Below are 121,896 nucleotides of genomic sequence, written 5' to 3'. Positions count from 1 at the left end.
TACCAAGCTCATCCTCCTGTATTTCTGTGCAGGGATATGCATTTTTCACATATAGTGCAACCCCACCTCCCTTTCTGTTCCTCCTGTTCTTTTTGAACAAGTTATATCCTTCAATTGCTGTACTCCAGTCATGAGAGCCATCCCACCAAGTCTCAGTGACACCTATCAAGTCATAATTTCCCTCTTGTATTAAGAGTTCAAGTTCATTCTGTTGCTTAAAAATATGTTCTTTTGTTCCACTGATAAGCTTGTCTACAAGAAATGTATACTGAATCACTTCTTTTGTTTATGCTGTTGCTGTGTAGTTTTAATCTCTGAGCATGTGCAGATGTACTTATGTTCTTTAAAGCTTTGTCTTAGGAAGACTGGTAAACCTGTGTAATCTGTGCAAATAAAGCTAATGGCAATAAAAGAATTAGAAAACAGCCAAGAAAGAGAAGCTGAAGTGCAAAGGCTTATGAGCATCAGAATTTGAAACAAGTGGCCAGAGCATACTCTTCTGAGATGCTTGGCCAAAAGGAGGGAATTGTGGAAGAAAATTCCAACAGCCATTAATCAGGCCCATGTTTGCTCTAACCCCGTGCTTCACTAACCTTGCACGTACCAAAGTACAGTGAACAAAAGCAAGCAGACTAAGTGTCTGGGTGAAAGGAGGTGTCAGAGTAAAAGGGGAAAATTCCAAGCCCCAAGTTTCAATGCCACCTGAAAAGCTGGATAAAACCAGGACAGTAAGAACTGCTTATCACACTGACAACTGAAACTCATTGTTTTGTTATGTGGCAGTTACTAATCAATCAGAAGTATTATACAACTCATACCGCCTCTGTAATGTTCTGTATCCAATCAGTGTTAGCCAAAGTTGTGCCTTGTCAATTGTCATACATTGTATAAAAGCTGTTTGAAATGTAAAGAACCACCTTACAAGAATTTTGTAGGAATCTCCGCATATGTATGCTTTCTTTTGTCTTTCATTTTCTTTGAATAAGGATGTGAACGCTCAGAATAAGCTGTGAAGTTTTCTTTGACACACATGCTTTGCATGGTTTGTTGTTGGGTTATTTCTCTGGCTTCTTGGGTTTGCACATCATGCGAAACAAGCCATGGACCAAAGGCTTATTGTGACACATGAACCCTCAACAGTATTTCACTGCCCATCTGAAAGGCTTATAATGAAACAGCACTTATCAATGAAGAACAAAGTGAACCAAAGTGAACTCACCACCTCAAAATGTAGTGATTGCCACCAACTGGGATGGGTTTAAAAAGTTAGACAAATTCCTGGAGGAGGCTATCAATGGCTGCTAGTTCTGATGGCTATGTGCTTCCTCCAATATCAGAGGCAATATGCCTATGTGCACCAGTTGCTGGGGAACATGGGCAGGAGGGTGCCGTTGCCCTCATGTCCTGCTTGTGGTTTCCTGGTCGACAGCTGGTTGGCCAGTGTGTGAATAGAATGCTGGACTAGATGGACCCTTCGTCTGATCCAGCATGGCTCCTCTTATGTTCTTATGCTAATTTGGTATTGGCAAAATGGCCACTATGACAAGTAGTGTATGTGGAGCAAAGGCTTGTATACTGCAAAGAACTCTGAATAAAGCGTTTCTGTGCAGTCTGCAGATCACACCCTAGTATGGGCCAGCTCATCCCGTATCTGGGATGAGGGCAGCTTTTCCTGCCATTGCAACACTGTCAACAGGTGTGGAGTTTTCATTTATGATTCGGGAGTAGTGCCATTCATTCCCAAGATACAAAGTCAAGGGACTCAGGGACACTCACTGCCTCTAATTTTATTTAGCAACATTAGATCTACTAGAGCAGGAGCAGGCAACTTGGGGCCCTCCAGACATTTTGGCCTACAATTCCCATGATTCATCACCATTGGTTATGCTTGTTAGGGCTGATGGGAGTTGTAGACCAAAACATCTGGAAGGCCACAAGTTGCCTACCCATGTACTAGAGCTAAAAGCTTAAGCTCTCAGCTTGGTAGACTTATCTTATGCTCCAAAGATATTATATAAAGTGAACATTGATTTAATCTGCTGTTAACTAGACATGCCTTCAGCCACTCTCTGCTAGTTCATACCTACTGAGCTGCATCTCATTTTGACATGCTGCTGTCTCTTAAAGCTTTCATCTAGTTTCAAATGTAAATTAGAAATGTTTATTGGCTCTAAACCACATGGGTCATAACGTCATAGAACCCCCGTTATCAGTTTGTGTGTCACGTAGGGATGTCAGAGAATTCCACCACGGATCTCGGTGAGGCCAAATGCCAGTGCATTCGGCCCTCCGAAATCTGTGGCGGAACGGCCCGCCCCCCCGGGACAAGACTTACCTGGGGCGGATGTTCCAGGCAGCGGCAGCAGCTGGTCTTCTGACCGGCTGCCGCCACAGCCATTTGCAGTCTTGTTGGGTCGTTTTTTTTTTTTTTTACAGTGACATGGTAGGCTACATAGATTTTTAAATGGCAAATCAAAAAGGGATGCAAATAGCGCCCGCTACGCTATTTGCGTTCCCCTTTATTTTCGCCGTAATAGTCTACGTAAATATTTATGTAGACTAAGATGGCGAAAAATAAGGAACGCAAATGGCAGCGGCCATAGCCGCTGCCATTTGCATAAATGGCTTTTTTTTTTTTTTTACCCAGAGCCCTCCGCGGCTGGAAATCTGGCTGCAGACGGCTCTGGCCTGGGCCTGGCCAGCTGCTCTGCGGAGCCGCCGCGGAGCACAGCCGGCTGTCGAGGATTCCGGGAGGAACGGAATGCCTCCGCCCCGCCATGAACATAATCCGCGGAAAGGTGACTTTCGTACATCCCTATACATGTCCCCCCCACCCCCCGAGACATATACCTCTGGCTAAGTTTTGTCCTCAGTTTTTACATGTCCAAATAACTTTGGCAATCAACATGAGGTTTGTGTCTGACAGAAAACCACATATTCTAGGGAAGACTTTGTCAGCTCTAACAAGTCACCCAAAATGATGTCACTTATTTTCACAGCTGTATAATAAGACCAGCACACCGAAGGAACCACTCAGCTGCAACAGGGCATGGGGGGTGGCGCTCCCCCAACTTTGAAATGCCCTCTGCAATGCAGAACTTTCTCTGACCACTTTATCTGATGCAAGGAAATAATATTATAGTAATGGGTATCTCCAATTACCTTTCCACAAACTGGATAAATGTGTGTTCTAATCTTGACAAAGAGGTAAAATCTCTAAGGGCACAATCCTATGCATGTTTAGAAAGAAATGGGAGTTGTAGGACTTTTTTCTGTCTAAACATGCATAGGATTGCGCCCTAAAATTACTGTGCCTTGGACCAGAGGGCGGTCCCTAGACTTAATTTTAGACCCTGGACATAATTTTAGGTGATGCCCAGGACCTGGTGCCTTTGTAGGTATTTATGCTGTGACCACACATAGAGTACTGTGTACAATTCTTGTCACCACATCTCAGAAAGCATACTCTAGAGCTGGAAACTGTGCTGAGTAGGATAACCAAAATGATCACGGGGCTGGAGCAACTCCCCTATTTAGAAAGTTGTTCTTTCTTCATCAGGGTGTTGCTCCAGTCCCCTGATCATCTGAGATATGTGGGGCTGTTTAGTTTAGAAAATGGTGAGTAAAAGGACACACGATAAAGGTGTTTAAAATTATGCATGGTATAGAGAAACTGAAGGAAATTTTCCCTCTCATATAATACTAGAACATGGGGTCATCCAGTGAAGTTGAATGGTGGAAGATGCAGAAGAAGTATTTCTTCATTCAGTCCATAGTTAATCTATGGAATTGGCTATGACAAGATATGGTGATGGTCATCAACCTAGGTACCTTTAAGAAGGGAATAGAAATTCATGAAGGACAATGCTCTCTGTACCTTATGATAATGATTGAATATGATACCTCCAGGATCAGAAGCAATGTGCCTCTTAATACCAGTTGGGGGTAAACAAAAGCGGGACAGCTACTGTCCTCATGGCCTGCTTGTGGACTTCCCTAGGTATCTGGCTGGCCACTGTAGGAAACAGGATGCTGGACCTGATAGGCCTTTGGTTTGATCCAGCAGGGGTCTCCTTGTGTTCTTAATAATTTAAAACCTATTGTTTCTAACAGCAATCCTTCTGTGGGTCTTTTAACACCTCAGAATGCACATGGCTTGACTGAAAGCATACCCATGAGAAAAGTTGATGTCAGGGAAAATATTTTTATACTAACTGTACCATCTCAGGAGGGGCCGCGGTGGCTTAGTGGTTAAGACGCTGAACTGCAGACTGGAAGGTCAGCAGGTCAGCAGTTCGAGACCCGAGCGCTGCGTGACGGAGTGAGCTCCTGTCTTCAGTCCCAGCTCCTGCCAACCTAGCAGTTCAAAAGCAAGAAATTGCAAGTAGATAAATAGGTACTGCCTCGGCGGGAAAGGTAACAGCGTTCCGTGCACCTCGGTGTTCAGTCATGCCGGCCACATGACCACGGAAGCGTCTTCGGACAGCGCTGGCTCTTCGGCTTAGAAACGGGGATGAGCACCGCACCCTAGAGTCGGACACGACTGGCTGGGGACACCTTTACCATCTCAGGAAGAGCATCTAAACTAAGTGATTGTGACCAGGGGATAGCAGACTTTTAGTTATCTAAGGGTGCAATCCTAAGCATGTTTAGACAGAAAAACATCCTACAACTTCTAGCATTCCCCAGTCAGCATGGCTGGCTAGGACATGCTGGGGCTTGTAGGATGTTCTTCTGTCTAAACATCCATAGGATTGCACCCTAAATGGCTTTTAGATGGACTTCTCCATCCTAAGCTTTTGGGAACAGGGCAAATTAAAATTCAACTGCTGGCTGTTCATCATGTATGTCAATGGCAAGTTGATTTCTCCTTAACACTGTCACCTTCAAACCTACCTCAAATCAGGGATGAAAACAACCACCACCAGACACATGGTTAACACAAAGCCCTAGGAAATCACTGGCTTCTGAGATTACAATATTTTTCAGTCCTTATTTAAATATTCCTTATTAGGAATATGATACATAAATAGGCTAGTAGCTAATTATGGGAAAACTAAGACACACCATTCGAAGAATGAGTTTTAATGAGAACTTTACATTAATTGAGCTACATCATCTAAATAATTTTTGAAGAACACAAAAGCATGGCACAAAAGTCCAAGCCAGAGCTAGATGATAACAAAAAAGGAATTAACTGTACATCAAATGAAACAGAGCAAAGGAATTAAGAGTTTTTTTTTTTTTAAAAGCAGAAGACCAAGTTTGACTAGTGAAAGTGAGCAGTTAGATAAGGGGAAAAAAAAACATTTTAACAATCCTGGATTTCAATAAAATTATCCTTCCTGTTAAGGATTGTTTTTATTCCTAGAGAAAAAAAACTACGTCCAAACTACTTAAACTCATTGTCGTAAAAACAGAACCATACATATATATATTTATAAAAAAGGAATAAAATTTAGGGAACTATTTCACAGCTGCAGCTTTAGTCCGTGGTTGACCTTCGGTACCAAAACCGAGCTCTGTAATCGTCACTGCAAGTCATAAAACCAGGATTGGTAGGAGAGTGGACGATACAGCGAACTATGCTGTTATGCCCTAAGGAAAGAAGATTCCTTCGTTCAGCTGTCCTTGAGTCCCAGCAGCACAGGCTAATGGTCCTTTCATCTGGAAGAAGCACATAGTCTTCTGTGTGGTTGAAGACAGCCTGTGTCCTATGAACCTGGCGTCCACTCAAACCAGCTCCTGCAGGTGTAGTAACATACATATACCATTAAAAAGGTTCTAATGTATCAAAGCATTTAAAGATAGCAGAGTTCATCATGAGTTACAGTCAGGGCCAGAAATATTGGAACAAGGATAACTGTTTTGGTAGTTGGCCTCTGTACACCACCACATTGAAGTTGAAAGGAAACACACCCGGATGGGAGCGAAGTCAGAACTTTCAGCTGTAATTCAAGGGGGTTGACAACAGTGGGGCACTAACCATTCAGGAAGTACACCCACTGGCATACACACACACCCACTGTCGGTGGCTCATAAGTAATGGAACAAACCAACATCATTTCAAACTTAAGGATCGCCTTTGATACCTGGATGAAAATCCTTTGCAGTCAATGACTGCCTGAAGTCTGGAACCCATGGACATGACCAAATGCTGAGTTCCCTCCCTCGAGATGCTTTGCCAGGCCTTTACTGCAGCTGCCTTTAGCTGCTGCTTGTTTGTGGGTCTTTCTGTCTTCAGTCTTGTCTTCAGGAAGTGAAAAGCATGTTCTATTGGGTTGAGATCAGGTGACTGACTTGGCCATTGAAGAACATCCCACTTCTTTGCCTTCAGAAACTCTTGGGTAGCTTTTGCTGTATGTTTTGGGTCATTATCCATCTGCAATATGAAGCACCATCCTATCAGTTTGGCAGCATTCAGCTGAATCTGAGCAGAAAGTATAGCCCTATACACTTCAGAGTTCATCCTGCTGCTTTTATCAGCAGTCAGGTCATCAATAAACACCAGTGATCCAGTTCCATTGGCAGCCATACACGCCCATGCCATAACACTGCCTCCACCATGTTTGACAGATGATGTGGTATGCTTTGGATCATGAACTGTTCCTTTCCTTCTCCATACTTTTCTCTTCCCATCATTCTGGTACAAGTTAATCTTGGTTTCATCAGTCCAAAGAACCTTCTTCCAGAACTGGGCAGGCTTTTTTAGGTGTTTGCTGGCAAAGGCTAATCTGGCCTTTCTGTTCTTGAGCATTACCAGTGGTTTGCACCTTGTTGTGAAGCCTCTGTATTTACATTCATAAAGCCGTCTCTTGACTGTAGATGTTGACAATGACATGCCTACCTCCTCAAGAGCGTTCTTGACCTGGCTAGAGTTTGTGAAAGGGTTCCTCTTCACCATGAGCAGCATTCTGCGGTCATCCACTTTAGTTGTCTTCCGTGGTCTTCCAGGCCTTTTGCTGGGCTTGCCAGTTAATTTTCTTTTTCAGGATGTTCCAAACTGTTGTGTTGGCCACTCCCACTGTTTTTGCTATCTCTCTGATGGGTTTATTTCGTTTCCTCAGCCTAATGATGGCCTCCTTCACTTGCATGGACACCTCTTTGGACCTCATGTTGGGAGTTCCAGTGAACAGCTACCAAATGCAGATGTAACACTCAGAACCACCTCCAGGCCTTTTATCTGCTTGATTGGTCATGGGGTACCCAGGAAACAGGCCACACCTGGCCATGCGGCTGCTTGTCAGTCATTTGTTTCATTACTTACGAGCCACCAACTAAGGGTGTGTGTGTATGCCACTGGCTGTCCTTCCTGAATGGTTAGTGCCCCACTTTTGTCAAACCCCTTGAATTACAGCTGAAAGTCCTGACTCCACTCCCATCTGGGTGTGTTTCCTTTCAACTTCAATGTGGTGGTGTACAGAGGCCAACTGCCAAAACAGTTATCCTTGTTCCAATATTTCTGCCCCTGACTGTATATCCCACTCTTTGCCAGCTGACCCACATTGACAAGTACCAGATCCCCAAAATTCAATAAAATAATCAAAACTTTCCCTAACAACAGAAAGTTGGCAAAGGCTTTCATAAAAAGACATCCCTGCACAAATCCTTTGGGTGTTCCACAGCTCCAGGTCAACCATAGTAAGTATCCTTCTCCAAATTAATAATATGTGGGAGCAGGACTTCCTCAGATCACCTGGCTCATGGGACCAGGCCATTCAGGGCTTCAAAAGGCTGCTTCAAAACTCTGAATTTTATCTGGAAGCTAACAGGCAGCTAGTGCAATGGCTCAGTATAAACGCCTATGTTTCCCTGCACTATTCCTAGCTGGAGGCAGATGGCAGCATTTTGCACAACTGAAGCTTCTGAAGAGTGTCAAAGAGCTACCCACATAGAGCGCATTGCAGTAATCCAATCTGGATGTCATAAAAGTATGAATAATGGTTGTTAGATCATTGCTTTCCAAATAAGGGAGCAGTTGACCAACTACATGCCAAGTGGTGGCATACTCTCTGGGCATCAACCACCACCTGATTATCTATGACTTCTCCCAGACTGCACACCAATTCATTAAAGAGGGACAGACCTCATTAATGAACAGGTGTTCTCCTTTTCTCTAGAATGTAGGGAGCACCAACTACTACCACTACTGTCTTCCAGTTTTCAGATTATTCCCCTCAAGACACTGGTTCAATACTGATGTTCCTCAATTCAAAAAGAATAGGAGTTGGACGCCATTAACATATTGATGACACCTCACTCCAAGAATTACATACGATATTTTAATGGCCTCATGCAACTGTTAAAAACTACAGTGGAGATATAATGGAGCTGTAGCATTCTACAACTCAGCTTCTACAGCACTGACACACTCTCACCTATCTCCACTCTCAGACCTTGTATGTACAAATGAATGGAACCAGGCAAGAATATTTACATTTACCAAGTCCCATAGAGGAGCCCACAAGATTAGATGACCTGTTGGCTCCATCTAGCTTAGCTAGATGAGGCCATAGCTTAGCTGGTAGAGCACATGCTTTGCATGCAGAGTATCCCAGGTTCAATACTTGGTATCTTCAGGTAGGGCTAGAAAAACCTGGCCTGAAATCCTGGAAAACTGCTGCCAGTCAAGTGTCAACAATCAGTGCTAGATGGGCCAATGGTCTGACTCAGTATACACCAGCTTCCTAGACCAGTAAGAGACATAATTCAATCAACACAATTGTATTTCCTCTGTCAGTCTCAATAAATGATTTCCACCTAAGCTATTAAGCCTGGGTCCTGAGCCCAGGCTAGAAGCCAGATAGAAATAGGGCTGAAGAAATATGTTTCATATTCATTCCAGAAAGTCCATGGGCATGATTGAATTACCATTCAATCACCTTCTATAAAATGGCAAAAAATGAGAATAGCCAATAACTTTCAAGATTGGGAGCATCAAGAAAGGGCTTTTGTTAAAAGAAGAATGACCACCTCCTTCAAAGAAGTTAGCATTTTCCTCACTTGAAAAATCTTCATTGCAACAGAGATGCCAATTTTTTAACTAGGCCCTGCTCCTGTGCTGCTAGGAGTAGGTTGATATGCAGATTGATCTATAGGCAGCAGGTGATCACATTTATCTCCATGCTATCACCTGCTGAAATTACCCGATTTCTACAGATCAACCTACTTTTAGAAAGGCACAGGAATGACGGTTTTTCGGGTCAGATGGCTGTCCTATTTAACAATTCCAAGCAACAGAAGCCTTTCCCACTTTCCCATCAGGCTTTCATCAACCATGATGGGCAAGGACACAGACTGTATGTAGCTCTCAGAATATCATGTAAGAGAGATAAATTAGCATAAATACATCCAAGCAGTTGTTATAAGAGGTTGCTGATGATAACTCCAGCTGAGCTTCTGCTCTCAGTGCCAAGTCATTACAGGTGCAAGCAATTTTATCCATAAAGTGCAAAGCACGTCACAGGAGACTGCACACAAATCAGTCTCTGTGCATGGTAATGCATGAACTAGTATCACTCACACCAACTTGAACAGCTCTGTGAGAAGACACCACACAGATGAGATGGTAGCAGAAGCGCTCTTTGACCCCATCACTACATAGTCCTTGAAATGGCTGCTGTGCCATGTTAGATTTGTTGCAAGTCCTTTGCCACCTGTGTGTAAGCCATCTATTGACATTTCAGTGCCATATACTAGGGTGGTCCTACAGAGAGGCAAAGAACAAAGATATCAAGGAACTACTGTTTCAAAAGCAAAGATCAACATCTCATTCCAGAGGCCAATAAGGTAGTTAACTAAGCAGCTATTGGCAACCATGAAGCTATCACCCTGGAGAAATCAGCTCTGAGAGGACCATCCTAATTGGTCTGCCACCCTGTGAGAGCAGTGAGGCGTAAGCATCGGGTAATGATTTATCTTACAATATCTAACAATAAGGTGTTGTGAAATACCTTCCACCCCCCCACCCCCCAATCACCGGGAAATTCAGCTACAACAATTCCTATTGCTTTCTGTGATCATTAAACCTGACAAAGTTTGAAGCTAGAGAAAACAAAGTTGTTAGATGAGGAGGAATTAGGACTAAATTATTGGTTAGATTAACTTTAATTATTAGAATCATAGAATAGCAGAATCATAGAATAGTAGGGTTGGAAGGGGCCTACAAAACCATGAAGTCCAACCCCCTGCTCAATGCAGGAATCCAAGCCAGAGCATCCCATTACTTTTACAGATAACAACTTACTCTCTCCCAAATACTTAAAAGGTAAAATCTTATGCATGTTTAGACAGAAAACGTACTACAACTCCTAGCATTCACCACCCAGCAAGGCTGGATGGGGATGCTGGGAGTTGTAGGACTTTTTTCTGTCTAAACATGCATAGGATTCCACACTTAGAGTGCAATCCTATGATTCCTGGGAATGTCCTATAGACAATAGGATTGTTTGGAATCCCCCTCCTGAGGCCACAGACACTGCTATGACCTTGGGAAGATGTCTCTGAGTTCTGATCCCCTCACCCTTCCAGCCACCATGGAAAGAACCACGCTGGGTGCTTACCAAAGTTACAAATGCATCCTCGGAGGGAGGGAAAGGGGGAATTCCAGTGGATGGGAAGGGAGAGAAGGGGAGAAGCCAGGATATGAGAAGTCCTATGGCCTCTCCAGCCCTGGCCCAGCCCCTGCCAACCCACTCCTCTCAAAGGTCCGTCTGGAGTGAAAACATTTAAAAGGAGCATGGAGAGGCAAAAATCGCCTCTGTTGCTTCTCCCACCCTGCTGGCAGCAGTCCAGCAGAGCACTGGATATGCAGAAGCCTCCAAGATCAGAGATTTCCTTTAAGGGGAGCTCAATCCACAGAAATGTACTCTTAAGGTATTAAATTAAAATGATACTATGTATGGAACATCACTAAATTAAAAGTATCCTTAAAAAAGCATTTAATTTTTGCAGTGAACTTTTTTTTTTTTAATGGGAAAGCAGCAGTCAACAACACTGTAGGCCAAATCTTGTAAAGAAAGTGGGGAAAGGTTTCAGAATAAGGTTACACTAGCAGTTTTCAAAAAATTGAAAACTGAAATTGTGAAATTGAAAGATTAAAAGGAAACTAGCCAGATGATTATTTCACACTTGAGGATGGGGAGCCAATACTATCACTAAGGAGTTGGGTTGCTTTTGTGCGTGTGGGGTGTGTGTGTGCAGGGTGAGCAAGAGGAATGTCTGACTTTTACTGCTGAAGACACTGCTTGAAGGTTTATGCGTATAAGAGTTAATTTGACATCTTGTTTACTTTAAAAGTTCTAGAGAAAATGGGGAAGGGGGAAAAACAAGTGCATTTGTCAAAGTACAGGTGCTAGCCAAGTAGTGTTTTGTACAGCCAGCTTCTGCTACAAATTGGCAGAAATAGGTTCTCCTGAACTCAGTCCTAGAAAGACGACTGTACGTCTGACCAAGGCGTGCAGAGTGATCTTCCACAGCAGCCCAATCACAAAGAAGACAAGAGACTGAGGAGCCGATTGCAAGAATGGAAGTGAGAACAAGGAGATTTTATGAGCATAGAAACTGAGTCCACAATACTGAGGTGCCCTTAGGTAGTTACATGCTCCAAAGGATTAAAGGTTAGGAAAAGGGAATTTAGCATCTGCATATTCTAAATCCAACAGAACTGTAATTACAGTAAAGGTTTCTCATCCAAAACAGCATCAGATTAATGTTGATGACTTTGAATGTTTTATGCCTCCTATAATAAATGTATTTTCCATTAGACAACTCCAAAAACTGGAGCAAAGAAAAAAAAGGAAAGTTGACAGGAATTACTGACCCGAAGTGGGAGAGGTCATAGGGTGCAGATGTGATTAAGACTTCAAATGTTCTCCTATTAAATTGCAATAAGGACTTCATAGTTTGAACTTCTTGATTAGATCCTAAGAAATTGATCTGTTCCCTATTAGCTCATACTTTTTCTTTCTTTTTCACCAGGAACTGTAAGATACTTGACTATGAAAGAGGGTGTAATAATTTCTATCACCATGCCAACATTAAATTGGACTTTATCACATTTATAACCAAGGAATATTCCATCCCCCACCCCAAGGTAAGTTGGGTTGAAAGAAAGCAACTTTCTCAAATCAATCTCCCAGGCTGAGTGGGGATCTGAACCTAGGTTTCCACAATCCAGCATTGTAAGCACATTATTCTTGAACTCAGGTGTTCCCAGGTCAACCATTCTGTTTTTTAAATAATATTCTATTGTTAAAGTATAATATCGATCACCAAGAAAATAGGTTTTATGGTGAATACAAATGTGTTATATTTTCTACTGTCAGGTAAGGGGCACACTATTTCCATAGCTATTATCTAAGCTAGACAGGAATTATTCAATGTAAAAATTTGAAGGTATGTGTCAGGAGAAAATGTGATTTTGCATATTCATTCCCAAAGGCTATAATGTGATAGTCTGAGGGAGAGGGTGCCAGGATAACACCATTCTCAGAGCAAAATCAGAAGGCACAGATTTCTGCCCTATGTTCCTACTGGGGTAGTGTGGCCAGTTACGACTTGTCTGCCCCTGGAGTTTTACTGAGTCAAATGAATTCACAACATTCTGAAGTACTTTCACCACTGGATTTGGGACAAATACTTTGTTAACGAACACATTGTTAACTACTTGAACAGGAGGTTGATATCAGCTAGCTTAACAGTTGCTCCTAAGGGTGCTCTCCAGGGCCCAGGACAAATTAAGTGAAAAGGTAGATGATTAGACCATAGGTGGCACTTGACTTACGCCAAAACTGGCTAATCTTGGCACAAATTTTTTTTCTTGGCTGCCATCACATCTGCAGAGTGTCATCCAAAGTTATCCTTGGTGGTAGGTGAATGTGGGTTGCCTTTGCCCAGAGACAGATACATTTAATACCTTTTATGCAGGCGCTGCAATCCACTTTGCAGACATAAATTGCTTGAATTTCACGGTAGCTGCCATCTTAAATGAGGTAGTTTGAGGTATTGGAGACTCAGATTCACCCAATGTAGTGTGCGCGCACTCAAGGGTGTTAGGAAGATAACAAGCCTGCTAGACTCACACCCATTGTGGCTTGTCAAAAACAAACAGGAGAAGCTGGGTTTGTTTGCAGACTAGAGAACTTATTTCCTCATTCAAAGAAGTTAGTCTATTGGTAGTCTTAAATCTGTAATTGTTTGACTCCTTAAAAATGGGACAAAAATGGATCTTTGATGTAGCTTGAACCTTTGTGAAAGGTTATCAAGCGCATTTGCCCCCCAGACTGGACATCAATCTTCTGGATGCAAGAGAGTTTGAGACTGCTCTTATGAACCTGGATGAAGATCTTCCTTTATAAGTTGATACCGGCATATTTGCACCTTTGAGGAGTTCCTGATTTATCAGATCAAGACCTAACAACTGTCATGTGTTTGTCGCCTCAAGGCCAAGCTACTGTGATGCGCTCTATGTGGGACTACTCTTAATGACTGACTGGAAAATTCAGCTATTACACTGTAAACATTGGGCTAGCTCTCACTGCCAGGTTTAAGCATGAGGAGGGTATTTTTAATATACTTTTTAGGTTCAGTGGTATTCTTTGGGTGTCATTTTTTAAAAAAACTATTAATGGGGTGGGGTAGAAATGGATACGAATCCAATTTTGGCATATTTGGTTAAATAGTATTCATAATTATATAGGTCTGACTCACCCCAAGAAAAAGAGCTTGATGCCTTTCTTTCTAACGTCCAGATTCCTAAAATTTCAGATGAGGAAAGGAATAGGTTGAACCAACTAATCACAGTACAGAAAGTACGGCAGACCATTAGAAAACTTAAGGATAGCAAAACACCAGGCTCTAGTGGACTTACATCAGAATGATACAAAAGGTTTGTTGGGATCTCAGTAGACCCTTCAGCTGAAGTAAAGAATGAATATCTTTCAGCCAATCAGTTGCCCTTGTCTTAGTTACTTTGATCACCAAGAGGGGAATGATTTGTTTAAGGTTCAGCTGTACCACATTATTTCTCTTCTAAGTCAAGGCTATATAGCTTTATTTCAATTGTGGCACAAAGTGAACTTGTTCAAACCTAAATATATAATCATATATACGCATAGCAATCTCAGTCCTCCAATTGCTGGTACTTTTGTAGCCAAAATGGGACCATCTATACACAAGGTGTAATAGCAGGCCTGGGGAAGCCCCAAGGTTTGCAAAACGATTAAACATCTTTAGAAAAACAAAAACCTAAGGGGTCTCCCTGCTAAAAACAGCCCATATTCAGTGGGCAAAGAATGCTGACTGTTGGAGAAATAACAGAAAACTAGGTGGTGGTGGTGGTGGAATGGAGTGTCTGGAATCCTGAACCGAAGAACTTTACACAGCAACATTTTGTTGCAGGTTTGATGCTGATGATATAACAAGATTTATTTCCAGTTGGAAATGTCCAGCTTATTAAAAAAAAAAAATCTAAAATAAGTGATTGTCCTCTGGTCATGTCTTTTGGGGTGCTGAAAAAGCATTCAAATGGAATGAGTGGAACATCTGGTCAAAGTTCTTGTTAAGTTTGTTAGGGTTCATATTTTCTACATGGCAGTTTCTAAGATTTTGGGGAACAGCTGTTTGCAAGAATCCGTATTGCTGGAAACTGGTGTATGACAAGGATACTCCTTTCATCAATTTTATTGAGAGATGTTTTGGCTTTTGTCATCAGAGAGAATAAAGTTATTACAAGTTAAGAGGGAGACAAAACAAAAAGTTTCATATTAGGCAGATGATATAATGATATCACTGATTAGCCTTTCTTAAACTTTGAAAGAAGTCAGAACTAACAGAAATATATGGCTCACTATCACGATATAACAGTACCTCAGCAAAGACTAAGACAATCCAATGTCCATTTACTTGGGAATAAAGTCCCATTGAACAAAGCAGGACTTACTTAGCCTGCATGTTTCAGACTTATGTCTATTAAGTGAAATGGTTAAACCAACTTGGGACCCACTAGAAACATGGTCTTGCTAGATATTTGGAAACTCAATTAACCTGCTTTTTACAGATCAAAATTATGACCCCACAAGATGCACTGCTGGTTAGATCTTAATGTTTTTATGGTTTGGAAAAATTACTCTCATAAACATGACTGCTTAATAACTATTTAATTCTCCCCGCCCCATTCTTGACAATATTTGTTCTATCTAAGAAATGTGGAGAGCCTAGTTTTAGACCAGAATTTGCAGAATGATAAATCAGGGAAGACTTGCAATTTCAAATATTGTTTTTTTTTATCATGAAGCCTCCATTGTATAAAAAAAGAACCCTGCTGGATCAGACTAAGGTCCATGTAGTCCAGTGTCTTATTTCCAGCAGTGGCGAGTCAAATGCTTCTGGGAAGCTTCCAAGCATGGCACAAAGGCACCAGCCCTCTGGTATTCCAAGGTATACTGGTTGTGGACTGGAATTTCCATTTAGTTGTTGTGGTAAATAGCCATCGATAGGTCTATCCTTCATGTATTTGCCTCTTAAAAGCAATCTAAGCTAGTGCACAATCACTACATCTTGTTAATTCCATTTTGGTGGTACTACCAGCATAAACTAGGTGTCATAATCAATACTTTTGTTGGTCTTGGTGCAAGGAACTAGTGCAAGGAACTAGGAATCCTTTTGAAATATTTATCATGACCAGCCAGGGAAGTATTGTAAAACATGTATAAATATATTCCACAAGTTTCATTTAAAGCTTATGAACCTTCTTTCTTTGCACAGTGCTGTCTTAAGAGTTACACAAGAAATGGAAACAGAATTCAGAAAGATTTAACTATTTCTGCTGTAGTACATATTCTGTCAGTTTAACAGAAGAATGAGGCTGTATCACCTACTTTTCTTTCAATATCTATGGGAAAACACTGGGCAGTACAACAACTTTGTGGCAGGTTTAAGGTCAGATACATAATACGAGTCATTGTTACTTAAGAAAGGAAAAGTTTCATTTCAGATACAACGGCTGCTAACAGAGACTGAAGAATGGGTACTACTTATGTTATAAAGTAAGAATAAGATTTCGGGAAATCAATCCCAGAAGAAATATGGATGTATGTTACAAAAATTGGCACAAGGCAATCTCCTAGTATGTACATTACTGAAACATCAGTCCAAGAGGCAGTGATATTACAACCCTATATTTCAACATCAATGATTCCTGTTAAAGGTGAGGCATTGTTAAAAGAGGTTTTTACCACATATGGAAGGCTTGCCTGTGAATTAAAATAAACTGAGGCAAGATATTAAAACACTGTGATTTTAAGAAATACATTTGGGTTCATACTAGCCTTTGCTGGATGTTTTAAAAAGTATGTGCAAAATCAGTCAAGAACAATTAATCAGCAGATGTTTTGATCGCACATTACTGAGAAAAAAAAATCAGTGTTGCTGACAGTACATATGTGGCATTTGAAGGCACTATTGATATATGATATTGGAAAGAGGGAGGAATATTTCTTCCTTGAACTTATGGCACTGGGAGAAGTACACAGTAGTAATACTGGCAACCCAGCTCTAGATTATACCTTAACTCTATGCTCTAACTCTTCCATGAATCTCTTAGTAAGATACCTTAATAATCAAATTGTTAAGTACATCCACTAATTAACACCAGTGAAACAATCAACCAAGTCTGCAATCCTGTAGTATATACATTTACTTAGGAGTAACTTCCATTTAATTCAATGGAACTTTCTTCCAAGTAGAAATGCAGAGGATTGCCCTGTCAACCTCTGCAGCAGAAAACAACAACAACAACAACAACAACAACAACAACAACAACAACAGAATATCAGTATTATAAGGCTCTGGTACATGAGATATGCATACATTTACTGGTTCATTCAGTGAAATCTTAAATGCTTAATTCCTTCTCAAGCATAATGAAGTGGGGCTTCAGCCATCAATTATTTGTACCAACTATGTATTGTCCATTAGCTGGTACACAAATCCTCTCCCTAATCCCGAGACATACTTTAACCATACTAAGGTTTAGATACGTCCCAAGTATGGGTTACCTATATACATTACTTTCAATGCTTCTGAGAATTGAGATAGAAATGCCAAGTATGTCCAAGTTTATAGATGCCAGAATTTAATGGAACATTATTCATGATAGATATTGTGACATCTGACTTTTAGTTATACATATTTGCTTATATGGAGCCAGTATCTCTTCAGAGTCCCATGTATTAGATGCACTGGCCTCTGACTAATGATGCCTAAGAATAAAAATACAGGAGATCCCATTGGAATAAATGGAGTCTAATCATTTGAAATGAAATGACTGAAAGCATTATTAAACATACACATTTTGCAAATTAAAATATTTGCTGCTTATTGCATATATGAGTAATATAAAATATTGATTTGGTAAAACCCCCCAAAGTGTACCAGTTAAAATGCAGGTAAGCGTCTATCTAGTGAGAAAGTAACAGATTACAACATCAAGCTTATGTAATGTTTTCCTAGAAAGGGAACTACATTATGAATACTAAGGGGATCCACAGTTCCCTCCAGTTTCTTTGTCGAGGAAGCACATGACAATCAAAGACATTTCAATATGCCAAGACTTGGCTGCACCCTGCTGGTTTAACGCATTATAAACTTTAAATTACAAAACAGGCCTCATCAACTTATGAGTTCTTATAGAGAAGTCAGTTTAAACCATTTATTTCCCAATTCTTTTTTGAAATTCTGTGTTATTGCAGCAGCCTCTCACATTGGAGGTGAAGGATTGAGTAGAGAAATGCCAAGCTTACATTTTGATGCTGCTTTTTCTGGACCAGAGATATGAAAAGAAAAGAAAAACACCAGAAGAGCAACACCATTTCTATACCAAGAATGTCCCCCAAGTAGACTGCGCTTGAGCTGTGCAAGAACGCAAGTATGTTCTTGAACAAGATTGCAGATCATACACTGAATTTCTCCTACATCTAGAAAAAGACATGTTTTTTTTTATAACATATTAATGCTCATAATGTTATTGACTTATGGACCAGGGGGAAATCTGGAGTTATTTATAGGCCAGTTTTACAGGCTTTATACAGCGCTTAAGTTTTTTGCAGTTTTCTTCATGATGATCCACTATAAGTCCCAGCAGCTTAGGTTAAGTGACAGTCACTTGCTCAGCTGAGCAGAAAAGAATGCTGAGGTTTCCCTGGGTTCTAGTCCAACATTTTACCCACCAGTGAAATAACACTTCTATGCTAGTTAAACTGAGCTAGAACAAGACACTTATGTGCAAATAGGTTCACAAATTTTTTTTTTTCATTTTACAATAGGCAGCCAAGGTCGAAAAATTGTGATTACCTCAATAGCAGTATGGTTTTGTACAAAGCCAAAAGCCACACAAGTATCAAAATAAAACAAAATACTAAACACACTTAACTAGATACAACAGCCTATGGAAAAAGAAAGAATATAGTATTCAGATTAGCTTTTACCCACCTGTATATTTGACTAGTGTTCTCCCTGTAGATATCTCCCATAGCTTAGCTACAGAGTCCTTTCCACTTGACAGAATATACTTGGAATTCTTGGAAAAAATGGCAGAACAGACTTCAGCCCCATCATGTGCTTTCTCAAAAGTAGTGATACAGCGATTTGAAACGCCATCCCACAATTTGATGCATCCATCTTTGCTGCCCGTTACATACATGTTAGCACTTGCATTGTAATTAACTGAGCATATGGCATCAGTGTGCTGATCTTGAGGATTGCAAGATACAAAGCACTGGAAAGTATTGACATCATAAAGTCGCAGGGTAGGATGCTGGGTACCGACAAGTATGAAGTCTCCAGAAGGATGGAAAGAGATAGAACGCAGCATTTCGGCTTCCTGTTTAGTTGGAAAATACACAATTAACATTAAAGGCATTGTCCTATTATTAAGACCCTTCTAGATACCAATGTTGTACCGCTTGCTGTATAAAACACAGAATGAATTCATCTGCATAGGTCATTGCTTTCTAAACAAGCTAGATAGGACATAATCAAAGCAAAATGATATAGCTTGATAATAGATTTGACAGAAAAAGAAGGGTTAGCAAGTAGAAAATGCAAGAGTGGTGACATTACTATAGCTAAAAAAAGGGAAGGAAACTGAGTAAAAAGATGTGTCTTGTAAACAGCCCCATTCTCACCCTCATGCAAGACAGATTCATGCTCTGAAACAACTGATGAAGAGATTGAGAAGTACTTAGTTTTTAAAAGAAGTATTATTTCTTTATTATTACATTTCTATCCCACCTTTTTTCCTCTTGCAAGGAATCAAAGGCGGCTTATGTGGTCCTCCTCCTCCTCTCCATTTTATCCTCACAACAACCCTGTGGGGTAGGTTGGGCTGAGAGTCAGGGACTAGCCAAAAATCACCCAGTGAGCTTCATAGCTGAGTGGGGGCTAGAAGCTGGATCTCCCGAGTCCCAGTGCAACACTCTAACCACTACATCACAAAAGTGGATTGGGAGAACAGATTTCCATTTTTTCCTAAGATCTGCAGATTAGGGCCAAAGCAGACATTTCACGGAGTTCCATGTTGATCTCCTCTTGGTCTAAATAAACAAAGCCACAGGCAGCCCTGGCAGATTGTCAGTCTGAGCAAGGAGAAGTTGCTTAATCCTTCCCTCTGGTAATTTTCTATCTCCACTGCCCTTCCTATGTGAGCAAAGATATGTGGACTCTACATTTTCCTCCTCTCCCCAGGCAGACTGGGGAGATTTTAAGCAAATGAAAGGATGGAAGCAAAAAAGGTTAAACAGTCCCTTCCACCACCACCTGTCCTTCAGGCTCCCAATTGCAGCAGCATCTGAAGTTGCTTTGCAGTTAGAAAAAAGTCAGGGGAAAAGCAAAACAGAACTCCATGTCATGGCTAGTTTGGCCCTTACGCTTAAAACTAAATAGTTTCAATGGCTACATCCACAACCATGATTTATGTCCTTATGACTGGAAGTTACAAACTAGGCTTTGGGAACCCCAGGGTGGTCTTAATTCTGCAAACACTTGTGCACACCACTCAATGAGATCAGCAGGTCTCCCAAGTGAAGCTTCTTCTAAATCAAGGCCAATTAGTTTTGTTCTTCCTTACAAAGTTAGGATTAAAACATCTAACCTGGATGTATTTGAAGGCTCTTTTGGCAGATGGCTTTGAGTAGTCAAACAATTTAAGTGTGTAGTCCCTTGAACCAGAGGCAAGGATTTGTTCTGTTGGATGGAAAGCTAAACATGTCACTTCATCCACATGATCATAAAGAGTCCTGATAACAGGGTGGTTCTCCATGTTCTGCTGAGCTGTTTCATTCATCATAACCTGAAGAAAACATTTAGAAACATAGCACCATAAGCATAGCGTTCTAGCTGCATGAACCAAGACGCAAGTAAATAGAAGCATGTTTTCCATTGCACATTTATAATCTGGCTTGTCAACCCCACCTAACAAACCAGGAACAGGAAATCAACTTCATACCCTGGCTTTCCAACCTGATTTGTTAGGGGAGCAACAAACCAAAAGTCCAGGTTTGAATGTAAAGGGAAGTTTTTGCTTCCCCGTTAGTTTCTTGTTAGTTTAGCCGCTCCCACTGGTGGGAAGAGCCAAGGCCGTGGGGGTGGGGATTGGACACCATGCTTATTGTTCACAAGCCAGAATTCTCAGCAATTCTGGCACAGCCACTGTATTGCTACATTTTTGTATTTTAAGCACTTTAGTTTTGTTTTTAAATATTTAAATGTATAAATAACAAACTGAGTAGAATTTGTTGTATTGGATTCCTGACTTGTTCGCTGTTGGCTGTTCCTTACTCAGACATCAGTCCTGTTTTGTTCACTGGGGCTTATTCCCTGGAGAGAGTGCAGCCCTAGTGAGGTTTAAGTATTATCCTCAAATGAACGCAATGCTTTACTTGGAAGTTGTTTTTATGGGAATACTGAGAACCTTAAACACACTAATATTAGTATGCCTGAAGAGCTCCATGCATTAATGTCTTTGCTCCCTAGGGATAGTCAGCTGAAACAATTTAATTACAACTTTGATTTTAGATCTGACTGGTATTGTATTCATTCCAGTTGCCCAATATAATGGGTACTGGATCCATGCACTGTGTTACTAATCAAAATGTTAAAACAATGCATTTCTAAAAATTACATTTTTCCACATACAAACATAGCACACCATGTCACCACCTCTAAAGGGAGGACCTTCAACATATCAGTCCCTCAGACTTATCCCACATAATTGGGGTCAATCTGGGAGAGAAATATCTACAGGCACCTCAGGCAAGCCAACACAAATAATACATGGAGAGGCTCCTCATGATCACTCTCTGATCTAGAAAAAATCCTTAACTCTGATCTTAAATATGGTGGACCCTGGGCATACTGCAAAAAGCCATTAATGCAGTTTACAACAGGAAAATGTATTCCGGAGGTTGTGGGACAGGTCCACTCCATGCAGCATTCTGTCTCTGTGGTAATCCCAGTGACCCAGAACTGCCAAAGCAAAAATGTGAACATTTATGGATTCATGACTATTTTAGTATTTACCTCAATAGGCATAGCACTCTTTGCCAACATTCTCTCTGTATCAAGAATTTTTATTGAAGCATCAGCTGATCCTGTAGCTATTAACTGTCCATCTCTGCTATATGTAGCTACACGACATGGTCCTTTGTGAGATGTGACATAACATGTCTCGTATTCAGAAGCTTCTGGGGACATAGTCTGTACGTCTGCATCAAACTCCAAGTCAATCCCTGTGCCAGGAGCTACTGTATCAGAGCGCCCAATTGCATACTGAACTGCACTATCATCGTTCTCCATTCCTGGAAGAAAAGAGTGTACAAAAGTCTATTTTCCAAACAAATATTAATCAGGCAAGACACAAGTTACTGCAGTAGTTCTCAAGGCTATTCTGGAGGGGGGTGGGGTTTGAGGGGGATGAGTGACATCAATATGCTACTATCCATGTTGTTTATCAAATAATGCTTCAAGTCTCGCTTCAGTATCATGCTTTTAAGGCTGACCCATTCCCCCCTGGATTTCATAAAAGCATATTCAGCACAGCAGCCCAAACTCTGCTCTTCAATCCTTCCATGTCTACTCAGACATATGCCCCACCACATTTAATTGGACTTACTCCCCAATAAGTGCGTATAAGATTGCAGTCTTAATATCACGCTTTTTGTATCTATTCCCCTTTCAACTGATTTCTGCTTAACTGAGAAGTTCATTCAAGTGACTGAGACTTTAAACATTTTCATATGTGCAAACGAAGAACTACATTTAGCTCTTCAAAGAAAATGGATCCTGGTGCACACTAGATGACAGCTTGGTTCAGCTGTAATGCAAACCATGGTTTGGAGTTATATGGACAAACTTTGGGCTTCCTTTCTCTCCCATGTTCCAATTCCCTCTCGCACTTCCACTTTTGTGTAAATCAGTTTAACTTTTCATTCAAACTTTTCATTCACTGGGCAATCATGGTTTGTTTGCAAACCAGAACTTGAAACCATGAAAGAGGAAGTCAGGGAATGCACAATGACAATAGGCAGATGGAAGGGAAGGAGGGCCTGTTAATGTAACGGAAACCCATAATTTGGCATTACATCTGGAGTGAGACACTGTTTTTGTTTAAATAGATGGAAGAGTGAAAGCATCTCAGAAATAGCTCTCTCACTACAAGCGAACTGAAAACTTAAAAATGCATAATAGAACTTGTAGAAGTAGATTACCACCATAAATAGAACAATACCGCTCATAAGAACTACTTTTACCCTATATGAGGGGCTCACCTGTGCAATATTAAGGCTCACTAAAGCCTTTCATCTCCCAAGGTGAACAGAATTATTCACAACTTTGCACCTCTCATTTACATGTCATACATAAAGGTAGGCCCCAATTAGTCTTCATTGCACAGTGAAAAATGAAGAGACGGTTGGGCTAGCAGGCAGTTAAGTGTAGCATGGTTGCAAATTCATTAGTTAGATATGAGAAGCTGAACTAGTTTTACAATGGGCCTATTCAGGCATGCACGGGGCGAGGGTGGTTAGGGTAACTATGGAGGCAGGGGTGTGTGTGCCAGTGTAATCATGACTTGTGCACCCGTCACACGACTGGGAACCACGTGGGGCCATGTGGTTCCCGTACCCCGCCCATATTTACCATAACCACCCCCCTCTGAAGTTACCATAACCATCCTCCCGCCGCCGGTGATCCCAATGACCACTGCACTGCGAAAACGAGCGCAATGGCTGCTCTATCTGTCACAATGGGCCGGTGACCATAGAGAAAGTCTGAGCTGGCTAGAGTGTCCCTGGAAGTACGGGATGCTCTAGGCTGCCATCTCTATGGTCACAGCCTGTACACCACCCAGACCCCGTTTTAACCACCGGGTAGCACGACACATGTAATGGTAAGCCATCCTGGAGCCCGTTAACCCTGCTGCAGGGGGGTAGTTAGTCAGGGCAATTTCAGAACCATGGTTAGCGGGTCCCCGTCCCCCCCCCAACACAGTAAGCCACTGTAGCTTGCACAAATTCCCTAACCATCATGGAGCCGCATGACGTCTGAACAGGCCCAATGTCAGTATAGCACAGACAGCTGCAGTGAAAGCCATCATGGACCCACACTTAGTCATATTAAGAGCAGACCCACTGAAGTCAATGGTTCTACTTTAAGTATGACTAGATTTGGATCTAAACCATAGGGTACAATTGTTGATTTTTGTTCAATAATCTCTAGTAACATATTTTTGATATGGGACAACTTACGGGTCTATTTGTTTAGTATCATTTTAGTATTTGCTTAGTATCATGAGATGGTAGAGAATAAATATTCAGAGACAAAGAGATATTAAATTACTGATGTTCTGACATGCCATCCAGAACAGTGGTCTTTACAATGCTAACAACATCAAACCAGTGTCACGTAAAATGACAACATCTTAAATTTCTGCTTGGCGTCACAACTTACCCAGTTTAATAAGATGCAACAGCTGTTCAGAGGGTGCACATACAGACTGTGGCTTTACCTCATTTATCAAACCATTAGCAATGTTGATATATCCATCATATAGCAGCTGACTAATAATCAGCTTGTAAAGCTGTTGCCTGTCTTTCAGGCTTACTTTTGGTCTATACATGGTAAGCATGGGTGGTCTTCCAGCAGTCTGCAACAAAGAGAAAACAATTGCTAACAAGTGTAGTAAGATATTTATTATTTACTTCTCATTTATTAAAAGAATGTATGTTCTACATTCCCACTTTACAGAAAAATGCCCAGGGTAGCTAAAAAACCTAAAAAAACAAGAGGCAATAACTAAGCAGCAAAGAACCAATAATTAAGAAGGGCAGAAAAAAATCAGAATCACATCTAAAAGGCAATATGAAATATTTATCAAATATATAAAGGGTCAGGTAATGACAGAAGGTTATCAGGGAGGGAATCAGACTGATCTTCATGGGAAGGGAGTTCCAAAGCCCAGGGCACAACCATGTGAGGCCTTACCACTCTTCAGTTGCTGATAGAACGCATAAGAGAACTTGGCCAGTAGAAATTATCAGATTAGTACATTCAAATTGTTTTAAATTGTTTTAAAGATGGATTTTAAAATCTTATACATGAGAACTACAAAAACACAAAAGAACCATCCAGAAAATATGTAACCAATAAAAAAGGGGGGGGGTTAGCAACACAATTGTGATAAAAGAGGGAGCTCCAGTCATCCCTGACAATTGGCCTTGATGGCTGGGCTGATGGGAGTTCTAGCACAAAACATCTGAAGAGCACCAGCCTGGGGAAGCAGAAGTAAGAAAAATGCCCGTCAGTCTCCAAACTTGAAGGCTGACAGAAATCCTATGCAGCGCGGAGGTGTTCTTTGCCTCTGCACTCTAGCCCACCCTGCATTTCTGCTAGATGGGTGATTTCGCCTGACTACCAGCGGCACCTCAGAGAGAGAGGGGTGGCGATAGGAAACTGTAGTGCAGCTGCTCCAGTCTCCTCCCCTCCCTGCCCCCAGGAAAGCCCCCCCCCGTTCTTCTCCCTGTGTTCCGTTTTCTTTCTTTTCTTAATCTATTTTTCTTTTATTTTTATAAATGAAATAAACAATACCAACAACATTATCAAAATCTTCAGTTTCCAACATTACAGTATTCTGATGAAGAAAAAGGGAGGAAAACAAAAGAAAGGGGGGAAGGATTATATCTTAACTTCAATAAAAACAAACCAAATATCCAAATATAAATCCAATTGTAGATTATACCTATACAGCACTCTTCCAGACATTGCAGGTATTATTAAATCTTCAATCCGCTGCACCATAAATGGTGAGTCTTATCTTTCAGTGTCATAACCTCAGTCTTATTGCAAAGGAACGAGAGCAAACAATCCATTTCCATTGGCCATACATTACCATTCAATTAACTCTTATTAATAAACATTAAAGGTTTAACCAGCCAGAAATATTAATAATCATAATCCCATAATGATGATGATGATAATAATAATAAAAAGAAAAAGAAATTTAAGAAAAAGATAAAAAACAACAAAAACGCAAACCATTTGTATATTTTAAGTAATTTCATATCTAAAAATATATTTATATGTGTACACACACATACATACACAAGCAGGAGTTTTATTACAATATAACATAAAAAAGGAGAAGGAAAACAGAAATATGCAAACGTTTAATCTGGCATACTGCCTAGACCTCTTATCAGCTATAACCCAAACAGCACTTCAGAAAAAACAGTAAAAATGGCTAACTTCCATCTCAGGAGGCTGAGAGAGTTGGTTCCCTTGTTTTAATTTTAATACCAGTGAGGAATGACTCTGCAGCATCAGGATTTAAAAACCTTTTCATCTGGCCTTCAAAAAGAATGCAAAATGTAGCCAGATATTTAATATATTACCAAATTGCTTTGCCAGACTTCTTGCTTTGATAAATTGCCTTCTTCTGTCAGCAATTTCTTTAGTATAATCAGGAAAGAGCATAATCTTGTCATTTGCTGGTCCCCACTGAAGCTCACCTCATTCTCTTGCCAGACGCACAAGTAATTTTTTGTAGAGACTCGTGAAAATTGAACAATAACAGTCCCCAAAGTCTCTTTAGTGCCACGTATTAAACCATGAACATGATATGCATGCTCAATATCAAGTAGAAAATCAGATGGTAAAACCAATAGCTCATGCAAAAGTTTTTATAAATTCAGGCAGACAGGTATCAGTAGCCACGTCTTTAATACCAAGGATACGAAGATTTGCTCTGCATGTAAAGGCCTCCAGCTGAGAAACTGGAGCAGACAAAACATTATGAGAAGCTTCCATAGCAGTTTCATGAGCAGTAACCCGATCTTCGAGAACATTAACCTTCGATTCCATCTTTTGAAGAGAGATATTAAGTCCACAGCCCCTTGAAGGGCAGTGATTGAGTCCTGAATTGTTTCAAGCTTCTTTGACTGCACTGATAGCTGAGAAGACAGTTTTTATCAAAGCAAACAACTCCTCTTCATCTCCGGCATTTCTAGAAACCTTTGCCGGGAGAGCAATCGGGGGGGGGGGGGGGGTAGGTGGCGTTCTCAGTCCTTTCTTTTTTCCCTTTAGTACTGCCATCCTCCGCTTTCAAAAGTACAACAAGCAACTATAATTGCAGAAACAAACACTTAAGCCGATTTAATTGCAAGTCCTCAGATATTGCTGGTAGTTTAAATTCACAAATACTAACTAAAATTGGGGCTCGTCTGTCCTTGTGTCTCCTAATTGCTTAAGAGTTTCAAACAGCGTTCAGTAGATGATACTTTGGTGACTAACCTTAGATTCCAGCCCTTCTGCTCCTCCGCAAAAGCAGCTGTTCTTCCAAAATTTCATCCGGATGGCACTGTAAGCTTCCCCTTTTAATTCCAGGGGAAGTTAAAAAGGTTTCTCAACCTTTTCAAAGCTGTTCGAGATAAGCAAACTGCGGAGCTCCTCAAGTCACTGCCAGGACAACATGGCTCTGACCGGCGCAAGGTCTCTGTGTTCCGTTTTCTGAGCATGGAGAGGTAGCCAGCACGGTTCTCTCCATGCTAGCTATGAGGGGGATGGGGTGGGAAGTGTGGTTCCCTGGCACGGGACATACTAAAACAAATGACAGTACTTGCCCATAAGGAAACCATGAATGCCCATAGGGAAACATAGGATTCTACATGCCCACAGCAAGATCCTGAATGGCTTCTATGTGCTATGTTTCCCTATGGGCATTCAGGATCCTCCTATGGGCAGATAGAAGCCTATGTTTCCCCATGGGCATTCAGGATCCTCCTATGGGCAGGTATAAGCCTATGTTTCCCTATAGGCATTCAGGGTCCTCCTATGGGCAGGTTGAAGACTATGTTTTCCTATGAGCATTCAAGATCCTCCTATAGGCAGGTAGAAGCCTATGTTTCCCTGTGGGCGTTCATACTTTCCCTATGGGTAAGTACTGTCATTTGTTTTAGTATGTCCCCCTTGCTGTCAAGCTTAGAACCAGGAAATCAAACAATCCTATTTCCCCCCAGATGCTGTCTAAGAGATGTAGCATTGCTCCCTGAAGCAAGTGACTTATAGAATTCACTGCCACAAGACATAAGGTGTTTCCAGGCAAGGCTTTTATTGTGCCTCAAAACACAGCCCTACCTCAAAACACAGAATGTGATGGGGGTTCTAGATGATGTCATCTTCCACTTGGAATTCTCCCATGTGTCCCCCCCCCCCCGCCTCTTTGGTTCTTTTTCTTACCACAGAAAATCCGCTAAGGAAAGATAGAATAGTTGCACAATGTCTTTTGACTGGCAATGCTAGGAGCACTCCTCCTTGAAGCACCCACAGTGATGGCCACTGGCTTTAAAGGATGATCAGACAAATTAACAGGTATTTTATGGCTATTTATCATTACCGCTAAATAGGAATCCCAGGTTCAAATGCAGTACACTTTGGAATTCCAGTCACAAATGTTCATATGGCAAAGAAGGGCTACTGGTTTCATGCCTTGCTTAGAAGCACCCCAGAGACATCTGCCTGGCCACTGATGAAAACAAATAGTGGAATAAGTGGCCTGTGATCTGATCCAGCAATGCTGTTGTGTTCTGATCATGGGGGCAGAGGGCGGGGAGGTTTAAATACCTTTTTTCTAATTGCATGGCATGCTTTATGTAGAATACCAAATAAAAATATTCACAGCAAAAATAAATTCATGTTTATTTGGAAGTCAGTCCCACTGTGTTCAATGGGGCTCTCCCAGGTAACTGTGCACAGAATTGCTGCTTTACATAAAAGACGACACATTTTACCTCTCATATTCAGACCATTTAACTACACATTCACATTCTGTCCTTTACGCGACTCTTGTAGCCCATTACGCTACAGCTTTCCCGTCTGGCGACTGCTTTGCCTCGCTGAAATCCATTCCTTTTCCATCGCGCAACACCAAAACTACCGTGAGAAAGACCGCGGGGAAGGGGGGCGGGGTGTCCCATGCATAAAAGGGAAAGCACAGGCTCTGCTAGCCTCCCACGTGCACGAAGCGGTTACGGCGGGAACGCCCAAAATTGATGGGCCCGGGAAACTAAACCCAGTGCTTACCAGCCCGTCCTTTGGCCTTGTTCGATCTCCGCTCAAAATGGCTGCTGGAGGCCCGACAACGTCGATGGGCGGCTGTGCCGGCAAAGTCAGCGGGAGCGGAGCAGGCGGAGGTGGCGGCGGAGGCGGCGGGAGCAACAACCTAGACCGAGGACCGCTCCGTCGAACAGGCTGCTGCATCGAGCCCACACACATCGATTGAAGCCGCAGCTAGAAGGGGAAATGATCCCAGCAAGGGTCACATACAAGGTGACCACGCGCATGCGCCACCAGTAATCAACTTGCTTTGAAATAATAACCCGGAAACGGCTGATTCTCTTAGCTTCAGGCACCAGAAACAGGGTAAGAAGGGAAAGAGCTAGGATTTGATGCAGCCTGTCGAAAGTTATGTTGCCAACTTTTTTTCCTGGCAGGGCTCCTGTGCTTTTAAGAGTAGTATAACAGAAATTCTGCAAGCGAAGGTTTCCGCATCACCGCCTTTCCATCCTGGGATAAATGTTCTGCTCTTGAATTTCTGAGTGTTGTACAACTGTTAGAAGCACAGGAGCTTTGCGAGAAAAAGAATGGCAATCTTAATCGAAAATCCAATGTACGTTGAGGATCAGCAACAAAAGGTTTTGCAAAATAGCTAAGTTATTTCATTTTCTTTTCAAGGAGGAGAGGATTTAACTTAAGAGATGATAAATTCTGCTAAACCTAACCCATAATTCTACTGTCACCTAAGCACTGGAACCCTCAAAATGCTTTTGTGCTAATTAGGGAGCGCAGGACAGGAATGCCTGGCATGCTATGGTCCATGGGGTCACGAAGAGTCGGACACGACTGAACAACAACAACAACGCTTTAGGAACTTTGGCACAAAGAACATTGGGAAGGATTCTGAATCTAAAATTAGATTTCTTGGGTTCTGTTTTCCAGCTTGAAACCAGACAATATAAGTACGCTATCTTGACTTAAAGTCCTGAAACATTTTCTCCCAATGGGCTGTTCATATATCTAGAGGTGCCCAATCATTTTAAAGGATAGGAAGCAGCTGGTTGAGCTTGTTCAGACTATGGAATGTCATGATCCTATGAAATAAGAATATCCATACTGTGACTGGAACTCAGGGTGGAAGATGGGGCAAGCCTCTTTAATAAGGGACATCCATGGCAACCTTATTTACAGCACAGACCTAGGCACATCTACCCAGAGATAAGAGCCACTGAATTCGATGGGAATTGGGAGTAACTGGAAGTGTAGTTGCAACCGTGAAGCCTGATCCTGTTCATGTTTACTCAGGAGGTTATGCTATTGAGTTCAAGGGAGTTTATTCCCAAGTAAATTCACAACAGATTGCAACTTTAGACAATAAGTGGGGAAGTACATGGGCACTGTTCAATGACAGAAGATATCATGGATGTGCTTGTAGCAGAGTATAAGGATAAGGCTATCAATGGGTACTAGTAATCATGACTATATATTACCTCCAATTATGGTGAATAAAAATAGATTTGTTTAAAGAACATTAACAATCCAATTAAAAAACAAATAAAATACTAACCTTCTCTCTCATTTTAAAAAATAACATAGTTACAATTAAGTTTTATCATAAACATGCTAAACCTATACTTAGTCTTATAAAAACAAATTAATGGTTCAGTCACACTCACACACATAGGTAGAAAATTCAGTCTAACATGAGCATTCATTTTTGTTTTTCATGTCATGAAAATGGCTCTGTCCAGCCTAACTACCAGCTCTTGCATCTTGAAAGTTCTGGGTTTTCAGTTTCTGCTTTTCTTACTAAAGTTACATGTGCAAAGACATGGGGTGGATAAGATTGTTGTTCTGTGCTTATTTGGTGGTGAAGCTGGGCCAAGCAAAGGAAATGAATTAGTCAAAGCAGAAAGACAGTATAGCAGAATAGATAAAAATTGATTTTAAAAAGAAAAATTTAGTTCAAAAATTGTATTAATTTTTTAAAAGTAAATTCTAAGTTTCTCTTAAATAATAACTAGATTAATATTAGGTAATGTGGATACAAGCATGTTAGCTGTACACTTGATATCTAAACTTAATAAACACCTTTATCAGATAAACTGAATTAAAGGAGGCTTTTCTATGGAAACGAAGAACCAGTCTGATTATTTCTCAAATATGACTATTTACACCCTACCTATCAAACATAGGCATTTCATTTTCACCTGATGAAAATAATCTGTCCTAGTTTGCCCAGTATTGATCAAACCTTGCTTCAACCTATTTTCAAGGGCATTTCATTTTGAGACAAAATTGTCCAGTGTATTCCCATGCTTCGGCTACAATCCTATAACTACTTGCCTAGGAGTAAATTCCATTGAACTCAATGGAGCTTATTTCTGAGTAGATATGTATAGATCGTGCTGTTAGCCTCAAAATGTCATGGCTGCTGATCATAAGAAAGTCCATGTATGGGAATATTTTAAAGATATTCTCTCTATAGGTAAAAAAGGGAAGCATGCAAAATATATACAGTAAGACAGAGATGCAAAGCGTGCTTGTAAGAATGAATCAATGTAAGAATGAATCAGCGGGCTGGTTCACAGATCACGATAAGCCACTGGGGGTTAGTTCACCTGCAGAGCTTCAAGACACGCGCCAGCTACCATTTTGAATATGTAAGTCACAGTGGGAGTGCGCTACAGCTTGTCATGTCATGCAAACCCAGGCATTGTGGGTTCTTTGAGGGTTAAACAACCCTCAGATAACCCTAGAACCCATTAACCCTCAAATAACCCATTAAGCATGGCATGCCGCCACTGCAGGTTGCATATTCAAAATGGTGACAGCACACATCTCAGAGCCTTGAGGGGTGACTTAACCCACCATGGCTTACTGTGACATGCAAACCAGGTCAGTATTTCATTGTAAATTAACATGGTTTAGTGGTAAGATTTCCAGTTATTCAGGAAATTTATGAAATATTTTCATTGGGAAACATGATTCAAATTGAGTTTTTTTCTTGCTGATTAAATCATGATTTAAATCCAGAATCAGAAGCAGGATGGCTCTCAGTACAAGTTGCTGGGGAATATAAGTGAGAGGATGCTATTGCACTCTTGCCCAATTGTGGGGTTCCTATAGGCATATGGTTTGTTACTGAGGGAACAGAATGTTGGACTAGACAAGCTTTTCATCTGATTCACCACGACACAGTAGCTATGTCCTTACGTTCAGAGTCTTGGGCTTCTCCTGCCTGATATCTACAGTGCAGCATGACCAATTCCCCCACACCCCAAATCCCAAAGAATAGTTCTACTCACGTCAGACTCAAGAAATGGTAGCCTGATTGGCCGTGGCTCATTTGTGGGCGAGCCCATGTTACTCATGCCCCATGGAAGCTGCCGTCTATCACATGCTGGAGTGATACGACGACTTGACATTCTTCCTCGCAGAACTAGTAAACTACTTATCGCACGTTCTTTACACTGCCCTCTTAAATCCCCTCCTCACAGTCATTCACAATTCAATTATACAGAAATTATATTCTACCTCATCCTTTAAAAGAGCACATCAATCTGATGTCTGCTCTGGTTCCCCAAGACCAATCCCTTATCCCTGTCACACCAGTTTTACAAAGTGCATGAGAGGTGGGATCAGCTTCTTCTTATGTCCACTGTTGCTTCTTTCAACAAGTTTGTTGTGTGAAACAATGATTGACTGTTAGCATGATATGATAAAGCAGTGGTACACTGTCCATCATACAGAGTTTACTCTTATTGTGGAAAATGTAGTCTGGCTCAATATTCTTTCACACTTGTCTAGCCATCACCTGCAGGTTGCCCCTTGCTCAACTCAGTAGCCAAATAACCCTATGTACAGCTCCTGACAATTGTAACCCTATTTCCAAGTTACTGTGGATTCCAAGACAGCCATTCAACAGTAACAGTCTTTCACATTTGGCCTCGTGAACCCATGCTTTGGGTCGTGCTAGAGCCACTTCCTAAGAAAAATGACAGCCCTCTTTCCTGTTTTTCACTTTCAATACGGAGCAGCAGAAGCCACTTTTTCCTGCTGGCCTGCCACGCTTGGCCTGGAAGAAATACACAACTAGTGACTAGGTGGCTGCTATTACAGCTCAAGGTTCCTTATGCATTTGAGCTGATCAAACGGCCCCCACAGACCAAGCTTGTGTCCTTGGCTGGTGTGTTACACACCACGCCCCTGCGGTGTGGGCGACCCACCCTCATGAGGGGCACAGGAGGTGCTTCACTCAATTTCAGGACAGGGCCTTGGGTCCAAACGTATGTATGGACGGGCTCCGCGAAGCCCCCCTCAGTCTTGGTCTGGCTCTACCCCAGTCTCTCGAGACGAAAGGAGGTGCATATCTGCTCCTTCCTGCGGCTGTTGGGGCTGCCTGCCTTCTGAGGTGATACGCAGCTTGCGTAAGAAAAAAAAAGCGCCCGCCAGCCAGCCAGCCAGCCAGCCACAAGGGACTGTGCGACGGAGAAATGAATGCGCGCGACAGCCTTACGTAATTTACGCAGGGCGCATCCGCGAGAGAAAAAGCGCGCCTTACGTAGAGAGCGCACGCGGAGCGTATCCCGATTGGCTAATCTTTTTCACTCTTGTTACGGTTTACAACCATCAGGAAGTGAGACGGGGGGCCGGGAGGCAGCTTTTCCAAGCCCCTCCCCCTTCCTGCGCATGAGCAAATGATCTGAGCCCTCGAGATCGCCATCCTCTCCCAACGAAGACGGTTAAGAGCCAGTGAATGGGCGGGCGCTGTTGCGGAGGCAGCCAATCACCGAGCCACAGCCTTGGCGTGCATTTGAGAGATCCGCCAATCGGAGCGCGGCGGCGGCTTAAAGGGTGTTTCAGGAGGCGGGCGGGGGTTTGAATTCAAACGGCGTTAGAAGCTGCTGGAGGAGGAGGAAGCGAGTGCGGGTGGCCGGGGTGAGCGGGCCTGCGAGGTGGGCGGCTTCAGGTGCTGGCGAAGAGGGCGGCTGGCCTCGGAGAGAGTTGCGTTTTCGCTGCAGCGGGGTTCGACGGCTTGTCTCTTCAGCTGTAGGCTTTGTAGCTCGGCTTTTCTTAAGGGGGGGGCAGAGGTGCTTCCTAAAAGCTGCAGTAGGTGTTCTATCAGATTGCAGCTGAGGGGGGAGAGATGAGGCAGGGCCGCCCTATTCTCTCTGGGAGGCGAGTTTTATTTGGTTTTTTGTCTCCCTCGAGTATTGGTGCCTGAGCGTGCTTGTTTTCCTCTTCCCTCCTCCTTTTCTTCCTTTTGTGTCGTCTCATTTTAGCTTGTAAGCCTTCAGGCAGGGACTGTCTCGTTTTTACTGATCTTATGTAAGCCGTTCTGGAAGCTTTTTTTGGCTGACGAGTGAGGCAACAGTGCTTCAAACCGGCCTTCCCCAACCTGGTGCTTTCTGGATAGCTTGAACTACAACTCCAAGCGTCCCTGGCCCTTGGCCATGCTGGCTGGGGGTGATGGGAGTTGAAATCTAAAACACGTGGAGGGTACCAGATGTTTTAAGGAAGGCTGCTTTAAAGCAAACAAAAATAAGATGGAAATAAGAGGTGGGAGTTTATAGGCATGTGTTCACCCCTGGTGGGTTATCTGGTGTAAAAGGATTCTTTCTACACAGTCACGTTTTCTTAAGTATAGAATGAGAGTCAGCATGCTGCCTGAGTAGAGCATCTTATGAGAGCTGAAGAGATCTGGGTGCAAATATTCACTCAGCCTGGAGCTCACTTTGTCCCACCCAGTCACTATCTGAGCCCAATCCACCTCACAGTGAGAACGAAATGGGGCAAACCCATGTATGCCATCCTGAGCTCCTTGGAGGAAGGGTGGGCTATAAACACAATAAACAAATAACAAGTAGAGTAGCTGGTGGTGCCCAGGGCAGTTCTCTGTTTTTATGAATACAGCTGGATGAAATTCAAGGCTATGGGAGGGCAGAACATGATCATGGAAAGTGAGAATGTGGCAAGCAGTTTTCAGTTTGGGTTCAAGTACCTGTTGACTGCTGCTGGGGAAAACCTTTAAACCAATTGTTTGGATTTGACCACCATCCCTCGTTAATAAAGGACAGTTTGAAATATTAGGGGCAGACAGGAGCTGAAGTTGAAATTCCCAAGTTGTTGGTTGTTACAAGCTTGGAGTTACTTAGGGTGCAATCCTATGCATGTTGAGAGATGGTGGCTGGGGAATGCTGGGAATTGTAGGACTTTTTCCTGTCTAAACATGCTTAGGATTGCACCCTTAGAGAATCCGGAGAACAAATAACGAAGATTGCATTGCATGGTCATGTTTCAACAGAGGGAGAAAAGGCATATAAAATGTGGGGAAGAGTCCTTTCACAGGGCCCAACTTGAAGCTATATGCCTAGGCCAGTGTGTTCTAAGCTTTTGATGCTTTGGGCACAGTTGTCTGTCCCCTGAATCGAAACTGAAAGGTCATTTCATTTTTAATGTGTAATCTGTATTTTCAATGGTCATCTGCCTTGGAACTGTGAGTATAACCTAGTTATGAATGCTGCTTCTTTGTCTTCTCAAGCCATAGGGTGGAACTGCTTTCTGGGCAATGACTAAAATTTCAGGCGTTTTCCCATATCTGCCAGGTGTAGTATGAGCTGCATTGGGAGATCCTGATGTCCCCTTATGATTCCTTACTACTTCTCTTGAGCTGATGTCACTGCCCAAATATGGTCAGAGTGAAGATTAATGCTGTGTGGAGCCTTGTTTCTCTGACAGGCATAGAATGGTGAATGCATCCAATGTGATGACTTAGCTCTTCAAAGTACGATAGTTTGAGGATCATTGACCTAAGCTGTGAAAGTGGTAGGTCACATCTCCAAAGGGAGAATTGGGGTATAAATAACTCAAGCGTTGCATACTACACATGGTAAGTGACCAGATTTCATGTCTTTCCAGGCAGTAATGGACAAAACTGGTAAAGAGAACCTGAATAGACACCAGTGTCATAATGTTAAGGTAAAGTGATTTCTTGCAGATATTGTACAGAGTGTAAATCTTGGCTTTGTCAGTTAGAACAATTACAATTCTCATTTTGATAGTTCATCATGATATTACTAATATTTCCATCTTTTCCATGGTGCTGAGTGAATAATTATCTTGTGAAATAATGCCCCACAATTTTGTAAGGCCCTGAACAGATGCAGTTCTAAGCATGGGTTCCTTTTATGAGACTGAGCCACAGAGGGCCTTGCCCCAGTTCTTGAGTAGATTGCAGGGTAGTGCCAGCAAGATGGAGAGAAGTATTGTAGACTGGCCGGCCCCACAAGGCAGATCAGTAGTTTCTTGTTTCATCCAAACTTGGGAAGCTGTAGTTTATCTAATTGTGGCTAGTTCAGGCAAATCAGGATCCGAGACCTCTTGGCCTCCTGCAATTGATATTGTTATATAATTGTGGGTTGGTAGCTGGGTGGTCTCTTGGGGCCCCTTCCAATTCTGTGTTTCTGTGGTTGTAAGAAGGGGCTGCTAAAATGGTCAAACCTGATGGACAAGTTTAGCCTGGGAATTTCCTTTATGCTAGTCCTCTTCAGTGGCTACCAAATCTCTGAATGGAATGCTTCTTCTACTCCCTCCTAAGGAATGTGGTAATCCAGATGTGTCCAAGCAGGAAACAAAAGATTAGACAGTCAGTTTTTTGGGAAAACCAACTGAGAATAAAAGACATAAGGCTGAATGACTCGCTGTAAGGGTTTAAATATCTTGACTGCCCCTTAGAAATTGGATAGGGGACCAGTGAAATTTGGAGTGTTAGGGAGCAATCCTGTGGCCCTTAGATATTGTCTGTGGGTCCATAGAATACTGGGGATAGTGCTCCGACCTTGGAAGGGGGAGTCAGATCTGGGGGTCCCCCCCTCTCAGCTGGTACCCCTCTCAGCTGGTACAGAAAGAACCCTGAAACCTCTCATGGCTTGGAGAAGTGGTGTGCACATAACAATATTTATAGGTGTGCTTTTTTTAAAAAAAATCAGGCAGCTGTTTCAGATGGTCCAAAACGGGTTCCTGTGACCCAGAACCGGACACCTGGATGTGGAGTTCAACCACAGCGTGTTCTGACGGCTTCAAATGTTCCTCAGCGAGTGCCTATTCAGTCCCAGGCACAGAAACCTGCTGTTACCAATCCAAAACGTCCCAAACAGTTAACTCAGCAGCGGCCAACATCTCTCGTTCAGCCAACATCTAGGAGTCTAGGTCCAAGTAAATCCACTGAAGCCTCTCAGCAGCCCTCTGTGTCTGGTAAATAGTTGTGTTCAACTGTCTTGTCACTTTGTAGCAAAACTGTTAGTGGCTGTTTTACATATTAAGGAGCAAAAACAGGAAGCCTCAAAATGGTATGGGAAAATGTAATGCACTTTTAATAAATAGTAAATTGTGTGACATGTTTCAGTGGATACCTTCCTCAGTAACATAAGAACTTGATTTGAATTATCCTAGCAAGGAATCATCTCTCCATGTTTTATCTACTGCCATAAACAAACTGCATATTCACATAACTTGTATGCCTTGTTAAAGTAAGTGTTCTTCTAAAAAATATTGTGTATATATACAAATCACTTCTATTAATCTTGGTCTAGTCCACTTCAGTGATTGCTTTGCATTTTTTCCTCTTTTCAGTTCAGGACAGTGCCCAAGGAGTAGGGACTGGTACTCTGTTCATAGCTAGAGTGTTGGGTTTATGTATGGAGGAAACTTTCTATAAAAATTGTTCAGCCATGAAGTTGTGGCCTTGGGCAAGTTAGCTTGACCAGGCCTTCCTAAGAGGGAAGACAAGGAGAACACCATGGATGGTGCCATAGTGCGTTTTTGAGTGTTCAAAGTGCTGCTTATCTCAGTAATCCTGTAACATAAGCCAGCATCTATTCCTGTTGCACCTTAGATTAATTTCTGGCTGAGGACATTAATCATTGTACTTCATGTTCATAAAGTCAATTTTCTGGAAATTTGTGAATTGGAAAATTTTCCAGTACAAATTACATTAATTTGCACAGGATAATTTGCATAGGAAAATTCTCAGTTTGCATTGGAAAATTTTCTGATGCCCTAAGAGAGATGGGAAGAGCAATCCTATGACCATTAGACACCGTCTAGATGGCCATAGGATTTTTTTTTGGTTTCTGGAAACCGAGGTCCTGACCTTAGTTTCTGGAAACCACTCTCCCCACCTCATAGCTGGTTCAGTTATTTCCACCAACTGCTGCTGATCAGCATTTGGAAATGGAGCTCAGAGACAAGGTAGAGGGGGTGGACCCAGGGGTGGGGAGGAGATGGCGGAAGCCACTTTAGACTGTTTCCTATTGAGTCTCCAGACCATTCCCTCCCCGAAGCTGCAGCTAGATGCATGAAAACGCATGTCTAGGCACAAATGTAGAGCAGGCGGGGTATGGAGGAGAGGGTCCCCTCTATGCTCTGTTTGCCCTGCATTAGATAGTTGGTATCTCCAATTTCAGAGGCTACTGACTATCTCAATAGGATTGTGCCCCTAATATAGCATGTTTATTGTATTTAGTAAACAACAAAGCTTTAAAAAGTACTGCATATTTTCCCCAATAAACTGCAAGTATTTGACCTGAAATACTTTAAGGAAAAAATTAAAGCACACTTAATGTGATTTAAATGTTATATTCTGTAGAAATTTTTATTGGAATACTTTTAAAAATAGAGACAGTAGCATGTAGTTCCCTTAAGTTATTTAAATTTTAAGGAAAAATGTGTACTGGAAACTGACACCCTAATTTTAGCAACCCAAAGAACTGTGCATGATATGCTGATAACACTCATCTTTTTCAGTGGAATTCAGCTCTCTTCCACTAAGGTTGCTGGGCTACCTTCAGTTTCGCTATCACTACTTATTAGCTCCATTTCATTCTGGGACATGTGTGTTTCAATGACATATATGTATTCTCTCACATATGTCCTAGAAATCACCTGATAAACATTAATTACACCTTTGGAAATGCCAAGCTTGCCAAATATTGTATTTGCAATTGGCATCCTTTCATATTTACTAATGAACTGAGGAAATGGTAAATTTTCCACAAAAAAATAAAGCACTGGAAAAATTTCTAACCCACATCACTAAATGTAGGGGTGTATCCAATGTTAGTCTAACTTAAGTCTCATTCATGTCAGTGGGACTACTCTAAGGAGTACTAACATTGGATGCAACCCTGAGATGCAGATGGTCTTGTGAGAGGACCCCTACCAGGTTCTGACTGAGATGAGACTTGGGCCTTCCTTGCTCATAGTTTTAGGACTGCACTAGTTCTGGAGGCAGGGAAGAATATAAAGGTGGGAAGTAAATAGACTGCTATGCAAGCTGATTAGAATTGGAATATTAACTGATATTTGGATACAAACGTGTATAGATCCTTAAAGTCTGTGCCATCTGTAAAGCACAAACTTCAAGTCTGCCATGGGGAGGGGTATTTTAAAACACAAATTGAAAGAAAACATAGTTTTACATACAGATTTGGTTTATTCAACTTTTCTATATGCAGAAAAAAAACCTGGAACAGAAGGTGTATCAAACCAGACTGAGATAAAAGGAGCATCAAATTCAAAAAACGAGAATAAAGGGGAATCAAATTCAAAAAGTGAGACAAAAAAGTAAGCTTTGCTTCATGTGCTTCTGGGGTGGGTGGTGGGAAAAACAAAAGTCCAAAAATTAGGGCAGATGTTGCAGCCATGAGTTCTGCACTTAGGATGTCATGTTCTAAAATGTTGTCTTAAGGTGGAAATTGGAAGCGGAATGAATTAGAGAGCAATCCTATGGCTATTGGACAGTGGCTAGACGGCCTTAGGATTGTTCATTTCTGGGAACAGACCTCACAGCCCACACTCCAAGGTCAGTTTGCAGAACACTGCTTCCCTGTCCCCGCTGACTCGTAAGAGGCGTGATTCACCCTGGGCTCCGTGCTTGGAAGAGCAGCATGGAGCAGTGCAAAAGGGGGTGTTCCCAGTGCAGGGGGTGTGGAAGTGCTGGTACATCGCTTCCTATGTGTTGTCCAGCCTCCCCCTGCCCCCAGTCCTCTGGCTAGGCAGCAGCTGAAATCAGCCATCTAGCTATGAATGCAGGGCAGCTGGCACGCAGAAGAGGTTCACCCGCCCGGTTTTTAATAGTTGGTTGCCTCTAAGTTTGGAGGAGGCCTACTGTCTGCATAGGATTGAGCCCTTAGTCACTGCTAGGTGCTGCAGGTATTGGGTCACACCTAGGATTATGGGACAAAGAAGCAAAGGCTGATGCTATTTCTGAAAACATAAAGGTCAGCTATTACCTAGATCTTTCTCTTGGTTTGGGTGAAACACACAGGTTCATGGGTAGGCAGAGAGTGAAAGTAAAGAGAAACATGACAGTCTTTATATTAGCAAAGTTGGTGCAGTAAGTCAATTGAAACCCAACAAAATTTTCCTTGCTCTTCTGGTTCAGCAATCTAAATATAATATTGTATTTTGTAGAAAACAGTGGTCTCTTGATGACTTTGAAATTGGTCGTCCTTTGGGAAAAGGAAAATTTGGAAACGTGTACCTGGCTCGTGAAAAAGAGAGCAAATTTATCTTGGCTCTGAAGGTCTTGTTTAAAACACAGCTGGAAAAAGCAGGCGTGGAACATCAGCTGCGGCGAGAAGTAGAAATACAGTCTCATCTTCGGTAAAATTGATTTTAAATGGCTATTTTGAATGTGTCTATAGGATTGCTGTTAAACTGAATTTTAAGGAGAGGCTTGTGGAGAAACATGTCCACCAGCCCTGTGGGGAGGACCAGGCTGTAGTGCTTCTCCCTTGCTTATGGCTGCCACAACCCTTCAATGTTAACCCCATATCTTGAGTGAGGGGGACTGAAGTCTGCTATGTTTTTACCCGGGAGAGCAACTAACAGCTAAAATTCTCCAGTTGCCTGTTTCTCCCTTAAAGCATGTCTCATGGAAGAGATCTGGCATGCAGGGGCAGATCCTTGGGCTATTCAAAATATATGGTAAAACCCAGGTTCCTAATAAGTGTTACTGAAATTAGGATGAGGAATCAAAGAGATGTATGGGTCGGTAGCTTTGCAAAGAAATAACAGCTACTCAGAATTGCCTGCACTAGATAGGCTTTTAAGAGGTTCTAAAGCTTATTTGCCTGAAGCAAAGATTGCGCAGGATAAGAAGATGACAAAAGAATGATAAAACAAGTGACAAATTCCATAGGCAAAGCCCCGTCTTTTATCCCTTGTAGGTTTAAGGGAGGGTTTTGGCAGTGGGAAGTGATTCCACCCGTCAGGTGTTTGACAAGTCTGTTGTATTCTGCTTGTTGTACTTGACATGTAGGCAAGGGATAGGACAATGTAGTTATCTGAAGGGAAACAATAATGATTGGGTCAGAGAGGAGATTTTTAAAGAGACATGCATTTTTCCCAAGCTCCTTGCCACAAGGCTTTTTACAGTATAGATGCATAAAGGCAGTTTTAAGTCCTCTTCACATGATATAGTAGCTTTACAATGACTACTTGTAATATCCACTGCTGCCATCAATTGTCTTTTAATTAATGTATAATTTAAAATGGTTTGTGCTGTTTTCAGTTCACTGTTACCAAATGGCTTAGAGCTACAGTTAGTGGTATATTGTTAAACTGGTTTTCAGAGTCCTTATTCACAGCGATCTTGGGTTTTAAGTTGTGCAGCTTGGTAACAATCCTCAAATTCTACTGATATGCAGTTTTAGGTTATGATTCCAAATTCCTGCATTTGGCTGGGATGCCCATTGTCTATTGTGGGATGTTCATACTGGTCTGTTCTTTCCATAACTAACAGTAGGGTAGCCTCATTGCATATATGCATTGTCCTGACTGGATCAGTCTTTATTAATGTATCAACTCCAGGTAGGTAGCAGGTTAAAAGATGCCTGCAAAATGGTTTGAAGTGTAAATAATTGTGTCTTAAAGGGATATACTCAGACCTGCACACAGAATAAAAGTTCTGCTATAAAAATAGGAGCTGTTTGAGGGGGTCAGGACAAATTCACCCAGAGTTATGAACCACAAGTCTAGAAACTAGGCTGTCAGGCAGAGATCTCTTCCTTTGCAGCTACCTGAGCCTTTAACTGTAGACCACAGTTAATAAATTGGAGACCCCTGATATAGTTGTATAAGACATCCTCTAAAGCTACATATTATGGCTCCAAATTTTGCTCTGACAAGAACCCTAAAGACATCTTTCTGCTGACAGTGGTTGTCTACTCCTTGTAAAGGATTAGTCATGCTGCACAAAGCTTGGCTGCCACTAATATGATCTAATGGCTTGCTTGCCACTGGTTATAGAATCTTAACAGTTGCTATGGTAAATATCCCATTTGAAATGTGAAGGCAAGCATCTTTGAGTAGGAATTTGGGGGGTTCTTGGCACCATAAAGAGCAGGCTATAAAATGAGCCGCTGTAAAAAGTGAATGCCCGCATTCTTTCAGTGAGTGGCTCAAAAAAGTGGAGGGAGTGGGGGAAGTGAAGGACATGAGGTCTGTTACACAACAAGCTATTTGGGGGGAGAGTGGTGTTTGGGAAGCATTTGGTATATAAGCCTATGTGTAGTCCCCAAAAGTCACAATTGCTGGATGATGGATGCTCTTCAGTCTTGAGCATTGGCTCAACTTCCTGGTGTTCAGCTTGGAACTGTCAGTAGCTGCTATTTTTATAGCCACCAATGCTATATAAACTGGAAGTGGTTTGAGCCTTGAATGAAACTGCAGCTGACTTGATGGTGGCTTCAAGAGAATAACTTATCAAATCAATATTTGATTTCCTTAGTGGCAGGCAACGAAGCGTCAGGGAGGTATAAAGAACTGTTCATTAGTAATAATAATGGCTTCATTCATAAAACATGCATATACTTTTGTAGGCATCCCAATATTCTCCGTTTATATGGCTACTTCCATGATGCTACAAGAGTCTACCTAATCCTAGAGCATGCACCTCGTGGAGAAGTGTACAAAGAGCTCCAAAAGCTTACCAAATTTGATGAGCAACGAACTGCTACCGTATGTTGTCCTTCTGTGAATATCCCTTAGCTCTGCAAATGTGACCTTGTTTGAAACACTGCACACATAGGTCTGAAATTTTCCTTGGTGGCAAAGGGCATCTTGGAGCATTCCTTCCACCGATAAGGCAGGGTTATACTAAATAGCTTTGTTCTTTGGTCTAGGGTGGCAAAAAGTTGCAGTATAAAAGGTTAAAAAAATAGTTATTTCTCAATTCTCCATGGTAGCATAGTTTGCTGGGGCAGAGGAGAAAGTTCATAGCTTTTCCAGCTGAAGAACATCCCCAAATAGGCTGTAGGGTGGGAGAGACATAGCTGGAAAGATTCTGTTATGTATAGCCCCTGTCTGGGGTTAATGGGAAGCAATACTTGTTCCAGGGTGCTCTCCTCCCATGGAGGTGAATGAACTTTCATGAAAACACTAGCTTTCCTTTCTGCTTGGCATTGTAGTGGAATTTCCAAAAGGGGGTTAATTAAATAGTGTTCTGTGATCACGTATGGCCAACCTGCAGTGGATTTCGCCTCTAGCTGATTGGCACTGAAAATAGCTAAGGACCATGCTGATCAGTGTTCTGTTCCCAGCGTGCACCACTCCCTCTCAAGGAGGAGTTTACAACCTCCTGGACCCAGCTGGACATCCCTTCCCTGTTTGATTTAATAAGCCATGAAGAGCAAGGGTCAAGCACAGATGTGGTTGATCGGACTTGGCCATGCACCTTGTCCCCATCATCAGGCCTCAGTAACTGAAACTCATCCAATAAAACTGGACCAGGCAGTGCTCTGAACACCACTACCAATGGAACTGCATTAATCGTGGTGTTCAATTCATGATGAATCTGAGCGACTTTGTCTTCAAAGTGCTGTGCAAACTTGTCACAGCGTGCAACCGAGGGTTCCACAGTTCTCTCCCTGGCCCAGAATGTAACAGGCTGTGAACCACTCGGAAAAGCTCCGCTGGACGACACTGAGAAGATGCAATGCTGGTGGAAAAGGACTGTCTCTTTGCCACCCTCACTGCCACAGAGTAGGCTCAATAATGAGTTCTAACTTGTGTTTGGTCAGACATAGCATGAATTTTCCTCCACCTGCGTTCTAGCTGTCTCCCCTCTTGCTTCATTGCCCTCAGCTCAGGTGTGTACCAAGGAGCTGGCCGGGCTCTGCTCAGAGGGAGAGGGTGCTTGGGCACTATCATGTCATCTGCACTCCACAGAGCAACCTGGGCTTTGACAGGAGCACCAGCCATACCAGCAGGAAAATCCCCCAGAGCCCTCTGGAATCCATTAGCCTCCAGGGGCAGACCATTTTAGTAGGTCCCCCACCCTTGCAGAGGGGAAGGCTGCCAAGAGTCTAAACCTCAACAGGAGGTAACAGTCTAGTCTTTTCTGCATGTGTAAGAAAGAAAGAGATGCAGCTTTATCTCTGCTTGGGTGGCATGTGTTTTCCCCTTTTGTTAAAGTAATAAACTTCCCAGCAAGTCCTGAGAATTCTTAAAATGCAAACAAAGGGGGGAAAATGAGAATTGGGCAGGCAAAGCTACAGAGACCCGAGTCTCTTTTTTCTGTGTGCAGAACAAAATTTTGCCTGCTTTGTAAGCTTAACAGTAAGAGGTAGGTAGGGGTGTGTGTGTGTGCATGCAGCCTTCAGGGACAAAACCGGCTTCCCTAACTTAAATGAAGGTCATGATGCATTTGGAGAATAATCTAAATTATAGCAAACGTTCAGGAGCTGAGGGGATTGAGATAAATACGAAGTAAGGAAAATCAAGCAGTTTAGGTATACTAGGTGGTCAAAACAACCCTTTTGACTAAAAGCAATTTGGTGATGAAGCTTATAACTACAGTATAACATACGAGTCTAATGTATAATTATTACCCTTAGGGTGCAATCCTATGCATGTTTTGACAGAGAAGGGGCCTACAACTCCCAGCATACCCCAGCCAGCTTTGCAATGGTGGGAGTTGTAGGCCTTTCACTGTTGAAACATGCATAGGACTGCGCCCTTAGATGCCTAGGTTTAATTCTTCTTTTATGTGTAAGCAAATATTTGCTTCTTCTACAGTATATGACTGAACTGGCAGATGCTTTATCATATTGTCACTCAAAAAGAGTAATTCATAGAGACATAAAGCCTGAAAACCTGCTGCTGGGATCAAATGGGGAGCTAAAGATTGCTGACTTTGGATGGTCTGTGCATGCTCCATCATCTAGGTAAGGGTATATTTAATGCTTAAATTTCTGGAAGTTAAATACTGTGTAAAAATACTACAAAATCAGAACTTGGCTGAGTTAAGCAGGAACTGGATTCATCGTTCTGTAGGCAGTAAGCTCTGTGAAAATAGCTTAGCATTTGTTTCTGGTTCTAACAGTTAACTGGAGGGGAACTTAACTTTTTTTGAGAATATTTTCGATAACAAGGGGGACCTACAGCAAAATGCTGCATTATATCCTCACCTCTTAAGAGTAATCTTTTTCAGGGGGGCAGCCAGCTATATCCTCCTCCAGGGTACTATAGATTGCAAAAAGCTCAAGCCGGGCTTTTTACTCCCCCCATTGTATGTTTTTCTTTTCCAGCTGATGCTCAACATTCCTTGGATATATAGCATGCATGCTTGATCCTCAGGCTGTTTTAGACTTGTTACAACATGTGCTGGCTGACATACATGTGTGCACTACATACATGCAACCCGAACATACATGTGAGGGATCTTTTAATTTTGAGTTGCCAGAAGCCACTTGAAAGTAGGCATTTCCTGGCATTAGTGAAATTTGGAGGACAGAGATAAAGACTCTTAAAGCAGATTATGCTCTCTGTCTATTAAGAATTAAAACAAGAAAAGTTAAGCAGTGTATTTTATAAGTGTTTAAATGAGAATTCAAGCCCAAAATATCATGGATACTAACAATTCTAGCAAACAGGTTTGAAACAATAATAGCAAGGAAGAGCTGTGTAATTTTAAAGAAAATATGGGAAGGGGTAAAGCAGAGGGGAGGAGGTCTAATAAAAAGAGGTTGGGATAGTGATCTTGTAGAGAAGTGTGGTGGGTAGGGGAAGATTCACTAGGAGTTTGAGGATGAATATGGATTTTGGAACAGGGAGAAAAGTGTTTTGGTGGAGGGAGGGGACAGCTCTGAAAAAAATATGGGTAGAAAGAGTTAGGGTGGAAGGGCATGACGGTGTTTTGTCATTAAGGAACATAAGTGACTTTGGGAACCTTATTGCAGTTTTCCTGAAGCTAACAAAGCTTGATGAAAGATGAAAAGCCTAACAACAAAAATTAATGCAGTGAATATTCTCCCACTGTGTGTGATTAAAATGCTGAAAGGTGTAAAAACACACTAGTCAGAAGTAACACTGACTATGATGACTGAGCTTCCATGGGAGCCAGAAAAGAGTGGCTAAGCTGATCGTATGCTTGGGTGTATTGCAATGTTTAACAAGCGATATGGAGGGAAGAGGATGGGGTTAAGCTCAGGAGACAAAGGAGTTCGCCAGAGGTAATGTAAAAGTTATCCTTTCTGCAAACCTTGAAAGTGACATGTTAAGCTGGGACCTTCCCTGAGCCTCTCTGAAGCTAAAATTGGAGCACCTTCCTCTGTTTGGTTCCAACAGTATGTTACATTTGAGAATACAGTATTTTGCTTCATTATGGGGTGAAATATTTTTATGTTCTTGCAAACCTCTGGGTTTTCTCAAGCATGTTGATAACTGCCTCTTGTTTCTCATTGGCCCTGTTTTAGCTTGAATCTTGTCAGCACATACTACCTAGATTTGTTGCTATTTAGATTATTAGCACCAATGAAATTCTGCTACAGTTGAGTTGCTGATCTGAACAATTAGCAGTGGTTGGTTGAACCACAAACCTACTTCAACTCTAATCCTCTATTGATGGACAAAATGCTTTAGAAAAATGTTCAAAATGAATAATGCTGATCTAGATTAAGTACATGGGGAAATATCCCAGTCGCTGCATCTGCTTTGAGCGCTCTTTCTAGGTTAATGATCTTTAATTTGGTGGCTCATGCATTTTCACATTCTAGGAGGTCAACTTTATGTGGCACCCTTGATTACTTGCCACCAGAAATGATTGAAGGGAGAACACATGATGAAAAGGTGGACCTGTGGAGCCTTGGTGTCCTGTGTTATGAATTTCTAGTAGGAAAGCCTCCTTTTGAAGCAGAAACATACCAGGAAACATACAGAGCCATTTCAAAGGTAAGTTGAATTACAATGTGGCTTGGTGTTCATGTTTTTGTGCTTGCATGATTGCACAGAAATAGATGCCCGGCATCATTGCCTTTAGAAACTTCCTGAGCCTATCAAGAGATTAGAGTCTCTATTTGTTAAATGTGTTGTCTTAACTTCTGGCCAGCTGGCAAATCCAGGTTCTCTTCCCCTATTAGTTCACAGTAGCAAGATTTGGGATGCTACTTTCTGCTGAGGTGCTAATGTTTACCCCACCTTGCCTTCCCACTTGGATTCCACAGTTGGAAAACAACTTGGGACAGACCAGATGGCATAGCAAGAAGAATGTTTCTCTGTGCTAGCCCAAGAAGTAGAGGCTTGGGGGGGGGGGGGGAGAGGGCTATGGGATCAAAAACTAGTGAATAATATTAAAGGTGCTTACTGCAGGACAGAAAAATGTAATGTTTTCGCACCTTTAATACAGGCATTAATATATTGACTAATAGTAAATATTTCTTTGGTTTAAAGGTCGAGTACAAATGTCCCCCTTTTATAACAGAGGGAGCTCGGGATCTGATTTCAAAGCTCCTGAAGCATAATCCATACCACAGGCTGCCGCTGGAAGATGTGCTCAAACATCCATGGGTTACAGCAAACTCTACAAAATCTCCCAAGCATAGAATTACTGAAGCTGCTGCAACTACTACCACCACCAAAATCCAGTCATAGCATGGTGAACACTGCAGTATTGCAGTTTGCAGCAACAAAATGGTTGTTCTGACAGCTATTGTAATGCAGTCAATAATGGGCAACATAAACTTGGAGAAGTAAGGCAGAGAAAAGTATATTACGTTATGAGCTGTTGACTTATGAACCTTATGGAAGCTCAGCTGCATATTTATAGCACTTCCATGTGGGTGGAGTTTCAAGTCATAAAACAGTTCATGAGTATCTTTACTTGAAGTCCTCTTGCACATGACCCAAACACCCTGAGGCATCGAGGGCCTTCTCAACAATGTGGGTGTTATTCCTGTGTTGGTCCTTCTAGCTGCTTGATAGGAATGTGAAATTGAATCACAGCTTATTGGAACAGTGCAATAATATCCCTGAACAGCATGCCCTTGCAGGCTGAAGTTAAAAATGTGCAGTGATGTTGAAATGGATGGAACCTGCATCTGCAAATGTGTGCTAACTAGTCTCTAATTGTCTGTCCCGCCTTTAGTTATGAGGCATTTTGAAGTTGTTCTTTTAAATAAAGACTTTATAAGCAATATCCCATTGTCCTAAGACAGCTTCTTCGCCTCCCAAACTGCTGTTTTCTGCTTGGTGAGCTGTACTGGAATGTACAATTGCCTATCTTAAACTGCTTCTGATAGTAGAAATTTCACAGCAAAATCATTTGTCCTACTTTTTACTTGCAATTGCTTCCAGTTTTATGGTGTTTAAATCTGTTTTCTAGAACTTATATCTATCCTAGGTAGTAGGTTCTTACCTTTAACTGTTCAGATTTATTCTGGTCTGAACAACTTGAACTGGTCTTGAATATGAAGGCAGAACAAGCTTCATTAATCCTCTATGCTAACTAAAATGATATGGGGGGCATAATTGCTTGACTACAGCTTTAGGCATCTGTACATGTGGCAGACTTAATAAACATGTATTGGATTATTCAGTGTTAGGACATAGTGGAGAACAGGGCTTTAAAAACGTAAATAAACTTATGTGACCTACTTCTATGTGCTTATAGCCTAAACTCCTTAATTTGGAGAGGCATACACGTTGTACTATGAAGGGGTTGAGCTGAGGTGCCAATTGTGCAATCATCCCATACATTACATGGCAATTTTCAGCTTGAATGTTGCACTGATTTGCCCAGCAACATATTTATTGCATCCCAGCCATTTTGGTGCTTAAACTTGTAGAGAGCCTGGCAATACTCCAGAGACAGGGAGATGTTTCATTTCCAGAGATGTGGTTATCTGTATTTTCCAAAAGTAACTCAGTGGTATAGCAAAGCTATTTACCTTTTGTAATCTTATTTATTTATTGCATTTATACCCCGCCTTTCTCCCTCTCGCAAGGAACTCAAGGCGGCTTACCTTATCCTCCTCCTCACGGTTGTATCCTCACAACAACAACAACAACAACCCTGTGAGGTAGGTTGGGCTGAGAGTCTGTGACTGGCCCAAAGTCACCCAGTGAGCTTCCATGGCCAAGTGGGGACTAGAACCCGGATCTCCCGGGTCCCAGTCCATCACTCTCACCACTACACTACACTGACTCTTGAGGATTGATTTGCCATAAGTTGTGTTCTATAGAGGTCTGCATTTCACAGGTATTCAGAAGCTTAGGAGTAATGCAATTGTCTACTGATGGCAGGAAACAATATAGCTCAGCCTTCCCCAGCCTGGTGTCCTCCAGAGGTGTTGGACTAGAAATCCCATCATCCCCATGATGAGAGTTGCAATCCCAACATCTTTGGAGGGCACAAGATTGGAGGAGGCTCTTAAAGCAGGGATAGGCAATTTGTGGCCCTCCAGATTTTGGCCTACAACTGCCATCAGACCTCACCACTGGCTAAAGTGCCTAGGGCTGATGAGTTATAGGCCAAAACATCTGGAAGGCCACAAGTTTCCCACCCATGCTATAAAGCCATGTATATTTTGGTTCAAACATGCCTGACAGAGCACCTGGGGTTTTAAGTTTTTCCATCTGTCCAAAATGAGCTTGATCCTCTCTCTACCCAGTGGAAGGCAGAGGTGAGCAGACATAAAACTTGTGGAATCAATTTTCCTAGAACCCAAAGGTCCCCCAACTGAAGCCAGCTGCAAAGTAGTGGGAGGAGCTAGATGCGAAATGCTGGTTAAGAGAGTGGAGCCAATTTATTGCAACTCATGAATAGGCTGGGATGACCTACATATATGCATCTCCATCTGTTACTATAGATCAGAGGTTATAACACAGCTCTAAATTGACTAGCAGAACTGCAAAAAGACCTGGTCAAATGCAGCTATTCAATGGATTAGGAACGTAGGCTGAGAGAGATGGCGGGGATTCTTGCTTTTTTAGTTTCTATTGAACTCAAAGGGAGTTGGAAACCCTTACAATACACTGCAACTCACCCAAAGAACTTCCAGTAGATCCTGATCTACCTTCTGTCCACCCTGATGTAAAGCCTTCTCTTTGTAGGCTATGCTGTGGAACTTCTGGGAGAAACTGCTTGAACTAGTTGTTCACAGGAAACAGAAGATTCCCAGTACTTTGTTCTGAGGCTGTCCTTGAGATCTCTCTCCCCACCCACCCCAGTCATCTTAAATTAGGTGAATAATGACCAGAGTAAAGGCCTTTTTGGTCATGGCACCTTGAGTGCCATATCTTTTGTACCCCACCTTTCTACTAATCAAATTTTTCTAGGGAGGCTTACCTAGCCCCAACTGTGATATAATTCCAGGCAAGGTCATGTTTTATACACCCAGGTAATCCAGCATGTGGTATGAAGTGGTTAAAGATTTGATCTGCTGAACTTGTATACAGTTTCTCCTGTCTTTCATTTTAATATTCCTGTTTTATCAGTTTTGTTTGTATGCCATGCTGACAGGTAGCCTAAAAATCTTTCAGATGCATTTGTGAAGGGGAGAAATATAGAGGAATGGGGCTACTTAATCTCTTTCGTACTGCTTTCTCCTAGCCTGGCTTAAGACAGTTTTCTAGTCAAGTGGGAGAACCTTTTTGCAGCCCACCACATCTCATCCTAGGTGAAGTGACAAAAGTAGAAAGTTAAGGACCCTAGGTAAACTCCTCCTACCCCCAGCACACTGGTCATCGGAGGCAATGAGATTAGAAAGAACAAGTGGGCCCTGCAACAAAATGTTGCAATATCACAACATTGCCATGTCTAACAGGGTTCCAGCCAGCCATTCCCTCCAAGAACATTCCAATAACCCCCTTCCCCATTTTTTTCTTCCCTCAACATGCTCTGGCTACTTAGGATGCTCAGTCCTCATTGGACCAGGATTTTTTTTGTGTATTTCATTGCCTTAGGGTTTGTTTTTGTTTTGTTTTTTTTTACAAAAAATTGTACTTCAAACCTTGGAGTTCCCCCAAGCACACTGATCCCACCTTCCTTACTTCTTAGTAGCCCTCTTTTGGCTACAATCCTGTTGGCACTTGTCCCTGAGTTCACTATTAACAGAAAGTGATAGTTTAGCCTCAAATACCATGGCATTTCATATATCAGGTTCAATGATGCTTGGATGTTTTGACTGGAAGCAGTTGGCTGTCAATTCAGTACTAAAAGTGTTGTGGATTTGTTTTGCTGCTGACTTGTAGAGCAAAACAAAATGCAAGCTTGGAGGGGCTGTAGCTCAGTGGTAGAGCATCTGCTTTGCATGCAGGAGGTTGCAGGTTTGATCCCCAGCAACGGCTGGAAAAAATCCTGCCTGAAACCATGGAGAGCTGCTGCCAGTCAAAGTTGGTAATACTGAGCTAGATAGACCAATGGTCTGACTCAGTATAAGGCAGCTTCCCATGTTCCTAAGCTGAGTAAATCTACGTAAATTTATCTCCCCCCGATTACCAGTTTAACCAAGTTGAAGTGGTTTGGTTTATTGACATGGTATAATTGACATGGTATAATCGACAAAAATTAAGACATTCTCCTGTGTCCCCTGATGATACACAAGTTGCCTTTGTTCTAGGAGACTTTGCAACCGGTGATTAAACTTCGTATACTGCTGCTTCCTTTCTCTTGCAGAGCTGGTCTCATGCCAACAAGAGAGTTGGCAAGAATATCCATCTAGCTTCAGTTAACCATGATGTAAAGCTTTTGTTATAGGTAACTCCAGTAGTATTCTGTTTGTGGCAAGTATTACATGCATGTCTAGATATTAAACCGCATACTTCCCTGCACAGAATAATTTTTAAACACCTGCTAAGACTTCTAGTTAACATGAGGAAAATTAAACGTGCCAGCTCCACAGCTGACATACTTCCACAGTTCCAGCAATGTGCTGTGGGTAACAAAAAGGGTTTAGATCCAACGCCTTACCTGACATGATCCTAGAATACCTCCTTTTTGCCATCTCTGTCATATTACTATGGACCCTCTACTTCATGATTTTAAAAAGATTCACTGATTTAAAATAAAACCTAGAGAAAATTATGTCCTCATTAAAATATCAGTGGGACTTCAGTATACATGGCTTGCTCAAGCCTACATCCTAAACTGTGAGTCAATTTTAATCCCCAAATCAAAGCAACACTAGAAGCACTGTGTATGCTCTTGCAGAAACCAAATGGCTTGCGTGAAGGGTGGGGAGTGATAATATAGAGTAAGGCGTGTGTTATCATAGTGCTGGATGATACAGGTTTCTATCCTGTACCCAGCAGCTTTCATACATGTGAGAACAAATTTGTTTGATAACAGGGGCAAAAATAGATTTGTTTAATTAGATCACCATGTCTTGAAGAATTTTCAGCAAGCAGGATGGAACAACAGAGCTGGCAAGCAGGCATCTGACTGATATGTTAACTGGCCTGCTCCAGCCAAATGGCATACAGCTAATGTGGTTGCTAGAGTTCTTTGCAGGGGCTAGTTAATATTTTTGTCTTCTGGAGTGTCAAATGTAATCTCAAGGTTTCTAATTCTACCACCCTGTGTACAGACTTGCATAATATAAAGGTGTTTTAAATGCTTGCAGCCTTTCTGTGTATGAGGAGGGACCCACGTTCAGGAGCATTTGTGCATGCTTTGCATGCAGAAGATCCCAGCTTCAACCCTTGGTATATCTAGCTAAAAGGATTTGGTAGGAATGATGGGGAAGATCTCTGTCTGAGGGCCTGGAGCGCCCTTGCCAGTCAGAGTAGATAAGACTGGGCTGGATGGCCCAATAGTCTGACCAGATATAAGGCAGCTTCCTATGTTTGTATGAGTACCAAAAGAATTGTTTTCCGTCCGCCTTCGTAAGCTAGCAATGGATGTGAGAAAGAAACAAATAACAGTATTTTTTAAACGGTGGTTTATCTCAAAGAAACCACTTCCCCACCCTCTGCAACAGAGACAATGAAATGGGGGCGTTACCGGAATCCACATAGAGGCACCACCAGGGTGCAGCAATTTCAAAATGTTTATATTAAGCAAAGCCACATCCTTTTTTCCTCCAAGGATCTAAAATCATGGGTTTGGAGCTGGAGGCTTGAAGAAACCTATCTTTCGAAAATATCGGACAAGTAATGGCACAGAGACTAAGGTGATGCTGATTCGGACAGGAGCAAACAGTTTGTGGATAGCGTAGGCCAATACAAAAGTACTTGTCCCGGCAGCTAGCTTGGACTGCACCAGAGCTTCATCGAATCCCAACTTGAAGAGAATGGCAGTCATGTCCACTCCACTAAAAAGGGGGAAAAAACATACTGCACCTTAGTAACATTAAAAAAACACTCATAGATTTTCAAAAGCATTTTACTTTTAATCTGGACAAGTAGGACCTTAAAAAAAGGGGGGGTTATCTCTCTGCACCTTGCTACTTATTGTGTAAAATGAATCAGGCATAAGGATGTCAGAGAAATCCTCAACAGAATTAAATGAGTTCAGATTTTTATGAATCCGACCTGTGGATTCTGCAGCAGACCAGCTTTTCTTGAGTCATGCGGATTCTGTGGACTGGTTTTCTTACCATTCCCTCCATAGGGCAAAGCATGAAAATGTGCATAGGCAGGGGGATTTGCACACCAATTTGGATGACTTTAAAAGGGGAATGGACAAGTGCATGGAGGATAAAGCTATTAATGGCTACTAGTACTAATGGCTATATGCTGATGGATATGCTACCTCCAGTATCAGAGGCAGTATGATTATCTATACCAGTTGCTCTGGAAAATGGGTGGGAAGGTGCTGTTGCATTCATGTCCTACTTGTGGGTTTCCCACCGTTAGCTGGCTGGCTTGCCACCGTGGAACAGAATGCTCAACTAGATAGGCCTTTGGTCTGATCCAGCATGGCTTTTCTTATGTTCTTAGAGAAAATAATCCATCAGTTTAGAGTTAAAAGCAGACCAGTTCAAAGGAATCTTTCTTGACTATTTCTTAATTACAATGAACTCCTGTTTCAGAAAAATATACAATATATTTGCACTGGACATATACTCAGTTAGCGATAAAGGCTTGTATTGGCTGCTCCATGGTGAACAATAAGGGAGATGAGTTTTAGGTTCAATGGGTCATTTGGTTTTTTGCTTATTTCAGTTTAACAACAACAATAAGCATATCCATCATGTTCTGCTTGTGAATGTATCAGAGACATCTTCATGTTCAGTGGTAAGATTCCAAAATGTGGGACTCAACCCTTTGGCCAGATGATTCAGCAAGGCAATTCTTAAGTTCTTCTGTCATTATGAGTGGGAAACTGGCAGTCCATGTATCCAGTGTTACTTTGCCAACTGCTATTTAGACATTAGTGCCATTGCCGGAAGGGTACCCAGAGTTTAACACCAGGGTTCTTTTGAACTAATCATCTTGCAGTTGAGGAATATACTTAGTGTGTTCTTCCAGCATCCCCTTTTAAAAAGGTTGCTTCTCTTCCTTCACTTTCAAAATCCCATGCAATTATGGATTACAGCATAAATGTTTTATAGGAGGGCAGCCTTATATTATCATAGTTCTTTTCATATTATGAAAAATGTGTGGAGACACAAATTTATTTTTCTTCTAATACTAAAATTTGGGGTTACCTAGTGAGGCTGACTGGCTATACAGTCAGGACAGACAGACGGAAGCAGTTCTTTCCACTGGCCTTGTTCAGTTGTTTAAGATCATGGGTGTCCCCCAGATGTTTTGGACTACAGCTCCCATAATCCCTGACCATTGGCCATGTTGTCTGGGGCTAATGGCAGTTGTAATCCAAAACATTGGGCAGGCTCCTTGGTTGGGGAAGGTGGGTGTAGAACTTATAGTATCCACTACCACAAGATATCATGATGGCTACAAACTTAGATGGCTTTTAAAAACAATTGGACAAGTATATGGAGGATAAATCAATAAATATTAATTAGGGCTGTGCACCACTTTGGCCCGAAGCCTGAGCTCTGAGTCAAAGTGGGGTGCTTCGGACTGCCACAGAGGGGGCACGAAGCAGGTTGTGTTGCTCTGAAGTGCTCCGGTGCGCTTCAGTGCAATCTGGAAGCCCAGCTGCGCCGCCACCCAGCCCCCAGCTTCTTACCTGGTCCTCTGGAAGCATGCCGGCAGCCATCTTGTTCCAGGGGGAGGAGCCATTTTTAAAATGGCAACTCCCTGTATTTCCCGAAATAGATTTTGCTGGATCTATTCCCGGAAATACAGGGAGTCACATTTTAAAAATGGCTCCCCCAACCCCGGAACAATAAGATGGCTGCTAACACGTGTCCAGAGGGCCCAGGAACTGGCGGTGGCTCCCCTGGCAGTGACTCCTACGCCCCCTCCGCCCGGAACAAGATGGTTGGCAGCGCACATCCAAGGGCCCAGGTAAGGGGCTGGGCGGTGCTTCGAGGGGGGTGGGAGGCAAGTAGGGTTTGGATGTCAGAGGCTGAAGTGGGTTAGGGGCCCCCCTCCGGGGCAGACTGCGGGGTCCCCCTCCGGGGCAGACTGCGGGGTCCATGCACAGCCCTAATACTAATCATGATTTATCACCACCGTGTCCTGCTTATGGACTTCCAGAGGCATCTTGTTGGCTGCTACTGGAAATCAAATGCTGGAGTAGATGGAACTTCATCAGATCCAGTAAGGCAATTCTTATGTTCAATAGTTACATTTCTTTTATGTTGGATATAACATAATTAAGTCCCCCTCCCCACAAAAAATAATTACAGAAAGTATAGAAAACATACCTTGACACAGCTAGATAGAACATTCCCAGAGACATCAAAGAAATCCCAACATGGAATGCCACTCCTACAGCTCCATATTCCTTAAAAACCTTCTTCAGCTGCTGGGATTTGTTTGGTTCCTTCCCATTCTCTTGGCTTGGATCTGTCTGATCATTTCCTGAGGATCCACTAGTGTCCTATCAGGGGGTCGGAGAGAGAATTGATGCTCTCATTAAAATGTGGGGTCTTATTTCTTGATTATACTTTATTTTAACATTCTGATGCTGCATTAAGATATCCCAAGACTAGGCCTACTGTTGTTACTATGTCAAAGCCCCGTGCAGGAACTGTGCTTCTAAAGGGGGGAGAGAGAGACGTTCAATTTGAATATTTATAGATGGTGTAATATTGCATTTCCCAAACCAGAAAATCAATTTAATTTTGACTGGCCTGGGAAACATCAGGTTCTGCTTGGCTGGGGGTTCTAGCTAGGTGGAAAAGATCAGCTGGGAAGTGAAAGCTGACAGAGACAGTCAATTGGTGGAGGGACAGAAAGTCGGTTGATTGGGGTGTGGTGTCCAACAGAAGGACTAGGAAAAAGCTGAGGAGAAAGTGAATAGCTGAGGCCTGAATATTAAACTATTTCTTCTCTGTGATAACCATGGATTGCTGGTGAAGATCAGGTGGCTGTGTTATGCCAGGAGGCTACCCTGAGACTTTACCAGACGTTCACATAAGCAGGCATTAAAAAGCAGGTAACTGTTCAAGCAGCCAGTAGCAGAACAGGAAGAGCTTGATGTCAGAGGAAGACTGTACCCAAATGCTGGACCTGGGTGTGGGTGAATTTGCCTGGAGTGGAGGTTTAGGATAGTTGACCTGAGGTGTAAAAAAAAAGAAAAAAAAGGTCATTTAGGAAGCAATCCTATTGAGATAGGTGGCTGCCTCCGAACTCAGAGGCAACCGCCTATCCAAAGCAGGGCAGGAGAAGCACAGAGGGGATCGTTCCCTCTGCGCTCCTCCTGCTCTGCTTTTTCGGCTAGACAGCTGACTGCGGCTGTCTAGCCGCAGGGGCACGGAGCGGGGAAGGAGGCTGCTGTACGACACATAGGATGTGTCCTATGAGGATAGGACACATAGGATGTGTCGTACAGGCAGCTACGCTCTCCCAGCCCTGGAACGCCCCCAGATACGCCCCTTTCCAGCCGCTCTGTGCTCCTCTTGCGAGCGTGGAGGACGGGGCTGTTCTGCGCTGTCTCCAACGCAGCATGGAACTGGGGGGGGGGTTTCTCTGGGAACTGACCTCGGAGCGTGGGCTCCGAGGTTGGTTCCTGGAAAACAACGTATCCTATGGCTGTCTAGCTGCTGTCTAGTGGCCATAGGATTGCTCCCTAAGAGGCCTGTATTAGCAACTGTCTCCTGAGTCAATCCCCGGCACCACCAGGTAGGGCTGGAAAAACTGCCTGAAACCCTGGAGAGCTGCTGCCAATCAGTGTCAACAATACTGGGCTAGATGGACCAGTGGTCTGAATCAATATAAGGCAGCTTCCTATGAGTCCTTAAAAATTGTCAGCAAGCACTCTTTTGAAAACCCCAAAGTAAATATTATGTTCAAAATGTCCTTTTAATAAACCAACTTGTTTAATAGTTCAAACTGTCTCAAGTGTTGGTGCCCATCTCAGGCTGAAGCCTCTTGTACCAAGCTACAGGAGGTTTTAAAGTATTCTAAAAGAATTGGTGGCAACAGAAAAAGGTCTGTTTGGGGAACTCTGAGTAATAGTGGCAGGAAGTTCTTTAGGCCCTGAAATGTAACCACTTATTAGAAAAATAAGAATTCCCCACAGGTGGTGACAGTACTGCAAGTGATAACACCTATGTAGTGGCAAGCGGTAGGATCGAATCCCCATAGAGGTAAACACATGCACACGATTTCCCCCTCTGCAACTGAATGGATGGTTTCTTCATTCATTTGCATGAGGAGAGGGGAAGTTGCCCTACCAAAAAACAGCTGGGGGTGCGGGGGAAGAAAGCTCAGCCCCTGCCATGACCCCAAGGGTCTTTGTCGGGGCAAGTTCCTGTAACATATGCATGTTATATTAATGTATGTTGTTTTCATTGTTAAATGCGACCCAAGTAAGATAGGGTTAATAATGTATCACAGAGTGAAATATGGGAGGGCCGTGTGTGTGTGTGTGTGTGTGTGTGTGTGTGTGTGTGTGTAGACTGAGTTTATAAAAGGCAGGAACTGACAGTTAGGAGTCAGATAGGGATTTAGGGATTGTGCAAGTAACATCCAGTTAGTAAGGGTGTGTGTGTATAGGATTTTAGAAGGGGTAGAGAAGGCAGGGAAGTTAGCTCCAAGCATTAATGAATAATAACTCTTTGTGTTGCAAATAAATCTTTTATTTGTTTTTTCTTAAATAAAGACTCCCAGGTGTTGATTGAACTGTTATTAAATCTATTTCCTTGTTACTTCTCTTATAGTGAGTTGAGAGAACCATTTGAGCATATCGAGTTTCTCTGGAACCCAGAGAGAGAGTAAAAGGGCTGAAGCTTGGGTGTCAGTGGGAACACCTGATCCAGGTGAAAGCAGGCCTTTCTTGAGGGGTTTGTTTCTCAGTTTCACAAGTGGAGGCTGGGGAAAAGGTGGAACCTAGAAAGTCACAGATCACCCCAGCCATTGTTTTTGGAAGGGCAGCTATCTCTCTCCCTTCCCCTGCCTCCCCAAGTGAATGGAGAAGTTGTGTCATTTATTAGGAGGGAGGGATGGGGAAAGCTGTCCTGCCAAAATTGTTTAAGGCGGAGAAGCCCCTCCCACCAGAAAACCTTTTGCCTCCAGGGTCTTTGGCAGGTTGGGTGGGCTTCCTTCAGCCAATTTTTGGCAGCTAAGCTTCCCCCACCCTATGCAAGTGAATAGAGAAATCAGTCCATTCAGTTACCTGGGGGAAATAGCCTGGCGGGTGCCCCAGCATCGTCTTGCGGGTGCAGTGGTGCATGCAGGCATACAAAACTGCCCAGGTATTAAGATCTGCCTCAGAGGTCTTGCTTGTAAGCCCCTCTGTAAGGATCCGTTCAGATGGTGGGCATGAGAGATGGCCTTTTCAGTGATGGCCCAAAGGTTGTAGAATTCCCTTCTCACTTAGGTATGTCTGGTCTCAATTCTGCTGGTATTCAAATGGGTTTTTAAAAGCTACCCATTTGGCCTCATTTTTTGAGATTTGCGGCTTTTATATCTGCCATTTTAAAACCACTGAGTCACTTAAAGGGTTGGCATTTTTATTTGTTGGAGTGTTATTTGTTATTTCTTGACTGACCTATGTTTCCAATTATTTGTGTGCAGCTGCCTGGTTTTATTGTTATTTGGTTTTAATGTATTTAATGTTTTTATACTTTATGTGAGCCGCCTTGATATATAGAGATAGACAGAATATCAATAAGGCTAATAGAGTGTTTGAACACAGGGCTTCGATCCTACCATTACAACAGTGCAGAAATGTAGGTCTGATAACAGGGAGGCAGCTATGGAATCTGAATCCAAGTTTACGCCATAGTAATTTTTGGTTCATGCTTTTAAGCTTCAGCAGCTCTGCCAGACTGTGCAAATCCTAGGACAGGGAAAGGAGTATTGTACTCCTGCAGGCAACAGGGTTGGTTCTGCAGCACGCCATTTGACACCACTTAGAAATTGAGAGAGGAGTGGGGGAGGATCCTGACTTAAAATAACTCATCTCAGTATCAAGACCAGCGTTTTCTGCTCCTGTTATGTTCTGCAACATATATGATAGGAACAAAACATAGAAAACTCAGGAATCACTGGTGAACTGCTGACAGTGTGCTTTGCTATCATACTGAAGTACTGCCAATAATAAAGCTGACCTGCAAGAACTAATCCCAGATGGGTAGCTGTGTTAGTGCTGCAGCAAAAACAGCAAAGCCCAGGTGTACTGAACCTCTTTCCGCCCAAGGGCTGAATTCTACTTCCGAGAAACTCTTAGGAGCCACATTCTTAGGAGAAGGCAAAAGGGTGAGGCAAAGAAATGTTGGCGCAAAAATGCCAACATATTTTAGTTTAAAGCTCCTAGGACCAGTAAGTAAGCCTTAGGAGAGAGTGCCATTTTAGAGTAGGAAAAAATTGGCACAAAAGCCAGGGAACAACCAAATGTTTGGTGGTTCGGAAAAAGGGGGTGGGGCCAGGGGAAAGGGTGTGGCCATCTGGTGAACCCCAGACAGCTGGACTGGGACCTTAGGAGGGGTGCGTCTGTATCCCTTAAAGGATAGCATTCATTAGGGATATAGTTCAGATATAAATCTGTGAGCCTTTTAGATTCCACAGCTCCTTGTTGTTTAAGCTGGAAGAACTCGTTTGGCACTCCCAGATCCCAAGAAAGGCCTCAAGCAAATTCTCAAGGCACCCCTGACTCCATTGCATAAGCAGTTCGGCAGGATGGGAGGTGGGTTAGGGAAAGCAAATCCTGCCTTCTTAAAAAAGAAAAAGAAAATGGGGAGAGGGTGATGGAAAGATGGGGAGAAGAAGCTGTCTGGGAAAACAGGACATTTAGTAGAGACCCCAAATTGGTGTCCCCCAGTGTCCAGAATTTCTCTCAAGGGTCCAGGGGAGGAGATACTTCAATAAATTATCTTGGGCAGGTAGATTGGAGGGGGGGAGAATCCTTAAAAAAGGGACACATTACACAACAGCACCATACATTGTCTGCACAACATATGAACCATGAAATAGAATGCAACCCACCACCAGGCCATGTCTATTTTTTGTATGCATTGGAGGCCTTTTACTCTGGATACAGAAAAATGAAATGTGTAACAAAAACTTTGCACTATGTGAAAAGTGGTGTTGTTTTTTTTTAATGGAACCTTTCCTTGATCAGGAAAATTTATCTTTAAACTGCAGGAAATAATATGGAGATGTGAATTACAATAGTCTATGCATTTCCAAAATTAACTAATACTAGTGCAGCAGCACAGCTCAGCTTTTCACAACATGGCATATAGTATAAATTTGGTGCTTTTATGACATGCATGATTGTTATACAAGTCACTGGGGCTGTTTGCACATAATGGCAGTAAACTGTGGGTTAATTAGCCCACAATTTGCTGTGGCACATGCCAGTCACATTCGCAGCCTTTTTGAATATTCAGCCCCCGACTGGGCTGATCCAGGGGTGCTACGTGATGTCTGAACCCAGACACCATAGGTTAATCATGGGTTAAACCACCCACAGTTAACCTAACTACTAACTGTAGGTTAACAATGGGTTGTTTAACCCACAATTGACCTATAATGTCTGGGTTTAGATGCCACATAGCATCCTTTGTTCAGCCTGATTGATCAGCCTCAAAATGGCCATGGAACGCGTCTGGCACATGCTATGGTAAATCGTGGGTTAATTAACCCACAACTTGTTGCTGTTACACATGAACTGGGTCATGATGTGTTATGTCATGTTCAAATATTTAATCAGCTGCATATGCATATGCATCTGCAAAAGCAAATGCCCCCACATCTGAAAATGATCATTATGATATAAATTGCTTTTCTGAAAAAGTGCACAATTGTTGTGAAAAGGCGAGCTATGCCACCACGCTAATATTAGTTTCTGGGGCCCTAGGAGGTCTATGATTTGGGGGAACTCTATGGTTTGGGCCTGTAGTTCAGTAGAAGTCTGCATACATTGCATGCAGGATGTCTCAGGGATGTTCAATCTCCGTCATCTCCGTTTTAAATGATCAGGTAGCAGATGTTGGGGAAAACCTCTGCCTGAGACCCCAGAGATCTGATTCCTTTCAGAAAATTCTGAGCTAGATGGACTAATGGTCCAAGTCACTACACGGCAGCTTCCTGTTTTCCTAAGCACTTGGCAGGCCACCTTGCATGGCTTCTGGACTACACTGAAGGCTGCAAATTCCAGCGGTCTAATGTTGCAACGTTAACACAGCACTGGGTGGGCAGACTGTACTCCCTTGACAGTAGTCCTTCCAGTTCTAAGCAGTAAAGGTTGATCTACATTGGGTTAAAACCCTAGCCAAGAAAACTGAAGAAAGGCTAATTTGTTTTGATTTTTTTTAAAAAAAAGTACACCCAAACAAAAAAACAAAAGAGACTGTGGGATATTTCACTGACTGTTCAAAGTCACGAGGAGAAAACAATATTTTCAATGTAACCATGCATTTGGCAGTGGCAGTACCAGACTGGGACACAATTTGGTTCTTGGTCATCGCAATGCTCATCCCAGACAACAAAGACAGTAAAATGCAGCGCTTTTGTGGGAGGAATGGGGCTTTGCTCCTTAAGTGCTCAATGGCCACAGTTGGGATGAGGGGGAAGGAAAATACTCCCACTACAACCATCTCATATTTCTCCTTGTCTCTGCATTCTCTACCCCAGCCTGGTGCTCTCCAGATGCTGGCTTGGGGATGCTGGGACTTGTAGTCCAACACCTCTGCAGTGCATGAGGCTGGGGAAGGCTGCCCTACCTGATCATCTCAACAAGCATTTTGCAAATTTCCGTGTAATATGTACAGATTGTATTTTCCTCACATTTTGAGGGCACCCACAAATCTAGGATAATAGGGTCAACACCTCCAGATCACACCTGTGGTTTTCTGGCAAGCTGGATCCCTGGCACCTTTATTTTGAAAAACAAAGCATTGCTCCCCCAACACCATTCAGGCCTTTACCGTGCTCTTTACCGCTGCCTTGTCTGCCTCAACAGAAAGGCACGCCTTGGGGGCAGGAGCCTCTACAGTTTACACAGCATTCTAGTGCATTGTCCAAAAACACATTGCAGGACAGGAAGGCCTGGCGTGCTATGGTCCATGGGGTCACGAAGAGTCGGACACGACTGAACAACAACAAAGTAGCAGATGGAAAGTTCAAGAAGGATGACTAGGACTAGAAAACACACCCTGCTGAAAGTGTCTTGGCCTCTGCACATCCTCCAAGCTAATTCTGTTGTTTACAGAGCTGCAATCTAGATCCATCGACTAAAGTTTCTGCTTGATCAAGTGGTCGAAGCAAGTTTTAAATGGTGGAGAATTAAATAAACATTTAATCTTGAGGGATTTCTGGTGTGTTATTGTGATATGAAATGAAAAAGAAAACATTAAAAATTGCCTTCTAACCATGAGTGCTAGCTTTTGTTTATTAATCTACAAGTTAATAATTCAGGTAATATGTTTACTCATCTAAATTTAATTGATGGAGGGCGCAATCCTATGGCTGCTAGAGAGCGGCTGGATGGCCATCGGAAATGTTGTTTTCTGGAAATCGACCTTGGAGCCCATTCTGGGGTTGGTTCCCGGAGAACAGATCTCCCCGCACTTCCATGCTGCCTCAGAGGCAGCACGGAACAGCCCCGGCCTCCACGCTTTCAAGAGGAGCATGGAGTGGCCAGAAAGGGGTGTGGCTGGGGGCGTTCCGGGGCAGGGAGAGCGTAGCTGCCTATACGACACATCCTATGTGTCATACAGCAGCCTCCTTTCCCGCTCCGTCCTCCCGTGGCTAGACAGCCACAATCAGTTGTCTAGCCGAAAAAGCAGGGCAGGAGAAGCACGGAGGGAACCATCCCCTCCATGCTTCTGCCCTGCTTTTGATAGGCGGCCACCTGAGTTCGGAGGTGGCCACCTATCTAGATAGGATTGCTCTCTAAAAGGTAGATGATTAATCAGCTCAGGACGCAACACTATGTATGTTTAGACTGAAAAAATTCCCAACACCAGCATGGTTGGCTGGAGGGATGCTGGGAGTTGTGGGGCCTTTTTCTGCCTAAACATGCCTAGAATTGAGCCTTAAAGTGCTTTTATAAGGTGATGGCTCTATTTTAAGACGAGGGGCTGGTTTAAACTCTTTATTTGAACAAAAGGCCCAAAATGTTAAGCAGTACTAATAAAATGTGACTCTAAAAAGAAATTCTTTCCTGCTACAAAGCTGATGGTGGGAAGTGGCTGTTTTAAAGATTCAGTTTGCGAACTTTCCTACCTCCTGTTGCTTCTCAAAAGCACATTTCCTACGAATATCTGAATATGTTAAAGCCAAAGTTCATACAAGCAGCTCCAATCAAGTGTTTTAACCCACCCAAGAAAGGGGCAGATGGATAAAAGCCTGCAAAGTCTATATAGGTGGTCCAAGAAACAGGGAAAGAAAGGAAGTCATGTCAAGAGTGTTAAGTGATGGGAACTGGCTGCTATTCAGCTTCTCATCATTATGCTGCTCTTCTCCGACACTTCCGCTCAAAATAGCATCAAGTGGCTCCAGCTGAAAAACACAGGGAGGCAATTTAAGAGGCAGAATGAGCCAACAAGTTCTCTTGCTTTCAGTCAAGAACGAACATCAGAGGCGGGTTCAGGGCTAGGGTCATCAGCTCTCAAAAATCACGCCAGCTCTCTAAAAATATCATGCCAGGCAAGGTTTACATGTTCATAAGAGCAAAAGAGCAGGAAAAGAAGATTACAAGAGCTGCTGAATGTAGCAATTCCAGCAAGATATAGAACAGCGATACAGAAAAATAAGCAAAAAAGTGAATTAGGATGCAACCCTATGGCCTCTAGACAGCAGCTAGACGGCCATAGGGTTGGTTGGTTCCTGGAGAACTGCCTCCCCGCCACCTCCCCTGCCGTCTTGTATGCGGCGTGCATCGTCCCCGGGCTCTGTGCTTGTAATAGCAGCGTGGAGCGGGGCAAAAGGGGGCATTCCCTGGGGTGGGGAGAGGCAGAAGTGCTGGTACAATGCTTCCTATGCATCATCCGGCCTCCCCACCCCTGCTCCAACGTCCCGCAGCTACACAGCCAAAATCAGCCATCTAGCTGTGAATGCAGGGCAGCTGGAGCGCGGAGGAGAGGATACCCTCCACGCTCCTCCTGCCATGCACTGGAGAGGCAGTCGCCTCCGAGTTCAGAAGTGGTTGCCTCTCCACATAAGATTGCTCCCTTAAACAACCCTCTTTGCCTGTAATCAAGTTCATATGTATTGGCATAATTAAAAATAATGATATTGTTGTGAATTTTAATGCGTATTATTCTAGAATTAATTGAAATAAGGAAGAAATATGAAGATGGAATTATATTATATAAAGTACAGATGTGGCTAGGTAATGTGTGGAGTTGGATTGTACAATTAGTATCCGTATGTCAAGGGCTCCTTGGAGGCCTCTCTCAGTCTAATCCAGTAGCCAAGTCCAGACACAGACAAATGGATTCTTTTCAAAGCTTTATTCCTCTTTTACAACTTAACAACTCTACTGTTAGCAACTAGATATGAGCAGCAGAGTACCTGTGCCCTAAGTTGGAACAGTTGGTCCCCATTTGAAAGGGAATTACTGGCAGACCCCTGAACTTAAGGACTAGGGAGAGTCCCTCCCCTTTTCCCTTGGATCCTCTGGGCGCAGCCGTTGTTTGCGCGCCAGCCGGGCACTACACCTCCTTTCTGCGCCCTCCATTTGGCGCCGCTCTCTGCGTCGGCGTTGCGCGTCCATCAAGTCTGCCTCCCGCGCTCTGTCACTCCCAGGACTGCTATCTAAGCTAGGAATGCTGGTGGGAGGAATCTCCGTCAGCTGTTGGCCCTGGGAAAAAGGAGCGCGCTCCTCTCCCAGGAGCAACTCCTCTTCCTCAGAATCAGAACTACTCTGGGATTCTATGGGCTCAGTGTCCACCCTGACACAGTCCCTTTTAATACAGGATGCTTGGGTTAATTGATTGATTGTTCTCCTTGTATAACATATTTTCTGTGCAGACTTAGCTAAATTAAATGTATCCGTTTTGTAATTATTAGTATACATGATTTACGGACTAATTATTTTTTTTAATATAATAGGGTATTTTCATGTAGATTTAGTTAAGTGAAATGAGTAGGTTTTGTAATTATTAGAAGTCTCTAATTATACAAATGGTTATTTAGTGATTGTGTTGCATAAATAGATGGAATGCGTGTGTGTGTGTGTGTGTATATGATGTGTGTGTCTATTTAAATAAATTTAATTAAAAATGAAAATTAAGAAAATGGGATATTCCTGGGTTTGGGGTAATTAAAGATTTTCAGTGGAAAGATAAGCTTCAGAACATATAGAAAGCTTTGTCTTCCAACTCTCAGCAAGATACAGTTTACACAAACAGCAACAGAGGCAGTGACATTTCCTGGACTGTACCACTTCAGCCCACAGGTGGGAAATTGTATGATTGGAAGTTCCTCTATATAATAACTTCCTTGCGCACTACAAAAAGAAAAGCTAGATCTCGGGGAGAAGAATTCTAATTTAGCCTTCTCCATGATATACTAGATTCAGATATAAAGGGATCCACCACATACCCCACTCCCATCGCTGATCAGCCATGCAATCTTTCACCCAGTCTTAAGTAGTACAATCCCAGAATGGTTCTACCACCTGAACTACCGGTCCTGCAAACTAGGCCTTAAACTGGAAGAGGTGTTGTCTCCATGGCTCTGTCTCTCAGTCCCAGCCCCTTTATCTACAACACACAGACATAGTTTCCCCAAAGGGCTGTTGTGCAGATTACTGAGATAATAATACATGAAGTACTTCTATACTCAAAACTTGTATGTAAACACCACATACTATTGCTGTTACAAATGAGAGACTAAAAGCCAGAGTGTCATTCCCTGAAATCTGGCAACAACACATACTTAAAAAGTGATGTCAGAGCATAAAGCTGCTTGGAAAACTAGGCTCTAGCCTCAGGTACTTGACGCATTGGTTATGGTTACGAAAAAGCACTGGACTGGATGGGCTCAGAGAGACTTTGCCCTCACTGCTTTCACCCCTTCCAAGGCAGTGGTGAGCCTTGCTAATATTGGGCTCTTGACTTACAGTGCAATCCTGTGCGTGTCTACCTGTGAAGTAAGTCCCACTGCACTCAATGAGGCTTACTCCCAAGGAAGTGCGTGTATAGGACTGCGGCCTTAGGGCACAATCCTATGCATGTTTAGGCAGAAAAAAAAGTCCCACAACTCCCAGCATGTCCCAGCCAGCCATGCTGGTGGGGCGTGTTGGGAGTTGTAGGGCTTTTTTTTACTGTCTAAACATGCGTAGGATTGCGCCCTTAATGGGTTTACACTCCATCCGCCCCGCAAGATGGTGATGAGTATGCCTTCACTTGTAGTTCACCTACTTCCCTGGAGGACCCCCCTGCGCATGCTGCTGAGTGGGTCCCTCGACTTCTGCCCCAAAGTCTTACCCCAGAGGTGCCGCAGGTCCCCGGTCTGACAGCCCTTACTGCTGCCTTCCCCACCCGGGCGCTCTCCAGATGTGTTGCACTACAACTCCCAGGACCCCCGGGGATGCTGGGACTTGCAGTCCAACGTATCTGGAGAGGGCCCGGTTGGGGAAAGCCGCCCTGCTCCCAAATACGCGCTGTTTCTCACGCCTCTATGTCGATTCGGATTTATCGCAAGCGGGGGGGCTGCCGCCTCGCCCCCTTCACCCACCTTCCGAGATCCGAGGCTGCTGCTCTCTCCGCCGCCGCCGCCTCGCCCACCGGCGGGGAAGCGGCTCCCGGTCGCTTGCAGGGTTATCTGGGAGCGCAGCAAGCGGGGACCGGCCGTCTCGGGACCCAAAAGGAGCAGCAGCAGCCGCCGCCGCCGCTCGCCCTCGCTGCGGCGGGGATCAGCGGCGGAGGCGCCCGCCGGGAACCAGAAGCGGACGGGGCTTGGCAGCAGCGGCGCCGCCCGCGGCAGGCGGCCGAGCCGGGGGCTGCCCGGCGGGCGCCTCCTGCGCGGAGCTTCCTTTTCCGCCGCTGCCGGGCTAAGCGGCACCCGGCCGCCCAGGAGGAGCCCCAGCGCGGCGGCGGCCCGAGGCGCCCCCGCCGCTTGGGGGCAGCTGCGGGCGGCATCCCCGAAAGCCGCGCTCCCGCTCCCGCTCGCAGCCCGGAGCTTGGGGAGAAGCGCACGCGGCGCGCCGGGCCGGCCTAGCCAGAGCATGGCCGCGGCTGCAACCGCGGCAGATCAGGCCCCGAGCGGGAGCCGGAGAAACAGCCGCCCCCGCCGGCCGCGCACCCTCCTCCTTAAAGGGACCGCGCCTCCTGTCCGGGCTCCGCCGGGGCAAGGGCTCGGAGGGACCCCGCCTACAGCCGCGGCCCGCTGTTGATGCTTCCCCCCCGCCCCGCATATATTTTTTTCTTGCTTGCATCCCCGGCAGCTGGGGCTAGCCACCTTTGACGTTTCCCACAATGCCCCTGATCTAGCCTCATTCTGGGGCATTGTGGGGATTTTCAACGGTGACGAAGTCCAGCTGCTCCGAGCAGTGTCCCCCCCCCCGGGGACAATTGGCCTGTGACCCCCCACAAGACCTGGAGCCAGCCCTGCAGAAGTCCTGCCATATAGGTGGTGCCCGAGTCAGAACAAGGGAGGGCCATGCAAGGAAGACGCGGTGACCCCTTCAGATAAGGAGTTCATGCACACCGTTGCGGAACCTTTGTGGACACTGTAGCTAACTCATAAACTGGAAATTAAAACTGGGCTACAGTCCCAAGCCTGGTCAATTGAAAGTGATCGTCATCAAAAATCCATGGGTTTCAGACAAAATACATTTAGGACAGCGGCATTTATGTGAAAATGTACAGCTGTTTCTCTTTCACAACTCCAACATGCAGGACAAAGCTCACTCTGCGGCACACGGGGCACTCTGCGTGCGTAGAGCTTTTGCGTGTACGGTTGTACGGCTGCAGGCTCTGCTCGGGACTTTGGATGAACCTGTGAAGGACAGGAGCAGGTGCAATCCCGATTTTCCCCACTCCATGTGTTCACTGAGAACATCTCTACACCAGCCTAAAATGGCATTTAAAACAGGGCTTTCTGCTTCCGTTTTCAATGCAGGATCACAACGGGCTCCCCTTACAAGGGAGGGCTCCCTTTCCCTCCTCCCCTTTCCCCCTCATCTGAGTCTGCCATATGTTTCATTGGTCTAGCTCCTCGTCTCGCAGCTTTTCCTTTTTCACGGAGGGGTCTCAAGCAGAACACAAGCGCGGTAATTTAGTAGCTCATTATCTCCAGTATTTTTAACAATGGAATAAGGGTCATGGGAAAGACTGAAGGCAAAAGGAGAAGGGGACGACAGAGGATGAGATGGCTAGATAGCATCACCGATGCAATGAATATGAATTTGAGCACACTCCGGGAGAGAGCACAGGACAGGAAGGCCTGGCGTGCTATGGTCCATGGGGTCACGAAGAGTCGGACACGACTGAACGACTGAACAACAACAAAGGGTCATGGAGGGAGCAATCCTATGGCTGCTAGTCAGCGGCTAGACAGCCGTAGGATATCTTGTTTTCCGGGAACCAACCTCTGAGCCCACGCTCCGAGGTTGGTTCCTGGAGAACCGACCTTCTCCCACCTTCTCCACTGCCTCGCAGGCAGTGCGGAGAAGCCCCATGCTCTGCACTCACAAGGGGAGCACGGAGCAGCCGAAACGGGGCAGGGAGGGCGGAAATGCCTGTACGACACATCCTATGTGTCGTATGGCAGCCTCCTCCCCCGCTCTGCCCTCCCACTGCTACAGCACGGAGGGAACAATCCCCTCCATGCTTCTCCTGCCTTGCCTTGGGTAGGCAGCCAGACCGCCTATCTGCATAGGATTGTGCCCTTAGAACTTTCCTGCCTGAAAAGCCTTGCTGCTTTGGAGCCCAAGAGAATGGCAGAGATTGATACAAGAAGGTAGAATGCCCAAGCAGCGTGGTGAGAGTGCAGGCCGGATGCATATGTGTGTGGTTGTATGGTATATCCGGAGTAAGAATGCACTGCAGAACAGATGGATCTTGAAGAGGAACATCAAGGGAGCTTTGCATTCATTAATGGAGGGGCTGTTCTCACAAACTTTGTGAGCTGCTTGCTTGCATTGAATTAGGGCTTTATGCACTGTGTGTGGGCCTGGCTCCCAATATCTAGATTCTCTCTGAAAGGGATCTGTAAATGGAATATTTCCAAGAATGTCCTCGCTTGCTTGCTCCCTTATTAGATTCTTCACTCTCTGCTATATTTTATTCACACACACACACACACACACACACACAAACAGCAGAGGTACATTCCTTACTGCAGAACCTCCAACTCTGCCTCTTTAATAAATACATTTCCCAACAACCCAGAAAACACTTTTCCACACTGAGTTGTCATACATGTGCACATTTTTGATCCCACACATTTTACCTGATCCTTTATGTTCCCGATCCCAACCCATTTTGGGACCAATTTCAACCCGATGCTGTGTGAGAGGTTGTCAGGGTTTCCCTTATGACCTGGACTACCTGAACAACTCTTTAAGGATCTCTTGCTTCCTTAAGAATCCCACCTTCCTTCTTTTACCTTCCCCTTTCCAATAACATGGGATTTAGGCTGTAGACATGGGGTGACTGACAATCTAGACACAGGGTACCACAACCAAAGAATGTACCACAACAGTTTACTGGTAAATTAAATTAAGCAACTCACAAGTAAAGGTATTTTCACAATACAGCTGAGTGATACAAAAGGTCTTAAGAGAAAATAAAAGTTGCAAAACGCAATTTCCTTTACCCTACCTGTATTTAGACTTCTCCAGGTTGCTTCTTCCTGCTGTCTCTTGGTGTTCTGGTCTCTCTGACTCTGCTTGTACTCGCTCTCTCACTCTCTTTATATATCATCCTCCCTCAGAACTCTTTAAGTACTGCTTCAACCCTGGAGAAGTGAAACTTAACCGGGAAACTGAAACTTAACCAGGGAAATGAAACTACTCTCAGGAATACCCCCTCCCAACAAAAAACTCCAGGCCTTTAGGTCTGACTATTTTCCCTTTGCCTCTGTAGGCCTTAGACCTTCACAGAAGTGCTTTTCTAGACTATACCATTTCAGCTATAGATGGGGATTGCAGATTCCCCTGAAGGAGTTTCAAGGGCTGCTTTCTGGAGCCTGCAGGCAAGCAGTCTGCCAGAGGAGGTGGGGCTGAACAGGCCTCCTGCCCAGCCCTTTGGTTTCCCGCTCATGATTGGTCAAACATGTAACCCACAACAAGCAGCTGGAAGTAGAAAAGCTTTACCACTTGGCTGGGTGGGCATATAAGGATTTAAAAAGTCCAAAAAGATAAAGAGAAGAAAAATAAAAAGACAAGCAATAATGTCATTCATTCTGGTTTTACAATAATAGGAAAATCTGTGAATATCAATTTCCACCAACAACCACCATGTTAAATCTTAAGGGCTAATTTTGACATAGTATTTTTCTTACAAAAAGACTATCCACTGGATTAATGCACCCCCAAAGATGGCAGAATGGAAGATTGGTGTGGATTTTGCAGAATCGATCCATGAGCAGGAGACAACTCATAGGAACTCCCACTCACTGATATCACCTACAATATTCATGTACGTTTTATGTTCTGATGTAACATTTTTCATGGCTCTTATTCCACAGAGGAAGATCGTTATGACATCTCATTCATTTTGTAGCATCAATTTCAGTTGACAGTAACATCTGTAGAGGTTGCCTGACTAAGTGCTATCTAAACCCACCGCATTGAAACTGCTGAACCCGTAGCCCTGATAAAAAGCACACGAACTGCATAGCTGCCTTAATAGTTTGGAAGACTTTGCTAAGCCTGTAAAGTGAACAAAGGAAGAAACTACATATAGCTGCAAAGAATGAATACCACAGCTAAATGGACATAAACCTTGGACATAAATGTGTGAGCCAGCCCAAAAAGTGTTTGTTGACACTGAAAAATTACATCCGTAGCAGAGACATTTGGGCATTTCTTTCTCTGCCTTTTGCAGCCCATTGTTTAAAATTTTGGACTCGGCTTGGATAGAGGAGTTCCAAATACCAGCATAGCTGCAAATTCACTGAGTGGCCCTGGACAAGTCTGTTCTGTTTAGCCTCAGTTTCCCATTTGTAAATTGGGAATAGTAATGATAAACATTGATGAAAAGTGGGGATTTAAGAGAAATCCAAGTATTTGTACAGATGTACTTTCCTACACCCCTTCATGGATCACTGCCTTGTTGTGGCGAAGGGGCTTGCATAACTCAGTGAAGCCATAAGCTATGCCGTGCAGGGCCACCCAAGACGGACAGGTCATGGCAGAGAGTTCTGACAAAATGTGGTCCACTGGAGAAGGAAATGGCAACCCACTCCAGTATTCTTGCCAAGAAAACCCCATGGAACGTATCACAAGGTTAAAAGATATGATGCCGGAAGATGAGCCCCTCAGGTCGGAAGGTGTCCAATATACTACTGGGGAAGAGCAGAGGGAATTTCCAAGTAGCGCCAGAAAGAGTGAAGCGCCTGGGCCAAAGCCGAAAGGACACTCAGCTGTGGATGTGTCTGGTGGTGAAAAGAAAGTCCGATGCTGTAAAGAACATATTGTTTAGGAACCTGGAATGTCAGATCAATGAATCAAGGTAAGCTGGAGGTGGTCAAACATGAGATGGCAAGATTGAACATCGACATCTTGGGAATCAGCAAACTAAAATGGTCAGGCATGGGCAAATTTAATTCAGGTGACCATTATATCTACTACTATGGGCAAGAATCCCTTAGAAGAAATGGAGTAGCACTCATAGTCAATAAAAGGGTGGGAAAAGCAGTACTGGGGTACAATCTCAAAAACGATAGAATGATCTCAGTATGAATCCAAGGCAAACCATTCAACATCACAGTAATCCAAGTCTATGCCCTAACCACTGATGCCGAAGAAGCTGAGGTTGATCGGTTTTATGAAGACCTACAACACCTCCTAGAACTAACACCAAAAAAAGATGCCCTCTTCATCATAGGGGATTGGAATGCTAAAGTAGGAAGTCAAGAAATAACCGGGATAACGGGCAAGCATGGCCTTGGTGTACAAAATGAAGCAGGACAAAGGCTAATAGAGTTTTGCCAAGAGAACACGCTGATCATAGCAAACACTCTTTTCCAACAGCACAAGAGGCGACTCTACACATGGACATCACCAGATAGTCAGTATCGAAATCAGAGTGATTATGCACTTTGCAGCCAAAGATGGAGACGCTCCATACAGTCAGTCAAAACAAGACCTGGAGCTGACTGTGGCTCAGATCATGAGCTGCTTCTTGCAAAATTTGAGCTTAAATTGAAGAACGTAGGGAAAACCACTAAACCATTCAGGTATGACCTCAATCGTATCCCTGATGAATATACAGTGGAGGTGAGGAATAGATTTAAGGGATTAGACCTGATAGACAGAGTGCCTGGGGAACTATGGACGGAGGTCCGTAACATTGTTCAGGTGGCAGCAACGAAATCCATCCCAAAGAAAAAGAAATGCAGGAAAGCAAAGTGGCCGTCTGATGAAGCTTTACAAGTAGCTGAGGAAAGAATGGAAGTGAAAAGCAAAGGAGAAAGGGGAAGATATATCCAACTGAATGCAGAGTTCCAGAGAATAGCAAGGAGAGACAAGAAGGCCTTCTTAAATGAACAATGCAAAGAAATCGAAGAAAACAATAGAATGGGAAAGACTAGAGATCTCTTCAAGAATATCGGAGATCTCAAGGGAATGTTTTGTGCAAAGACGGGCATGATAAAGGACAAAGAAGGCAGGGACCTCACAGAAGCAGATGAGATTAAGAAGAGGTGGAAAGAATACACAGAAGAACTATACAGGAAAGATCTTAATGTCCTTGATAGCCATGATAGTAATGTCCTTGATAGCCATGATAGTGCGGTCACTGAACTTGAGCCGGACATCCTCCAGAGTGAAGGCAAGTGGGCCTTAGGAAGCATTAGTAACAACAAAGCTAGCGGAGATGACAGTATTCCAGCTGAGCTATTTAAAATCCTAAAAGATGATGCTGTTAAAGTGCTGCATTCAATATGCCAACAAATTTGGAACACTCAGCGATGGCCGCAAGACTGGAAAAGGTCAGTTTACATTCCAATTCCAAAGAAGGGCAACGCCAAAGAGTGTTCGAACTACCGCACAATTGCGCTCATTTCACATGCCAGCAAGGTGATGCTCAAAATCCTACAAGCTAGGCTTCAGCAGTATGCGAACCGAGAACTACCGGAAGTACAAGCTGGGTTTCGAAGAGGCAGAGGAACTAGAGATCAAATCGCCAACATTCGCTGCATCATGGAGAAAGCAAGAGAATTCCAGAAAAACGTCTATTTCTGCTTCATTGACTACACTAAAGCCTTTGATTGTGTGGATCACAACAAACTGTGGCAAATTCTTAAAGTGATGGGAGTACCAGACCACCTTACCTGTCTCCTGAGAAACCTGTACGAGGGTCAAGAAGCAACAGTAAGAACCGGACATGGAACAACCGAGTGGTTCAAAATTGGGAAAGGAGTACGACAAGGCTGCATATTGTCGCCCTGCTTATTTAACTTATATGCAGAGTACATCATGAGAAATGCCGGGTTGGATGAATCAGAGGTCGGAATTAAGATTGCTGGGAGAATTATCAACAACCTCCGATATGCAGACGATACCACCCTAATGGCAGAAAGTGAAGAGGATCTCAAGAGCCTCTTGTTGAGGGTGAAAGAGGAGAGTGCAAAAGCTGGTTTGAAACTCAACATTACAAAAACTAAGATCATGGCATCTGGCCCTATCACTTCCTGGCATATAGAAGGGGAAGAAATGGAAGCAGTGACAGATGTTACTTTCTTGGGCTCCAAGATCACCGCAGACGGTGACTGTAGCCATGAAATTAAAAGACGCTTGCTCCCTGGGAGGAAAGCTATGGCAAACCTAGACAGCGTAGTAAGAAGCAGAGACATCACCTTGCCAACAAAGGTCCGTCTAATCAAAGCTATGGTTTTCCCAGTAGTAATGTATGGCTGTGAGAGCTGGACTATAAGGAAGGCTGAGCGCCGAAGAATTGATGCTTTCGAACTGTGGTGCTGGAGAAGACTCTTACGAGTCCCCTGGACTTCAAGGAGGTCAAATCAGTCAATCCTAAAGGAAATCAACCCTGAGTGCTCATTGGAAGGACAGATACTGAAGCTGAAGCTCCAATATTTTGGCCACCTAATGCGAAGAGAAAACTCTCTGGAAAAGACCCTGATGCTGGGAAAGACTGAAGGCAAAAGGAGAAGGGGACGGCAGAGGATGAGATGGCTAGATAGCATCACCGATGCAATGAATATGAACCTGAGCACACTCCGGGAGAGAGCGCAGGACAGGAAGGTCTGGCGTGCTATGCTCCATGGGGTCACGAAGAGTCAGACACGACTGAACGACTGAACAACAACAACAACAACAACAACCTGGAGATGCCTGGAACTGAACCTGGGACTGTCTGTGTGTAAAGCATGTGCTCTACCACTGACCAGTACTGGCTTCCCCTCCTTTGTGTAATAATCATAGTAATGCCCAAGAAACTAACTACCTAATTTACACTTATCATGACTGAAAGAATAGGAACAAAATGGTAATTATGAAAAGTATTAGGATTCTGATTTCCCATATCCATAGTTACTTACTCTTCATCCAATTAATACCATTCACATCTCACATCAAACTGAATGATGTCATGATTCCTGTCAAGATTATACCTATATTTTTCATTATACTAACAAAGAGAGACCAGGCTTCTTGAAAGGTCTCTAATTGCTTCCCCTCTCCCCTTAACTGTTTTCATTCCGCAAATGCTCCTATTTCGTGCTACATTCCAAATCTTAAGGAACTAATGTTTAATGATAGTACAAGAGAGCTATTTGAAAAGAACGGCTCCTTCTAGACACTGTAGGATTATACCAGAGCTACAAATGTAGGACATACAGAAACCAATTTAATAGTGCTTGTAAAATACTTGCCATTTATCACATGAAAATGCCTTGCCCCCACCTCCTGAGGTAGTAGCTATAAGGCCTCTACAGCCCTTCTTAGATACTAGGCTTAAGCCCAGCCTCATGTCATCTAAGTAGTGGAAATCATGAAACAATGAGCTGTACTGGTTATTGCATAATGTCTGTAGCTGATTTAACTTTGAAACATTATCCCAGGGCACTCGAAAGAAAACCATTTCCCATGAAGCACGGTATGTGACCTCTAACTACTAAATGCAACAGCTAAATCCATTCATATTTAATCCCTGTTTAGCTTTTATGTTGCTCCCTTGCATCCAGAGCCTCTCCTTGGACTTGTAAAGTATTTACTTAGTGATACAGATCCCAGAGGGAAATGTGAAATTCAAAGTGCAGATCTGATGGTAAATGTGTTAGCTGGATGCTGAATATTCATGAAGGCAAACACACACACACAAACACACACACCATCTTACACTGAATTAACATGGGCAACCTAGTGCAGTCTTACCATAAAAAATGAGAGCAAGAATTACCTGTCCTCACAGGAGCCTACTATATGTTCCTGCATGAGTTTCTGCAGTCTCCTCCCAGAGAAATGACTAATGCAGAAACTAAGCCAGGCAGCCTCATCTATGGTGGGGTAATTCTCCTGAATGCCTGCATGCATCAGCAGTACTTGAATTATCCAATCAGACCTGATGTAGAGATCCAGCAGAATGAATTACCCCTAGTGGGGATTGATCAAAAGGAGAGAAAGGCATAACAGTAGATCAGGTACAGCTATGGGCAGTGTCATCTCTGGGTGAGGACTTTGGGTTTACATAAGCCTTTAATTATTTTATTTATTATTTATTCCATGCCACATGCTAGCAAGTTGTCTTGTGGCACACTGCAGCATGTTCCTTTGGGAACTCCTGGTCTAATTGCACTCCTTTCCATTCTGCAGGGCAACTTGTGGCCCTCCAGATGTTTTGACCTACAAATTCTATCTAACTAGCCTGCCTTTCCAACACATCAAAGCGCTAGAGCATTGTTTCAAGCCTTCCGAATCACGCTGTACTTCCTTATCGCCAGCGGGAGTAACTAGCCTCAGTGATTATGCACTTCTCTGACATTTGCGTTACTTAGTTTCTGTCATGTGTGAAGTCACTTCTCTGATGTTGTGTGAAGTCCCTTCTCTGACGTCACATTACTTCGCTTCTGTGTGCTGCTTGCAGTAAAAATTGGTTGGGAAGTATTAGAGAAATGCACATAAGGGCTTTATTGCAGTAGTGATCTACTGCGGTCTTAGGATCACAGGAACAGAGATGCCTGTCACTGACAGCAGGGAGAAGTGGCCAGAGAAGAAGAAAGGGGAGTTGGAAGCTATACTCTACGACAGTTTGCTGGAATGGGGTGAAATTGGGGTGGTGGGGTGCTCTCATAGGGAGCTTTCAGATGCTGCACTGGATAATCTGGGATTTTGGCTTCATGGAAAACTGTGCACATTGGGGAAAAGGGGGTGGGAGCAATAACTCCATGACAGTTTGCTGGAATGGGGCAAAAGTGGGGTGGTGGGGTGCTTTCATAGGGAGCCTTCAGATGCTGTATGGAATAATCTGGGTTCTTTTTCTTCATGGAAAAGTGAGCATTCCCCCCCCACACCCGTTTTCCCCTATTCTCTTTCCTTTGGCATTAAATAAATGTGCATAAGACCTTTATCGCTGTAGCAATCTACTGCGGTCTTGGGATAATGGGAGCAGACAAGCCTGTCATTGCAAGCAGGGAGAATTGGCCAGAGAAGGAGAAAGGGAGTTTGGAGCCAGGACTCCTTGACTGTTGGCTGAAATGGGGCTTATTTGCACTGGTCAGGTGGTCTCATGGGGAGCGAGTATCTAGCCTGCCTTTTTAGTGCTGTTTCTAGCCTTCTGAATTGTGAATTAGTTACTCTCCATTCATAATAATGTTGTAGCAGGGGGGAGCCTGGACAGGGGTAGGAAACAAGCCTTGCTCATTGGTTGAGCAGCCCCTGCTAGGTTGATGACATTCAGTTCTACTCCACCCACCCAACGTGGAAGTATGTTTCTTTCGAGTGCTGTGTAGCCCCTGAAAAGTGGATTTTAAAGGTATGGTACACTCAGTTTTTCTTGCTTCATGTGTCCCTGATGGACCAAAGCCGATTCCATGAAAATCCGAATAATACTCCAATGCACGTCTCATTCTGTTGTCGTGAAGATCCCCCCCTAGGTGACCTGTGTGCCTGCTCAGTTTTCTGCCCAGGTGCTAATTGTTGATGGGCAACTTCAAGGACCCCATGTTCTCCCAGTTCTTATGATCCTTTATCTCTAGACCAGACTTGAACTAGACAGCCCGTAGAAGTCTTAGAATAGAAGACACTTTCAAATAGAGGACTGTCCTCTGACAGCCACTGAAACAGAGGACTGTCATCTGTAAAGTAGGACACATGGCCAACCTACTTGTTACTGACCATGCCAAACTTCGTCCACCATTTACGGTGGCCCACCAGGTGCTTAACAGAGCTCCTCCTTTTCCCACCTGACTGGGACTTTCAAAACAGGCCACAGGGCGGTTTGGTAAGCACCTGGCAAGCCACAGTGCATGAACGGTATGTTGTTTTGATGCTTGGTGGGTCACTGGCTGTATGCAGGCTTGCCCTAGGTCATGTGGTTATTGGATTTTATTCTGTTCTGCTTTCATGCAATCTGGAATAAAAGGAACACGGTCTCGGCTTGTGTTGTTGCCTTGCTCTGCAGCTGTAGCCCAGAGTTCAGAAGCAAATTCTTCACTGATTGGCAGTGCTGTAAGACATCTGGGGACCTATTTTGGCAAAACAAAGAAATCCCTTATGCTCAGGCCTCTTCCACATCCCTGGGAGTAATAATGTAGCGAGGCCCTAGATGAAGCAGTAAACAACTGCTCGCTGCAGAGAGCTCACAACAGTAAAAGGTTGAGCAGGATCAGTTATTATATTTAGCCTGCCTGCCTGTTAATTAACCTACATTTGTAGAAGGTGGAAATTGTGCTTTCTTCCTCCGTCTATTTTTCTCCCCAGAGTTTTTCTCTTAGGAGATCCAACAACTTTGGAACGTATCATTTCAAACCACACAGGAGAGAAATGACATGGATCATTTGCACTCTGACAACCGTGTCTGTGCTTTCATTTGCGATGGTGAGCGCTTCGGTGAATCAGTGCGCCTGCAGCGTAGCCCAATATGTTCTAATGTTATGGGCAATAAAGGAAGAATTCTTCCAGTGTGTGCCCTCTGGTTGGGAAGGATTAGATGCCAAGAATGATCAGCACAGAAAACGGAGAGGACAAAAGAAGCCAACCAGAATTGCTTCACACAGTACAAAATCACTACAAGGAAATGGTGCATATAGATGATCCCCGTAGGACAGGTGGACCTACGGGGTTTTCACGGTTGGGTGTGAAGAACCAATTCTTGGTTCTCAGTGCACTTGCATTGATTCAGGTGCCTGATCAACAAATATGCATTGAGCAAAGGCGTTGGATTAGATGACTACCTTCCCTTCTACGTCTATGATTCTATGGCCAACTATGTATTTATTTAAGGCACAATCCTATGCATGTTTAGACAGAAAAAAGTCCTACAACTCCCAGCATTCCCCAGCCAGCATAGCTGGCATAGCTGGCTGGGGAATGCTGGGAGTTGTAGGACTTTTTTCTGTCTAAACATGCATAGGATTGCGTCCTTATTTGTTAAAAGTATTTCTATACCATCAAAGACTCTCAAAATACAAAATTTAAAACAATACAACCCCCCGAACATAAAAGCAGAGCGACACAATTGGCAACGGGAGGAATAGCAATCAGCTCAAAAACATTCACAGAAAGCTAAGCCAAATAAAAATGAAAGGCAAGCAGTGAGGGAGCCCATCTAATCCCTCTGCAAAGGGAACTCCACAGACAGATGCAGGGGCTGCCATAAAAAAGGCCCTGTCCTGTGCTCCCACCAACCTAACCTCAATTTGTAGTGCGGCATTAGAGTAGGGCCTCAGATGATCGTATTTATTCATTTATTATTACATTGATATCCTGCCTCCCCCCCCCTTGCAAGGAAACCAAGGCAGCTTACATTGTCCTCCTCCCCTCCGTTGTTGTTTTTGCACTGGTAGTAGCCATTGATAGCCTTCTCCTCCAGGAATTTGTCCTACCCCCTTTTAAAGCTGTCCATATTGGTGGCCATCACTATGTCTTGTGGTAGCAAGACACACATCTTCTGTATGTATGCATACGTGTGCATGTGCACACATGGTGTACCCCCCCCCAGGCCTCCCGCCAATGCCCAAGATCGTGCACCCCTGCTCATATGGAACATATTGGTTACTCATTCTTTTCTTCAGCAGGCTTGTACACAGTGTGCCCCACCAGTTCAAACACAGTCACCCTCCATATATGGCTGCCTAAAGGAACTCATTCAAGGCAAATCCAGATTACATCTTCAACACTTTTACAAATAACAGCTCTGTGTGTGTGTGTGTGTGTGTGTGTGTGCGTGTGCGTGCGTGCGTGCGTGATGTGATGTGAATTGGGACCAACAACCATGTTGGTTGGTGATGATCGAGGCTGTAGTCCGGAGGGCACCAGGTTGAGTAAGGGCTCCATCACACGGATGGAGAATTCCACATCAATGCCCGTTCTTTCCCCATCCGGTATCATTCGAGGACTGGGTTGTTCTGTCTCCTGCTGCGTTATTTTTCATTTCTTTCCTTCTCACGGGGGTGGTGATGCTGCTTGGGGTGTAGCAATAATTCCTCCCTGGTTCCTGCCCCTTTCCATCCCCTTGCACGTTACTGGTGGCTGGGGACTGACACGCTGTAAGTCTGCAACCCTCAGCACACTTACTTGGGAGTAAGCCCCACTGAACTTAGTGGGGTGCTCTGAATCAACAGAGGACATTGATTCTGAGCTTGGTAGGGTGGAGGATCAGATCTGTCTCCCTTCGATGCAGGGAGGCATTTTACCCTCTTCTCCGTCCAAACAAGAAATGTGCTGAAGCATTTACATGGCAGACATGTGGTTTGAGAGCAATGCATTTCTTTGGCACCGTCTGGTACTGCTATGGCTGAGCGGGCAGTGTGCTGCACTGCAGCCAGGATTTGGGCAGTTTGGCAGGGGGTCTCCTTGAAGCAACCAGGAAAATTGTCACCGGGGGTGGGGGAGGGTTGGGTGCAGATCTTTCCTTCCTCAGTTGCTTCCTCAGGAGCGCCCTCAAACGGTGCGCCCTCCACTCCTTGCAAGGAAGGGAGAGAGCACAAGCCCTTGCACCTGTCAAATCTGCCCGTAGTCCATTCTCAATGCCTTCGTCATCCTGACCGGGCCCCCAACAACTGAAAACAAATGTCCACAGCCAGTTTCTTCCGCTATTGGAGAATTTCACAGGGAGGTCATGGCGCTCCTGTTCCGTGGCCTGGAAAAAATACCACATTTTTTGCATTTGGGAAAAACACGGGATAGGCGGGAGACACCCTGGCAGGTAATGGCATCGTCTAAAGAGCCTGCAAACTTCCATGACAGAGCCATCTCAACAGCAGGATAAAAGCTCTGTGTGAAGAAGCTGTAAGTCTGCTCTGTCTGTTGTAATGCGTAATTTGGTCCTATGCCTCCTGGCTTTTGCTGCCTCCTGCCTGGGATTGCCAAAACTTCAAGCACCCAACAGGCCACAATACTTGGTCATGCTGCCTGGGGAATGATGGGAGTTGTAAGCCAACATATCTGAGCACACTGGGTTGGGAAATTTTCAATAGAGATACATGAAGGTATCTCTGTCCCTCCCCCTGCTAACAGCAGGCACAAATCTGACATCAAGAACAGCAACGTTCGGAAGCTGTTCAGGAGTACCCTAGTGGCCTCTTTCATTACTCTCCAATAGCCAACTCAAGACACAGATGAAAGGATTCTTTTCAAGGCTTTAATCCTTTTACAACTTAATGACTCTTTCAGATGCTAATCACCAGCGACTAAGCAATGAACAGCAGAGTAGCCTATGCTCCGGGTAGGCAGTTGGTCCCCGTTTGAAGGACAATCACTTGAAGACCCTGAACTTATGGGCTAGGGAGAGATCCTCCCTCTTGGGTTCACGGGACGCGGCCGTTGCTTGCACGCCAAACGGGCACTACGCCTCCTTTCCGCGCCCTCCATCACTCGTCGCTCCCTGCGTCTGTGTCGAGCGTCTAGCAAGCCCTCCTCCCGCACTTTCTCACTGCCAGGGTCACTATCTATCTCAGGAATGCCGGCAGGAGGAATCTCTGCCAGCTGCTGTGCCTGTGAGGGATGTGCTGGCTCCTCTCCCATGGATTGCTGATCCTCCTCAGAATCAGAACTGCTCTGGGGTTCTATCGGCTCAGTTTCCACCCTGACAGCCGGTCATTTGAAGTGCTCAGGACACTCTGTCAATGACCTGGAGGTGGCCATTCTTGAATAAAGGAATTTCAAATACAGGTATCAGTGTGAAATTGCTGAAGTACAATTCATCAAGAGATTCAACTCTATTTCCTTTTGTCTGAATAAGGACACGGGTGTAGTTGTTGCTATCTTTAAATCACACTACATAAATTAATCGGCTTACCATTGCAATAATGTTTGTAAATCATTCAGTAACATTCCGTGAATGGCAACTGTTAAGATAATCGTCACTATCTGTACTTCTTGCATTTCAATTCCCTCTGACAACACAACTTGCATCTCTCTCTCACCCAGCCATCCCAGCATGTATACATCAAGCGTCTAATTTGAGGTTAACATTTCTTGCATCTGCTGAAGTGGACAGTGTCCAGGAAAGTGTATGTCAAAACAAATGTATTAGTCTCTTAGGTGTCACAAGACTCTTTGTTGTTTTTGTTACAAGGGAGGAACTCATTGGGGATTACTTCTGCCTATACATGCTTACAATTGTGCTGTTGGTGTCCTTGATGAAGGTGTTAATGTGCCAAAATGTGCTGGGCATATTTCACCATCCATGCCAGGTCCAGGCTCTTGAGCGCCCTTGGGCTAAACATGCTCCTTCAGTGAGTCCACCTTCTCACCACCATTGGCACCAGCTGCTCTTCCTCCTCATCTTCTTTCTCATCATTGCTGCCACTTGCTTGCTTGACAGGCAGAGAGCCAGGGAGGAAGTAGGCGGTGGCATCTCCTAGACTCATAGAATCATAGGGTTGGAAGGGGCCTACAAGACCATCGAGTCCAACCCCCTGCTCAATGCAGGAAGCCCGATTCCCAGGAGGTCTCCCATCCAAGTACTAACCAGGGCTGACCCTGCTAAGCTTCTGAGATCAGACGAGATCGGGTGCATCCAGCCCTTTGCTTCTACTGCTCCTCTTTCTCACCACCACTGTTGTCTGGGCCAGAGTGAGATGCAGGTGAACAAGCAGGTTGCAATGGTGAAGAGGAACATAGGAAGCTGCCTTATACTGTCAGACCATTGGTCCATCTAGCCCAGCTTTGTCGACGCTGACTGGCAGCGGCTCTCGAGGGTTTCAGGCAGGAGAAGCTGGGGATCGAACCTGGGACCTTCTGCATGCAAAGCAGGTGTTCTATCACACTGAGCTATGCCCCTCCCTGAATAACAATAGGAAGAGCAACTCCAAGGGGCTGTTGTCAGGCTCCAGGTTTGGAGAGCCCTTGGGCAAGACACCTTCGATGGGCCTCTCCCTCACTGCCACCTTCTCCACCTTCTCACTGCCATTGCCAGCAGCTGCTATTGTTCCTCATCCTGTTCCTCATCATTGTTACCACTGGCTTCCTTGACAGGCAGAGAGCCAGGGAGCAAGTCGGCCGTGGCATCTACTGCTCCTCCTTCTCACCACCACTGTTCTCTGTGCCAGAGTGAGAGGCAGGTGAACAAGCAAGTGAACAAGTGCCCAACCTGTGGCGCCAGCCCTGTTCACCATTAAATTCTTTGGGCATCATTGTAAACCCTCACTGCCCTCCATTTTTTTCTTTTTCTGCTTCCCATCCTCTTCTTTGTGGAATCCTCCAGCTTCCAGCTGATTTGCAAATGATGACGAGGGCTGCTTGTGCAGCTTTTCTTTGCAGGACTAAACACCTCACAAATGATGGCTAGGCTTGCACAGACATGAATGCAGAGACACAAATGAATGCATGTAGTTAGGGTGGGCATGCGCCCTACTTTGTAGAGGACAGTCCTCTGTTTGAAGCAGGGGTGCTAGAGAAATCTGCTGTGGACCCAAATGAAGCCAAATTCCCAGGAATCCGACCTCTGGAGTCTGCAGTGGACTGCCCCCCCCTTACCTGCGCGTCCTCAGATTTTGTGCAGGGTTGCTCTCTGTCTCTCTAAAAAGTATGATAGGCTAATGGTGGCCACCATTAGCCTATCTTGTGAAAATTGTGGCTGTAATTGGTGTATTTTACACCAGTTGAGACCGTAAAGTATTTACTTTTACCTAATTTGTGGTGTAAACGGATGCGATTTAAGTAGACATAAGTGCTTAACAGCTGCAAATGGCATAAAATACATGAATAACAGCTGTAATTTTTCTGTGATAGGCTAATCGCAGCTGCCATTAGCCTATCACGACGGAGAGCCCACCCATGAACTCTGGTGGGCACGCCAGTGCTCTGAGGAAATCTGCGCCCCTACCCCTGGACTGGACATCGGGGGGTTGTCCATCCCTAATTTGAAGGTATCGTCTATTTGAAGGGCTGCACAGTTCAATTTGGGCCGCAGTGGCTTATCGGTTAAGATGCTGAACTGCAGACTGGAGGGTCGGCAGGTCAGCAGTTCAAGACCCGAGTGCTGCATGACGGAGTGAGCTCCCGTCTTCAGTCCCAGCTCCTGCCAACCTAGCAGTTCGAAAGCAAGAAATTGCAAGTAGATAAATAGGTTCCGCCTTGGCAGGAAAGGTAACAGCGTTCCGTGCACCTCAGTGTTCAGTCATGCCGGCCACATGACCACGGAAGTGTCTTCGGACCGCGCTGGCTCTTCGGCTTAGAAACGGGGATGAGCACCGCACCCTAGAGTCGGACACGACTGGTTGGGGACACCTTTACCTTTACCTTTTACAGTTCAATTTGGGTCTAAAGATAAAGAGGCATAAGAAGGGAGATCAGGGGCTTTGAAGTCACCTATCAACAGTTAGTTGCACTCGGACAGCAGACTGAGCAGGTACACAGCTCCCCAGGTAAGTCACAGTCTTCCCCACTACGGTGAGATGTATGGCATTTCTATTTAAATTATAGTAGTTATTTCCAAGTTTGCATCTATACCTATAAATTAGCATATGCACATTTTATGCAAATCAGTACCCTCTTTTGAAGTCTTCCTTTTTGGTAATGCACCTTCTTTTCTTTGGTGATGTGTAAGTGATCACCCTAAATGTGATAAATATCCTGTGCCCAAACAGCTAGGCAACCTCACCAGTCATTTGTGACAAGGACCTGTTTTTGTTTTGACAGCCCAAACCAGTAGAAGCTGGTCGCTCTGATTTTGGTGGGGCTGTGAATCTGCTCTGGGTTTCAGTTGGAACCAGCCAGAACTCTAAAGGAGCTATCCAAGGTGCTGAACCCTGACCCCAGAATAGGTCCAGCACCTTGGATAGCTCCTTTAGAATTCTGTCTGGTTCTGACTGAAACCCAGAATGGATTCACAGCCCCACTGAAATCAGAGTCATCAGTCTCCACTGGCCCAAACCTATGTTTGTTTACTCTGAAGTAAGTTTCACTCAGTTCAATGGGGCTTACTACCAAATAAGTGTGCCAAGGATTGAAGCCTTATATGTCAGTGTATTTGACTGAAATAGAATACTTAAAAAAAAACCTTTATTGGGTTTTCTTATATACCAAAATCACAGATACAAAGAAGGATATGTAACAGCATGAACAAACAGAATTCACACTCCATAACATTATTTGATAAAAGGTATTTCTCTTCCTTGGGGAGATGATCCAAATGTTGTTTGCTTTCACAATATTTATGTAGATAGTTAATTCCATTAGGTTTGCTATCTTCCAAATTTTATGTAGCCATTTTATTTCTTCATCTTAGTAGTTCTGCAGTACCTAGCAACCACACAGATATAAATGTGTAATGCTCCTTCCTATCACCCTCACACTCAGTCTCCATATCTGCAAGTTATAAATGCAAATATTACAAAACTCCTTCCAAAGGAAACCAAATGGAGGGCGTAATCCTATGGGGATAGACAGCCGCCTCTGAACTCGGAGGTGACTGCCTATCCAATGCAGGGCAGGAGAAGCACGGAGGGGATCATCCCCTCTGTGCTTCAGCTGCCCTGCATTTGCGGCTAGACAGCCAATTTCAGCTGTCTAGTTGTTGGAAGGCAGAGCTGGGGAAGTGGCTACCGGATGACACGTTGGATGTGTCACGTTGGATGACACCCTTAGGAATGCCCCGTTTTCGCCGCTTCACGCTCTTCTTCCGAGCGCAGAGCATTGGGTCATTCCACGCTGCCTGCGAGGCAGTGCAGGAGAGGGGGAAGGTCGGTTCTCCGGGAAATGACCTCGGAGCGTGGGCTCTGAGATTGGTTCCCGGAAACCAACGTATCCTATGGCCGTCTAGCCGCTGACTAGCAGCCATAGGACTGCTCCCTTAGGAAAGCACAACACCCTGGAACATCTCACTGCTTGGAAGAATGTGGTGAGCATAACAATACCACAGAAAAAATGATAAGAGGGTGATATAGTTGTGATCAAAAGATGAAAAAAAAACAAGGGGAAAATGCTATGAAGATTTAAGAGGATTTAATCCTCTTGCAAAGGGGCGACCCATCTATATAGGTGAATTAGGCAGTCGCCTAGGGCACCAAGGTAAGTGGAGTGCCAAATTTGAGGGAAACAATACAAATTTTTAAAAGTACAAAGAAAAATGAAAATTTCATGTCTCTGTTTATCTCTGAAACATTGGTTGGACAGATGGATGGATGGAAAAACTGAAGAATTATGACTGTTTAAATAAATACTAATATGAACCTGAGCACACTCCGGGAGAGAGTGGAGGACAGGAAGGCCTGGCGTGCTATGGTCCATGGGGTCACAAGGAGTCGGACACTACTGAATGACTGAACAACAACAACAAAATAAATACCATTGAAAACATTAAAATGAAAATGGGGCAAAATATCCCCAGTTTACTGAAAACCTCAGCCTAGATCTGCCCTTGAGGTTTGCGGGTGGGGGTGTCGACTGCATGGTTCGCCTGGGCGCCAGTTGCCAGCAGCTAGTCCAGGGCAACTCCTGCCCTTGCATCCTGTTGAGTAGTGAGAAATGATGGGAATGGGTAGATATGCAGATGTGAATATGCTCAGTGGCGCAGCTAGGGCTGAATTTTGGGGTCGAAGTCCAGGGCCCTGGAGCCTAGCCCTGCCCCCCCCCGCATTGACCGCATAGAGAGTGACAGGAGATGAAGGCGGCAGAAGCAAACTCCATTTTATTCCTGTAGTCACGATGGTGCTGTGATGTAAGTGAGTCTAAAATGCAAGACTGCACATGCTCAGACTATGTATTTTTAATCTGGGATGTCAAGCAGTTTTGTTTTTGCTGTTCTAACATTATCAGGAATGGAGAAGTCATTGTAAAGTATGGAATGGCAGTGGTTTGGGGGTGGGTGGGGGGAGAAGAGAAGCATTAGTTGTACACTTCACAATGTAAGTAATACATATGGCCATCGAAACAGGACCCTCATAAGACCATGAAGTCGAGCATTTAAAATTCCTTAGTTGTACCACTGAATATGCTAAAGGACTCAAAGCACAACAGAGGTAACATGGGGTGGTGCGGGAACAGAAAACCAGACAGACAGTGCTGCATGCTACATATTCAGCTGGCATTTCAGCTGAGGAAATCGGATGAAAAATTGATAGAGTACTTCTAGCCCCCTTCAAAGGCTGCCTGCTAGAAATGTAAATGACTGAGATGTCTATACATCCGTGGTGTTGGCTGTAGACCCTGTTCAGAACAGAAAGCTGTAAGCCCCCTCTGCTAAGCCGCAGTCCTTCCTGATGGCAAACCAAGAGAGCCTGTTCCCTGGTTGCACTGAGAGCTGATCTCACAGTACATGCAAAGAGATTCAACTATTGCAAATACAGCCACAAGGATGGCCACTTATGAATAACTAAAAAAGAGGACAAAAGAGGACTCTGATTTGCACCGAATATGCATATGTCAATTTATATGTATGAATGCATATTTAGAAATAGTTATTATAATTTAAATAGAAATGCCCTACGTTGCACCATAACAGAAAAAAATGACCTGGTGACCTGAGTACTTTGTGCCATCTGCTATCAAAGTCCAGCTGGTGATGGGCAACTGGTTGCACAAGTGTGATGCACAACTGATTGCACAATGGATTGCGCAAGCATAATGCACAACCGGTTGCACAACTGGTTGTGCAAGTATAATGTACAGCTGCTTGCAAAATGGGTTGTGCAATTGCTTGCACAATTGCACTTGTGCAAGCCTAACTTCAGTTGGATTCTCCTCTTGCGCATAGTTTGGAACCTAGTTTTGGCTAGCGCAATGTCATTTGCACTAGCAGAATGACACAGTTGGATACTGCCCTTAATTCACATGTATATTTCCAGTTGCTACCAGAGTGCACGCTTACTGACATTGGCCCCCGTGGATTGTTAGTCCCAGTAGGAAGGCAAATGGAGAAGTCTCATCATCTCTCGCTTTCTGTGATGGTGAGACCAGTGTGCTGTTCATGTTGCAGCCAACAAGTGGCAGCGCAGGCTCTGATATAGCCTAGCCAGCTTAACCTGCTTGAAGAATTGACCTGTGCTGAGCATGTTAGCTCAATTGTATCCAGAGGGCTGGAGAAGGAAGAGCCAGTGTGGTGTAGTGGCAAGAGTGTTGGACTAGGAGCCGGGAGATCCGGGTTCTAGTCCCCACTCGGCCATGGAAGCTCACTGGGTGACTTTGGGCCAGTCACACACTCTCAGCCCAACCCACCTCACAGGGTTATTTGTTGTGAGGATAAAAGGGAGAGGAGGAGGATAATGTAAGCCGCCTTGGGTTCCTTGCAAGAGGAAAAAAGGCAGGGTATAAATGCAATAAATAAATAAATAAATTTTGCCCTGTGCAAACATCCCATGAGATGTCTGTGGGGTGCATTGGAACATGAAAGCATTGCCTGAGCAGGAGGAAGCTGATGATGTCTTTCTTTTGCTCCCCAGATGCTGCCAAAGCCATAACCAACTTTCCCTGCTAGGTGGGACTTGCATATTTCAGTTGTGTCTTCAAAAGTCGCAAATGGAAAATCTGTAACTCTCTCACCAAGGTCAAATGTCTATGGCCTTGTTATGATTATAAGTTAGTGCTAAGTGAATGAGCCTTTGGCATGTGAGCTCCCCCTCCCCTCTTTTTCTCTGGTGTGTCTGCCATAGGGATGCTGGAGAAATCCGCCACGGACTCAAATGAGGCCAGATTCCAAAGAATCTGATCTCCGGAGTCTGCAGTGGACTGGCTACACTCACCTCTGCATCTGGAAGTGTTCCCTCAGGGCAACTCTCCAGCTTTTGAAAAACATGTGATATGCTAATGGCGGCTGCCATTAGCTTATCGTAGGAAAATTACAGCTGTAAATGGCATATTGTACACCATTTGTGGCCGTAAAGCACTTTGTTGTTGTTGTTCAGTCATTCAGTCGTGTCCGACTCCTCGTGACCCCATGGATCATAGCACGCCAGGCCTTCCTGTCCTGCGCGCTCTCCCGGAGTGTGCTCAAGTTCATATTCATTGCATCGGTGATGCTATCTAGCCATCTCATCCTCTGCCGTCCCCTTCTCCTTTTGCCTTCAGTCTTTCCCAGCATCAGGGTTTTTTCCAGAGAGTTTTCTCTTTGCATTAGGTGGCCAAAATATTTGAGCTTCAGCTTCAGTATCTGTCCTTCCAATGAGCAGTAAAGCACTTACCTTTACCTAAATACAGCTGTAAACAGCTGCAATTTGGGTTAAAGTAAGTGCTTTACAGCCACAAATGGCATAAAATATGCCATTTACGGCTGTAATTTTCCTGTGCTAGGCTAATGGCCACTGCCATTAGCATATGGCATTTTCCAGAAAGCTGGAGAGCCACTCTGGAGGAATCTGTGGGGCCCCAAGTGGCAGAAATTGCCCGACGGCAGACCCCCCCCCCCAGACCAGACATTGGGGGTTTCGTACATCCCTAGTCTAAAAGATCAAACACTTCTGATTCCAGCATAAATTAACCACAGTTTAGTGTTACATCTGAACAAATTGTGATTAGTCTTGATTATGGTTTACTGAAACAAGCCAACTTCAAACCCATGGTTTATGAAGCTGACTTGCTTCAGTAAGACATAATTACAGCACACTCCCTATATATGTCTTCTCAGAAGTAAGGCTAATTGTGGTTTATTCCCAGGTAAGTGGGTATAGGATTGCAGCCCCAAATACGCAAATAACTGAGGAGCCCTGGTCATCTTTCAAGGAATCCCCATTATTTTCACAATGGAAAATAAAGACACAGGTGAGGCAGGGCTGAACTTTTCATTATGCTTTAGGGTATAAGCCATGATGGATGGGGGGATTGCTTTCAGACTGACACTACAAATCAAAAGGCATTGTGCAACTATTCTGTCTTTTCCTCCATTACTGATTTTTTTTTTTTCTAATAAGAATAAAGATGGAAGAAGTGATGAAAAACATGGGAGGGTTACAAATGGAAGGCAACACATTGTCTGGATGTCTGTAAAATTCCATGAACGAGGCAGTATGATTACTGGGACCCTGCCTGATCAGGTAGAACCTGGGCGGGGGGGGGGGGGTCCCCTCCTGAATCTGCTGACAGTGCATGTTCTTGAGTTGTTGCTGGGATTGACTTATAAGGTTTTGAAAACCTCTCTTAGGGTACAATCCTATCTGGATAGGCGGCCGCCTCTGAACTCAGAGACGACTGCCTATCCAATCCAGGGCATGAAAAGCATGGAGGGAATCATTCCCTCCGCGCTTCTCCTGCCCTGCATTTGCCGCTAGACAGCTGATTTTGGTTGTCTACTCATGGCAAGGTAGAAAGGGGGAGGCGGCTGCTGGATGACACATAGGATGTGTCATACCAGCATTTCCACCTTCCCCACCCTGGAATGCCCCCTGGAACACCCCATTTCGGCCGCTCCGCACTCCTCTTGTGAGTGTGGAGGATGGGGCCGTTCCGTGCTGCCTGCGAGGCAGCGCGGAAGGGGGGGGAGGTCGGTTCTCTGGGAACCGACCTCGGAGTGCAGGCTTCGAGGTCGGTTCCTGGAAAAGCAGATATCCTATGGCTGTCTAGCCACTGACTAGTGTAAGGCCCCAGGCCTGAACCAAGCTATTAATAGTTTTAGAGTGGCTTAGATCCATAATGCTCTCTGCCTTTGGTCAGAGGGCTGCTGTTTTCCCTTAACCGGCCTCCTGATGTAGCCAGATGAGTCAAAAGGGTGAGAAGCAGCTCCAAGAACATTCCTTGCTAATGAGGAGAATGTCTCATCACTGATGAGCCTGAGAAGCAGAGTTTGTTTACCTTAAAGCTGCAGGCAGCTATGCTTGAGAACCAAGTGCTGTTAGTTTAAGCTGGGAATGAATGCTGGGGGCTCTTGCTGCTGCTATGCTGCCTCATGGCTAACATGTATTGTATAAGACCCATTTGACCCAATGGCTCGTGGTTCAGAGAAGCTGTCTGATCCAACCATTGGATACGCCTGTGTGCTGTAAGTTACCCAATAAAGTACTCCTTGTAAGTAAACCTTTGAGTATGATTTATCACTATCTTGGCACTTCTAACCTAAGAGTTCAACGCCCACTGCAGGGACAATACAACTAGTGGCCATAGGTTTGCTCCCTGAGATAGGTCAGACCTTGCTGTGCTGATCCGAGCTTCTGTAACTTCCAGGCTTGATCACTGCATTGTGTGGGGCTGCCCTTGAAGACATCTTGGAAGATTCAACTGGTGCAGAATGCTGTTGCTCATCTCCTAACAGGAGTTTGAAGGAGAATATATGTTCAACCAGTTCTGCAGCAGTTACACTGGTTGCTTCTGGGCCCAACTCAAGGTGCTGGGCTCAACCTTTAAAGCCTTGCATGGCCCAGGACTCTCATGTCTTAAGGCCTGCCTCTCACCATATGAGTCCAGTTGACTTAGCGGGCAATCCTGTATATTCTGTCCTTGCCAGAGCCAGCACCAAGGTTAGGCTTGGTTGGGCACCTGCCAAGGGCCCACACCCCAACAGGGCCCCACTGACAAGAACTTCCTGGACTTGCTCCTTCTCTTCACCACTGCATTCAGGGGCCGATCTTCTGAGTTTTTTCGCTTCCAATGAGGTTTCACCGCCCGTCTTTCACACTATGCAGTAGCCACCTCGAATTGGAACCGGAATTTCCCGCTTCCGTGCTCCCGCTTTCAATACCCTGATATCCTGATTTTCCGCCTTCACTACCGTATCTGGTCGTAGACCCCTCCCCTGCCTGTCCATATACGGTGGTGTTTGTATTTCCCTCCTGTCCAATCACAGCTCTCGACAGCCCCATGTCATCTTCCGGCTACTGATTGCATAGTTTCCTCAGCACTCAATGTTTCCTCAGCAACAAGCAAAGGGCTGGATGTGTGCGCGCTTGACTAATCTCAGAAGCTAAGCAGGGTCAGCCCCGATCAGTAGCTGGATGGGCGACCGACTGGAAATCGGGCTTCCTGCATTGAGCAGGGGGCAGACGACATGGGGCCGTCGAGAGCTGTGAGCGTGGTGGGCGTGGAATCAGCAGAAACAGGAAGAGTTTCTGATCCTCCAATGAGAGCCTCCGTCTTTAAGAGCAGGAAAACAGCACAGCGCTCGAGTGTGAACTGAGCTTGCACATTCAATGAAGCACCACAATGAGGAAAATGGGTGAGTGTGGATAATCATGTTTTAATGCGAGAGCATTTAACCCAACGGGATACTGAATTCATTGTGATGGGGGGCGCAATGTAGATCGGCCCCTGCTTTTTCACCTGTCTTGTGCTTTGGCCCAGACAACAGCAGTGGTGAAAAGGAGGGGCAGGAGATGCCACTGGCTGCATGCCTGTCAAGCAAACAAGCATAGGTAATAATGAGAAAGAGAGGAGGCACAATAGCAGCTGTTGACAATGGTGGTGAGAAAAGATTCTCACTGAGAGAAAGGGGCCCATGGAGGGTACCTTGCCCAAGGGCCCTCAGAAACCTGGACCCGGCACTGGTCTTTGCAACAGGTTTGGACATCGGTGGCAAGGAGCCAGGCTTTCTCAGTGATTGTCCAAAAAGTGAAGAAGGCGAAAGCAATCTCTTCATTATCTTTTCACGGGTGTGTGTGTGTTGCAAGAGCTGTTTCTTTGGCGTGGCTTCTGCTCAAGAAATCTGGCTGTTTCAAGTGGTGCGTGTTGCTGCTGTGATTTTCTTCTTTTACGTGTCCTTTTATTTTATTCACTGTCAATTGCTCTGAATGGAATGGCTGGCGAAGTGGGAAAGAAGCATTTCAATATGTAAATAAATAAGCAGGCACACACAGAAATAACAGCATATACATTTGCCATTTAAAGGAGGGGGATTTTGTCAGAAGAGGGAACCACAATTACTTGGGATGCTTTTGAGTTTCTGTCCATTAAGCAAGAAGGGAATACAGAATAGTGCTGATTTTGGTGGCAAATGCTTCATAAGGAAAATCGGGGTATGATTCTATCCTCACAGAGACAGATCTGAGTAACAGTTGGATTTTATATTGTTTGTCTGTTTCTTGCTTCCAGGAATGCTTGGGAAGGTCCCCAAACCATTGTTGTACTTGGTAGAACATAATTTGAATGTCTGCAGCCTCCTCCCACACGGTGTCAGCACCAGGTTTTTGAGGGCTCTTGGGCACAACACCCACAATAGCCTTTCCCTCAGTGTTACCACCATTGTCACCAGCTGCTATTGCTCCTCATCCTCTTTCTCATCATGGTTACCCCTTACCTGCTTGACAGTAGACAGCCAGTGAGCAAGTAGGCAATGGCATCTACTGTTTCTCCTTCTCACCACCACTGTTGTCAGGACCAGAGCAAGAACAAACAGGTTGCAATGATGAAGCGGAAGAATAAGACTAGGGAGCTCTTGTCTCTGGGGCATGGGCCCTCAGCAAGTGCCCAAACACGCCTACCCTTGACACTGGCCCTGCTCCGATGTTCCATCTTAAGACTGTAAGTAAATGCAGACTCCATGGGTTGAACATCAGCCACCCTGCTCCTTTTTGCCCGATGAAGAGTTCTGGAGAACCTGAAAGCTTGCACACTGTTTTGTGGCCTTGAGTTGGCCTAATAAACGTATTGTCCTAATAATGGATTTTGGAATTTTTCTTCTGATCCCCATGATTACCTGTGTGTGTGTGTTTTTCTTCCTATCCTCATGTAAGTGGCATTGAGACACAGCCTCCAGCTGTGTAGGAACTGCGTTTTCATGACTGGGTTGGGGTTTTTTGCCGGGGTTTTTTGCCAGGGTTTTCAAATTCTGCGCCCCCCACCCATGGCCAGGGGCTGAATGATGTAACCACATGGACAAGGCTGATCACACAAGTGTTTTCCATGGATGATTCTACAGAAAAGGCCAACGTGTTCAGTCTTGTCCACATTGTTTCATCATTGGCAAACAGCTAATGAGAGGATTGTACAAGCGGCCTAGAAATAATGCTAGTTTTACCCCCCCCTGCTCCCCCCCCACCATCTAGGTGGTCATAGTGGAAAAATGGCACCCTTGTGGCTGGAGGCTGCATTGGAAAGGCACCACCATGAAGCCACAGACTAGCATAGGAAAGCACCAGATTTTTAAAAGCAGACAGTTAAAAGTGCCAAGTGGTTTCCATGGTGCATAATGTACTATGGATGGACCATTTGCTCATTTCCACCTAGGAAATGCTATCTGGGCAATTATAATTCACTGGTTTTCAAAATTATTATGTTTCTGATTTTAAGACCCCTGTGTCAATGTGCTGAATGCCTTCCACACTTCACTAGAGGTGATCTGCACAGTCTAGCCTTGTGGGCAGCCAACCTGGTGAGGAGAAGACCAGATGCTGTCATACCTGAAGCTCAAGTACAATATCCTTCCTCCCATTTCATTACAGACAGACATCAAAGTTCAGCTTAGTGCATACCCTTCAACATTTCAAATAACAAAAACTGGGCCAACCCTGTGTACCTGTAACTTCCCCTGTTCTTGCATTCTGCAGGATCTTGATGGCACGCTCTTCACAACATGCTGCCTTGGCTATATATCCAACCAGTGGGTTACCCACGAACACAGTTTGCTGAGAAAAATCAAATCTAATGAAAGGTTTAACTTAACTAAGGAAGCAATCCTATGGCTACCGGACACTATCTAGAGGGCCATAGAATTGTTCAGTTTCTGGGAACCGTGGTTGGAGCCAGGGCTCCAAATGTGGTTCCCAGAAACTGCCCTCCCCACCGTCTCCCCCACCACCTTGTAGCTGGTGCGGTTCTCTCTGTGCTGGCTATGTCTCTGTGCTTGGAAACAGAGCATAGAGACAGGGAAAAGAGGGCGGTCCTGGAGATGGGGAGGGGAGGAGACCGCAGAAGTTTCCTATCAGGTCTCCAGGCCCCTCCCCCCTCCCCAAAGCTGCACCTAGACAGGCGAAACCACGCATCTAGCCAGAAATGCAGGGCGGCCGGAGCACGGAGAAGGCAATCCTCCCTGTGCTCAGATAAAAGATGTAACACTTTGAATGTTTCAATAAATGCAGTATTTATTCCTTAAATACAATGTCCTTGGTATAAACTCCAGGGTGGCCACTGTAACATCCTTGTTGTGGTCCACCGACAATTTCAGTCTTGAGGTTTGCTAATGAGTGCACACAACTCATGGCAACATAGATCCCTCCATGATTTGTTTACAGGCCGTATGTTACTGGCATATCATTGTACTTTGGTCTGCATCTGTGTTTATAAAGGTGTACAGAGACCTTTTTTGTGTCCATAGTTCATTTTGCTCCAGTTTGCAATTAATTATGATTGTTTAGTTATACTTGACATTTTTATATTAAAATAAAACTTTGTTGTAGATTGATATAGACAATAGTCTAATTCTTAAAAAAAAAAGCTTTATGGACATAAATAAACTCCCAGCTTTGAATTACAGTGAAAACTGTTTGTTATTCGTGGAATCTGTGTGTCAAGAGTGTTTCACGAGACTCCGTCAACGGGAAGGCAGTAAAAAAGGGATGGCCAACTAACTCCCGATTTTGAATTATATATATATCCTACATATAGTGATGGCTCCAGGTCTGGAGGGCCCTTGGGCAAGGTACCTTCAATGGGCCCCTCCTTCAGTGAGTCTACCTTCTCACTGCCATTGACAGCAGCTGCTATTGCTCCTCATCCTGTTTCTCATCATTGTTACCACTTGCTTGCTTGACAGGAAGAGAGCTAGTAGGCAGTGACATCTACTGATCCTTGTTCTCACCACCACTGCTGTGGGCCAGAGCAAGAGGCAGGTGAACAGGCTGGTTGCAATGGTGAAGAGGAGGAGCAACTACAGGGGGCTTTTGTCAGTGGGCCCCTGCTGGAGTGTGGGCCCTTGGCAGGTGCCCAGTCATGCCTACCCTTGAGGTATGCCCTGTCTACATACAAATAGCGATTTTGATTTATTATTATGTACGCTCATCTTCTTTTCGTTGCCTTTATTTTGTTAACCTTATTTCGAAATAAAATAAAATTTCATGATAAACAAAAAACAAATAGCAAACTCATTCTCCAAGTGTGGATCCTTATGCAGTCAAAATGGTACCATCCATAGACAAGAACAATGTATCAGCAGGTTTGGGGGAACCCTGAGGTTTGCGGAAATACAAGAATTCTTTAGAAGCCCTCCACCCCAAAGGTGGGGGGATCCCAAAAGAGTCCAGTGAGGACTAAGCATGCTCAGTGGGCACAGAATGCTGGCTTAATGTTGAAAGGTCAAAAAAGGAAAGCCAGCAGGGAGGAGAAATGGACTGGAGTATCCTGGAACAGGGTTTGGCTAACTATCTGGAACCCTGAACCTAAGCATTCCACCCTATAGCATTTTGCTATCAGTCCCTCTTGGTCATTTCTATTTGAACAAAAAAGATAATGAGCATGGTGCTCAGGGAGTGAGATATTATTTGCTTCTCCTCTCCTCTCCATTCCTGCACGGCTGGAGCTGTGTGATGTTCCTCAGAAACTGTTTATGATAGCAGCTTATTCATATTCACCCTGTCGCAGTTGTGGCGCATGAAACAACCTTGTCCCCTTGAACACTCAGGCAGGAGCAGCCATCTGGAGGGAGTGTCACATCGCCGAATGAGGCTGTCAGGTGACAGCTTCCGAACATGGCAGCTGTAAATTAAATACCTCTCTGGGGAACACTGCCACAATGGAGAGATGTTCCGAGACTTGCTGGGATATGACATGGGCCCCTCTAGCTTTTTATTCTAGACAGGGAAGCTATGAACCTTTCAGCTGTTGGTTAGCACAGCAGTTGTGCTCTGCTAGCCCTTTATAGGCTCAGCAGTCATCAGAACATTTTCTATTCAGAACAGGAAGAAATAGGAAGTGATTTTAGAAAAGAACAGCCGTGCCTCTCGCCTGCAGCCATAAAGGCCTTTGTTGGATATGGACGCTTGTTATTATTGGGTTATTATTACCAGCTTACAACTTCTTGAATGTTTATCTCATCCTAGCTTCAAGGAACACCCAAAGTGGCATATATGCCTGGAGTGGGCAGAAAGTAGATCTCCAGATGTTTTTGTCTTATGGTTGAACAGCTTGAAGTTGTTTTAGATATATGTTGCCTTTGTGTATATTGTCTGTTGGTGTTTTTTTAAAAATGTAAATGGCTTTTAACCTCTGTATACTGTATTTTTTAATGTTTTTAATCTTTGTAAACTGCTCAAAGAGCTTTGGCTATGAGGCGGTATAGAAATGTAATAAATAATGATAATAATGATAATAATTGGCCAGCCTGGCAAAGACTTCTGGGAGGTGAAGTCCAAAAAATCCAGAGATAGGGATGTTGGAGAAATCCTCAATGGAACCAAATGAGTTTGGCTTTGATGAATCTGACTGGCAAATTCCACAGCAGACTGGCTTTTCCCTTGTCAGGTTGATTCCATGGACTTGCAGACCATTTTTCTAACTTTCCTGATTTGAGCAAATTTCATGGTTGAAATGCTAAAACCATGAAATGCATGGTGAAACAATGCTAAAACCGTGCATTTTCCCCACAGGCTAAAGTGCAAAATGCACACTTGGTGGGATTTTGTGCATTGGGGGGGAATTTGTGCATTTTCACATGTGCAAATTTGTGCAAATGCGCATTTGTGCAAATTCAGGAAGCAAAAAAATCCAATTCCATGGAATGAAAGGCACCTGACAATCCATAAAACACAGATGGAACACATTTTACCCAATCTGTACATCTCTATCTGGAGATCAACCTTCTGCCCACCCCTGGCATATGTGATCCAGTGAAGTAGGTTAGGGGCTGAGAAATTATGACTAAGGTGGCCAGGTATCCTATTTTACAGAGGACAGTCCTCTATTTTGGAGAGCTGGAAGAGGATAGTCCTATATTTTAATGTGTCCTCTATTTGAAGAGGTGTCTAAGTCCAAGTCTGGTTTAACATCAAAGAACCATAAGAAGGGCAAGCAGGGGGCCTTGAAATTGCCCACGAACTGTTAGCCCCTGGACAGCAGACTGAGCAGGCACACAAGTCACCTAGTCAGTCTTCTCCACTATGGTGAGATTATCATTGTATTGTATTTCTATTTAAATTATAGTTATTTCTAAATTTGCATCTGTTATGCAAATTGGTGCTCACTTTCATCCTCTTCTTTGGTGACGCATTTCCTCTTTTTGTTGATGCACTCATTGTCACTGACTTAAGGTTCTCCAGTGACCTCTATGTCTGTACAGAGGTTTGAATCAACATGAAGCTATAATGAAGCCTTCATAATAAGAGCCAGAGATTGGGTTTGCATGACCATGGAAGGAAAATAAGTCACTGTGGCTTATTTCCCTCCCTTGTGCATGCCGGTCCTGAGCCACCTAGGTAGCATAATTATCCTTGCCAGATGCAGGTTGTTGTGACATCCAAACCTGGTGAGGGTGGGTGGCTGGGGTGATTTACAAACCATCCTGAAACCCTAGAACAAGCCATGGGTTTCTTGAGTAAGCTACTTGTGTTTGAGACTCATTAGTTTGTCTTCTGTGCTCACAGCATCCATTCTGTGAATGGGCAGGGCTCCATGGCTACCATGGCACTCCATGGTAGTGACAGCAACTACCACACATTCTCAAAGTTCCAAATGTGCCATTGGGCCCCCCAAAAGTGGGGATGGGGGACCCACTTCAGTGCAAACAAAGGTACATTTCTCAAGATTTTGTACTAATTCAACGGAACACAGGAGCCCTATTCTGGCATTCAAAAAAAGACTTTCCCCTCTACATGCAAGCATGAAGTGTACAGCTGTAGCCCTCCTTTCTGCAAACATTTGCACTGTATGTGCAAATGCCTGTGGGGGTGTCCTATATAGCGCACATGATATTAGGGGTGGAGCAACACACTGTTGCCCCTCTCCCTGCTTGGGTGCAAGTATTTTTTTAATGCCCACATAGGGCTGGGAAGGGTGATAATACTACGATATAGACCAGGGGCACAGGAGCTTTTTCAGCTGAGGGCCCAATTCTGTTTTTTTAGGGGTTGCATTCCAGTGGTGGGCAGGGCAGAAGGCAAAGGGGGTGGGCCCCCAAAGCCAAAAATACTGGCATATTTTATCTTAAATGTCTTACTGCCATTAATTAAGCCTGAGAAGAGGCATTTCACCCTTTTAGAATAGGGGAAAACTGTTCAAAAGCTGGGAAGCCACCCAATGATTGGTGGTTGGGGGAAAGGGGGTGGAGCCAGGAGAAGGGGCATGGTTGGTGTCCCAGGAGGACTGGATTTGGTCCCCAGGGCTGAGGTTCTGCACCCCTGATATAGACAGCCCTGCTTTAGTGTGCTGTACTAAGATCATGGCATCTGGCCCCATCACTTCCTAGCATATAGAAGGGGAAGAAATGGAAGCGGTGACAGATTTTATTTTCTTGGGCTCCAAGATCACCGCAGATGGTGACTGTAGCCATGAAATTAAAAGACGCTTGCTCCTTGGGAGGAAAGCTATGGCAAACCTAGACAGCATAGTAAGAAGCAGAGACATCACCTTGCCAACAAAAGTCTGTATAATCAAAGCTATGGTTTTCCCAGTAGCAACGTATGGCTGTGAGTGCTGGACTATAAGGAAGGCTGAGCGCCGAAGAATTGATGCCTTCGAACTGTGGTGCTGGAGAAGACTCTTACGAGTCCCCTGGACTGCAAGGAGGTCAAATCAGTCGATCCTAAAGGAAATCAACCCTGAGTGCTCCTTGGAAGGACAGATACTGAAGCTGAAGCTCAAATATTTTGGCCACCAAATGCGAAGAGAAAACTCCCTGGAAAAGACCCTGATGCTGGGAAAGATTGAAGGCGAAAGGAGAAGGGGACGGCAGAGGATGAGATGGCTAGATAGCATCACCGATGCAATGAATATGAACTTGAGCACACTCCGGGAGAGAGCGGAGGACAGGAAGGCCTGGCGTGCTATGGTCCATGGGGTCACGAAGAGTCGGACACGACTTAATGACTGAACAACAACAACCACTGAACTAGGATGCTGAAGCCTTCCCTACTTTTTGCAGGTCACTGTCCTGTTCCTTTGTCCTCTCCCTTTGCAATCAACACACTCCAGGAAACTAGGCTTTAGGCCAACACTACTGTATTAGCTAACCTCTAGCTTCTTTACAAATGCAGATTCTAGGAAACTCCCCGACTGCAATGAAACAGCTAATCCACACATCTACGCATATCAATAGAGGAGACCAAATGGAAGTTAGAGACGTTGCCAGCAGTTTGGGCATGAACTTCTTGGCCAGACTTGCTTCGCCAGGATGCCCCTCCCTTGGGTGGCTCCCTGCTAAGTTGGCTTGCGTGAGCGGCCAACCTGGAGGAGCATCTGAGCCCTGCCCCTTACTTTTCCTGCTTCACTCTGTGATGGACCCTAGCATCCCTCAAGTCACACTCCTTGCCCTCCTCCTCCTCTCTCTCTGAAACTTGAGTTCTCATGGTGGAGGAATGGGGGAGCCATTCAGTCTGGGCCATTTGTGTGTCAAGGTCTTGGGAAGAAAGTCTCGCCATATCTGGGCTCACTAGGGAGGGTGCCTCCCTCTGTTCTTGCTGTTTCCATTCTGATTCTGGATCTGAGCTGCCAGACAGACATCTCCACATGCTCAGATTCATTCCTGACAGTTGACTTCTTATGCTTCTGTATTTACGTAGTACTGACGTACTATGGCAGGTGTAGGATGTTTCACCTGGATGGAGTGAAGAAAAAGAGGTGCCGGGAGAGCATGTTTAACTCCAGGCAACTGTTGCCAAGGGAACTGGAATGTTGCAGGGAAGGAGAATGGCAGGTAAGCAGTGGAAAAAGAAGAGAAAGGTGTGACGATGGGAAAGGGGAAAAGGAAGTGCTGCTGGGATCCTTTAGAGTGGATTTATCAAGACAGGAGCCAGTCCTGGCAAGCAGAGCTGGCCCTACCATTAGGCAGAGTGATCCAACTGCCTTAGGCAGCAGATGCTGGGGTGCAGTGGCAGCAGCCCTCTTGGCTGTTGCTCCTGAACCTGCCAGCTGTTCCCCTCTGTTAGAGGATGCAGCTTTGTATGTGGCACAACCCCTCAACTAGCATGATCCCTCAACTGTGATAGAAGACTCAAGATTCAACTGCAAATCTAGCTGGGAAAGTAGGGTAGAAGGGTGCTGTTGCACTTGTGTCCTGCTTGTGGGTTTCTCACAGGCAGCTAGTCAGCCACTGTGTGAACAGAATGCTGGACTAGATGGACCCTTGGTCTGATCCAGCAGGGCTCTTCTTATGTTCTCATGTTCAGCTGACTTCTGCATGTTGAATGGGAATGGGGCGCCATCTTGTCCTTCATCACAGGCAGCTAAACATCTTGAGCTGGCAAGGAGAGGCAGCTGTGGTCTTATGTCACAAACTGGCAACAGAGTTTGGCTAAGAGCAGGAATGGGGAACCTCCAGCCACAGGGTTAGTACACAAGAACATAAGAAGAGCTCTGCTGGATCAGACCAAGGGTCCATCTAGTCCAGCATCCTGTTCAAACAGTGGCCAACCAGCTGTCAACCAGGAACCCGCAAGCTCAATCAGCTTATCAGATAGATTTTCCCTGCTTCTCCCTTACACCACTACATTTAAGCTTTTAAAAAGCCTCATTTGGTGCTAACCCTCCCCTGCCCTCATGCTGTGCCACTCCCTATGAAAAATTCCCCTTATGTTGCAATCAGGTTTTTAGAAAGCATCCATTAAAAGCCAATGGAAGCTTTTAAAAAGACAGATTGACATATACAGTAGGAGGCATGTTTGGGAGGGGCTTGCTGCTGGGGAGGGGCAGGTTAACTGTCCCTTCCCAAAATGCTATGACCCCCCCCATTGCCCCCTCCAGAATAAGGCTTAAAAAAAACCCCTAACTGCATGGGGGCATTTTCAGGAGAGGGGCATGTGTTATGTGTGTGTGTTCTGTGTGAAGAGGTAGGGGTGTGTGTGTGTGTGTGTGATCTGGCTAGTCACACGGGAGGGTACATGCCAACAGGAGATAGTGTAAAAGCTGGAATGGAAGGGAATGGGTCAGAAAGGTCTGTTTATTTAAAAAAAAAACTCATGCCAAACCTTATGGCATGTGTTAGAAACACCTGAGAATAATATGACAGGACAGAAACCGTGAAAAGAACACACCTGGAACAGAATGGAGTGGCCTAGAACAGCCCCTTCCAAATGAGCCAAATCAACCAAATTCAGCTGTCATACATAACTATATGGGACTGGTACAATCAGCCACAACACTTCCACAGAAACCATGTTCAGATACCTGTTCCAGGCAATAGCCCGTAATCCTAAAAAATGGCCTGGAATGGCCACTTCCAAGTGAGCCAAATCAACTAAGTTCACCAGTCATTATATAAGAATATAATTTTTCAAGGGTTTCTGTGTCTCTAACACATGTCGTAGTGTTTGGCATTTTAAATAAATAAATAAATAAATAAATAAATGGGCTATTACGGGCCATTACGGGCTGTTCTGTTCTGGCTTTTACACCATTTCTGTCAATAGTGGGTGTTCTCGTCCACTTTGGGATGTGGCTACAGATTTGCTTGCAAGGAGTCAATTTAGCTCTTGAGCCAAAAATGTTTCCTCACCCCTGACCTAAAAACTGTGACCGGTGGTTGCAGCTGAATGGGGAACAAGAACAAGGGTTTTCTGCTGCCTGGGCTGTCCTTGTTTCCAGGGTATGTTGGTGAGGTGGCCGAAAGTAAAGAGAGCCAGTGTGGTGTAGTGGCAAGAGTGTTGGACTAGGAGTTGGGAGATCCAGGTTCTAGTCCCCACTCGGCCATGGAAGCTCACTGGGTGACTTTGGGCCAGTCACACAGACTCTCAGCCCAACCCACCTCACAGAGTTGTTGTTGTGAGGATAAAATGGAGAGGAGAAGGATAATGTAAGCCGCCTTGGGTTCCTTGCAAGAGGAGAAAAGCGGGGTATAAATGCAATAAACAAACAAACAAACCTGAGCTGTGAGGGACAGAACAGTAGTGAAGAACAGGGTTGCCAGCAGCCTGCCACAGTGAGAATAGGAGCATCATATCCTCAGGGTACTGGGCAACATTGTGGCAGAACTCTGCCCAATATAGAGAACTGAAGAGTCAATGTATTGAATAAAAAGGGACAGGGGATTCTGAAGTGGTGATATATCGAAGGGAAGTGATTTACCTTTATAAAAGCTGTATAAACCTGAAGTGTTTGTTTAGGTTTCAAATGCTCATCCCTGATCATTACATAATTGGACCGTGGCTTGCACTTGTCACAGTGCCAAAGCAGGGGTTCAAGGAAACTCTTACGAAAAGAACTACACTTCCACAGAGGGCTTTCCCCCTTCGGTGTTGAATCTACACAGGCATGGTTCTTAAATGCAGCCTTCAGTATTCACAGACCATCCTTCTACGCACAGCTTTGTATGTGCTTCGTCTTGGGAACATTGCGTACAAGGCTGGTGGCCCAAATCCTTGAGAGCTGTTTTTATTATTATTAAATTGAGCTGAAAACACCCCCCATAAAGGCTGATTTTCATTTTAAAAAATGACAGTAACAATTTAAATAGCTGCTGAAGTTCAGTTTGCAATGTGACTCAGTACAAAGTGTAAGCCTGATTAATTTTCACATTGCAGTGGGAGTTGGGAGACTGTTAATAATGTGCCAATCTCAAGCAGAGGAGCAATTTTGAGTATGGCACAACCAAATTCACCAAATTTCCCTCCATATCTGTTTGACTAGGGAAGGGCCGTAGCGTAGTGGTACAGCACCTGCGCTGCATGCAGAAAATCTCAGGTTCAATCCATGACATCTCCAGGTAGGGCTAGGAAAGAATCCTGCCTGAAACCCTGGAGAGCCATTGCTGCCAGTCAGTGTCGACAATACTGGGCTAGATGGACCCAGGGTCTGACTCAGCAGAAGACAGCTTGCTCAGTTCCTATGACCAGTGCATTATCTGCGTTATCTGTTGCACAGATGTTGGTAATGTGATGGGTTTATACACTGCTCCCTGAAAGGGCTCTGAACACAGGTCTACAACAGGGTTTCTCCTAGGCCAAGATATGAGAGAGGGAGTCTGGAAGCTAGGTTATAACCTTTGAAGGGACAATGCCCAATTAATTCACTGTACCTGAATACAAAACAAGCTATTATTGAATCAGGCTTTTGGCCCACCTGAACCTTAGTTCAAATGAACAATTTTCTACAATTTTCAATGAACGAACACACACTTCGCCTTCCTATGCATTTCCTCCAATTGTGTGATCTCTTTTGTTCTTGCCTTCGGAGGCCTCCATACACCCCTTTTATCTCTCTGCCCCCAAATGCCAAAATATCCCTGCTTGTAAACATTTCTCCTGCAGTGCTATCAATCTTACCTGCCCCCAAAGTCTCCCCATCTCTGAAAGGAACCCGCTCATTCTTCCTCATTACATCTTGTGCTTGGAACTTCTTCCACAGATACCTACATGGTCCCACCTCCCTTGTCCTTTGAATCCCTCCGCAAACTCACGTCTTTGTCCAGGCTGAGCTGAGGGCAGCAGTCTGGCCTAGAGATGTGAAGAAGGCTCAGAAAGAAAGAAAAAGAAAAAAAACCCAGAAAAAGTGGGAAAAACAGAAAAATCTTGTGGGGGGGAGGACACACACACACACACACACACACACACACAGGGTTTTGCATTTTTTCTCCAGGGAATTTTGGGGAAAATGGTTCTCCCCCCCCCCATTTTCCCATATTTTTTCAAGGCCATCGCATCTCTAATCTGAAGCAAACCAGGAACATACATATCTCAAAGGTTGTATCAAAGCACATGTTTTTCATGCAGACAGCTCCAGGTTAGTCCTCTGGCATTAAAAAAAGGATCATGGAGCACAGGGGTGGGCAATTTGGGGGGGGCATGTTTGCCTGCCAGCCCCTTCCCTCATGGGCCACACTCCATTGGGTGTCACAGAGTCTGGAAGGCACTGAGGAAAAGATTGACAGTTTGTTGCCAAACTGCAACGGACCACAACGGACCACTCAGTAGCGCTAAAATGCTCACTTTTGCTGATTTTTCCCTGCTGCTGAATTCACACCAGGCTGGGGTGGGGACCACATGTGGCCCATGGGCTGTGTGTTACCCACCCCTGATGTAGCAGGAGATGGGCAACACTCCTGCCTGAAAACCTGGAGAGTTCATTCATTAATTCATTTATTACATTTCTATACTGGCCAAGAGCTGAAGCTCTCTGGGCGGTTTACAAAGTTTAAAAGCTTTAAAATACATCATAAAAAGCATTTATATACAAACAGACAACACAAACACACATATATCTAAAACAATTCTTAAAAATCAACGATAAGAAAAATCCAGATTGAAACCTCATCATATGCTGCCAAATGCCTGAGAGTAGAGGAAGGACTTAACCTGGCACCAAAAAGATAACAATGTTGGCGCCAGGTGGGCCTTGTTGGGGAGATAATTCCATAATGCAGCAGCCAGATTGATAATGGGGGCCAGAAGGTCTGAATATATAAGACCGACTCTGGCCCGCTTGCCATGCTGCCTGCATGTTTCTGAGCCCGATTCAAGGTGCTGGTTTTAACCTATAAAGCCTGATGTGGCTTGGGACCACAATACCTGACGGAGCGCCTCTCCCGACATGAACGTACCCGTGCACTACGCTCAACATCCTTCCTCTGGCTGCCTACTCTGAGGGAAGCTCGGAAGACATCAACAAGGGAGAGGGCCTTCTTGGTGATGGCTCCCCAATTATGGAATGATCTCCCCAACAAGACCTGCTTGGTGTCAACTTTGTTATCTTTTCGGTGCCAGGTTAAGACCTCTCTCTTCTCCCAGGCATTTGGCAGCATATGATGAGGTTAATCAGGTCCTGGATTTGTCTTATGTTTATGGTTGTTCGATTTGAGATTGCTTGTTTGAAGTTGGTTTATATATGTTCTTTTGTGTATATTGTCTGTTTGTGTTGTTGTTGTTGTTTTTAACATAAATGGCTTTTAATCTCTGTATACTGTATTTTTTAATGTTTTTAATCTTTGTAAACCACCCAGAGAGCTTTGGCTATTGGGTGGTATAGAAATGTAAATTATCATCATCATTATCATTGGGGGGCAACCACTGAGAAGGCCCTCTCCCTTGTTACTGCCTTCCGAACCTCCCTCGGAGGAGGCACCTGGAGGAGGGTCTTAGATGATGAACATAGTGTACAGGTAGGTTCATGCCCTTACACTATAAGCATGAGTTGCTGCCAATCCAAACATACGATCCTGGACTAGATGGACAAACACTCTGCCTTGGTATAAGACAGTTTCCTGTGTTCCTCATCAGTCAGTATAATAGCCTTGATAAGCCCGATGGCCATTTGAATCCATCCCTCTCTCTTCCTCTGAGGCCCCTACGGAAGTCCTTCAAGCAGCAGCTGAATGCAGGACCTGTTCGGTTCTGTCCTTTGGATAAATGCTTAGAGCTTCCAGTTGCCATGCAACACAGTAGAGTTGGATGGGGTGAAGGCAACATGGTAGCTCTCCAGCTAATGTTAACTGTCATACCTGTTTGCCCTGCCTGGCCCATACATTGTGATGTCTCACAGCAGAGGATGCACAGCAGTGCCTGTGAAAAACTGCGCATACTCACCAAACAGAAGGTTGCATGGGGTGTTGCTTCTGGTGATAGTTGGGGGATGGAGATGGAGGAGGGTGGATGAAGTGCAGAAGGGGTGCCCAAGTTAAAAAATGAGCCGATTAGCAGTTTTCCCTTTGAGCGCATCCAATGTTATAAGCTGATGTGAAAAGAACACTGGTAATTCTCAGAAACTGCCTTTTGTTACCAAGAATCACTAAATTGATTCACTTTATTAGGGATGTATGAATAAGGTAGACTGGAAAAGGACACACGGGAGCCTTTTATTTTGTAAATGGATTTAGAATAAGTAGTGGTAATGATCAGGCATTAATTTGTCCTCCTTTTGTCTTTGATCAAGCTAAAAAACCCTTGCATTAAGGTGAAAAGGCCTTAGTGTATAATGTTCTCTGCATTGGCTGCTCTCTCCAGTGCAAGAAAATAAGCTATTCCAGTTGAGAGGAAAATCTTTCAGTGGTTGTGTTGATTGGAACCGTGTTTATTTTGCAGGCAACCAAATCAAAGCTGTCTTGTCTAGATACTGAGCTCATCAGGGAGTAAAACAAAATGCCTGATCATAATATGGAAGCTGAGTGAACCTAAATAAATGAACTATGCTCTGCATTTCAGGCTTCTTCAGAAGAAATGGGAAGAAACAGGCACAGCTTTCGTCCTCTATGTTTTCTCTTCACAATAGTTTTGCAGAAATCAGTCTTAGTTTCTGCTGGATCTGACAAAATCTGGAAGCTTTTACTTTGTGATAAAATCTCAGTGCAGATCAAAGAAAAAATGTGCTCTCTACGGAAATATATGTTTCTGGATGCTTCCGGATGCCCTGCATTACTGATGGACTTTTAGGGGGGCTTCGGATGACATCATTTTCAATTTGTAACCCTCCCACGTTTCCCAGCTGCTACTTTTTTCTTACCACAAAAAAATCCATTAAAGGTGCAATCCTATGCATGTTTAGACAAAAAAAGTCCAACAACTCTCAGCATGCCTCAGGCAGCCATGATGGTTGAGGCATGTTGGAAGTTGTAGAACTTTTTTCTGTCTGAATATGCATAGGATTGAGCCCTAAGAAGTGAAAGATGGAATAGCTGCTTAATGCTTTTTTATTGGTCCCTCCATCTGGAAGTACCCATAGCTTCCTTTTCTCAGAAGGAGTTAAGCCCAAACACAAAGTGCATCTTTATTTCATAATCCATTTTAGTAGTTTTACAGTAGGCATGTTGATTTCTTGGAAACAGGTTTTTGACTAATTAGAAAAACAACCATTCTTGTAATTCTAAATATTAAGAGGATTGTTATGAAAGTTAGAGGCCTACAAAGGCAAAAGGAAAACAGGCCAGGCTTTGAGGCCTGGGATTTTTTTTTGTTGGGAGGGAGTATCCCTGAGAGGAGTAGTTTAATTTCCCTGGTTAAGTTTCATTTCCCCAGTTAAGTTTAATTTCTTCAACTTTGAAACAGTAGTTTTGGCTTTGAGGGAGGGGGGTATAAAGAGAGAGAGTCAGAAAGACCAGAGTATTTAAAGCAGAGCCAGGGAGACCAGAGCATGAAGAGAGAACCAGAAGAAGCAGCCTGGAGAAGTCTAAATGTAGCTAGGGTAGAGGAATTTGCGTTTTTGCAAACTTTATTTTCTCTTAATGCCTTTTGTATCCCTCAGCTCTATTGTGTAAATACCGTTAGTTGTAATTTTCTTGCTTTAATTTACCATTTAACTGTTGTGGTTACACCCTGTGTCTACAGTGTCAATCACCCCATATCTACAGTCTAAACCCCATGTTACTGGGAAGGGGAAGGTAAAAAAACAAAGGTGGGGCTCTTAAGGAAGCAAGAGATCCTTAAGAAGTTGTTGAGGGGGTCCAGGTCATAACAGGAACCCTGACAATTGTATTATTCAATTTTGATCTTGTCACTTGCAAGCTATATATACTCCAGGGCTGGCCCAAGACATTTTCCTACCTCAGGTAAAGGACAAGATGGCATTCCCTGCATTCCATGTACAGAAGCCAAGTGGCCTGGACTGGCAATCAAATCTTACTTCAATAGTAATGGGACAGCATCCTTTGACTCCCCACTGAACTTGAGAGCAGCAGGCTAGCTTAGGGGGTTCAGGGCAGGCTGAGTGGCACACACAGCTCTGTCTTCTGAAACTATCACCATTCCCTGCTGCCTGAGGTGGCTGCTCCACTGTGCCTAATGGTAGGGCCCGCCTTGTATACTCTATTCTCAGGTTCTCTGTCTGAATTCTTTAATAAAAATGGAATAGATTACTGTTACCTAGTTTCAAAAAAATGTAACCTTAAAAAGAAATTAAAAAAGAAACCAGTAAATTAAAAAAAAATCTTTAAAAATTTCACACAGGGCTTGCAGGCTTGGCTGACTGGGTGCTGCGGGACTTTGCCGGGGAGGCTGGCTAGGTAAGGAGGTGGAGCCACTGCTGAAGCCACTGTGGCCACCACCCCGCCATGTAAAAAAACCCCCGGAGGGCGGGTGGGCTAGCAGGGTGGGGGTGGCATCGGCAGGCAATGGTGTTCGTGGTGGGTGGTGGGCTTTCTTAGTGGTGGTGGGAGAGCCACCAGAGAGCTTCAGCAATGGGCAGGGGGCTTTGGCATTGGGGGGCTTTGGTGGCACTAGTGGGTGGGGGGTAGATAAGGGACTTCAGTGGTGGCTGGTGGGTGGCAGGGGGCTAGTAACGCCCCCCCCAATGATGCTTGGGCCCTGCTTAGGATTCTTACAGGCACTGTGCCTGAAGACTCCAAACACAAACACCCAACAGCAATCCACATTCTACCTCAACAACTGGGGATGCAAGGACAGTGCTCCCTGGCAGGTAAGCAAGGGAAGGGGGGAACCATGTTACAACTGTCTCTCTGACTGATCCTTGCTCCCTTGCTATATGTTGAAACTGTCACTTGCCTAATGTGTATTGGTGAAACAATCCTTGCCTCGTCAATAGCTACTAACGCTGCCTCTAGCACAGAAGATTCATGGACAAATATGAACCCCCATATTCAGGTATGTTGCCTGCTGATGAAGTCCAGGCATTCCACTGCTACCCAAGCACAGGTAAAGCACCTAGGCTATTATGGCTGTTGTTATTAGCTTGCTTGATGCCAACACTGACATCTTTTCTACGTCAGGGTTAAGACTTCCCTCTGTCCCCAAGGTTTTGATGGTCTCTTTAATGAATCAGTTGAATTGTTTATGGTTGTCACTGATGTTTCAGTAGTTTTATGGGGAGGTTGTATTTTGGTAAAGAGCCTCATTAGGGGCAGAGTGGTAGGCGGCAGTGTTGCAACCGAAACTCTCCCCACGACCTGAGTTCGATCCCAGCGGAAGCTGGGTCTTGGGTAGCCGGCTCAGGTCAACTCAGCCTTCCATCCTTCTGAGGTCAGTAAAATGAGTACCCAGCTTGCTGGGGGGAACGGTAGTCATGACTTGGGAAGGCAATGGCAAACCACCCCGCTATAGTCTGCCATGAAAACGCCAGCGCAAGCGGTGTCCCTCTAGGGGTCAGCAATGACCCAGTGCTTGCACAGGAGGAACCTTTCCTTTCCTGTATTTGGTACATAATTGTTTTAGCCATTTTAAATTTGGTATGTTTTAATTTTGTTGTAAGTCGCCTTGAGTCTCTTTTGAGTAAGATGTCTAACAAATCTTAATAATGACAATGATAATAGTAACAGTAATAGTAATACTAATAAAGTGTTACATGCGTAGGTGGGGGAGTGTCCTGGGGACGTCTCTGCCTTGCCTTGAGTGAATTAGCTCCTTCCCTGGCTAAGTGACATGGAAGCAGTGTTCCTTCCACATCTTGTGATTGGTAAGAATAGTTTTGCCATGGATGCTGGCGCTGTGGCTCCACTCTGAGGTGGGGGGGCAGTATTGTAGTGACATTTTACTCCTCACCTTCATTTCTGTGCAGGAAAGTGTGTCATTGAACTCAGTGGTGTTGGTGTTGGTGGTAAAAGTGCATAGGATTGTGCTGGATTTGTTTTGGAAAAGAGTAAGTAATGTAAATAAAAGTTGACATCCTCAGAAAAACAAGGAGATAGTTTGGCTTTAGGGCATCTAGGGTTAATTGCGTTGGCAGTCTACTGCTTGGCTGATGTCCATATGCCAGGGATCAGACTTATTACAGATATGTATCTATTGTGCCAACGTTTTGATTTAAATTTTTTTGTTTAAAACGATCATTGACATTAATGACCTAGGTAGGAAACAATTATTTTAAATTATTCCCTTTGCAAATAACAAATAATATTGTTAAAAATAGCAAGATGATCTTGCACTGCAGAACTGGAAAAATGAACAATGTTTGTTTGATATTTTACACTTTTTGATAGTTGATCGGTAATAGAATTTAGCAGTTGGCAGCTGATTTGCAATGGTATTTTCCATTATACTGTATCTAATACACCATAAGAAATTATGTGTACTTATTTGAGAACTGATATGCTATAATGTGAGGTGAGATTATATTGGGTCAAATGATTGGTCTATCTGGTACTGTCTACTCTGATTGGCAGGATCTCTTCAAGACCTCAGACAGAGGCTTTCCTCAGCTCTGCTACCCAAGAACCTTTGCCTGGAGATGCTAACGATCAAACATGGTCCCTCCTGCATACAAAGCATTTTCTCTTCCATTGAGTTATGGGCCCTCCCCAATAATTTCAGCATCTGGCATTATTCATGGTTGACGTGCAATGATATTTAGTATTTGACAATACTTGACAGGTGACGTGCAATGATATTTTGTATATTATATTTAACATATTTATTTACTTACTTACTTACTTACTTACTTACTTACTGCCCTATAGCCGAAGCTCTCTGGGCAGTTCACAAAAATTAAAACACAAAGTACAACACGAAACAGTATAAAATATGAAAGCATGAAACTACAATACAAAAGTACAACCAGGATAAAACCTAGCAGCAATGAAGAGATTTAAAATACAGATTTAAAACTGCAGAGTTAAAAGATTAGAATGCTAAAATGCTGGGAAAATACTGTAAAAAGGTCTTCACGTGGTGCCGAAAGAACTACAACCCAGGCGCCAGGCAAACCTCTCTAGGGAGTTCATTCCACAGCCAGGGTGCCACAGCAGAAAAGGCCCTCTTCCTGGTAGCCACCCACCTCACTTCCTTTGGCAGGGACTCCCAGAGAAGGACCCCTGAAGATGATGTTAGGGTCCAGGCAGGTACATATAGGAGGGGATGATCCTTCAGATAACCTGAACCCAAGCCATTTAGGGCTTTGAATGTTAATACCAGCACTTTGAATTGGGCCTAGACATGGACTGGCAACCAGTGCAGCTGGAAAAGTAGTCATGTATTGTGATCTCATTGGCCAGTCCCCATTAACAATCTCACTGCCCTGTTTTGGACCAGTTGAAGTTTCTGGACCATTTTCAAAGGCAGCCCCACGTATAATGCATTGCAATAATCCAAATGAGGGGTTAGCAGAGCACGGATAACTGTAGCTAGGCTGTCTCTGTATAGTTGAGAGTTTCTGGTGGATTTGATTTTTGTTACCAGTGAAAAACAATGATGAGACTGGCTGCAAGTCTGGAAGATTCACGCATTAAATTTTAAATTAGTTTCTGGGTCCAATTTAAAGTGCTGGGTTTAACTTTCAAAGCCCTAAACAGCTTAGGGCCAGGTGACTTGAAAGACTACCTTCAGTCATATGTGCCTACCCAAAATGTAAAATCTTCCCTAGATGCCCTACCCTGAGTGCTCCTGCTGAATCAAATGAAGTGACTACCAGGGAGATGGCCTTTTTGTTAGTGGCTCCCCAGTAATTTTTAACAGCCTTCCCAAAAGAGGCTCACCTGGCATAATCCCTGTGCACCAGGTAACAACCTTTCTGTTCACCAAGCCCTTTTAAATAACTTAAGTAGTCTGGCCCTCTCAGTCGTAAAACCTGTGCATTTAATTTTGTGGTGCTGTGAGGTTTGTTTTGTCATATTTTATGTTATTTTGATTTTATGCTTTCACGTTCTGTTTTGTTTTATGTTTACTGTAAGCTGCCCAGAGAGCTTTAGGTTATGGTGTGACATACCAATGAACAAATAATGAAAAGAAATTCTAGTTCAAAGTGAGTCAGATTTCAACAATGGAAGCTGCATGTCAAACTTTTAAGATGTGTTGAACATCAACATTTGTAAAAGTTTGTTTCAGCTGTGTAATAAGCTTTTGTTGTTCAGTCGTTCAGTTGTGTCCGACTCTTCGTGACCCCATGGACCATAGCATGCCAGGCCTTCGTGTCCTGCGCTCTCTGCTTGAGTGTGCTCAAGTCCATATTCATTGCATCGGTGATGCTATCTAGCCATCTCATCCTCTGCCGTCCCCTTCTCCTTTTGCCTTCAATCTTTCCCAGCATCAGGGTCTTTTCCAGGGAGTTTTCTCTTCATATTAGGTGGCCAAAATATTTGAGCTTCAGCTTCAGTATCTGTCCTTCCAATGAGCACTCTGGGTTGATTTCCCTTAGGATTGACTCATTTGACCTCCTTGCTGTCCAGGGGACTCATAAGAGTCTTCTCCAGCACCACAGTTCGAAAGCATTGATTCTTCGGCACTCAGCCTTCCTTATAGTCCAGCTCTCACAGCCATACGTTGCTACTGGGAAAACCATAGCTTTGATTATACGAACCTTTGTCAGCAAGGTGATGTCTCTGCTTCTTACTATGCTGTCTAGGTTTGCCATAGCTTTCCTCAGAATCAGAACTACTCTGGGATTCTATGGGCTCAGTGTCCACCCTGACAGCTCTTTAGATCCTCTTCACTTTCTGCCATTAAGGTGGTATCATCTGCGTATCTGAGGTTGTTGATAATTCTCCCGGCAATCTTAATTCCGACCTGTGATTCATCCAACCCAGCATTTCTCATGATGTACTCTGCATATAAATTAAATAAGCAGGGCAACAATCTACACCCTTGTCGTACTCCTTTCCGAATTTGGAACCAATTGGTTGTTCCATGTCCGGTCCTTACTGTTACTTCTTGACCCTCGTACAGGTTTCTCAGGAGACAGGTAAGGTGGTCTGGTACTCCCATCTCTTTACGAATTTGCCACAGTTTGTTGTGATCCACACAATCAAATGCTTTAGCGTAGTCAATGAAGCAGAAATAGACGTTTTTCTGGAATTCTCTTGCTTTCTCCATGATCCAGCGAATGTTGGCGATTTGATCTCTAGTTCCTCTGCCTCTTCGAAACCCAGCATGTACTTCTGGTAGTTCTCGGTTCACATACTGCTGAAGCCTAGCTTGTAGGATTTTGAGCATCACCTTGCTGGCATGTAAACTGACCTTTTCCAGTCTTGTGGCCATTGTCGAGTGTTCCAAATTTGTTGGCATATTGAGTGCAGCACTTTAACAGCATCATCTTTTAGGATTTTAAATAGCTCAGCTGGAAGACTGTCAACTCTGCTAGCTTTGTTGTTAGTAATGCTTCCTAAGGCCCACTTGACTTCACTCTCGAGGATGTCGGGCTCAAGTTCAGTGACCGCACTATCATAGCTATTAGGGACATTCAGATCTTTCCTGTATAGTTCTTCTGTGTATTCTTTCCACCTCTTCTTAATCTCATCTGCTTCTGTGAGGTCCCTGCCTTCTTTGTCCTTTATCATGCCCGTCTTTGCACAAAACGTTCCCTTGAGATCTCCGATTTTCTTGAAGAGATCTGTAGTTTTTCCCATTCTATTGTTTTCTTCGATTTCTTTGCATTGTTCATTTAAGAAGGCCTTCTTGTCTCTCCTTGCTTTTCTCTGGAAATCTGCATTCATTGGGGTATATCTTCCCCTTTCTCCCATGCTTTTCGCTTCCCTTCTTTCCTCAGCTACTTGTAAAGCCTCATCAGACAGCCACTTTGCTTTCTTGCATTTCTTTTTCTTTGGGATGGATTGAGTTGCTGCCACCTGAACAATGTTACGGACCTCTATCCATAGTTCCTCAGGCGCTCTGTCTATCAGGTCTAATTCCTTAAATCTATTCCTCACCACCACTGTATATTCATAAGAGATATGATTTAGGTCATACCTGAATGGTTTAGTGGTTTTCCCTACATTCTTCAATTTAAGCCGAAATTTTGCAATAAGAAGCTCATGATCTGAGCCACAGTCAGCTCCAGGTCTTGTTTTTACTGACTGTATAGAGCTTCTCCATCTTTGGCTGCAAAGTGCATAATCAATCTGATTTTGATATTGACCATCTGGTGATGTCCATGTGTAGAGTCGCCTCTTGTGCTGTTGGAAAAGAGTGTTTGCTATGATCAGTGTGTTCTCTTGGCAAAACTCTATTAGCCTTTGTCCTGCTTCATTTTGTACACCAAGGCCATGCTTGCCTGTTATCCTGGTGATTTCTTGACTTCCTACTTTAGCATTCCAATCCCCTATGATGAAGAGGACATCCTTTTTTGGTGTTAGTTCTAGAAAGTGTTGTAGGTCTTCATAGAACCGATCAACTCAGCTTCTTCGGCATCAGTGGTTGGGGCATAGACTTGAATTACTGTGATGTTGAATGGTTTGCCTTTATTCGTACTGAGATCATTCTATCATTTTTGAGATTGTACCCCAGTACTGCTTTTCCCACCCTTTTGTTGACTATGAATGCTACTCCATTTCTTCTAAGGGATTCTTGCCCACAGTAGTAGATATGATGGTCACCTGAATTAAATTTGCCCATGCTTGTCCATTTTAGTTTGCTGATTCCCAAGATGTCGATGTTCAGTCTTGCCATCTCATGTTTGACCACCTCCAGCTTACCTTGATTCATTGATCTTACATTCCAGGTTCCTAAACAATATTGTTCTTTACAGCATTGGAATTTCTTTTCACCACCAGACACATCCACAGCTGAGTGTCCTTTCGGCTTTGGCCCAGCCGCTTCACTCTTTCTGGAGCTACTTGGAAATTCCCTCTGCTCTTCCCCAGCAGTATATTGGACACCTTCCAACCTGAGGGGCTCATCTTCCGGCATCATCTCTTTTAGCCTTGTGATACGTTCCATGGGGTTTTCTTGGCAAGAATACTGGAGTGGGTTGCCATTTCCTTCTCCAGGGGACCACATTTTGTCAGGACTCTCTACCATGACCTGTCCGTCTTGGGTGGCCCTGCACGGCATAGCTTATGGCTTCACTGAGTTACGCAAGCCCCTTCACCACAGCAAGGCAGTGATCCATGAAGGGGGTGTAGCAGTGCCTTAAAGCTAGTAGTGCTTTAAAAAATAAAAATAAAGCAGAGATATTAATCATAAATGAACTAAGAAAATATTACAGGGCATTTCAACTTTTCTCTTGAGTTCAGTGCAGGGACATTTTAGGTGTGTGTGTGTGTGTGGGGGGGGGAACCCCAAAGTAAATATAGATGCACCTTTAGTCAACTTACTCACTTTGTAAAGGGAGAATCCGTGACATCGCCATCTTATGCCAAAGCTTATAGTGTTAGTTCATAATCCTGGAGCTGCCGTCTGGGTGTCACCTTCTGATGAATTGTAACATAAAGCTCCATCCAAAAAAGGGGAAGTAGAACAATGTTGGGTTGTTGCTGATGTTTTAATGGTGTGCCCTTAGAATAATAGAATAGCAGGGTTGGAAGGGGCCTATAAGACCATCAAGTCCAACCCCCCGCTCAGTGCAGGAATTCAAGTCATATATATACACACAGAGATGTGTGTGTGTTGCTGTGGTGATGAGATCAATTGAAGTGGAACATTTGTGAGACCCAAGGCCCAGAAGATTTGATCTTCACCCCCAGGTGTTGTAATGCTCCTTCAATCTGACAAACCATAATACACTTGGTACTTGAGAATAACCATTGCTCAGATGACATAATTATGAGCAAAATTACCCTTTGTATGGACCAGTTTATACTAATGCAGACATCATTGTATTTTGTCCTTGAATATTAATAACATCCTGCCATTTGAGAGGCAGATTCTGGTCTTCAGTGCCATTAGTTTCAAATTATTTGTGAATTACTGGATGAGTCACTTCTGCAACCATACTCTTTGGAAAGTTTGTTTCACATCCTTCTGATAATGGATAGCAAGGATCTTTTCTTGTTTTTTTTTCTGATGTGTTTTCTAGCTACTCATGGATCTCAGGTTAAGTCTTTACTAATACTGTAATGACAGAAAAACAATTGCCATCCAGGAATTGATGGTGGGAGAACATGCCAATTCGGTGTGCATCATGGAGATCTCGTGGGATGGCAGGGGGTGGGAGGAGTAAGTCTCTCCCAAATGCATCATCCAGGTTTCCTAGTGCAGCACAACAAGGGGCTAGTGTCGTGCTCAGAGAAGCTGTCTGATCCAACCATTGGGTATGCCTTGTGTGTTGATTGTACTCGATAAAGTATCTCCTTGTAAGTAAACCTGGATCTGATTTATCACTATCTTGGCACCTCTAAATTAAGTGTTCAAAGCCTACTGCAGGGGCAATACACCCAGGAGGGGGAGAAGAGGAGGAGGGAGGGGGGAGGGAAGAGGAGGAGGAGGAGGAAGAGGAGGAGAAGGGAGCAAGCTTTGGTGAATGGCAACTCTAGTTGCCAAATTAGGGCTGAATGTAACCCAGCAGTCTCCAATCACTGACAGTGGTGGAGGAGGGGGGCAGGAATACTGGGTAAAACTGGAGAAACAGCTGCATTTGCTCATTGTGAGAGGTAGTGTTAGTGGCGAAGGCTCTGTCTGAAGTCATTTTGCTGGTGGGGTGTGTATGTGTATGTTTGTTTGTACTACTGCTCTTCTTCCTTCCCAGTTGAACTGTTCTCTTTCTTTCTTTTGTAGATTCTTTATTTAAAAACCCAAACATTTAGTACTTACTTTGCATTTCCTCCCGTAGTCTCACCCCACCCCACCCTTCTGTAATAGGTTTTACCTTTCATTCTTCTTGTTTGTTCATTTAAAAAACCAGGAAATTTCACTTTGCCTCATTCTTTAGTTTCCCCCCACCTGCCCAATTCCCTCTCAATCATTAGTTTGCTCTTACTTTGATTCTCTCTCTCTCTCTCTCTTTCTTGTTCTTGGCTACCCTTCACCCCTTCTCAATTCCTGTATTCCTCCCCTTCCCATTTTTGATCTCTTTTCCCTAAAAAATAATAAAAATTACAATTAAAATTTATATTTTGTTAGATTTATAGTTAGTCCCCCCTGACCTTTGCTTGTAGCTTAGTGTTTGCTTTTCTTTTGCTTGTGTGTGTGCTTGTGCTGTGTGGACAAGCAAACAGTGTGTGGCAAAGCAGTACACAGTCCATATTTCCAAAAACAGTGGGCAAAGCACTATGCACACATTAACAGCTATTATTTAAATAATATAATACCATGCTGTGTAGCAAAGCAAGCAAGCCCAATATGAGGCATCTTTAGGGTGTTGTTGGCAAGGACAGAGGTGGGTGAGGTGCTGCTGGGACTAGCAGCGCTGGTAGGCAAGCTGGCTCTCCCCCAGTCCGGATAGTGCGTCCAGGTGTAGCAGGGCAGCAGAGCACATAGGCAAGTCACAGTGCCCAGAGGGCACTCTTTGAAGATGCTAGTGCAGGCAGCAGCAGTAGCACTCTTTCCAAAGGAGCACCATCTTCTTCTGTGGTGGAAGAGGGGAGGCCGCGGATGGACGTTACGTCAGAGTGTCTGATGTCCTCAGCGTGGTGGAGGGTCAAGAGGAGGAGATCCTCCAGGGTGTGGGGCAGGATGAACAGCAAGCAGAGGCTCCAGCACCCGACCCCTCTTCCACTGTTTCCCCCGCTCATGTGGTCCCCCCCCCTGTGACTCAAGGCAGGCAGTCTGCATCGCATCCTCCCCCGAAACGTCAGGGCAGCATCGTGTGGGACCACTTTGAGTTGGGAGCGGATCCCAGCACTGCTGTCTGCCACCATTGCAAGATGCCTCTGAGCAGGGGTAACAGCCAGGGCACTACAGCACCAGCAGCCTGCCCCTCCATTTATGGAGGCAGCACCAATCAGTCTTGCTCGGGGAAGAGGTCCCCATGCCCCAGCACACTGGCAACATGGGCAAGCGGAAGGCTGGTAGTGCTGCCAGAACTCCTGCAAACTCTCCTTCTTTCACCCCCAAGAGGCTTAGGCAGGCCACCATGGAAGAGGGAAGTATGGGTCCACAAGGTGGAGGTTTCCAGCACCCAACCAGATCACCAACTGTTATATAAAGTTGAACTAGATAATGATGTGCACTTTCCTACACTCTCAGTTCCTTCAGTTCACCTGCATCATTTTTTTTAATTAAAAAGTCTGAAATTTGACAGGTGTGGTGTGGCTATACACACACACACACACACACACTAAATATAAAATATTCATTTTGTGTGTGCTAAAAAAACCCACATTACTAAAAAAGAACTACTCTGCCAGCCTACCTGCCAGTATTTTCCCAGGTAATGTGTACTCCAAATTCAGCCAAAGAGAGCTTGAGGTCATCCACTATGAAGCTGAATAGGAAAGTAGTACTAGGGGAGAGTGGTTATTTGCACTTCAAAGAAACCTATAGCAGAGTTTAGGAACAGTGATGGCCTCACCACTTCAACACCTTACTTGATTATCCCTTTATAAAATTTGAGTTTCTGAGAATAGCACATTTTACCTGAGCCTACCACAAAAACTACTGGGCCAAACTGCCTGAAATTTGGTAGGTGGGATCCCCTCCATGGGGGCTGCTAGGTGCCCAGATTACAAGCACTTCTTTGGAAAGAGTGAAAAGTTATAGCTCTTTGCTTTGAGAGTTTTTGTTGAAAAAAAGAAATTTTTAACTCTGTGTAGCACAAAAACTACTGGGCCAAACTGTCTGAAATTTGGCAGGTGGGATCCCATCTATGGGGACTGCAAGGTCCCCAAATGTCATGGTTTTATCAAAAAGTTATGGCCATTTGTGTTTTCCAATGTAAGTCAATGGGAAAACGTCAAAAACGAGTGATTCGGATATCCAAATCTTGCTTTGGATTCAGATCCAAGCTGAAGCGAATTGTGTCTGAGTCGGTCCAAAATGAAGCAGGACCACTGCAGAAGGTCCGAATCGGCATCTGAAATGAAGCGGGGAGGGGGGTCTGTGCATAGCCCTACTGGAAACAGAAGATGGATTTTACTAGTACCATCCATCCCACTGTCTAGCAGTCGCCTTCCCTGAACCTATGGAGGTCTCCACAGCGGTGTTGAAGATCCCAAGGCTTACTGCCTTGAGGACTTCAATATCTGTACTGAGGCCTCCTTGTCCTCTGCAACTCAGGCAGGGGTGGGAAATTTGTGGCCCTCCAGATGTTTTGGCCTACAAATCCCATGATCTCTCACCGTTGGCTATTCTGGCTAGGGACGCTGGGAATTGTAGGCCAAAAGATCTAGAAGGTCACAAGTTGCTTGTGGATTCATGGCCTCTGTAGATTAACAGAATCATCCTCCATGTTTGTACTTAGTTTGGTTTTAGGATATTGTGGGGTTAAATTTTTGTTTGTGTGTGCTAGTCAGTTTCAGCCAAAAGGTTAATGGTTTAGAGGTCAAAAGCTGAATTAGTTGGCTCAGAGGAGCAGAAGAAGATCAACAGAAGGTCAGAGGAAGAGAGAAAAAGAGGTCTTTCCTCAGGAAACAGAAGCTCAGTCTGCAGAAATGAACAAGGAACTACCCTCTTGATTGGGAAGTTAGGGAGCAAGAAAAATAATTTTAAAAGATATAAGCCAAAGGCAGAGGGGCAAGGAGAGGAAGAGAAAGAGAGAGTAGGGAAGAAAAAAGGCTGAACTTCTGATTCAGAGGAAAGACAGATTCAAAGAACTGGACTAATGACAATAAGTTATTGCTTGGATAAGAGACCTAGATAAAGTAGAGACTTGGTCTAGTTAGGTTAGCTGGATGGATTTCTCCCTGGTTGTTTTGTTACCCTATTGGGCATATGGTTCTTTGTGGTGTGTGTGTGTATCTATATCTATATAAATCCATTCAGATTTTAAAGCTTTTCCCTACTGAAATTTTTCATCAGTAAAATTCAAAACTTTGTTATTTGAAACTCTGAGTTCTTTTTGGGTGGGTGGGTTGGGTTACCCACCCCACATTGAACAGTTGTCTTCAGAGCTTTCCTGAAGTCCTGCAGAGAAAGAACCTGATGGACCTGTGATGGAAGCTCATTTCAGAGGTGTGCAGTCACTATTGAAAAGGACTTGCCATCCTAACTGCCTTTGGTGGTGGGCAAGTGGGAAGGGCCTCTGTTGATGACCTCAGAGTGTCCTGATGTCTCTGGCAGAGTTCTCTGTTGATTTGTCTGTCCTGCTTATGTGTTGGTCACTCTCCAAAATGGGGAAATGACTTGAGCATTAGATGACAACACTCCTAGATACTCTTGCCCAAACTGTAGAGGCAAAGCTTATCCAGGTCCTTGGTTTTCTGAAGAGCTGGGAGAATGAAATGGTCAGAGCAACTGTTAGACAGCAAGTGGCAAAAAATGTGCTATTACAACTGAATGCAGGCTAGAGCCCATGGCTTTCTTTACACAGACCATTTATCCTGCTATTGAGGTGGCTCTCTCATAGAAGTTTGCAGGCTCTTTACATGATGTCGTGAACCTCCAGGTTATCTCCTGCACTAAATGTCCTTTGTTCCATTTTTAAATAGTTCGCAGATAATGAGCGAACTAATTACCCCATTGTGTTCCGCTTGAGTTCCCTCCATGAAAAGAGGAAAAGCAGCAAGAAGAGGAGTGAGATCAATGAAAGATATGAAAGACTCAGATATGGGGGAGAAGGAGGGGGAGAGGGGAAGGGGAAAAGGAAGCACATGAAAAATGGAGTCATTGTGATCCTGCAGAAGCAGAAAGCCCTGTTTTAAATGCAGGGCTTTAGGCTGGTATAGAGATGCTCCATGTTACAGCCTACTCTGTGGTGGTGATAGTGGCCAAAAAGCACATTTCTCAGTATGAGGCAGCTTCCTATGTTCCTAAGGCAGCTTCAGCTAAGATAAGAGCTTTGGCTATTGGGCAGTATAGAAATGTCATAAATAAATGAAGCATCAGTTACCAAATAATGCCAAATGGTTAAACATTATTGCATATGAGAAACTGAATGCAATGCTAAATACCATTGTGGACCATCTCCTAAATATTATATTATATACTTATCAATTATCAGCATGTGTTAAATACAAAATTGGGAAAATATTGTTTGCTTAGCATCTGGTTGCCTGAACTGAAAAGAAA

General features: G+C 44.2%; 3 protein-coding genes across 15 annotated transcripts; 1 reads left to right on the top strand and 2 right to left on the bottom strand.

The window, feature by feature from the left end:
• Positions 1 to 5,070: 5,070 nt before the first annotated feature.
• CSTF1 (cleavage stimulation factor subunit 1) lies at positions 5,071 to 33,143 on the bottom strand. Of its 2 annotated transcripts, XM_084854201.1 has the most exons (8): positions 31,911 to 33,034; positions 28,630 to 28,836; positions 24,004 to 24,199; positions 21,577 to 21,854; positions 20,150 to 20,347; positions 18,490 to 18,880; positions 13,711 to 13,755; positions 5,072 to 5,745 (listed from the first exon to the last, which is right to left on the bottom strand). In XM_084854201.1, exons 1-8 carry the CDS (start codon positions 32,028 to 32,030, stop codon positions 5,486 to 5,488), a joined length of 1,695 nt encoding a protein of 564 aa, XP_084710327.1. In that variant the 5' UTR covers positions 32,031 to 33,034; the 3' UTR covers positions 5,072 to 5,485. The 2 variants fall into 2 exon arrangements, with proteins under 2 accessions (XP_084710328.1, XP_084710327.1); XM_084854202.1 differs by lacking the exon at positions 13,711 to 13,755 and having other exon boundaries at positions 5,071 to 5,745; positions 31,911 to 33,143.
• A 342-nt stretch (positions 33,144 to 33,485) lies between these two features.
• Positions 33,486 to 48,502, top strand: AURKA (aurora kinase A). 11 transcript variants are annotated; one of them, XM_084854194.1, is made up of 10 exons: positions 33,486 to 33,543; positions 35,211 to 35,430; positions 35,524 to 35,583; positions 36,594 to 36,858; positions 39,120 to 39,228; positions 40,078 to 40,269; positions 42,489 to 42,627; positions 44,686 to 44,834; positions 46,665 to 46,839; positions 47,338 to 48,502. In XM_084854194.1, the coding sequence occupies exons 3-10, from the start codon at positions 35,530 to 35,532 to the stop codon at positions 47,536 to 47,538; spliced, it is 1,284 nt and encodes a 427-aa protein (XP_084710320.1). In that variant the 5' UTR covers positions 33,486 to 33,543; positions 35,211 to 35,430; positions 35,524 to 35,529; the 3' UTR covers positions 47,539 to 48,502. The 11 variants fall into 11 exon arrangements, with proteins under 11 accessions (XP_084710320.1, XP_084710322.1, XP_084710321.1 ...); XM_084854196.1 differs by having other exon boundaries at positions 33,486 to 33,560; XM_084854195.1 differs by having other exon boundaries at positions 33,486 to 33,630.
• A 4,307-nt stretch (positions 48,503 to 52,809) lies between these two features.
• MIMS2 (mitochondrial inner membrane scaffold 2) lies at positions 52,810 to 67,627 on the bottom strand. Of its 2 annotated transcripts, XM_084854198.1 has the most exons (4): positions 67,099 to 67,627; positions 56,463 to 56,522; positions 55,668 to 55,843; positions 52,810 to 53,198 (listed from the first exon to the last, which is right to left on the bottom strand). In XM_084854198.1, the coding sequence occupies exons 1-4, from the start codon at positions 67,588 to 67,590 to the stop codon at positions 52,982 to 52,984; spliced, it is 945 nt and encodes a 314-aa protein (XP_084710324.1). In that variant the 5' UTR covers positions 67,591 to 67,627; the 3' UTR covers positions 52,810 to 52,981. The 2 variants fall into 2 exon arrangements, with proteins under 2 accessions (XP_084710324.1, XP_084710325.1); XM_084854199.1 differs by lacking the exon at positions 56,463 to 56,522.
• Positions 67,628 to 121,896: the final 54,269 nt, after the last annotated feature.

This window comes from Heloderma suspectum, chromosome 4, assembly GCF_057233095.1.
Source record: "Heloderma suspectum isolate Gila_16-S chromosome 4, 16-S_ref, whole genome shotgun sequence".
In the NCBI taxonomy this organism is placed as follows: domain Eukaryota; kingdom Metazoa; phylum Chordata; class Lepidosauria; order Squamata; family Helodermatidae; genus Heloderma; species Heloderma suspectum.
The sequence above is the reverse complement of the archived record's forward strand: the minus strand, read 5'-3'. Positions and strand labels throughout refer to the sequence as shown.

Coding starts and splice junctions, on each gene's coding strand:
- MIMS2 (XM_084854198.1), bottom strand. CDS start 67,590: ATGCTCTGGCTAGGCCGGCCCGGCGCGCCGCGTGCGCTTCTCCCCAAG. Junction 55,844..56,462: donor CACCCAGGTCCAGCATTTGG/GTACAGTCTTCC, acceptor ACCCCCTGATAG/GACACTAGTGGATCCTCAGG. Junction 53,199..55,667: donor TTCTATCTAGCTGTGTCAAG/GTATGTTTTCTA, acceptor CCCCCTTTTTAG/TGGAGTGGACATGACTGCCA.
- CSTF1 (XM_084854201.1), bottom strand. CDS start 32,030: ATGTCAAGTCGTCGTATCACTCCAGCATGTGATAGACGGCAGCTTCCA. Junction 20,348..21,576: donor AGAGTGCTATGCCTATTGAG/GTAAATACTAAA, acceptor TGTTTTCTTCAG/GTTATGATGAATGAAACAGC. Junction 18,881..20,149: donor GAGCCTTCAAATACATCCAG/GTTAGATGTTTT, acceptor CCAACTAAACAG/GAAGCCGAAATGCTGCGTTC.
- AURKA (XM_084854193.1), top strand. CDS start 35,530: ATGGACAAAACTGGTAAAGAGAACCTGAATAGACACCAGTGTCATAAT. Junction 35,584..36,593: donor ACCAGTGTCATAATGTTAAG/GTAAAGTGATTT, acceptor AAAAAAAATCAG/GCAGCTGTTTCAGATGGTCC. Junction 40,270..42,488: donor GAAATACAGTCTCATCTTCG/GTAAAATTGATT, acceptor ATACTTTTGTAG/GCATCCCAATATTCTCCGTT.